The 144,179-nt window shown below is 39.5% G+C and overlaps 7 protein-coding genes across 12 annotated transcripts in view; 3 read left to right on the plus strand and 4 right to left on the minus strand.

The window, feature by feature from the left end:
• Positions 1 to 2,989, minus strand: part of LOC146330177 (tumor necrosis factor ligand superfamily member 14-like) — a 3,144-nt gene extending 155 nt beyond the window's left edge. Inside the window, exons 1-3 of the mRNA XM_084714404.1 lie at positions 2,334 to 2,989; positions 1,645 to 1,745; positions 1 to 1,410 (exon numbers count right to left, since the gene is read on the minus strand). The exon at positions 1 to 1,410 is cut by the window's left edge and continues 155 nt beyond it. Of these exons, the coding sequence (XP_084570530.1) occupies positions 1,022 to 1,410; positions 1,645 to 1,745; positions 2,334 to 2,632 (789 nt within the window). The 5' untranslated portion in view covers positions 2,633 to 2,989 and the 3' untranslated portion in view covers positions 1 to 1,021. The remainder of the gene's footprint in view (positions 1,411 to 1,644; positions 1,746 to 2,333) is intronic.
• Positions 1 to 6,577, plus strand: part of hpgd (15-hydroxyprostaglandin dehydrogenase) — a 21,075-nt gene extending 14,498 nt beyond the window's left edge. The window contains exons 5-7 of the mRNA XM_084715664.1: positions 3,104 to 3,180; positions 3,335 to 3,498; positions 6,366 to 6,577. Of these exons, the coding sequence (XP_084571790.1) occupies positions 3,104 to 3,180; positions 3,335 to 3,498; positions 6,366 to 6,489 (365 nt within the window). The 3' untranslated portion in view covers positions 6,490 to 6,577. The remainder of the gene's footprint in view (positions 1 to 3,103; positions 3,181 to 3,334; positions 3,499 to 6,365) is intronic.
• Positions 6,578 to 12,783: 6,206 nt separating this feature from the next.
• Positions 12,784 to 42,352, minus strand: wdr17 (WD repeat domain 17). The gene is made up of 32 exons (XM_084715665.1): positions 42,271 to 42,352; positions 37,322 to 37,450; positions 35,650 to 35,833; positions 35,307 to 35,537; positions 34,379 to 34,489; positions 34,047 to 34,187; positions 32,548 to 32,670; positions 31,268 to 31,455; positions 30,951 to 31,119; positions 30,558 to 30,649; positions 29,239 to 29,321; positions 29,029 to 29,115; positions 28,779 to 28,943; positions 27,417 to 27,532; positions 25,773 to 25,859; positions 25,420 to 25,569; positions 25,207 to 25,337; positions 23,662 to 23,787; positions 22,852 to 23,007; positions 21,381 to 21,445; positions 19,883 to 20,015; positions 19,224 to 19,312; positions 18,508 to 18,607; positions 18,172 to 18,311; positions 17,478 to 17,589; positions 17,200 to 17,341; positions 16,681 to 16,783; positions 16,443 to 16,544; positions 14,884 to 14,982; positions 14,026 to 14,093; positions 13,460 to 13,557; positions 12,784 to 13,359 (listed from the first exon to the last, which is right to left on the minus strand). The coding sequence occupies exons 2-32, from the start codon at positions 37,442 to 37,444 to the stop codon at positions 13,240 to 13,242; spliced, it is 3,834 nt and encodes a 1,277-aa protein (XP_084571791.1). The 5' UTR covers positions 37,445 to 37,450; positions 42,271 to 42,352; the 3' UTR covers positions 12,784 to 13,239.
• A 3,632-nt stretch (positions 42,353 to 45,984) lies between these two features.
• Positions 45,985 to 49,145, minus strand: hmgb2a (high mobility group box 2a). Its single transcript, XM_084715666.1, has 5 exons — positions 48,994 to 49,145; positions 48,023 to 48,182; positions 47,168 to 47,313; positions 46,877 to 47,051; positions 45,985 to 46,686 (listed from the first exon to the last, which is right to left on the minus strand). Exons 2-5 carry the CDS (start codon positions 48,167 to 48,169, stop codon positions 46,504 to 46,506), a joined length of 651 nt encoding a protein of 216 aa, XP_084571792.1. The 5' UTR covers positions 48,170 to 48,182; positions 48,994 to 49,145; the 3' UTR covers positions 45,985 to 46,503.
• A 1,577-nt stretch (positions 49,146 to 50,722) lies between these two features.
• On the plus strand, positions 50,723 to 59,115 carry pmm2 (phosphomannomutase 2). The gene is made up of 8 exons (XM_084715667.1): positions 50,723 to 51,010; positions 52,865 to 52,976; positions 53,072 to 53,148; positions 54,174 to 54,265; positions 54,460 to 54,559; positions 55,390 to 55,465; positions 55,677 to 55,792; positions 57,557 to 59,115. The coding sequence occupies exons 1-8, from the start codon at positions 50,936 to 50,938 to the stop codon at positions 57,659 to 57,661; spliced, it is 753 nt and encodes a 250-aa protein (XP_084571793.1). The 5' UTR covers positions 50,723 to 50,935; the 3' UTR covers positions 57,662 to 59,115.
• A 6,721-nt stretch (positions 59,116 to 65,836) lies between these two features.
• On the minus strand, positions 65,837 to 81,254 carry mtmr7b (myotubularin related protein 7b). Of its 3 annotated transcripts, none has more exons than XM_084715668.1 (14): positions 80,950 to 81,253; positions 79,254 to 79,379; positions 74,866 to 75,028; positions 74,515 to 74,672; positions 73,506 to 73,634; positions 73,056 to 73,190; positions 72,371 to 72,503; positions 72,076 to 72,185; positions 71,218 to 71,343; positions 71,032 to 71,081; positions 69,604 to 69,804; positions 68,617 to 68,751; positions 68,068 to 68,194; positions 65,837 to 66,989 (listed from the first exon to the last, which is right to left on the minus strand). In XM_084715668.1, the coding sequence occupies exons 1-14, from the start codon at positions 80,971 to 80,973 to the stop codon at positions 66,615 to 66,617; spliced, it is 1,992 nt and encodes a 663-aa protein (XP_084571794.1). In that variant the 5' UTR covers positions 80,974 to 81,253; the 3' UTR covers positions 65,837 to 66,614. The 3 variants fall into 3 exon arrangements, with proteins under 3 accessions (XP_084571794.1, XP_084571795.1, XP_084571796.1); XM_084715669.1 differs by having other exon boundaries at positions 66,789 to 66,989; positions 68,019 to 68,194; positions 80,950 to 81,254; XM_084715670.1 differs by having other exon boundaries at positions 66,789 to 66,989; positions 68,025 to 68,194.
• Positions 81,255 to 93,768: 12,514 nt separating this feature from the next.
• Positions 93,769 to 144,179, plus strand: part of LOC146330182 (uncharacterized) — an 80,351-nt gene continuing 29,940 nt past the window's right edge. Inside the window, exons 1-7 of one of the 4 annotated variants that reach the window (XM_084715673.1) lie at positions 93,769 to 93,890; positions 110,803 to 112,395; positions 113,361 to 113,801; positions 117,433 to 117,658; positions 126,859 to 127,080; positions 131,044 to 131,292; positions 132,958 to 133,122. In XM_084715673.1, the coding sequence (XP_084571799.1) occupies positions 111,256 to 112,395; positions 113,361 to 113,801; positions 117,433 to 117,658; positions 126,859 to 127,080; positions 131,044 to 131,292; positions 132,958 to 133,122 (2,443 nt within the window). In that variant the 5' untranslated portion in view covers positions 93,769 to 93,890; positions 110,803 to 111,255. Of the gene's footprint in view, positions 93,891 to 94,462; positions 94,654 to 110,802; positions 112,396 to 113,360; positions 113,802 to 117,432; positions 117,659 to 126,858; positions 127,081 to 131,043; positions 131,293 to 132,957; positions 133,123 to 144,179 lie in introns of those variants that run through there. The other 3 variants (XM_084715674.1, XM_084715672.1, XM_084715675.1) reach the window with 3 other exon arrangements.

The raw sequence follows: 144,179 nt of genomic DNA on the forward strand, positions 1-144,179 counted from the left end.
CAGTTTTGTGGTTGATCTAATTCATTCTCAAGGAGCAGTTCATTAAAATAAAATTAGAAATCGCCAAAACTGGCCACTTAATTTAAAATGGCTGACATCACTCCAAGAGGCTTTTTTTGCATGTCTGGACATGATATGTACGCCTACCCATTTTTGAAATTGTGGATGAAAAGTGCCATGAGGGCTGCATCGTCGAAATTTTTATAGGGGGCGCCATTTTGCAACATCGACTGAATACTGTCCTGTAGATGTTCAGGCTAGGACTCTTATCAAACATATTAAGTCTGGGACAGATTCAACCATGAAGCATAAAGTTACAACAACCTCTGGTGTCGAGGTAAAACATTGGCATTCGCTGCGCTGCTACATGAAGACCATTTCACGAAATATTACAAACTTTACAATATAGCTATATATTACAGGTCTTAAGGCTTTTCTAACCAGAAAATAAAACTTTGACACCATGCCACAGGCACGTTGTTCAATGTAAATAGAATCTTTTAATAACTTTTCATCTCAAAGATCATCAATTTTGTTTTAATACATGACCCAGAAATATGATAAAACAGTAAATTCCAAAAGGCAGAGTTTCTGTGGGGTTTAGGCTATGGCTATTTTGTGCGTCTGGGCATGATGCATGTGCCTACTGATTTTCATACATGTGGTTGAAACATACAGGCAGGGCTACTTTGTTGAAAATTTTCTAGGGGGCGCTATTGAACCATTTTGCCATCCCCATGCCAAGTAATTTTTCACCAGGACTGATGTGTCTGCCAAGTTTCAATGTGTCTCCCAGCAAAATAATTCTTTCAGTTCCAATAGTATATAATAATCAAAAAGCCACCAGCACAGTCCTGACCTTCTTAACATGTAATGACCTGCATTTTACTTACAAAATGAATAATTAATCCTTGAGAGGACTCTATAACACTTTTGTCCACTTTCGTTTATTCTAATACCATCAGAAATGAGTAAAACTGAAATAAGAGTGTATTGAAATATCAATTCACTCATCTCTCATCTATATCATGTATGCACCAAATATGTTGTCAGTGTCTCTGTATCGCAAAATTTTTGAGGTGTCGCTAACTTCCACAAAAAGGGCATCACCTTTATGGAGCTCAAACACTCCACCCAAGTAACTGTTACTGTAGGATTCTTTGCTGGACCCCAGTGAGCGTTTTCTGAATGTCAGAAGGGGAATAGGTATCCCAATGTACTGTTTACATTTGTGATTAACATTATGGCGAAACTCATCTTGGTCTAAAAAGGAAACCTTGGAATAGACATAGTAAAAACCCTGTTTTAGTATGACAAGATTTCCATCTTTGTATTCCATCTCATAGAGGAGAGGGTCTGGAAGCAAGCTCCACGCCATGATTTGATCTCTATGAACTGCATCTGCTCCATCTGAAAAAATACCAGTGACAACGTGGAGTCTGATTCTTTTAAAGCAGGGGTTGTTAAATGATGGATACATTACAAAGAGACATTTTGCTTAAACCGTGTGATTACGCATGCTGCACTTTGAGAACTGTGCCTTATTTTACTAGCAATAGATACAAGAGTATATGTAACTTATTTTCTTCCTTGGTAATAAATTAAACACTGTAGTAATGAGAGGGATATCAACACTGGTCTCACCTGTCAGATGTGCAACTGGTTTGGAAGGAAGAAGAACATGACTGGGCCTTTCAGTGGGAGAAGTAACACCTTCACCTGTGTGAGGAAAAGGCATAATGTCTCTGATGTGGAATATATAACTTGAAGATATTTTTCACATGAATAAAAAGTGCTGGGACACACAACATACCTGCACTGAGGTTACTGGACCGTGGTGGGGACCCCTGCAATGGAAATAAACCGGTTTACCCCTCAGTTGTGTGTGTACACTGGTATATGTTTGTGAGAATGTGCATGCAAAAATGCATCAACACTGGTGATGTAAAAAGCTAGCTAAAATATTTCTGGTAATGAGCAAAGAGTAGATCACAACTGTGCTGCAGGAAATAGACCACTTCCTTTTCTTGAACATTTTGTCAGCCAAAAAGTGTCAAACCACAAAGCAACCTGAATGCAACTCACTTCAAGTAATGAAAAATATATATCAGTATAAATATGTAGGACTCAGATGTTTAGTGAAAATCAAGATGTTCCCGAGAAAACCAGTAGAATTCCCATTATAAACACTAGTGTTGAAAGAAAAAAACTAAAGTGTTATTAACAAAACGCAACACAAGAGCTTTGGTTTGAGAATAACATAAAGCAAGTAAGAGAAAAGAAATAGGTATTGAAGCTCAGTGATATTGAAAGGGGTTCAAAAGGAATTTTACTGAGACAGAAAAGAAACAAAGTGACTTTCAGTCGATAAGAAATCACAGGATGAAAAGTGAACGGCATTGTGGGTAGGTATAGACTGAGAGGTGGGGTTGATACTCACACTGTTAGGTCGGTAGAGTTGGTGGATGAAGCAGGCTGCTATGGCAATGCCGCACAACACCACGCTCAACATCAGGGGCTGTGCCACCCCGAGACACCATCGCCTCGCTCTCATCCTCGGCAGCACTGGAGGCCGAGCGGCATGGCTGTCCACAACCACATATGTAGCAGAGGTATATTCACCTTCAGTCATACCTGCAGTGCTCTCTCTGGAACCAAAGAAATGATTTAGTTAGGAAATGTCCTCCAGAAGCTGTCAGAGGGTATTCCTTCGATGAGGCTAAGGAGACAAACAGAGAGAGACGGAGGTATGAAAAAGTAGCAAAAAGGGGTGTTTTCACTTGTGGTTGGTTGCGGTGATGAGGGCTCATGGGAAGTCAGGTAAAAAACTGACTCAGATACAGAAGATATGCGTGGGGCGTCATAGTATGCGGAAGACAGTGTTAGTGTTCAGCTTGAATGCCACAAAAACACACCAAAAAACATCCCTGATGCGTCCCTGCCTGCATGTTTAAAACTCACAGTAAATGGAGCAGCTCTCATAGACTGTATGTGACAAGCTGAATTCTGCTCATTCATGAAAACGGGCTCACTGATTGGTTGATTACATGGTTACATAATTACATGTTTGTTTTCTTATCTCCTCTTGTCTTTTACAATTTAGCCTTCTTACATTCTCCTCATCAGCCTGTCTACACTGCTACTAAACATGGAGTCATTGGCTTCACTAGAGCTATGGCGGTAAGAAACACACACACACACACACACACACACAGAGAGAGAGAGAGCGAGAGAGAGAGAGAGAGTACAGTACAGTATAAAAGGCCATCTTTGGTTTTTGTAGTGTGGGATGTCCTCCAGGACACTCAGCAGCTTCTTGTACATGTTCTTGTAGGACGCATCCTCTCAGGGTGACTACGGCGTTCGAATCAACGTGCTGTGCCCGGCCTTCGTCGACACGCCTCTGCTTCACTCAGTGGAACATGAGGACAACATGGGAAAATTTGTCAAGTTCAAGGACGATTTCAAACGCAGCATGAGCAAGTTTGGAGTTTTACAGTAAGTTAAGTCACAGGGGTGGTTTACTCAATAAAAAAATATTTATTTATTATTTTATTTATTGGTATGATACATTTAAACATGATCAGGTTTGGAACTGGGTCTCCAAGTGGAGCCTCAGCATTGATGGTGAGGTGGGACAGATAATCTTCAGCTTGGAGTGCAATACAGGAACAGCGGATCAAAAATATAACTTACAGTTAAAAATTTCTGAATACATTTTATTTATTTATTATTATTTATATACATGTTATTGTTTAGTTCCCTCATGGGCAGATGAAAGTGTGGAACTAGTAAAGCTCAATTTAGTGAATAACACAAACCATACATTTTGACATGCAGCTCAGCACAACAGCAAAGCACAAATTGCAATAAAGAAAGGCCCATCATTATTGCATAGATGGTGCTACCTTCCACAATATGGCACATATATTTATGAAATTCTGCAGTTTGTTAGTTTTAAAGTTGTATGTGCCGGAGGACAAGCACATGTCAGCCAGAGGACATTCAAAAAACCTGAGTTGTATCGCCTAATGTCCTAAAAAATTTCTTTGTACTTAGGATGTCAGCTTTGGTGATTTTCTGTCAATGAACTGATTTGCCATTTGGCTCTTTCCAAACTTCTACAGTTGAAATCAGTTATCTTGAAAACACTCAGAACCACTCAGCTGCTATCTGACCTTGTGTTCTGATTACACTCTGATTTCACTCAAAGCGACTTGGCAGCCGAACGTTACTTTATCTTTCAGGGAACTTTGTTTATTTGGAGTTTATCTGTGTGTGACTGAACCACAGAACAGACATAAATGCTTACAGATGAGGACGAAATTATTAACCCCCATGTGAAAATTTCATTTTTTAAAAGTATTTCCCAAGTGCTGTTAAACAGAGTAAGGAATTTTTAACACAGATTTTCCAAACATCCTACTTTTATTTTGGATGCTTACATTATTTTACTTTGCACACAGAAACAAAATAATTTCACAAAAAACGAAAACTACCAGGGTCAAAATGATCAGCCCCCCCCCCCCCCCCCCCCCCCCTGATGCTAACAGTCAGTTGTGTGTCCTTTTTGCTGGACAACAGCCTGCAGTCATTTGTTGTAGTTTTCAACAAGTCTCAGACATGTCTCCTGAGGAATCCCAGCCCATTCTTAGTCTTCTGGCATGGACCCTGGTCTTCAGTTCACCCCACATATTTTCCATGGGATTCAAGTCAGGGCTTTGTGCAGGCAGGTCAGTAAAGTTCACTTTGGTCTTCTGGAGGTAGTTCTTCACCAGGAGACATGTACGTCTCTATGGCCAAAGAGCTCTAGTTTCGTCTCATCTGACCAAAGGACACTCTTCCAGTATACATAATCTTTCTCCAGGTTGTCCTTAGTATACTTCAGTCTGGCTTGAAGTTGTCTCTTCTGCAGAAGTGGAGTTTTTCTTGGTCTCTAACCTCACAGTCCATTCCTGTGCAGGGCTTCAGTGATTGTCTTCTTTAAGACTACAATTCCCGACTTGGCTCAGTCATTCACTAGTGTCTTGTCAGTTGTTCTGAGGTCTTAAGACACATCTCTCACTAGTTTTCTTTCCAGAGTCTTTAAAATCTTTTGCTTCCTACCTCTGCCAGACTTGTTCTGTACTGTGTGGCTCTCTTTTGAATTTTTGGCATGATGCTTTCTCAAGTAACAGCTCACACCCTTACTGAAGTTTTTATACTGGGTGTAAATTGGAAGATAACCTTCAATTTTAACTTGATTTTACAAGCTCTGAGCACTTTACAAAGTTAAAGCGCATCATTGCACAACAGCGGTTTGTGCTGTGGCTCAATAAAAAGGTTAGTTCTTAAGGGGATAATAATATTGACACTGGTAGTTTTTGTTTTTTCTGAAATAATTCTGTAATTGTGTGCAAATAGAAATATTTATGCTTTCTTAGGAAAACTAGTATGTTTAGAAATGCTATGTTGAAAATTCCTTGCCCATGGCACATGGGAAAATTTTGAAAAAAAAAGCTTTCATAGGGGGGACTAATTTTGTCCTCAACTGTATCTGCTACACATAACAGGCCAGCTGAGAAAGACTCAGATGAGTTGCTCAGATGCCGCGGGTTGCTTTTCTCAGACAACCAGTCATAGATGGGGACTCATCACTCTGGTAACCAAGAAGACCATGGATTTTTTTTTTGTTCTTTTTATTTATTTATTTATTTTTCTGATGTGCACCAGAGAACCAAGATTCAACTCTTTTGTGCAGAGAGTACAGAGAGAAAGACAATTTTTATTAAGAATTTTTAGTGTATGTGTGTTCAGCTCTCAGCACTTCTGTGACTGTGACACTTTCAGGTGTCTCTATAATTGAGCAGTTTCACGTCCACTTTCAGCTGATAGGAGTTGTATTAAATCACTGCTGAAAAACCCCACGTTACATGATTTTGTTGCTTCGTAATAAAAGCTTTTACATACTAAAATATCAGGGGATCTTTATTGTGAAGAATTTGTAGGAAATGGCATGTTGTCAATCGGCATTTTACAGCCACTCAAGATAAGCACTTATCAAGACAAACCTTAAAGCGGGTAGCCCAGATACAAATCCCTGCTGCACTGGGCTGATGCATCAAGGCAAACAAAGCCACTACATGTGTATGGAAAAGGGCTATAATAGAGCAAGGATCTACTGACTTGAAGCTCAGATGCTTCATCCCAACACTGTGCATCATCCTGCCAGAGTTTTTCTGCCAAAAAAAAAAGAAAAAACCTTTCATGATGGGAGTCTGCACAGGAAATACACTAATCACAGACGTCTCATTCTGAGCGAGTGTGTGCGCGTGTGCCTCTCTTTTCCAACTGTACTCTCACTTTTCCTCTGTGTTTATCTCCAGGCCGTCACTGATAGCAGAGGGCATGATGAGGTTGATCGTGGACACCACTCAGCATGGCGCGGTGATGAAGATCACTTGCTCCAAGGGAATCCACTTCCACACCTATGAACCTATGTCTGCATGAGTCATGAGAAACAGGACTCTGCGCTGTTGCTGAGGAGAACAATACAGCGCTTTATTCTGTCTGACTTCAATACGCCAGAAACTGTTTCGGTTCGCTGAAGTTATTGTCATTGTTGAACTGCATCAGAACATTGTTTGGATTCTACTGGAAAAACTGACCTGAACAATCCCTGATCATGTAGATAGACCTTTCTCAGATGAATGCAAATAATAGTTCCACACACTGTCTGGTTTTAATAATTGTTAATAATATGATAATGATTATTGTAATCATCAAACATGACAGTAGAAAGTTTTCACTGCCTGCCAAGAGATAAAACTTGGCAAACCAAAGTTATAAATACCGTATGTTACTGTGTGTTTTTCAGGTCTCTATGTGTTATGGGAAATAATTACGAGTTGGTGACTATGTTTACATACACACTAATTTTTCAGTATTATTCCGAATATGACAATATTCCAAATTTGATACGGGTCATGGAAACAGTATATTCTGTTTGGATATTCCTAATTAGACCTTAGAGGGATAGTTCACCCAAATGTGAACATTCAGTCATTATCTATTCACCTCATGCTGATTGAAGGTCGGGTTTAGTTTAAAACCTCTCGCTGTTCATTTAAATTGTGTGGGAGATTCTTCAGCACTGTTTTCCTGTGAAACTCCAGCAGTGTTTTGTGGACTAAAAAACTGAAGGTGAGTAGATAACTGACTTTTCATTTTTGGGTGAACTATCCCTTTAATTAAGCATTTTCTGATTGAGGCATCAGATATGCAGATATTATACAGGATTTTGGAGCATTCTTTGGACATGTATGTAGCACATTCAGAACATGTGTAAGTTGGGTTTTTATACCACAGTTTGGGACACATGGCCTCTTGTTTGTTTACAGTCAGCTCTGTGTGTCATAAACAAAGACATGAATGCACAAAAGAAAAGCCCACATTTCTGGTCAGAAGGAGAAACACACCAACTTTTAAACATTCTAAATTATTTGGATATCAGGCTGTTCGATAAGGTTTGCAACGTATGTTGCTGCGTTGATTTAATATGTGCAGCTACATGTAAACAGGAATATTAGTGGAATATGTCCTCATACCTAAATGACAGAATAGGTTGATTGCCAGTGATTCCCAAAACTCTTACATAACTTTATAAAACTTATAATTTAAAGTGAACAGCAACTTTTGGTTTCACATAGGACATGATTCCAGTTCCCTAAGTGAAAGGTGTGTTTCACATCCCTGTCATAATTATTACAGCCACTGGAGCTTAACAATAAATGTTAATATGGGTCATAATAAGCTGCTAGCGTGACAGCCTATACATGGGGCTCTCATTTTCATCAGCAATGTAAACAGCTTAGTAGGAATATTGTCTTTTTCGGGATGAGGGCAAAAAGTAGAATATTTTGTGTATGTAAATGTAGCCACTGTCATCCACCTCAGATATGACTGATTATGCAGCTTCTAGATTGATGATTTAACAGTGTTAACATAGCAACTGTAACAGCTATTATTTAACAGTTGATGTATAGGATTTGTGTAAAAATAAAAAAAAAAATCTAGTGAGATTGAGATCGAGCTTGATATGGGACTTAATAATGAGGCTAAGACTATGTCTACATTAAGCCATCTGCATTTTTAAACAACATTTCTATGTGAAAATGATTTGCATCCACATTAGTATTTCCAGGTTGTTTTAGTATAGAGCTGTGTCCACAGTCAAACACCTGGCCAGCACAGACAAAACGGGTAAATCTCTCCTTTTTCACCCTCTTTTCAGCTGGCAAACAAAAAAGCTGCTCCACAGTAGGACGGACAGTCCAGCTGATCAAATCATTATGTACTGGTCGTGACGTCAGCTGAAAAAATCAACATAAATACAGATTAATGACAATAGTTGTTCTGTATGATTGGTGACATCCAAGTATAAAAATATGTGCGATGACTATAAGCTTCACCTTGTTGCCACACAGCCTGTTACTCTGCAGAGTGTTGCACCTTTGTTCAGCCTCCTTAGCTCTCTGTGTACCCTTTTTGGTACAATTGTTTTTTTGTTTTGTTTTTTTTTCTTTGTCTGTCAGCTGGGTGATGGAAAAAAACTACTGGGGCTGGGTTGATTTCCAGTTCTACCAGTCTGATCCCGTGTACAAACCTAAGTTTGTTTAATTTTATGCTCACTGACTGAACCAGCGTTTGCTTTAATGCAGCCATACAACTCCAACACTCCCTCATGGTGAGGTTGTAAAGGTGCTGTTAGTGTGTTTCTTTCACTGTCATGGTTTTCTTAGCTTAGCTTTCTCTATATAGCTAGACAGTTCCGAGCGTTGGAGGCTGAACACAGTTAAGTTACGGAAACGTGGTGAGGAGACGTGGATGTACGTCAGACACTCACCTGGCAGGGATGTGAAAATGAATCTGCCCGTTCCCTTCGGCTGAACGAGGCAGCTGGAGGTTGCTGTCACAGCGACAGTGGGGACAGACCCCCTGCCTCCCTTCAAATAAATGTCAAGAAATAATGATATCATCTGCCATCGGCAATGTTTCGCTGTGGACATGGTCTATGCCAACCCCAGCCCTAGTATCACGTCAAGAACAGCAAATAAAGAAAAGCAGTAGCATGTAGCAAGTCATTCAAGTCAAGTCATGTTTATTTGTACAGCCCAGTGACGAATATGATGTTTCTGTGAGCTGTGATACAGTGTCAGTCAGCCTTGGAGCTTCAGTCAGTGTTGACATTCCTTCTAACTCCTTGGACAATTAGGTCCTTTCACCATGTTGAACATATTAGCCTTTTTCTGAACCGGTCTGTCTCCAGGAAGCCGTGCGAACTCACATTCTAAGAGTACGACTCTCAACTCCTTCTCATGAAGGGGATTATCATAAACAAACAGGTTAACAGGCCACTCGTCTGACGTAAGGTTTTCAATAGACACCACGCTCTGGCTGTAAAATAAAATGTAGCAACTGCGCTATTCATTCTGTGACGTAAGTTAAAACCAGCTACCGTGAAAAATCAGTGTGATGGACTACAGCAAGAGTTCATGTGCATGACTACAATAATACAGTTTTCAGATGCAGTTCAGCAGGGATACACACTTCTTTTTGTTTAACAAGAACTGATTTTGAACAGCCTGCAACATGGTGAATGCTGAATGCCAAACACACAAGTGGAGCTCTATTGAAGGGTGATGAAAAATAAAGTCTTATTATCACAGGAATATTTTTACACTAGACTGAGGTGAAACAGCATCTGTGTATCGGTGTCTGTGCTCCACCAGAAACAGACAAAAGTCAACATGATGTGCTCTGGTGCAAGGAGGCACTTTAATAAATGGATATTTAATTTAGATTTGAATGATAATATCATAAGGAATACTGTTTGACTAATCTGGTGTTACAGACGAGTTCCCCCTTATATCAACCAGAGGTAGAACCAAGTCATTTTTGACTTTTGAGTCTTAAAGAAGTCATTATGTAACAGTGAGTTTTCAGCCTCACTGATTTCCAGTTACTTAGTAAGCTGCTGAGCTAATGTTATGTAAGAATGAACTTGCTAACAACTAGCCTCGACTTACCCTTCTTTGTGCGACCTCAAATGACAAATGAAGTTGGAAGGTGCTGAGTTTTTGTACATGAATGAAATTATCTTTGGTGTAAATTTTTTTTTCAACTGGAGCTCAGTAACATGAGGTTACTTCTGCATGATTCTCTTCTGCAACTCGACTGAATGGTGTCAGGTTGGTTCAAACAGACTGAATATATTTGTGGATTCATGCTTTTTAAATAACGTACTTTTTAATCTTTGGGTTTTGGGGAAGTACTTTCAAGTCAAAAGGCTCAGGTCCAAGTGAAGTCACGAGTCATCGGTGTTGAATCCGAGTCAAGTTGCATTTCGATTTTGTCAAGTTGAATTTAAAGTCATGTGACTCTGGCACATACCTCTAATAGCAACACTAGTGGTTTGGCCTTTTCATGATGTCACTCTTTTCATGGATGAATCGTAATCCCCTGATTTCTTTGTCCACTAACAGACTGAAGTCTTTACTTATTCAATACTTAATGATAGTAAACCACTTAAACAAACAGCCTCACTGTACTATAGTTGCTGAAATGCTGTACACATGTAAATATGCATGATTAGCAGTCAGCATAGAATCTAATGTCAGGTCAACATCCAAATGAAAATGGGTGTTCAACATTAAGTCGTTCCTTTTAGATAGCTACACGCTAACTTAATGATAACGTACTCAGTTTATACCATCATGTGACCGTCAGGCCACATTCACATGAGCTGCAGCAGCATAGGAGGCACAACTTAGACTGAACCAAGTCTGTCAGTGTAGAGCCTGAACCCAACAAGATGAGTAGAAGGATAAACCCATTTCACTGAGATATGAACATGGTGTTCTCTCATTCATGGTTCATTCATCCAGCAATTTGTTTGTTGATCTATAATGACCTTTACAACCACACATAACAGCCGGCAGGGAAACAGACTACAGTATTATTCTTTTTCTGACTTCTTCTGACAATTAGGTGATTACCATGGCCTAGCATAAAAAACTAGAGGCAGCTGGAAAGACCCCTGGAAGTCACTCCTCCCGGCTGCTGTTCACAAATACATAGTTTCAGCTCATACCTCACTGTAAACCACAGATTGTCGTTTTTATATTTCTTTTTGTATACTGATTAAACAAACAAGATACAATGTGCTTAGTGGTGACCTTTGCAAATGTTGACAGATTTACAGTAGTTTTGAACTTTGAACAGTAGAGCCAGGCCAGCTGTTTCCCCCTGTTTATAGAAAGCAGCAACCTCTGGGGCTGAAAAATCAAGTGTAGCAGTACACACTTTGGCAAGCTCTGTATACATTATAGACTGTATAGGAACACATTTAGGTCTTTTTTTCACAATTGAGGGTGAGTTAGGTACAAATAATGTATGGTACTACTAATTTACACAGTGCAGTCATGGTAATGTTTGAATATCATAACATGTGCCCCATATCAGTTGTGTTTCTTAGGCTTCTTTATATGACAACCTGCAGGCACCTTTGTAAGAATGAGGACAAAAATCTGAATGATTTTGGTTTGATGTAAATGAGAAGTTGGTCTTACTGACAGTGTGGGCCAGTTTTATTTCTGAAGCCTGGGAAACTCAGCACTAGACTGAATTATACTCACAGGGTATGAGATGAGTAAATCTGATCCATGTATGAAAGTATACAAAAATAGCGTACACGAAAATACAGTACGTAGAATGGGTTAAGCCCAGAGACTAATTCCCACTGTGCACTTACTCTGTATAATTGTATATGTGAAAATAAAGTTTATGTTTATAAAAAACGACAGAGTCCTCACCATGAGCAGCTTATGCTGGTTGAATGGACTAGGCCTGGGACTTCTACCAAGGAGACTGAGGTTTGAAACCCACCTGAAGCTTATTTTTCACCTAGCTGGTTTATTATCAGTACTTATTTAATGATTATTTTTATTTTTAATCATAATTTGGTTAGATTTAGGCAACAAAGCTACTTACATGTGCAAGCTGCTTCGTTCAGCCCCCTCAGCTCTACACACACTCCACCTCTTTGCCCTTTTTTGGATTAGCTGGCGATGGCTGAAGCCACCACATTGTGCCTCACAATGGCTCTTCAGAAACCTGGGTCCATGTTTTGCAAAGTGCATGGTTGATTATCTTTGAAATAAGCTAAGCCTGATGCTGGTTCTAGCCCTATATTTAGCCTACCAGCTAACAGTGGTTTCAGTTCCTGAAATGCTGAACTTCTCTATTAATGCACTCTTTCACATTTCACAGCTGAAGTTAATAAAGCTAATAACTGGTTTGCTTGATTTGGTTTGTTATGAAGCAAGAGGACTGTCAGCACCTGATAATACAAACAGTAATTAAACATATTAGCTCCAGCTGTGTTTTCCACATTTTGTTCTAAACACATCATTCCTGTGCTGATTTATAGATGGTTCTTGCATTGAGACATGCACAAGATGCTAATCATTCTTCTACATTATGTGCATGAATGATTGCTTTTTATTCTTTTTTATCATGTGCTGTCAAGTTGCCTACAGGCAGGAGATGCTGGCACTATATTTGTCCCCAGAACACAGACGTGTGACAGACACTTTGTCTCCTCAGGCCATCTGTTGGCTCATCATTGTCTCTCTATCTTTTTTACACATTCTGCTTGTTGTCTTTCACTGCTGTCCTTACTTTTCACCATCACTGATGTCATGGTGTTACCTTTGCTGTGTCCATCAATATGTGAGGAGCATGTAATTCTGCAGTGGTCACTTTATTCCAGTATTTTCTTTTTTACAACAATAGAAGAAAGTAATTCAGATTTATACCCTGTATGTACATGCTCAGAAAATGTTAGCTGGAGAAAAGAGGGAATCCTACCAAATAAATCACACATCTCAGTCAGTGAGAATCCCTCTTCACAAATAAAGCATGATGAACTGAACAAATATCAGAATCCACCAAAACCATGAGCTTGTTTGAAACTGAATCATCCTCACAGAATCACAGATGTCTTATTTGTTGATGTTACCACATTTGTTGGCTCAGTAAATTATAAAATGCAGTTGGCCGGTTAGCTGAAGCACAAAAATGTTGTTTCATTTATTTTTTCCATTACCACACTTCACTCTCTGGTTTTTGTTTCGTCCTTCCTTCTGATATGTTAACCCTTCCCTTGGAATGTCCTCTGTGTGTGTGTGTGTGTGTGCGTTAGAAGGGGTTAATGCGGAGTCCTGTTCCCAGAGGGGAGAAGGGGTTGACTTTTGCCCACATCAGGGCGTCGTTAAGGGAGATTGCTGATTTGCCGTCCTCCAGCAAAAACACTGGACCCTGCACATTGAAAAGAAGAAAAGCATGAGAAAAGTCACAAGTTGTCAAGACATATCTGTGTAGATACACCCACAAGCTAATGAAATATGAAAACACGCACCTGTATTCTGTGTCCAGTGAAACAGGACAGTTGAACATCTGAGTGGCTCGGCAGATTGGAGCCTGTCACATAATCAGCACCACACAAGACTAACGCAGCTAAGAGAGAGAGAGACGAAACACTTTTTACTGGTTAATGATTACAAATAATTTGTCCTCACTATCAAAACGTTTCATAAAATAACTGTAAAACATTCACCACCCTTAATGATAGTCAATTATTATTGATGGACCCCAGAGGATAATACTGCGTTCTGCCTCCTTTGCTCCTTTATTCATTCATTCATTCATTCATTTCTCCGTCTCAGTGACATACTTAAGTCAGAATAGACTCCAAAGAAGGCTTCTGTCATTCTAGTGAGTTATTACTCAGCAGCACTCAGCGATTAAGTCAGCTGGGTGTACGAGCAGGACCTCAGTACCGTGGCTCCAGTCGTGATCACTTCTGCCCAGATGGCAGCGGTAATATCCAGAATAATTTGGCTGAATTTTTTTCACTGGAAGGAACTGGAGACATTCAATCTTTATTTACAGTCAGTGGTTTAGAGCTTCTTCTTTTTTATTTACCAGAGTCTGTTGGCTGGATTCTCCTCTCGAGGCAGCTGAACTCCTCTTTTTGACACTCTGATGGAGGACTATTGAAAACAGACAGACAGAGTTATAACTGCAGTGCTGTGCACATGCACACAAACAGTTTAGAGGTATATAGTCACAGAGTGTCATTCACCACCCATTATGATATTCACCAACGTTTGTTTGTTGTGATTTCCTTCTTAAGAAAGAACAAAAGACGCAAAAACGCTCAAGAGAACATTTACGCACATTTGAGTGCCGATATGTCTGTGAAAAATAATTTGTTATAGTCTTATATGTCATGCTTTTTCATCGTTATTGATTCTAACAAAGCTACACAGCACTTTGAGTTTGTCGGTGGCTCGATCCAGTCTCCTCAACGAGTCGTTGATACCTCTGAAAGATGGTTATCTTCAGTCGCCACATCTGTCAGTCAGGCAGCAGCATGGCCGTCTTCATCATCACTCAGGTTGACACGTCCTTCCCCTAGAAGTGGTTCAGCTGCTCCTCACATATCTCAAGCAAGCTTAACTCTGTCCTCTCCTGTGTTGCCTTGGTAACTAGCCTCATCATTGTGGCCTTAGCTTTTAGCTCTACTGGGCAGCTGATTATAATGCAGAGTCGTGAGTGTTCCCCTCTTCACCATCTGCCTCTTTAGCATCATTGAATCAGTAGATAGATGAGAAGGAAGCTCAGCCACATCACCATCTTCCTCTTTAAACCTCTAATTACACTTGGCCATATTGTTTTTTGTACAATACTGTACTCCATGGTGTTATTAATAGCATGCAATTGTAATAACATTATTTTTGAGTGTGTGTGTGTGTGTGTGTGTGTGCGTGTGTAACCTACTTGCTGTTACTTTGTGTGCAGGCCCTCCAGGCATCCAGCTCCACAGACAGCTGCTCGATCTTCAGAGGAACACACACCTCCCTCCGCTTTAACAGCTGACTGAAACAGAGAGAGAAACATGGCAGTTGGACTGATTTACAAATCGTTAATCCAGTTTCAACTTGAATATGGCTGTTATCCGAGTAAAGAAATACTGAATGAGGCATCAAATTGTCACTGGAAAATACAGAGCCCAAACATTCCTCCGGCGCAGCTTTACTCCATTTCAAATATTTGCTCAACATGTTCTTGCTCATCAACTCATTGTTTATTCAACATCACTCACTTGTGATTTCAAAGTATAATATAAATAAAGATCCTGGGTTTACATCTGCTTAGCCCAGAACTTACTGTTAGCATTATATCAGACAGAACAGTAATATTGTAATATTGTACAACTGTAATGAAAGGTTAAAATAAAGGTTTAATTCCGAGTGTTTCTGAAGCAGTGAGATGAGAAATATTTACATTAAAGCAACAGCTGCACATTAGTACTATTACATTAAATACAACTGAGATTTCCTAATGTTCCTAATGACTTTATAATGTTAAAAATTATTAGCATCGCTATCTTACATATGTAATCACAGTCATCTGATCAATTCTTTACTTTAGAATATAATAAGTAACTCTACAAACTACCACCAGCCTTGCGAAAACATTATAAGATGCTGACAAGATCACAAACCAGTCAGGTAGAAAAACGTCATGTGGAGGTTTGAAATATGTTTAACCAGCACCAAACCTTTTTGACACATGAAAACAGCACGAAAAAAAAGGAAGGTTAAAGGCCAAGGCAATATTTTTAGGTTTTCATATCATGCTGTAGCTCAAACAGTCAAATTTTGGTCGACATACAAATGTTTTTTCTAACTTTCTGACTTTATCCTCAGAAGCCAGATGGAAAATTGGTGCTGTTTTTCAGAGGAAAAGTGACCAAGAGTGGAGGACTGACTGAGTCGAAGCTTTTCCACACAGACCTTTCCATTATTCAGCATTTGAGTTGCCAAAAGCACCGCTACGTGTGATACTGCTGTTGTTGTGTTTTCTTACACCGTAGCTGTGTTGAGTTAAGTGTGGGACATTCCTCTTTTATTTTGAAACTACAGCGTTATCCAGTGAAGGATCTGTTCAGAATCTGAGATTCATTTCATTATAGTTATTTACAGCACTTTAAGTGCTACCTGTTGATTTGTCTGGTGTTTTGTTTTGTTTTTTAAATATGTTGAGTTTAACTTCATCTGAAAGCTTCACCTGGTAAAGAGGAAATTGTTTTTGTTTTGTTTTTTTCAAATGAAGACATATTGTGATTGTCAATGCTTTCTGATTTTTCTGTCTGTAATGTAGTCTAATCACAATTTAGTACTAGAGACAAAATTCAAATAAAATGTTCATGCTGCCCCAGTCCTCTCTTCTGTAGTTTCTTCTTCATGACATTTGAACCCACTTGGTTGTTTGGGTAGGTCACATCATTTTTGCTAACGACTGAGTGAAAGTTTCACACACAGTGGCGTGTCTACCTGGTGTATTCATAGAGCGCAGGTACGATGCTGGAGTACTGTCTTCTGATGGCCAGCAGACCGCCGATATAACCACACAGGATCAGCAGCTCACTGCGGGTTCTAGACACACACACACACACACACACACACACACACACACACAATGAAGACCTGAATGATAACTGAGTCAGACAAAGTACTGCAGTTAACAGCATAATTGAAAATGAAATAATTAAAATAACTCTTATGGTCTTACTCAGTCAACTTGGCCATGATAAGGCGGTCAGTTCTGATGTAACTCATCAGGTCCAGGATTGGATGAACACTGTCCACCGTCCAATCAGATCCGTTCAGCTGTTCTGATTAGGAGCAAAATTTAAGACTTTTACGACGTGTTTTGATCATTTTCTTCAGTCTGATGCAGGTTTCAATGCGCAAGTATATATTGAGAAGTTACTGTCATACGCATTTAGTAACTTGGATAGATGCACATCTGTGTAGTCAAAAGTTCTGATGAATGTTTTCATTGTACTTTATTATATTTTCCATTGTATTAATTGAAATGTGCAGATTTTCAGGGTCACCATAAAACTGGTCATTCACTGATTATACTGCACCAGCATGTGGGAGAATTATTCTATGAAATATGATATTGATAAAAGAATACAATACTGCCTGTTGTAAGAGTAAAATGTGATAACAGTAGTGCCAGTGAATATCATCAGATCCACTATTTGGCTTGTTTCCTCTCTTAACACAGACACACAATCAATACCTTTAACGTGATCGATCCCTATGTGAAGAGCAGTCTCGGGTTCAGAGCTCAGCAGGTAGAATTTAACTGCTGAAAACAAATCTCCTTCACACATGGCTGCTTCTGCCAAGTCCTTACACTCCTCTAATGAAGGCAGACCACACTTGAATGACAAACAACAAATAATCACTGTCACTATAATCATCATAAATGTTATAATCATCAACATCAGACATGGTGCCTCCATTCCATTTTATCCCAAATGTGTCTTAGATTTAACTCAGTGATTGTCTACTCACCCTTTCACGTAATTGGTTGATTTCAGCAGCACTTCCTGGGTAAAATGCACACATCTTAGCCAATAAGATATGGTTGTCAGGAATCATTCGCAGTAGATCAGCTGAGAGCTCCCTAAACGCAACACAGTAAAGGTAAAGCGCTTTGTGCTTTAAAGCAGCTGCTGTTGTTGTGTATTGTCGTCCCAGCCCTGTGAGCACTAGTAATGAAATAAAGGCCCAATGTGTCATTATAAGGAGAAACTATAATAATGACTTAGTGTCTCAAATTAATGAAAACATTTCTCAAATTAATGATAGACTTTCTCAGTATAAAGAGAAATGTTCTCTAAATAATGGCTTAATTATCCCTAAATTATGATTGCTCCTTGCTCATTTACAGTCACTGAAAATGATAAATGCAGATGTGAATTATAGAGCCCAAGTCAAATAGTTTGGTGCGCATCCATACCGGCTGACTACATATGTAACACCCAGTGCCCTGCCCCACTGTTGGCTTAACACCAAACCAAATAATGGCAGTCTCTGTTAACATGAATATAGTTATCAGCTAGCTGTATATGAGCACATTTATGCTGGGGTTTACAACATAAAGATCATAATCAAATTACTTACAAGTAGTAATATAAGTATAGCACTACAAATCCAAAATAGGACCAGTGTTGAACCAGTGTTCACAAAGGAACTGAACACGTACCATGTAGGTGTGGTCATGTACTTCCTGGCCAAAAGTTCAAGGCAGTATGCAGTGCTCTGATTGGCTGCCTCTCCTAGGACGAGACCCACACATGTAGCCAACTCCAGCTCATTACCTCGGATCAGACTAGACAAGGCCAACTAGACATGTAACACACACATACACACACATACACACATTTCAGCTGCGTTTTTTAGAATCAAATTTCTTATTATTATCATTCTAATGATCAGTGATGATATTAAAACTTCACATGATATTCTTAATGCAGAGTGCAAAGTGTACACAAACAAATGTATGTAACTGATGATGATATGCTCAGACTATGGTGTGTACCTTGACGTCGTCCACAGCTAGGTGACAGCACGCTGCTAGGACAGAGCAGCCGTCCTGGAAGTACCACTCAGCGAGTTCCTTACACACCTTGTGGAGGAGGCTGGACAGAAGAAGAGCAAATAAGACTAGGAATTGTGATCAAGCTACATTTTCAGTGTCAAACCTCGCCACAACGCATTCCTACAAATGTTTTCCAATAAAATCCTTGTTGAGAAATGAAGGGTTTCCTTCCACTGACATGCTAAAGGGATTTTAATTTGACATGATACAGGAAGTGATGGGTTTGTATAAAAAGAGTAAAGAAGCAACTACCAGGGCAAATGGGAGCAAATCAAAACAAGGCCTCTTACTAAAATATGTCCATTTATCCTCCTCAAACAGAAAGAATCGAAGGCCTGCTTCAAATAAAAGCCTGTTACTTTCTGCAGCTAAGGTAAACAAAGGTCTCGATCACTATTTAAGGAAATACAGTATATGTCCTATCTGTATGTACAATTAACTCACATTTCACTGTGCAAACCTGTGCTGTAAAATGACAATGACACTATTGAAATATATTGGGAATAACATGAATCCGAGTTGACTACAGCCTCTGTTCTCCTTAATTTGGCCAACTGTGTGTGTGTGTGTGTGTGTGTGTGTGTGTGTGTGTGTGTGTGTGTGTGTGTGTGTGTGTGTGTGTGTGTGTGTGTGTGCGTGTGTGTGTGTGTGTGTACCTCTGGTATTGTTGTCTGTTATCTACATCATTCGTCGTGTGGTTGACTGGAGAGCTTTGAGGGGAACGAATGTTACCTTCACATGCTCCCTGAAAGTAAAGAACATTGTTTATTATTGTTATTATATCTGATCAATAATATTATCCAGGGCCTCTTCATCTTTTCCAAAGTCAAATTCAAGCACTTTTCAATAATTTTCAAGGTACATTTTCAAGCTTTTCCAGCACCTTACAGCCGTAGTAAAATACATATTTATATAAATATACTCATATGATTATTTCACTTCTACATCACATTAAATCAGATGTTATTGTGCAATAAATTATTATATTTTTTTCTTTATCTAAAAAGTGAACTATTCAGTCAAGTAGAAATTTACTATTACAGTTATACAATTGCAGTTACAAGTAGTTTCAAGCACTTCTCAGCCTTGAAAACAGCATATTAAAATTCAATTGTTTTCAAGGATTTCCAGCACCCGAACGACCCGATTATCACAGCCATCAAAATTACTGTTTAAGTGTTTCCTCATTTCTCTGTCTTTGTCTTCTGTCATTTATCCACCTCTCCTTCTCATGCATCCATCTGTATCATCCAGCATCTACCACTAAAGACCACTCATGTCTCCATGACTCATGTCGCCCCCTCCCTCTCTGTACCTGTGCGACTATTAAGGCCTCCAGTAGTTGTCCTCTGCCAGTAAAGAAAGTTACAAGTTTTTTGATATCTCCTGTGGCAATGCAGTATGGGATGGCATCATCATTATCCTCAGCCATCAGCTGGTCAGCTCTCCTGTGACATGAACATATTTAAATTAAATACACAAATATTCATTATTATTAAATAATTATAATTACATTGTAATTTTTACACTATTATACTTGAACATAAACAACATGCACCACATAAATATATAACAATGAGTAAAATTAAATCTGTAGTGCAGAACTTTTGTCTCCCCCCTCTGGGAGTGAGAGTAATTACAAAAACAATGTTAACACATGCTTACGATGCGTGCCTGCAGGTGAACTCTCCAAGTTGCTGCAACTAACTTTGTCGCTATGGTTGCTCCCATCTTCAGCTCTGACAAACCAATTAAAGCCAAATGATTCAAACTGAATCACTACCGGTCAGGGTGTCAAAGTATCAATACTTTTTTGATGCCATGTGCCAAAAAAAAAAGAAAACAATGATCCTATTTTGTCTATCTAGGACTTTTTTTTTCTTTTTGCCATGGTTTCGAAAGAAGCATTGAGTAGTGTTTGTTTAAAAATGTTGGTATTGTGACAATATCACAACCAGCGCACACCAGACATCAGATATAAAAACCCTGATATACTGCAAAATTCTGAGAGATTTACCTGAAGATGAGAGGCTTAATCAGCATTGTGTGAACTTATATGGCAAGGGCTTGAATGAAATTGACATTCATTTTTATGTTGAAGTCCTGCACTGTAAGTTTAATATGGTAAAATGAATTATCAGACAGTATTACTGCAACAATGCAAATATTCAAAGAGCTTTGTGTACTTAACAAACACTGCTGAAACAAAGAGCCACTCATGCAGATTGCTGGTATGTGCTGCTGCACACCACTTGCAGCACAAACATTCAGCGTTTGTTTTTGATTAATGATTATTTATGAACCAACATTATTTAGAGCCTTGTCTACAGTATAATCAGCAGCTGTTTGTTTTTGTTCTCTCCCTTTTTCTCTCTTGGTATGAAGCATTTTCTGAGTTTCCCACACTGCAAAACACATTTCTTTTAGGTCTTTTTAGTACACAGTGTCCTGGGGGAATATTTTGATGCACGCAAAAATAAATGTAAGTTAATTCTGACAGAATTACACCTTTCTGAAAAAATATCAGGGAGAAAAAAAACAAAACAGTATGCAAGGGGTAGACACAATAGACCTTTGTGATGGCAGACAGTGAACATGTCATGGCAGGAAAAGTCCAGGTAACATAGTACCATGAATCAAGGCTTTATTCTTTTTAGGTGTGCCAGTTTCTGGACCCTGGTAACGTGCATTCTGTGTAACCAGCTCTGCTTACTGGAGCCATCAATAATGTTTTTAGAAACACCTGTGTTTTTCCTGCTATGATAAGTCAAAAGTTCCATAAATGCAACATCTACTGATTAAACATGGCGTACCTCTGCATCAGTTTCTTCCAGTACTTCATGGAGACGCCTGGTGCCACAGATAATGCTTTCTCCCACTGAAAGAGAGATAATAATGCCATTGCTTTACATCATCAGAAGAATCATTTTATTCTGAGAGGCAAGTAAGAAAAAAAAAGTCTGGTGATCTGGTCTGATCTAAACTGTTTTCTTTCCTGTGTTTATGGGTTGAGTCAGTGGTGTTTATGAAGTGTTCTTAAACATACCGGAAAGATACCGGACCATGAAATACTGTGTTGGTAAAATGCCCCGAGCAGAGCAGAATAATGAGAAATATAAGGAAATACAGGCAGATGGTACAAAAAACAACCACACACTTCTAGCAGGTCAGAATTGATAACTGAAAGGAATTATACTTGTATGTGTCTGTGTATTGTTTTTAAGGAAAATATGTTGCATGTCGTACCTTTAAGACTTAAGAACAGGTGAAAAAAGGTGGTGGGTTTTTATTATTTTGGTCAGGATTATTTTTCCAAGTGTTGTAATACTACTTACTATTTTCAGCTACCAGAGGTAGTGGTACACCTCAGGCAAAAGCAGTTATGTTTTCGTTCAGATGCATTTCAATAGTGGTGCACTTCAGCCTCTTGTGGCCAAAACAAATATCGCAATAACAAACACTTCATGATCTTGACAAAAAAGCATATTTTCACCTGCCAGAACTCGCTATTCACTTGTTTTTACAGATGAAAAACTTTGAAAACTTTGTAATTTTGAAAAATCATCCTTGCAAAACTTTCTGACTTTCTGAAGTCAGAAACACAGGACAGAAATCAGTCTTCATCAGACCTAGATAATGGATCAACATCAGATTTTTCTCACTAAACTCTCAGGACTTCTGTATATTTCTGTTTACAGAAAGAGAATCATTACTGTGACCAAATATACCTGAAGTTCAGAACCGACAGGTTGTTTGATGATGCCCAGATGTCAAACTCCTCTACACCTGGTTTCTGTCTCTGCAGCTGCTGCATGCAGCTGCCTGTCTGGCCCTGCTGTAACTCTCCAGTCTGTCAGATGTCCTAAATACCAGCCCATCTCTTTTCATCTTCTTTCACCTCCAGTCTCCACTTGCAGGCTCTTGGGTTTTCACTATGACAAGCAAAGCATTTTATCTGGCTTCACTGTCTCCAGGAGGAAAAAAAGACATCAGTGTTGTGATGACTGGTTTAGAGTCATTGGTGTTAGTATTGTAAACTATAACACAGGGGCGGCCCTGTAGCTCAGTTGGTGGAGTGTCTGCCCCGTGTATGGAGGCTGTTGGTTTGACTCCCGCCTGCAGCCCTGTGCTGCATGTAATCCCCCCTCTCTTCACCCTGTTTCCTGTCTGCTCTTCAGCTGTCCTATCCAATAAAGGCAAAAAAAGTCCCCCCCCAAAAAAAAGAAACCATAAACACACATGCACGCACACACACACATGCATGCGCACATACACACTCCATACCTGTCCCAGTTCCACCATTAATTCACAGTATCGCTGAATCTGTCCAAGTCTCAGATGAATGTCGGCTGCTTCTTTCAACCTCTCTTCTTTACTTGGAGCGCCGATACCTCCTCCAAATTTAGACATCTTGACTATAGTGAGTTCCTGGGCTTCAGACTGAAAGAAAAAAACAAAAAACAATGGAAGAAACCAACGTGAAATAAAATACAAGACATTTCTGAAACCAAGTAGACTCCTCTCTGAAACATCTTAAATTGACTTTGGTTGAACAGAACCAAAGAAAATGAAAATATTAGGAAAGGAATAAGTGCTATGTAGTCTTTAAATAGAACAGTGTATGGATATGGGTTTGCCGGAAAGAGGCAGTCTGTGAGATGCAAAGGCAGTCTGTCCACTCCAGCCTGCACTAAAGCTGCAGCAGCAGTGCCTGTCTGTCTCTTTGTCTATATCAGAGGCAATGCAGACTATATATACTCATAATTCTCCACATTTGATGTGAAAATATTGAGAGAGGAGCAAGAGCGAGAGGGACATCAGACATAAGAGAGATAGGTTCACATCTAACACAATTAAGGGTTTATTTTGATGCTGATGAACTATTAGTGGATGTACTTTTACAGGCACAGTTGCCCAAAAGGATTACATCGCAGCTTGTTTAACAGCTGACTGCTGCGAACATCTCACTTAAAACTGGACCAGTTTAAAATTGTTATCCCCTTTTTCTGCGCGTAGAGAGAAAAACACAGGAAAACAGAGTCCAGGTTGAAAAGTTCATGAGTTACCCTTTAACAGAGCATCAGGGCTGCATACCGTTTTAAACTTGAGCAGGTGTTTCATGTGCATCACTCCCTTGCTGTAGCTGGCTGGTAGCAGTGAGTCGTCCTGGCCGTTGATGACCGACACCAAGTCCCACAGGTTACTGCTGCCTCCTGGAGGCTGCCACATGACAAAGTACACACAGATGTGTTCAGAGAGACTCACAAACACACAGGTAGCATGCACACTCCCAAAGAAAACAAACAAGAAACACTGAAAAACTATGTTCAGTGCAGTTGTTTGCATACTTTCAAACGTTATAGTGATATCAAATTATATTTCTGCTGTTGAGTGTCCTTGAGGGATCTGTGAGACTCGATTTGAACCTTAGACTGATTCTACAACATGTTGTAGCTTTTTAAAGGCTATTTAAATTCATATATCATTCTGATGTGATTATATCAATATTAAAAATTGTACTTTTTGTTGTTGTAATGACAGAACAAAGCTTTGAAGATACAATATGCATAGGAAAGCAGTTGGACATACACTTGCAGACTTTCTACTGAGTATTTATTATTCAACTTAAAACTGAAAATTCTTAATATCTTATTTAGTTTAGAGCTCTCCTCTCAAATGTACACTGTGAATACACAATGATTTTCACATGTTCCCTTGGTAAAGAGAAGCTGTATCAAGGCCTTTTCTCTTCTAATCTCTGTGTTTGGTTTGTATTTCCTCCAAGTAAACATCAAATAAAGGGTGTGTAGCAGAGAGCCTTTTGTTGACTCACCTTCCAATTATATTCTGAAGTCAAACAGTTCAAATGGGCCTCATGCAAAATCAACAAAGCTGCACTTATGGTTAAACCCTCAGCTGTGGGAAGTGTTTGAACCTGACTGGAGTAATGTCAGTTAACCTGCGAATGTTCATGGGCACAATCTACATAAAGATTTTTTGTTCTTAGCTATGAAAGCTCTTTGCATGAGAACATTAAGAAAGATGCTCATCGCTATTAAATCAAATATATGTAAGTTTTTTAAATATATCTGTTATTGTTTGGAAATTACAACAATTTTATCTGCAAAGTGATTTTTTGAGGAAAGCGTGAAGTTTCACTTAAAGGCCAGAAGAGGGAGACAAAATCACAGAGAAGCTGTCGAAGCTACATGGAGTAGTCTGGTGTTTCCTCACTGTCCTTAAACTGGGGTTGTATGAGGCATTTATCCACAGTCAGTGTATTTCCTACAGTAGACGATGGTCAGGACGCCTCCAGTTTGGAGAAGCAGCAGGAGTACTGATGTAGGAAGCTAAGCAATGACCTGCTGTGGACAGAATCAGCCGCAAAACGTATTTAGCCACCTAACAAAATCCATTTCAGTTTAAGTGTGCATTATGTTTAGAATATTTTCAACATTTAAAGTTGTCATCAGAAAATACTGCAACAACAATGCTTATCCATGTGGTGTGTATTGTTAAATGCTGAAAATGCAGACACATGAGAAACCGTGAGGTATTCACACTGATTCAGGTCCCATATCATCACTTAGCAGCTGAGCATCACCAATAATCAGTGTGAAAGTAGGAGAGTGTAATTACCGAGAAGCACTCAGAAAACCAGCGGAGCTTCTTGGCCCTGATGTCTAAGCTCAGTTTGTCCAACTCCTGCTTGATGTCTCGAGACACTTTGCCACAGAGCAGCGGCGGCGAGCCGGGAACCATCGCTGTGTCTGCAGAGAAACACAACCAGCAAGTGGTGAAGTCTCAGAACAGAACAACATCTAAAAGAGCAGATCAGGTGTCTCTTCTCACCTGTGTTTCCTATGATCTTTTCCCAAGGCTGGTCGGTGAGGATGTTGAGCAGCAACGGCGAGATGAGGGGTGTGAGAGACCACAGCCTCACTGTACTGTCTCTGCTACAGCTGGCCATGGTGAACGGACGACTCTGATGACATGTTAACCCTACACATACACGCACACTTTAGTAAATCAGGTACAAATCTCAATGACAAAATTCAGAAAAATAACCCACTGCACCATGCCTCTCTGCCACCAATAACAACTTGTGTTTTCTGTGTGTTACATGCAAGTTAAGTCCGCGATTCATATTTACTTCATGTTAATTAACTATTACCTAGGGTGTTGTTCCCATGGTTTTGTCTTACCATAGACATCAGCTCCGTGGTCGTAGACTGTATCTAGACATGTGCCATCTCTTGTGTCCCACACTCTGATTGTATAATCCCATGAACCTACAAATTTGTACATTTTGTAGTTTAAATACAACACACTCTGACAGTGTAGCACCCACACTTTAAAATACAGTCCATTCTACATCACACGCCTGCCAGTAAAATACCAAAGTACACATCATGTAACACTTTAGAATACAGTCATAACATCATAGTAACACATTTCCTCTCATTTACAACTGTTTCATACATCAACAATAGAAACATGTCTATAATTCAGCATATTACTGTCTTTGTATACAACTAGAGTCGCTCATCTGTGAGCTGAATGGTTGCAGAGATTACAAGGTTTTTACAAAGGTAGAATTTAAAATCATGGAAGATGCGTCAAACTCTGAAATTCCACTATACTAAAGGCAGATCTTTTCTTTTCCTGCCACTTTCTTCTACTCCACTACATGAAAGAGGGAAAAGTTCATTACTTTACAAATGAAGATTTTTACATACAAAACATGTGAAGTGGTTGATAATATTGTGTTTTGTTATAAACTTAACTACCCAACAGTTGAAAAAATAGTGGATCAATCAAGTAGTAGATTCATGACAGAAAATCAATTGGCAAATATTTTGATAACTGTATGTATTTCTAAGTCATTTTTCATATAACAAAATTTCATGGTTCCATCTTCACAAGTGTGAAGATTTGGTGCTTTTCCCTTGAATTATTTTAATAACTTTAATGTATTTGTAATAATATTGAGGTTTTACAAAACGAGCGTTGTGATGTGTCACTTTGGGCTCTGGGTAACAGTGAGAACATTTCTCACTATTCGCAGAATTTTTACAAACCAAAAAAATCTGTCAATTAATGGAGAAAAAAACAGCAGATTAATCCATGGTCCATGATGATGATAAATTCCATCTCAACCAACTACAACAGAAAAATCCTGCTTTTGCATTAAAGCATCAGTCATAATAATCTAATATTATTATTATTATTATTATTATTATTATTATCATTATTATTATTATTATTTTCAGTTTTTTTTATTTTCAGGTTTTACTTGAATCTTTTACTTAAGTGACATTTTCCGTGCAGGAATTTTATTTGTAACTGTATTTTTACAGTGGGGTATTAGTACTTTTACTCCAATTACTGATATTGTTGACTGAGGAAATGTCAGCTGGCTGTAGTATAAACTAAAGGCTCTGTGTGTGTGCATTTGTTGTAGTTACCTAGAACTGCCATTAGATGCTACTAAACAGCTACTTTACTTTTCTAAGCTTTTTTGGTGTTTTTTTAGCCTTTGTTAGGCCTAAAACAGCTCTTGACAGACAGAAAATATGAAAGAGATCAGTAGGGGAGAAGCTCTGCAACTTTATAGTGCATTGCAAAAACGGTGACAGCTGTCATGTCATTGAAAAATTAAAATAAAGAGATATATATTGACGCAGAATCACGCTGGTTATAAGATTAGACTGCTAAAACATATTTGGCCTTGGTACTTTTGTGGGTAGTTTTGTAATATTTGTTCACCTGTTTGGAGTACACAGGATAGACATACACTGACAGTAGCTCAACAGTGCAGACAATGATTGTACTGTTAGTGGCGTTACCTGAAATGAGGAGGTAAGGAACCTCTGTGTTCCACATCAAGCCTCTGACTGGAGCTTTATGACCACTCAGCACATTGATGCACGCATCCTGTGTGTAGTCCCATATACGAACAGTACTGAAAAAGACAGACACACAGGAATTTCTCTTTGAATTAATTTCAGCTAATTACTTAAAGGGTTCCTTTCTTCAGCATATAAAATGCAGAGTTTAAATGGTTGATTTTTTTGTCTTTATTAACAGATCATAATCATAATCTTAAATAAAGGCCCTTTGTCTTGCTGTGCTAAGCATCACTGATGTGAATAAACCTGTAACAACATCTGAAATAATGCAATTATAACTTAGAGTTGTCAGAAGTTAGTCCTGAGAGGAGACAGTGTAAATTACTATCTTCAATTTTTTTAATTTTTTATCAATAGTCCCCGGCCAAGGTGTTCAAAGGGCTTCCTAAAATGCATCAATGCAAAGACAAAACAGGACATGCAGTTTACAAATTAGAAAAGGACACACAGTAGCAGCAGCAAAAAGAGTTTGGTGCTGACATATGTTTGTATTAATCATCCATTGTTTTAATTTGTTACCGAAAGATCTATAAGCATGATTAGTATTGGTTAGTCTCCCAACTTTAAATCTGATATTTTCTAGAGTTGAATTGTGATGGATCTACTTCAATCTTGTGTTTTGAGTGCTTGTTTGTATAGTGATTTGAGTGATTTCAGCGTACTATGATCGACCTGTAACCAGCTAAACAGTAATTCAGATGAGTGAAGATCATAGAAACATCTCAGTTGATCAGATACTTGAAAGTTTGAACTTTACCCTTTTACAGTTTTTTAAATGTGACTTAAAGGATAGGTTACAGTCAATTAAAATTTTTCTCTCACAATATGCAATTGTTCACCTGCTACAAGTATGTAACACACAAGATAACACAAAGAACTCTAGTCTAATGAAACACTGATTTATAAAACTAATAAAAAGGAAAAAGATAAGTCTTAGAAACATATTTGAATGTCAACTCTACAACAACCTCTCTACAAAAATCGACTCCTTTATTTGTAAGCAATGGGACTGCATCCTCCAAAGTGTGAGATTCACTGAACTCAAACATAAATTATGCATGTCTCACATTTGACAATCAACCTACAAGCTATTAAAACACAATTTCCACATTTTGTAATTCACACATTTTCTCTATATGCATTATGCTTAATATTCTTATTTGATTCCTTGTTGTTTTGTTTTTGCACCTTATCATTTGCTGCTGCAGTGAAACAGATTTCTCATTAAATGTCCATCTCATGTAAGAAGACTATTTTTAACAGTGTGTATTAGTCCTCACTCTGTGTGTCCGCACTCACCCATCATCTGATCCAGAACACAGTATGCCCTCTCTGAGCGGAGACCAGCGAACATGGAATACTTTAGCTAAGTGCCCAGTGAAGACCTTCAGAGGCTGATCCGAGCTGGTAGCCAGGTAGTAAACGCGGACATTTTTATCCTCACAGCCCGTTGCTATCATGTCCCTACAAGGATAGACAAAGAGGCAGGAGGACGTGTATAAAACAGATGACGTAACACCTGAAGACAGCAGATGGATTGAGGTCTTACTTGTTGTTTTGGCTCCAGTCACATCCAAACACAGCAGCAGGATGTTTGTACTTATGGAGGATTTTACCATCGATGGTGCGGATGATACTGTTGTCAAAATATAAATATAAAACACATAAAACTCTCTGTGAAGGACACATTTTATGCCTTCTTCATCATAGAACACACACGTTTCAGAATAGATGTCCATCAAATAAGACAAGGACTTACCAGAATCCATCTCCACTACAGGTGGCGATCCTTTTAGAGTCCTTATGGCTCCATGATATACAGAATATACCATTCTTACCGTGCTGGAAGAAGAGAGAGAGGGGTCACTGCAGACATGATAATAATAAGGAGACTAGTGGTAGAGCCAGTTTTCCCAAATTGAAAAAAAAGCACTTTCACATTTTTTAAAATGTCTGTCGTAAAAATGGGAAACAGCAATTAAAAGGGACAGTTCAGGGTTTTTTTATCCATAGTCAGTGAATTACCAATAGTAAATGGCAGGTGGCATGCCCTCAGTTTGGAGAAGCGGAAGGAGTACCAGAGAAGGAAGCTAAGTAATAAACTGCTATGGACAGAGTCATATATAGTCAAACATATTAGCCACCTATAAACCATGTTAGCCACCTTAAAAAAATCATTATCAGTTTAAGTGCACGCTATATTTATCATAAATTCACAACTTTCACTTGCAATCAGAGAGCATTTTCTGACAGGAAACCGCCACCATACTCCTTTGGCAAAAACAGTAATTTTAACAGAAAACGAGAGTTGCTTGTCTGCTGATGCCTCCATCAGTCAGTTTGTTTGTGTTATTATGTGACTTCAGTGTTTTCTTTCATATTTTTTCTTTTATGCCCTTAATTTAGAAGACACCTGAAGATACAACAGGAAAATGTGGGGGAATGGCATGCAGCAAAGGGTCGTAGGTGGAAGTTGAACCAACGACGGCTGCAGAGGACTCACAGCCTCTGCACATGGGGTGAATGCTTAACCACCTGAGCTAGAGGTCACCCAGACTTTGGCGTTTTCAAGGGTTAGTTTGGATTCACCAAATTCCCACAATGACACAAACTAACTGATCAAGGCAGTGGAGTTCTGCAAGGTAAAATGTTTTTGCCAAGGGAGTCTGGAGTCTTTTGGAGAGAGCGGTGCTGCTTTAATAGCAGTGCTTTCATGACAGAAAAGGTTGTCTGGCAGCAAGATAAAGCAGTGAAAATATTCTAAATATAGCAAACACTTAAATTTATATTGTTTTTTTAGGTGACTAAAAGTGTTTTGCTGCTGACCCTTTGCTTCCTACTCCGGTACTCCTGCTGTTTTCTCCAAACTGGAGGAATGCCCACCAAGATCTACTGTAGGTAAAACACTGACTGTGGATCAGTACTTCATACAACCCCAATTCAACAAATCCATCAAAAAACTATCCCTTCAAATAAAGGTAAAATATAATCTATATATAAAAATAAATGTTTGTGTATTAATTTATAATTTGATTAAATGTTACTGATACAAAGATTCGGTTTTAAAGTCAAAGTAACCTCATTAAAGCGAGTGATGATCTTTCCTTTTCTAACATCCCAGATGAACGCTCCATTGCGAGACGTCGCTCCTGCAATGCAGTTCAGGTCGCCTTCAAAACACACACAGACAGAGAGTTCACCAACTTTCACAGGAGCAACAGGTGATATACAATACGCTATACGGTTGCTGGGATGGGACAATAAGTCTTTTGAACCTTATACCTGACCGGTTTGTGTACGTACTTCTCTTGTGTGGGCTGGAATGTTTATGTTACCTTCATGTACTGTATGTCATGTATGTAGGTCATTCCTCAGCTCTTCCTGGGTTTCAGAGGTTTCACATGCAGATGTTTGTGTGTGCTGTATGTGTGCATGTGCTTGTGTGTGTGAATTGTGGAGGAGCTGGTCTACCTGGAGCCCAGGACAGGGAGTAGACCACTCCTTCGTTGCCGGGGGAGGTGTAAACAGCCGTTAGTGTGTTGGTGTCCCAGATTTTAATGGTTCCATCAAAGCTGGCTGTGGCCAGCAGGTTTGGATCATCTGGCTTAAATTTACAGTCAAAGATAGTCTCTACATGACCCTGGAAACAACACAAAGACAGAGAGAAAGAGCAAATAAATCATATGTCAAGAACACGGTTCATGGCACGTCCCATTATTGGTTTGTTCATTCCATCATGTGTAAGCAGCATGTACGCTGTGGACTTGACAAAGGCTTTCATAGAATACCAAGTCTCGTAGGAAGTCCCACTTCTTGGCCCCCATGTCATAGAGTCCCACTCCTCCATCCATGAAACAGCACACAGCATGGCCAGGAGGCAGAGAGAAGGACCGATTCTGTGACAGGGTTGGGGGAGGTACTGCCTCACTGGTGGAACTGGTGTGCTGACTTTTACTGGGAGAGCAGGAACTCTGAGCTGTAGAGAGAATGGAGGGAGTCAAAGAGAGGAGAAAATATGTGGTGTGCCTTTTTAGAAATCTTTGAGAAGACAGAGCAGTCAGTCTCAAGCTGATTTCAGGGACAGAGTGTAGCTGAGCAAATCAAATTAAGTCTTAAAAGAGGTGACATATTGCTGTGTCACGTTTGAATGGCTGCTTTAGTATATCCAGAAAGCATACATATAAGAAAATCATCAGCAGATGTTTAAATCTCTTCTGTTGTGCTTTGGTGGCTGACACAAACACACACGCACACACACACACACACACACACACACACACACACACACACACACACGCACACACACAAAACTGCTTTTGAGATTTGGGCTGAAACAATTCCAAGACAGATGCTGCTGTGTTTTACTCTGAAGCACTGTGTGGCACCGAGTCTAAAAAAAAAAAGGCAGACCGACTGATTGAAAAGCCATTGCTTTCCCCTCCATCAAGTGAAATCCTGTGGGCTGTGACTTCAGGCATTTCCAGTGGTGCAGCTGGGACAGTGGGCATGCTTGTCACAGAAATAGCTCATGAGATTGTGATGTTTATTGTTACTTTGGCGATATCTGCTGCCTTTCTGCTCACTGCTCAGCTCTGTGTCTGTCTGTGACACAGCCTTCAGTGTCACTATCATATGTGTTATAGTATACTATAATACAGTAGAGTATAATATTAGTAGTATACTATATAGTACTATAAAATGGAGATTTTTCTAAAAAGAAAACTAACGAGTCATTTTACAAGATTTGTCTTATTTTCTCTTTTGTACATTTACTATTGTTCTTTAATAAAACAAAAGAATTTCTTAAACAATTACTTGATTAATCAATGGAATAATTGGAAGAATACTCAGTTACTAAAACAATCAATAGCTGCAGTCCCACTTGAGATGCACAAACCTGAAGATGTGGATTTTGTGTAAAAACCTTCCACTTGTAAGAATGAATTCTGACACAAGATTTTTCAACCAACCTGAAAACTGAACTCGTGCAACTTATAACAGCTGTTTTGCATGTGCATTTGAATCAATATCACATTTGTAAGTCCAAATGGTTTTACTTCTAATTTACCTTTCTTGGCAAGAGGGGAGTTGAGGACATGCAAAGCATGAAATCCTGTCTTTTTCAGTTTAAAGCTGTCCAGTGGAGTGGAGCGAGACACATTCCATATCCTCAACACTCCAACCTGAGAGTCTGACAATGAGACAAACACACATCAGTTTAAACATATCGAAGGTCTCTAACATAAAGGAAATGTCCTCTCATAACTATGGATGGTTGTGTGATTATCTACAGCTTTAAAATCATTCTGATGCTACACTGACTTGTAATGGGGTGACTGGTGCTTCTGTCATTCCCACTCTGTGCCCTGTTCTCACACTATTGGGTAAGCCATGCTAACTGTAACTCCCATTAGCTGGTTAGCTCAGTTAGCTGCACAGCTAAGTAACTTAGAAGTCGGTTGGACATGTGACAAGTAGATTCTGCTAGACTGGGAGCTCATAGCACCGGGGGAGTGTTGGTGTTTACACTGGTAGCACAGGGGCTTTGGACCATCACTATGTGAACTAAGAGGCTGACAGACAGATGCTGAGCTGGTCCTCTTGCTGTTGAACTAGTAAGTATTATTAGCTGGCTTGCTATGTCTTGTGATGTTGCACAATGTTTAGCTGTGTTAGCAAAGTTGTCGACCCACTTGGTTTTGATCAGTAGTAATGTAAACATAACAAATGCAAGTGTACAGTGGTCTATATTTCCTGCATAAGTAAACTGTAGTTTGAAATTGTATGGGGTGCCAAATTGTGAAAAATATAAATTCTTACATATTGTTTTAATATGATGTCAATCTGCTATCTTAAAGTCCTATAACCAGCCAACCTCCAATTTGCCCAGCATACATAAATCACAAAATAAGTATACTACATGTATACTGTAAGGAAGTACCTAATGAGTGAGCTATCTCACTTCCTTCTCATCTCTGTTGAGATCTGCAAATGAGCAGTAAGAATCGGGCAGGATGTTTACTGATGCAGCAACACCACAAATCAGTGTTTTCCCTTGTGAGTTCTGACCACGCTAGATAACTTTTCAAAACATCTGGCTATTGACAGTCACAATTAGGGAAATGCTTACTGACAAACCAAGACAGCAACAACAACAACAGCCTCCTTTCATGTGTATCTTGGATCTTGCCAAAAAACAAAAGTTGAGACTTCAAAACCATGAAACGCTGGCCATTGTGGATGGTAAAAAAAAAAAAAAGGTTTCAAATAGGCTGCTTAAAATATCTGGCCCATATACATTCCCTTTTAAAATCTGGCTCAATTGAATAGCCCTGTCCTGTAATATTAAGTATTATTGTGGTTTTTAGATGCCAAATGTACTCATTAACAGGCCAGTAAGAATGCATATACATAGACAGACGGCACTGTCACAGCAACAGGTCCCACATACCAGCTGTCTGCTATGTTGGAGGCTGAAAGGCAAGTCTAACCTGTAGCAGTAAACACCTCGAGGCAGAACGAAACCCACATCGTACATACATAACCCAGACAGAAATAGGCAGTTACCTCCAGTGATGAACATGCCCGGTGCAGAGGGGACCCAGGCCAGACACTGAACTGATGCAGCAGCTGAGGGGAAGCAGAAAGATGTGATACAAGCCAAGGCCTCGCTGTCCACCAGCCTGATACCGTTATGGAGATTAGACACTGTGAGAGGGAGAGAGAGAGAGAGAGAGAGAGAGAGAGAGAGAGAATGTGTTCATCAATTAGGATACTATAAAATAAAAAGCTAATTTATTACACTATTATAGTTGTATTGTAAGTCTATTGCCTCTTTAGGAATTCAAATCACTTCAGCTAATAAAATCCTGGTGATACTGTTCGAAAGGTTGTCCAACCTAATAAATAGTCAGTTGACAAAAGGTCCCATTCCAGAGCACTGACTGGATCCTCTTCATCTGTCCCCTCTAATGATTCTGGACGCAACACATGCTTTTGGCTTTTACTGCCTAAACAAGACAGGAGAGAAAGATTAATGAAGATATGTGAGTCAACAGGCTCGAAGAAAAGAGAAGGGTTGGACATGTTATTGTCAGGCTCAGAGTTTATGCCCGACACATCCTCATATTTAAAAAATAGAATAGGCAAATTAAGTAACAGTAACAGTAACAGTGACAGGCAGCACCGGACATTAAGTATGTTTTCATGTTAAGTCACATGATATTAAACGTAGTTAACGCTGTGTAATGGTTAAAGTTTGGTTATATATAGGTAGAGTTTCAGTTTTGAGATTCGGATATTCTTTGTTTCAGTTTGTTTATTTTGAGTATGAGTAATTATGAGAGTTAATTTGTATTGCTGTTGTATTCAAGACAGCCCTCGTTATGTGACATTGCTTTTCATTGTTTTACTATGCGTTATGTTACGTTAAGTTACGTTACGTAATTTCCCTTTTATTTTATGCAAAACTAATCTACGCTAACCTAAGCTATGTTAAGTTAAGTTAGCTACATCACAATATGTTATGTTGCTTTACATGACATAACGTGATGTTACATTATGTCACATTACGTCACGTCACATCGTGTCATGTTATGTTACAGGATTTATAATTTCTTCAGCCACTAGAGGTTGCTGCCCAACTACAAATGTAAATAAATGGGTTGTAATAAGCTGCTTGCACAGATAAACTATATGGCTGTTTTTCTGGTGAGGACTTGCTATATACGCCTCTAGGCAATGACTGCAAGTCAAAGAAATGTCCCAAGAAATACAAAAATGTACATTTTAATTTAATATGTAATGCGTTGAGGAAAACATCCATACCTGGCTGAAAAATAGACAAACTTCCATCTGTGTGTCCAAACACCAGTTTGCCCTTTTTGGTGGGGTGCCATCTGAAGAGACAGATATCAGACAGGAAGGAGTGGGCTTCTTTATGCACTGTGACCCCTGGGTCAGGACCTCCATAGACCCAGATATACAGGGGACCGCGCTGGGAGACAAATGCCACTCCATCAGCCGAGTTCCAGCACCAGCTGACTGACGTAGGGATGCCTGGTATAGAAGAAGAGACACTGTGATACTTCTTAGAGGAGAGGACATTAGAGTAATTTAAGCTCAAACACTTAAGTGTGCCAATAAATCCTGATGTAGATCATCCATCGACCTTTAGTATTGTCCAGTCTTGCTACAGCCTTTTGTTCTGCTACGTTCCATACAATGAGCAGGTTATCAGCAGAGGCTGATGCAAACAGATCAGGGTTGTCAGGACACCAGCTGATGGCTGTGATGGTCTTCTTGTGTTCTGACATGATGGACTTGAGCTTAAATTCATTATACTGCTGGTCCAACTACAACAAAGAGACAAAGAGAACAACAAAAGGGGAAATAAGCAGCTCTGACTTTGTCCTGTGATGGTAATATCCATGGTGACATGATTTTATGAAACCTCTTTACATCCTTAAACACACGATTATAGACAGGTCATTGAAGGATTTTGGACGTTGAGTTCAGTGTAGGTACTTCAAACAACCAAGAAAGAAATTAAATGAGACAACAGGTTGCAGTGTATTGTGTTTGAAAGCTTAAAAGGCACATTATGTCATTTCTGCTGCTAAGGGTCAATCAAAACAACAACAAAAGATGGAATTTGATGACTTCGTGAAGTAGTATGTTATAGTAGTCTATTGTGTACATTTGAATGTGGAAATGTGGTATTTTGGTTTATTGCCCATTGATACCATGTGTATCTGTACATTGTATTAGATCAACCATAAATATTTTGGCAGTGTACTCACATTTCCCATAACAAGAGATAAAAGTTAAGTTACTGTTAAAAATAGTAATACAGTAAGTGAGAGCTGTTCCAGCAAGTTACTGCACATAATGCCACAATAGGCTTTGTTCAGACTGCAGGCAAATCAGATTTTTTCCTCAAATCAGATCTTTAAGACAGACTCTCCACGTTGTCACTGTCTGATTTGTCTGTCCAGACATCACCAATCTATTTGCATGGGTATTTGCATAGACTGCTGTGGTAACAATGTAGGCTTCAGTAACTACATACGCCAGTGAGCCCAAACAATCACACTGTCAAGTTGTGTACAAAAGTTTTCCCCCAAAGTCCCGTCAGACAATTTATGTATGTCAAGACCAAGAGTGGTCCTTGAGTAGTTTGTAGGTGTCCAGCAAAAGGAGAAAAAGAATATTTTAACTTTTAACACATTTTTTGGAAGTTGGGACAAAAAGGAAAGGAATAGAGCTGACCATTTGGTCTGTTTGTAATTAATAGTGACCATAGCTTGATCATTGATTGACTATGAAGACTTTATTATCTTCACACACAAACAGATAAGATAAGATAAGATATTCCTTTATTAGAGGGGATTACTTAGAGAGAATCCTCTCAAATTTAGGGTCCATGGTCATGAAACAGTTTGGGAACCCCTGCTCTGTGTCCTATTTCAGTGTCTGTCCTCAGACTGTTGTTCTTTGTTGTACTTCATATCTCTCTGCTAGTGGCAGCGGAGCTCCTCTGATGCACATCCTCCACTCTGGATTTGACATGATCATTATGTGCTGCACTGCAAATTGCGCAAAAGACACTTTGAAGTCCCCATCTGTGGAAATCTGTTTGGAATTACATTTCAAACCACCTCCAAATGTGGCTTGGATCTAATTAGTACAAATCACATTTTATGTTTCATGTTTTATGCTGACCAGTAAATCTGGACAGAATCTGGACATGCTAAAAACCAGCTTTAGTTTGGCAGTCTGAACAAGGCCTTAGATTTTAAACATTCACCACCCTCATGAACACACACACACACGTAGTTCACCTGGTAGATGTATATAGCCAAAGTAGCACAGTAGGCAAAGCGGTCTCCACTAGCAGCACAGACATCTTTATTCCAGGGTTGACAGCCTGCTGCAAGCAAGCCCACCTGCTTCACCTTAGCCATCCTGACCTGGAGACACACAAACACGTGCAAACACAAATTATGTTATATTTAAGTAATTCTACAAATCCAAATGTGAAACCTTTGCACAGCTTTTAATTGTATGTTCTGTGTATTTTTCTTTTGTTTGTTATGTTGCATTGTATTTGTTAGGCGCTGTGCAGTGTAGTGCAACACCAACCACAATACTCAAAATTAAATCAACACCTCTCTAAACACTATTTATTATGAATTACGGATTAAATTAGCGTACTGTTCTATTACTACTGGAGTAACACATACATGACAGCATGCTATGAAGATCCACAGGTTGAAGAGGATAAGATGATTAAAGAGAAAGAGTCATGTTGAGAGGATTGAATTAATCTCTGCTGTGATTGGCTAAGAGTGCTGCTTATCTACTGACTGAACACTGTTACTGAGAGAAACTGACTAGTGACTCGATGTACAGCATGTCTGAATTGTGGTACTCTACTCATTGTAGCAGCTACGTGTCCTCATACCAAGAGTCTTAAAAAGACCCCTGTAGGAGACAGAGTTTCTTTTGTATAAGTTAGTTATCTTGTTTTTAAACAAACCAATTCCTTGTATTTCTTTGGTGTTTCTGAAAAGTATTTGCTCTTTGAGATGATAACAGATTCATGAGTATCTCCTGTCCACCCATCTTAAATCTACAGGGTGAACTGTGACCTGCATATCATTCCACTTTACTTTTTAGCCTTTTTCGTAATAAAATGGGTTACTTTTAATCATGAGTGATTATCTCTAAACGGTTGGTTCACCCAAATCACGGAGAAGAAAAAGAATTGAAAAAAGGGAAATGGTAGAGCAGGGATTTTCTATCAAAGGTAATCTTTAAAAACCTGTTGACGAGTTAGCCCGTAACCTCCTCCTGTAAGGTGCAAATTGGCTGATTTACATATAAATTTCTCACCGACCTCCTCTTTTTGATTAGATAATGGGGCTGTGATCTAAACAGTAATGATGTGCAGTTGTCACAGTAATGGCTACACAGCACTTTGATGGAGGAACATGTTAATGTACAAACGGACCTCTGTGCATAACCCATAATTGCATTTATTTGCATTTGTCAGTGAGCTAATGTCTTTAAAACGAGACAAAGACCGTACCTTTATTTCCTCTAATGTCACAAAATGCCACTGGCTTGATTTAGTTATTTTTGTTTCAACCCCTTCTCATCCCAGGTTGTCAAATACTACATTTTGTTACACCTCACTGCTTTTCATACTGATGCACAAGGTACCCTTTCCCATGTATGTGAGGTGCTGCCGAAAAGCCTTTTGATATGTGGTGAACACTGCACAGCAGTTTCAGTTTGGTTTGGTTTAGGCTTCAAAACTACTTGTTTAGACACTAAAATATTTGGTTAGATTTAGGAAAAGTACAGTTTGGTCAAAGAGCATCAAAAAACTTGGGTTTAGGTTTAAGAAAAGTTGGGTTTGTTTCAAAAAAGATCATGGTTTGGGTTAAATAAGTTAAATAAGTATGATCTGTTACATACAGCAAGTGAATATAAGTTATGTGACGCAGACAGGCGTAACATTATGTAACTTAAATTGTGTGTCTGGATAAGACACAGATGGGTGTTTTGTGTCTGTTTGATGACCTGGTGATGAGAGCAGGCTGTTTGTTTCCACATGTTTTCCTTTTTCTTGCAGGGGTTGGACTTAGTTCTCCTTCTGCTCTGCTACAAATTTTACAACAGCCAAGAAATGTCTTACACTAAAGTCTTAACTTGATGACAGAGTGAAAACAGATTCATTATTGTCAATAAGGGTCCTATTCAGGAAGCTTTTAAGAACTGTCACGACTTGATTTGAGGTTGAATGGCTGCATTAAGCAACAACCAGACTGATCAAATCATTCTAAATTTAGTTTCTTCTACTTATCTTCATCTCCAAGTGTATATTAACTCAATCTTTGTTATAAATTATGTTATAATTCTAAGCATACTAAATATTTCTACCATGTTTTCAGCACCACAGACAGCAGTGTTAAACTGCTGTTACTGCTGCTTCAGGGAGGGGGAAGAATATAGACTCACTCTTAAAAAATGCTTCTCACCTCTAAGGTGGATTGTTGATGAGCGGTATGGAGGGATATGGAGGGACTTGCTACCAAACCAACACACATAGGAGTGGAGGCTGAACGAAAGGTGCTGGAGGATCAAAGGTAATAAATACACACCTTTGGTCACTGTTTTCTTAGATAACAAATTGCAAAGACATTAACATTAGTTTAATAAGATAATTATGGTCAAAATGTTTGGCATATTGAAGTGGTTACAGTTACAGCTGAGGGCTATGTATTAGTTTGTGTGTTATTTTTCTGTGGTAAAAACTGAACTTAAACACACAGTATGTAATTTCTGTCTCTAAGGTCGTAACAGCCAAAGCAGTAACAAAGGACATTGTTTGACATCGTGAAACAACATGGGATCATGGGAGATGTTGTCTTCATTGTTAAACAACCACAATTGCAGATTAAAATCTGTCTGACCTGACTCAGGCCCGACATGTTATGTTGCATTTAGTCACATTTGCCAATTCAGTCCTCAATCTCTGACATTCTCTAGGTTTGAACATTTTTTGCAGACATTTGGGATAAAAATATGTGCAAGATATATAACATAGATCTTATTGTTTTGAGACATTTAAATACGGAAATATTACCTATATAGCTTTAACATGATGGTGTAATGAGCTGGCTGTTGTGGATGAATGGGTTCAGCACGTGGCTTTCCTGCAGATGAGTGGGGTATGAATCCCTACGAGACTAAGATCTGACAACAGTGTTTTGCAATAATAAATTACTCGGTAATATACTGTGGTAATATTATTACTTTACCCAGTAACATGTAGTGTAAGGGATTACAATTTCCCAAACAGTTAAAATATTACAGTTACTAATCCAAGTAACTCTGAGTTACTGAGTTACTTTTTGATCACTATGTATCTTATGATGACATGTACATGTGGCAGGTCAGGGCAGGTCACATCAGCTGCACGCCAAAAAAACTAAACAGAGGATAGAAGATGAGAGAGGGAGAGAGGCATAATTAAACAGGTATTGTCACTGTAACAGGTGTAAGTATTGTCACCACTTTGAATTCATTTGGCTACTATGTTTCCACCACAGCCGACATCTGGACATCTAGTAAAGGCTTATCTTATCTTATCTTATCTTATCTTATCTTATCTTATCTTATCTTAATTTAACTTTCTGAGTCTTAACAGTTCACTGAATTAGCAGTTCTATTTTTGAGCACAATGGTGCCAACAAGGTACAAAAGTACTATAGTAATTTAAGGAGTAATGTAATATCTCTTTTGATAACAAGTAATAAGTCAAATAATTGTATTACTTTTTAATGGAGCAATTGGAAAAAAGTAAGTTATTACATTTCCTGATTAACTTAACACTGTTTGACAGTGGTGTGAAATTACATGACAGAAACATGCACTATTTTGAGTTTTAAAAAATTATTTTCAATTCTCAGTCGCAGTTTGGTTAGGTTTAGACAACAAAAACTACTTGTGTAGGTTAAGGTAAAAATCACAGTTTGTCTCTGACATGTGGGAGTAAATAGCCACACTGACTACTCCATAGTCAGCACATTGAACGTAGATGTGCAACTTGGCTGGTGTGAGGGGAAAAGGTTATTTTCTCAGCAAGATTATATTCAAAATCTAGCGAGCTTAATTATTTTCTATATCTGCACAATTAGACCTTTTTCACGGCAGAAAAGAACAGGTGGAAACAGTAACATTAACAATGGTTGTGTTTCATTAAGTGTCCCAGGACGCATGCCTTCTCAGCCAACATGTACGATACCTGTCTCACCCAAGTGAATACAGCCTTCATCAATGCTATCAATTACACCTGTAAGTCCCCTGCTTTGACATGTCAAAATGTCTGCCCTGAGGTCTATTAAAACTAAATGTGCTCCCAGGAGAGCAATCAACACTTCATCTTTAAAAGGCTCACACTCAGCCGTCTAAAACAGAATGAGACCACAAACAGATGCAGCAGCCATTAAAGATATGTTGATGTTTTAAAATAATTTCGTTGTGTCCTCATGCTGCCCAGCTAGTCCTCGTTAGCCTGACAGACACAGGTCCTCTGTTTGGATCTTTTTTTTTTTCTCCCATGAGCTCAGTTTGGGTCATTTTCGGGTGATATATGTGTCTAAAGTGACACACCACGCAAAATTTGTCTGCAAGATGAAAGATTCAACTGCATTTCATTGATTTATTTGAGCTCAGACGCCAGACAGAGCCTATTTTTCACATGCAAACCAACACAGCCGTGACACCTCACTTGGTTCACTTGATAAAGGCTGGATAACAGAAGAGACATTCACTTACCGCGAACCTATTATGAACAGAAATACCTCGATAGCAATGATAATAAAATAGCGTTAGTCTGGAGCGCAGTTAAATCAATAGGCTAACCCTGTTTTGCAGCTACTAACCAGCTGCTGTCATCCCAAACTGCTGCCACCAGTCGCAACCAGACAGTTTTGTCGTTTGGTTTCAGTCTGATGTGTTATTATATTTCAGTAATATGTGTATGTATCAACAGGTTTGAGCAGCACTAACTAATCCGTGTGGAAACAGTCTGTTATTGAGTGCTGTCGCAGATGTGGGTACCTCAGTCTGAGCACCACAGAGCGGCAGGTTGGTGATAATAACGAGCCTTCAGCGGGGTCTTTTTAACGGCTGTGTTTTCTGTGTGTCGACGCGGTAATGAGTTATACCGCAGGTTTAACACGCGGCTGGTGTGTCGGTGGTCTGTTTTCCTTCTTACCGTCGGTTCCCTCGCGTGTCACGGACGGACAGCTCCCAGGTGCTGAAGTGCTCCCAGCCAGCTCACCGTCCTCCGCGTGAGGTGGGACGTAACGCCGGCAGTGATTGGTCCGTGGGAACAATCATTCTGATCGGCTATTGGCTGTTCGGCGTGTCTGTGTAGATACCGAAGCGTGTCGGTGTGAATCCCGTCACCGTCCAGCATGATGTATGATTATATTAGTGTGATCCAGGGTTCATCCTCCCGGGTCAAACCTTTTTCATCGTTTATTCCGGTTCAAATTCATTTCAGTGAATTAAGGTCAATAACAAGAAGTGCCTGGTTTGCATAAACAACCTAAAGTTTCAAACTTAAGATTTCCCCGTAAGCAAAGTATTTACCTTAGCGAAGGGGCTAATAGAGCGTGTTTAGGGTAAGGCTTTCACGGTAAATACGGTAAAAATATTATTACATGGCTTTGTTAAATACTTGATTCTGATTGGTGAGTTAGTCTACACCAGTCTAAGGTCTGTTATTAAGAACAGACCATTGTTATGAGAAACAGACCGTTACTACTATTCCTCTCCATATAATAATGTAATAATATTTAATGTAATTTAATAACTTCATAAATTACTCAGATTGTTAGACCTGTTGAGGTATTGGTTGTGATGCCATATGCTTTGTGTTTGTGTTAATGTGGATGTATAGATTTAACTGTGTACTAAAATACTGTAGAATAAAAAAAATGTTTAAAAAAAAATCCCTTCATTCACGTAACAGTATAAGAATGTACAAGTATGAGCCACAACTGAAGCCATAAATTCCCTAGTGTGCAGAATTAATAGTTTTGTATTTCTGGATTATTTTTTAATTTTATTCCATTTTATTTATTTTCCAAATCAGTTTAGTTTCAGTCATTTTCCAAAATGAGATTGCTCATTTGCTCGTTTCAGTTTAGCTTTAGTTTAGTTTTTATTTGTGTCAGTGTTATTTTTAATTTTTTAATTGTAATACATGGGAGTATTTGTCAGGGGCATGAATTAATAATTAATCCTAACCCCGGCCATACAAAAACAACACAGCACACATCACACGGTCATGTAGTTAAACACATGCATCAGTGCCAATGATACTTGTGTTGACAAATTTGACCAAAGTGACCAACGCACTGAACTGGCTTTAGTTTGTGTGTGCTGCACAGTGGCTGCCCATCACATTTGATGGGTTAAATGAATGAACTGAATTTCCCTGTATGTTGCAGTCTGTATAACTGTACATGTGACTATAAAGTTCACCTTTGACCTAATTAGTATCATTGGTAACAACTGGGTGTTAACTGCTTTTTCATGTTAAAATGGCTGCTGTAAAAAAGATTTGACCTGAAAAACCAACAAAATAATAGTTATAGGCAAGGTGGTATATGGCAACGTGACTGTGTGCGTTAGAAGCTTGCATGTCATGTATCCTGGTACATTTATCATCAGCAGTAACTGGACATCCATATGAAAAGTGTCATATTTTCCCTTTAAGATCAAAACAAGCAGGGCTGTATTCCCAAGTACTCTCATGTTTTACAAAACTACAGAATGCAACAGGAATGAGTCCTACAGTCGGCACATTTGCACCTCTGGTCCCCAGACCTTTAAATCAGCCCACTGATTAGATTTAAGGGTTATGCAGTTAAAACAAGCCAATGAGATTTTCACATTTTGTTCTACGACATAAAATACATCAGTGAATACCCCATTCTTGAATTTTGAATTCTTTTACTTGTATTCTGAGTTTTTTTCACAGTGGCTTTGCACACGTTGACTAAAATCATAATTTCTACAACCCTATTTAAAAAGATGTGTTTTTTTTGTCACTGAGAAATTATGCAGTAGGCTACTTAGTCATCCACAGCTCTGTGACCTCTAAATCTCTGTGATAATGAATCATTATTATTCTTTTGGTAAGGATGAGTGTGTGTAAGTCAACTGTTGGGTTATCAAAAGAAAAGATGTTAAGTTTATGCAAGAAATGGGACATTTAGCAAAGGTTATGGTTCTAAGAATGGTAACAATTATAACTGATGTTAAATCTTGACATTAAAGCTTTGGAATTAATCACTTATTCTTTTGGTGCGTAGGATACATAGATAGATAGAGGTAGGTGGAGGACTCCAAGGAAAAAAGGCAATGAACCACTGCATCACCTGCCTTTTTATCCATAATGCATGTCATACTTTTCCCATTGCAAATCTAAAATCTTTCTCTCTAATATTTGACTACTGATTATGCTGTTTTGAATATAGTGTATATTTGAATATACACAATACAGATGACACACATACACCTTAATTTTTCAGTGTTGGGTGGTGTGACCATTGATCTCTTCTCTGATTGTTGAAAAATGTCGTAGATTTTCTCTGTTATTTGTATTCTTTTCATACTGTTTATTTGGTCAATATCTTTTTGTTGTTACTGTTTCTGTGATGACTATCAGCTGTCTGGTAATCACCGGAAACATCCTGGCTTGTGCTTAATAACTGTCACACTCACAAATTATGCAATAACACTGTGGAAAACCGAGGGCTGAAACACTTCCATTGAAATACATCCTGCTAAAATACAAAAGTATTAAATCTTATCATTGAGTGCTGATGATTTCATATGCACGTTTTAAAGCTAAAACTGACCCAAACCTTTTGATTCAAAAAATCATAACTACCATCACATCACTGTCATCATACTTTATTTTTATGCTATAACTGTCTGAAAAGGAAAAATGCAAGGCACCACAGGGCCTTAGAGTAATTGGTATGATAAAGATCTTCTTCAATAAAAAGTAGTTTTATCTCTCCACAATATAAAAGCATGGACACACTGTGAGATAAAGGGTCCCTTGGCAGCTTTGTAAGCTGTGTCTTGATGTCTTCTTCAAACTTTCTGGCTCACTCTACAGACAATTTGAAAATACACAGAGGCTCTAGCATTCCAACTTCAATCTTTATATTTTCCAGTTCCCTGGCATATTAAGTCATGAGACACTTTGAAATAAGTGCAACTTCTGCCATTATGTTACTGAATTTGCAGACAGGACGTGGTTAGAATTACACAAAACTTTCAAATATATCCCCTTCTAGTGGGACTGAGATGATGGTGGAAAGTAAGTACATTCAATCAAGTACTGTACAACTTGGAGGTATATGTACTTTTCACTCAGATTTTACAATCACTGTTACTTTCAAATAAAAGATTTTACCTGCAAAACAGCTGATAATATGCTGTATTGTTACAGATTAAAAACATAAGTGTACTTTAAGTTAGAGTCACTTCAACCAATGACAACATTAAAGCATGTGTGCAACTAATTATTTCCATTAGAGTAATCTGTCAACTGTTTTTTTCAATCAATCAATTGTTCATTAGTTGGTCCAGAAAATGGTGAAAGTTTGTTGGCGAGTGTTTCCCAAAACCCAAGATCACATTCTCAAAAGTATTGTACTCTTGATTTGTCAACTGTTAGGACTTTTTTTTAAATAGCCACCAAATTGAGTATTTTCACTCTTCATGCTTAAAGTACATTTCATTACCAATATTCCTTACTGTTCATATGTAAAAGGCTTGTTGCAGTGTATCAGATTTTGTCAATGTGAGCAGTTTTAGCTGTGACATTTAAGTACCATTAAGAGATGCAGTACTTCATTTAGTATGTCCAAGATGAACTATTTCCTAATTAAGGCCACACAAATATAATCAATATACAAAATTTTATTACAAAAGAAAAATCCATTCTACATGAAAGTTCTCCAAGTTCCACATTAAAAATGGCTGCAAACTTCTTTATCAAACTACAGATAACTCCTGGTAGTAAAATGACTGAAGAAACAGCACCACTAAACAGAAAACATAAGCAGTGCTTCCAGAAACAATACATTTTTAAAACTTTGCTGATTTGCTGCTGTCCATGCAGGAACTTCAGGTCTTTGTAATATCACAGGAAATATGCGGCTGCCTGTTTAGATAGGAAAAGGGTCAAAGATGTAACAAACCCAAGTTCAGTAGAATAAATGTTTAAAAATAATCAAAGGGGACTAATGACAAAATAAAAACTAAAATCCCTGAATTTGAAAAGGAACATGTCGCTATCCTACAGAGCAGACCAACAGGGACAGCAGGCTATACTGTTGGAATCATCCACACACAAAGAAAACAGGAGTTAAGCTGAATAATGTGTTGCAAAATCCACATCCTTCAACATACAAACTGCTTATTCATCATCATCATCGTCGTCTTCATCTTCCTCCTCATCATCATCTTCCTCATCGTCATCGTCGTCGTCGTCATCATCATCAACTGGTTCTGCTTTCTTGCCAGCAGGCCTGCCCGGGCCACTCTTCTTACCACCATCACTCTTCCCTGAACCACCCTTGGCTCTGTATGCAGCAATATCCTATTGTGGAAAAGGGAAAATGTCCGTTATCATTCATGACACTTTAGCATGACTGGTTTCGACAAATGCCGCTTGAAACATTAAGATTTTTTAAAAATACAATTTTCAGTCAGTTGGGTATTTCGTGGGATCTGTTCCGTGGTGCTTTAACCTGCCGATGGTGTTAAAACACTGGGCAACAGGTACATACCTTCTCATATTTCTCCTTCAATTTGGCAGCCTTGGCCGCATATGGAGCCCTGTCTTTGGGACTCTGTGCAGCCCACAACTCGCCAAGCTTCTTGGCGATTTCACCGATGGAGATGCCAGGGTTTTCCTCTTTGACCCTGGGACGGTGATCAGAGCAGAACACGAAGAAAGCGGAACTGGAGAGAAAAGGGATGGGTCAGTGTCAGAAAGTAGCTATATGCTTAATGTAGGTCAAAACAGGTCCGTTCTCTCATTTTTAAACCCTGCGTGGGGCAGTGTGGTGAAGACTTACGGTGGTCTTTTGGGTGCATTGGGATCTTTCTTCTTCTTCTGCCTGGAACCCTTGGGAGGGACGTACGATTTCATCTCTTGGTCGTAGCGCAATTTGTCATTCTTGGCCATCTCCTCAAACTTCACCTTCTCCTTGGGGGACATGGTCTACAAGACAACAAAAACAACTAAAATTCTGTTGCCGTTTTATTTTTCTGCTCCACCACACTAAGGTAAATGTTCTACTTCTCATATTTTACACCAAGTCTTCTTTATATTAAATAAAATGTAAACATTTAAAACTTTTACACTTTAAAACATGATGCAGCACTAAACTACTAATCTACCTGTGGTATACAAGTCTAAAAAAGGCTCCACAGCAATGCCAACATCATACTATATGCATTTGATGGTGATTTTAAAAAGCTTTTACTGATACTTGTGCAGTGTCCTCAGTAATATTTCTGTGGTTTCCGTGGGTTACAAAAAAATATTAACATTGTGAGATTATGAATGCAATGTAAAACCATTTTCACAGCCACTGGCAAAAAACATAAGAGCAATTGTGTGCTTGACTTACAGTAGTCTTGAGTTAACAAAACTAAGCAATGTTAATAAATTTTTTTAAACACGTCAAAGTCTTAATGAAGCCATTTTAGGGACAAATTGAGGTTAAGAGTGACAGAAATCCTATTTATACTGTGGCATTTTTCAACACTTCTTCCACCACAGCCTCTGACTCAAATTCAACTTCTGGTTCTGTGGTAGTCAACATCTCACTTATACAATTCAGCAGTTGTAATTCAATAAAATGAAAAATACAACATCCACTGCAAATAAATTTCATAAAACACTTAAAAACAAAGGACTGACTTACCTTCCATCTCTCAGAGCATTTCTTGGAAAACTCTGAAAACTCCACAGATGCCCCTGGGTGCTTCTTCTTGTGTTCCTCACGGCAGGTCGACACAAAGAAAGCATAAGAGCTCGTCTTCCCCCTTGGTTTATTTGGGTCCCTCTTCATGGCTGTGGTTAATCTATAAGAAGGTGCAAAACAAATACCACTTTAAACACTGAACAATAATGACTTACAAAAACATCTGAGTGGGCGGTGGAATATAAGATTTATTGAGGCTCGTACATGCACACACGAACTTTACGTAAACTTTATAGAGTAACTGAATATCAACTGACGCACATTTTAACATTTGCCGTCGTCGCTCGAGTCTTACAAGTTAGGCTATTATAACACAAACAGAGCAAGCTTACGCCCAGGGGTGTTTTAAGGCTCTAATCGGATTTCAGCCTCACTGGGACAAAAAGACTCGCCTCCATTTTGTATCTTCCCGCCTAAACGCGACTGCGCCAACAACACACCCAATAAAGTCACATAACGGCCATTACTTTATCTCTGCTCGACCGTTAACATCACTCTGCCTTCAGTTAGAGTTCAACTAACCACAAGACCGAGTCTAAACCAAACAGTGACTTAAAGAAACTTTAAATGTGGGCGCTATCGTCGTGTAGCAGGCTAAGCTATCAAACCAAATGGCGTTGGAACTGCATGTTGCGCACAACGATAGATTACATGTTTTGTGACGGAGTATAAAAACGGCTATCACCATTTGTTACGTGATTAAACCAGAGTCGGCTTTCTGTAGATATTATAGACAACGTTGTGAATTACTCGGACATAGATGATTTTTTCAGTATTAAGTTTTAACTGGTAAATGCACACGTAAGACATTACATTGCTGTTGACAATTCGCGAAAATTCCACAGAAAACGACAGTGTCTTTACCAACAATATCAGTTAAATACAAGTGCAAAAAAACAGCAGAGCCTTACCTGTTCTCAGCAACACAACTTCTGAACGACTGAATGAGGAAGAAAGCGCAACTGTTTTGTCACCGTCTGCAAGGCCCAACTAACTTAACTAGAAGTACTTTCACAACTCCGCCCACACCAGCAGCGGATTGGTCAGATGTAGGCACTTAAGTTTGAATCGTGGGCACAAGAAAGATACAGCGCTGTGATTGGTTGAAGTCTGTGCGAGCAAGACATCATGTTTGTATGTGGCGTCATTACGCTGATTGGTTGAACTGGGCTTTTAAACATACGGCGCGAAAGGTCCTTTGTTAGTTATGAGTCAAAATATTTTCATCTGTTCATGTGTGGTCGGCGTACGTGTACGTTTTAACCGCTTGTTTTCTATTTGAGACTGACAGCCCAGCGGAAACAACTGAAGCGCCTTTCTATGTTATTTAATTCAACCGCCCCACCCAGTCAAAAACAAAACTCCTCATTTGTTTTTAACGGCCGTAGATGACTGATCAACTGGCCAGATAATGAAAATTAGTTCTCCCGATTTATCTTTTCCCTTTAAAATACAATTTAAATTGGGTAAATATGCTTGCATCTAATGAGTTAGCAGTCAAACTACTGTACTTTATACTGAATATGCAATCGCATTAATTGCGTGGCGGAAAATTAATTAATCCTGCTTGTTTTAAAGTGCAGTAGATCTACTGTATATAAGATTATGATATAAAAAGTTTTGACTGTAAGACCCTAAAAGTAATGAGCCATGACACATTGTGCATGATCTTGTTTTCTTCATAGTCATGGAACTGTCAGTATGACTTATAAATAACATCCTAATATTTTCTCGTGTCTCAATATTAGGGGTGTAAGAAAATATCAATATATTTGAGTACTGTGATATTATGTTTTGTGATACTGTATTGATTCTCAAAAACACTGTCTTGTGAAATTGTGATACATAACATTCATGGCAGTGGTTCATTTTGTGATGACTGTGAGATAGGTGTCTTGTTATCTGTTTTCATTCTTTGTATGGCATAAAAAGTAAATTTTTAACTTAATGTTTTTTAATTAAAAAAAGTGACATATATTATATTCAGTTTCAAACAGAATTAAATCATGCTGACACTCTGCCTTTGCTCAGCAATCTCAAATTTACGTCCAGAGCAAGTTGTTTGCAACAGTGAGGCACTGGTGCACAGAAAGTCATGATGCAGTTATGGTAAAACAGTTCCAAACTCTGGTTTAAGATTACCAGTGTTTTAGTATGTGACTCAGGTTTAAAGTACACCGCTGTAATAAAAACACACAGAGGAAACTATAAACTTAGAGGCACATGGAAGGACACTATATAGGCCACTTCTTTTCATTTTCTTATACACTGGGTTTCTGTAGAGGGCACTTTATAATTTTTATACAGTGATGAAATGTAACTAAGCATATTCACTCAAATACTGTACTTGGATACAAATTCTAGGTACTTGTACATAAGCATTTCAATTTTAAGTAACTTTATGCTTCTATCTCCACTACATTTCAGAGGCAAATATTGTATTCTATTCATCCTGTGTAGCAAAACTAAAATGAATAAACTGGTGCAATATCTGCACAGTATTGGACTATATAATAAAAAATGTAAATAACTGCCAAAGGAACATTATGAACAAGCAGTAGAGGGCAGCAACATGTCAATGTGGCGTCTAGTCTGCCTGATCCACAGAGGGAGAAGAAGAAGAAGAAGCAGCGAGTTTCTTCAGTAGTGTAGTTGTCATTCTAGTTCTGCAGCTGGACTACACTGTGGCGACAACGACGGGATAGAGGAGCTAAGCGAGAAAGAGTGGATACACACTGACCGATCATCAATATACACCAGGACAAATACAGGGACTGTTTCCACAGTGAGCGACGGTTAGTGAGACGGCAGCAGTCTAACTTATCAAACTGCGAGAAGAGACAGACAGACAAGATGAACGACTCCGCTGTGGACACGAACACGCTCTGCCTGTTCGACGTTGACGGGACGCTCACAACCGCCAGACAGGTACCCGATGTGTGTGTGTCTGTGTGTAAAAGTACTGTTACACTTGACTCCATTCATAGAAGTATATATGACAGTACGTGTCGGTGCAACATCCGGTTCCACGTCGTTGTTGTAGTTCTTCCGAGCGAGAGCGTGTTCCGCGGAAACTTTTACTCTGAAAAATGGTTCCACCCAAAAACGACACAAGGTTGATGGACTGGACTAATGAGCGACATTCTCTTGTATAATAATTAATAATAATAATGTAATAAAGAATTCTAAATAATGTAATGACGTGTTAACGTTAGTTATATCAACAAATTACTTCGGTCACCTCTCACCAACTCTCACACCCCTAACAGGAAGTGCCCGGCCTAAAGGGTCCCAGTATAGTTTTTTGACAGTTTATTTGAGTTTTTTGTAACTAAATATTCAAGTTGGATATACATTCTGTAAACACGTGGCAGATATCCCTGTGGTCACCCCATGAATTAAAAAACACACCTGTCTCGGTCATTAAATCAAACAAAGCTGATGCTAATCGTGTTTCCGTTTGTTTCTACTAGCATTTTGCTAACAAGCAGAACCAGCTATGGAGCAAGCCCGTCGTTTCAGAATGGGAACCCCAGACGCACAAAAAACCTCGCGAGAGTGATCGTGTTAACCCAAATCAAACTCTTTTTATTACCCTCCCCCAGTGTTTTTGTCCCTAACCCTAACCAGATCATAACCAGTGCGTCATCACATTGTAAAACATAAGTTTGTGTAATAACATGAGCAGTAAATGAACATCGTCTTCAAATCTCGAGAGAGTTTGTCAAATCAAAGGTTCCCTTCTAGACACCCAATTTTGCATGACAAGTATGTTAGTTAAATGATACAAATTATCCCAGAATGGAAAACATTTTGCAAGTTTACAACACAAAAAATATTCAAGCTTTAATCACTGGACTGGAGACTACTGGAGGTTTTAGTTGAGCAGTGAGAGATATATTTGCACCAGTATACAATCAGTGGTTTGCACACATTAAAATTAACATGTATTCAACTCTTAAATCATTTTTTTCAATTACTATTAAAGTGTCAGAATTAATATTTATAGAATCAGTGTGTTATTACCCACATTTTATTGTAGCAAATATCTGGTCACTTTTAGTTGTACACAGGTCTGCTGACAGACCTTTTTTTATAGCAGCGACATTAATATGAAATGGGGTAAACAAAGGTGTTACCAGTGGTGCTAATTAAGGCTCTATAACCAGTTTGGGCTGTTTATCTTCCTTTGATGGTGTTTCCTGAGTTGAGGGTGTAACTGTGCATTACTCTGTTACTATGTGTGGAGAATTATTGTGGACCAATATAAAGTCATAAACAGGTGATTATACTATGAGGAGAGAAGGTGATACTTGACATACCAGACAATCTTAGTCAATTGTGAAAGGTTAAGAAACAAAATGAGCACAGACTTTGGCGGTTGGGATGCATAATAGTTGATATGAATGCCAGCAACTGAAATACATACAATATTCAATTAAAATCATGGCAAATATTGTTAGCACCCAGGTGTTGGCAGTCAACAATGCTATTTGCACTGGCTGTGGATTAGCCAATGTGACTGTTTACACCTGCGTAGCAGAAACAAACCACAATCTTTTCCTAAATCTAACCAAATTGTTATGTCGCCTAAATCTAACCACACTGTGACGGATACACCCTCCTCCACCACAACCTCCTCCTTACATGGACTTTGTCACTCTTTCACAGTGCAAAAGCTGAGTGACTGATGCAGACATTTTTATATGAGTCTTGTTGCTCTTATTGCTGATGTTTATTCCATCATGTCATTAAGTGTAATTGATATGTGTGTATTTTCAGCGTGTGACTCCAGACATGACAGAGTTCCTTGAGAAGCTGAGGAGTCGGGTCCGAGTCGGAGTGGTAGGAGGGTCAGACCTCAGCAAGATCAAAGAGCAGCTGGGAGATGACGGTGAGCTATATCTATAGAGTAGAACAACTCTATATCCATTCCTTAAGTATGTCATTGGTTTGACTCTGTGTTCTTGTGTTTGTTGATGTGTGCAGTGATCCAGAAAGTGGACTATGTGTTTGCTGAGAACGGTCTTGTAGCCTATAAGAATGGAGAGTTTCTCTCTTCCCAGGTAAGATTTACCCGATGCTTCCAAAACACACTATTTTATGCCAATACTTTAAAGCCTGTACTATCAAAGTCTTTGTTTGACAGATTAAAGAGATAATTTCGGATTTTTTTTTAAGTGGGGTTGTATGACATCCTTATCCATAGTCAGTGTATTACCCACAGTAAATGTGGTTGGCATGCCTCCAGTTTGAAGGAGCAGTAGGAGTTAAGCAAGGTAATATAGCCACCTAAAAAGGCACACCTAAAAAAAATCTGTGTAATTTTAAATATACACTATCTTTAGAAAATTTTCACTGTTTTAACCTTGCTGTCAAACTGCATTATCTGACAGGAAATTGCCAAATATTGCTCTCTCCAAACCAACCAGATTCCTTTGGTAACTCCTGTGTTCTGTGAGGTTTTTGCCAATCTACCACTCCCTCACTCTTAGTTTGTTGTGTTTTTCTGTGACTTTGGTATTTAAAAGGGTTAGTTCAGATTCACCAAAGTCACACATTACACACAAACAAACTAGCTAATCAAGGCAGTGGTAGACCAGCAAATCCCGTGTTCTCCAAGGTGAAATGAATGTTTTTTGTCAAAAGAGTCTGGTGGATTTGGAGAGAAAAATATTTATTCTATATAACAATGGATTCCCATCAGAAAAAGAGCATCTGATGGAGGGCAAAGCAATGAAAATGTTCTAAATATAGCGTACACTTAAACTGATAAAACGTATTTTAGCCACTTATTTTTATAAGTGGCTAAAATACATTTTGTTGCTGCCCCATCCACAGCCGCACATTGCTTAGCTTCCTACACCAGTAGGAAACTGCGCGTGTGCCGACCACCATCTACCACAGGTATCACACTGACAATGGTTAAATACCTCATACCTCATACAAAAAACAAAAAACTATCCTTTTAAGATGATTTTCCATCTTTTCTTTGATAATCTTGAATTTGTGAACAGATGATGATGATGATGATGATGATGATGGTGATGGTGATGATACCTATTTGACTTTGTCTGTTTACTATTGTCAGTCCATCCAGGCCCATATGGGAGAAGAGCTACTGCAAGATTTCATTAACTTCTGTCTCAACTACATGGCCAAGATCAAACTGCCTAAGAAAAGGTACAGACATATTAGGGTCATGATCTCATTATTATCAATATTTATTTGTTTTTTGGATTAACAGTGTTGTAGTACTGATGTAACACGCATGGAGGAGTGCTGAAAAGCATTAAAAGTTCTGTAACATTTGAAAGTGTAGAATAATAACAGATAGCAGTGATTAAGACTAAACTGTAATGTGTGATGTGTTACAGGGGGACATTCATTGAATTCCGTAATGGCATGCTGAACGTCTCCCCTATTGGACGCAGTTGTACTCAGGAAGAGAGGACAGAGTTCTTCGAGTTAGATAAGGTAACACACACATTGACAGACTCCACTATTATTTTCATTTTAGCAGATTAACTGTGTGTAATGTGATAGGACTCACTCGTAGTGACGAACCCACAGATTTAGCACTTCCCACAGCTTTTTTGAGCATCTCTCAGCTCATGAAGCTGATTTCATCCGCAGCAAGTTAACTGTTAATGTTTTTGATTTGTGCAGTTAAATTCATTCTCAGCCACAAAAGCTCTAATAATCCCACTGCCCGCTGCAGTGGCTCTACAGTCACAGATAGGCCTCGATTATACTCTTAAACAGACAGACAGGGTACACGGACAGCTGTGGATCTCATGGATACCTATTAGTTCTGTTTTTACTACTTTCTGGAGTTCGCCTAGAGACTGTGTTCCTCACATGTGCAGGAGATCAGCATCTGTACTGAATGTTTGTGGTTTGCAGGCAGGTTCAACAAAGTGAGGGTAGGCGGATGTCTGTACAGAGCAAACATGTCCACACTCTGATGACAAAATTTATGTCACACGACTCTAGAAACCCTAGTGCATCATAGTGGAGCGCTTTACAGCTTAAGAGCCAGATGTTTTTCTCAGGAGTGAATGAAACTAAAACAGAGCTGAAAGGAGACTGAATACTGGACTTAGATTTCTCAGATGCCCAGAAACTTAAATAGTATACAGTATATCAAATGATAATATATTAAATGTCTGCAGCTTTAACTTTGCCTGAGTGACAGAACACTTTTCTATTCAGCTTTGCTTATTAACCTGCCACATAGGAATGAAGACAAGATTTACAGAAATCTGAAGGGCTGGGGATTTCATTTTTTTCTTTACTCCTTACAGAAAGAGAAAATCCGAGAGAAGTTCGTGGCCACATTAAGGGAAGAGTTCAAAGGAAAAGGACTGTCATTTTCAATTGGTGAGTTGACTGCACTCATGGCAATTATACATCTTGTAAGGAACACGGGATCAGTTACAGCTTAAGACTCGTGTGCTTTAAGTACCAGGCCATGAAACAAAAAGAACTATTGCAACTTCGGACAGTATGTAATGTCAGGACACTTGTGGCTGTTTCTTTGTCAGTGTGATGTAAATCGTCCAAATCATCGTGGCTCTTTGTTTGTCTGCAGGAGGGCAGATCAGCTTTGATGTGTTTCCTGATGGTTGGGATAAGAGATTCTGTCTGGGGATTGTTGAGAAGGACAACTACTCAACCATTCACTTCTTTGGAGACAAGACCAAACCTGTGAGTATGCTAACTACTGCAGGACAACACAATACAGGACAGAATATCAATAGGAGTGGCAGGTAAAGCCAGTGGTACAAAGACCAGACAGGCAGCCCATTGAGAAAACACAGTTGGACTACTGAGCCTAATGAAGGAGGTGTTTTTGACAACATGTTGTGTGGTCAGAACAGGAGCTAATACCTATCTATGATGGCATTTCATCATTCAGGGTACTTTACAGTAACAGGTTTGGCCATCTGCATTAACAGGGTTATCGACTGTGTAGAGCATTTTAGAAAGATGACTCAGTGTGAACAGAAGATGGAAAGGAAAGGATGTGTTTTTGTAGACAGCTGAATATAGAGAGGAACGGGTCTAGAGAAAGACAGGAGATGGCATGCATCAAAGAGCTGCAGGTCATACTCTGAATAATGTAATGACTTATGTCCTAGAGCTAATATTACATATCATATCCAAAGCATATCTAAAAACCTTTTACAATGTTTAAAAGTAGGTGTGTTTCCTTCTGACCAGAAATGTGGGCTTTTTTATGCATGCCTCTCTACACCAACCTTGCAAACCGTTGACTAGATGGTTTCTTTACCACAGAGTTGATCCTAAACAGGCAAGAGAATGTGTGTCACAACTGCAAAAACCCAACTGAGATGTATATTCTGTATAGGCTGTATATATGTCCAAAGAATACTCCTAAAATCCAAATATCGGTGCATCCTACATGTCTTAATGGGTTATTGCTGCATTCAGAACAAGGCCTAATTAGGAATATCCAAATGGATAATGCTCTTTACATGAATATACTATATGATATTCAAAATATTTTTGTATACCCAATAATAGTGAAAAATAACTGTTTATGTGAATGCAGTCAATGTGAGTGGAGATCTTTATGAAAACAACCTGAAACATGAGTGTGGACACATGCAATAATGTTGTATAAATGATTGTATAAAGGGTGATATTTTTAAAAAACAGCACAGAATATGATCATTAAACTACAAACTCCAATTTCATCCAAGCTCACTGCTGATATTTTAAAACACATTTGGGGATTTGGAGTCCTCTTGGATGCAGTTAAAAAGAAATCAGGGATTATATCTTGGGGTTTGTGTGTGAGTCAACGCCCAGATTAGAAGAAGACTGTTCTCTGTTCCAGACTACACAATTGTCTGCATGCTGTGCTGTTGTGAAAGTGCTCACACCATGTGGTCGGTTGTCAGGACCTAACGAGGGCTCACACTCGCTGAGTACCGCCTCCATTCAAAAACATTTCCCCCCCTTCCCCTTTTGCATGATCACTGTAGTTTTTCCCATACACTTGGAAGGGGAGGGTGAGGTGACTTTGTTACAGTCTTCAACATCACAGCTTGATGCCACTAAATCTGACACACGGGACATTTAACCTCTAAAATGTTGTGGAAAAATACACAGAACAACTGCAAGTACCACGTTTAGCTATGAGGTCTTCCCGCTAGGTAAGGGGATAAGCCTGTCATGTGTCTGAGCATTAAAAGATTTTTGATACGACTAACAATCCCAGTGCTTCTATTTGGCCTTGTCTGAGCTCGTATGTAGAAAGCACACGTTCAGTTTGGTTGCTTTAGGACTTATTTTTTCATAGAAATAAAAGAAAATTCAGACACTCATACATCATATTCCAGGAAAGCAGGATCTGTCTGAATATGAGCTTGACTTCAGTAATCCTATTTAGAATGTCACAATGTAGTTAAGCTAATTGTTGTATATGTGTTTGTTCTGTTCAAGGGAGGAAACGACTACGAGATCTACAGTGACCCTCGAACCATCGGCCATGAAGTGTCCTGCCCAGGGGACACACAAAAACTCTGTCAGCAGCTTTTCTTCTCGTGAGAGACGATAGCCGTCACAGGTTTCACTGTACATGTCTGTCATTTTTACAAGACAGAGAGAAAATATGTCTCAAAGACAACTTCTTCATGTCTAACTGTGAAGTTGAATTACTAAAATGATTAATTTAATGCACTGCAAAGAGCCAGTGTCATGGTGTCTTTGATAATGTGGGAGAGGGAAGACTCTGTGGCAAATGAAAGGAGGGATTTCTGGGTATTTTTTTAAATTGTGATGGTAAAAGTAATGGTTTAAATATGATTATTTTATTTTTCTTTCATGTTACCAGCATTACTTCATGGTAAACGCTGAGCCCAAACCATTGCCATTGCTAGTACTAATTTGTAGCTTCTTCCTCCTGGCATTTTACACTCACTGTCCACTTTATTAGGTTCACCATGCTGCTGGATTGCACCTCGTTTTGCCTTCATAACTGCCTTAATTATTTATTGCATAGATTCAACAAGGTTCTGGAAACATCTCTCAGAGATTTTAGTCCATACTGACATGAGAGCGTCATGCTGTAGCTGCAGCTTTGTCTGCGATGCAACTGTTCCTCTCCACCACATCCCAGAGGTGCTCCACTGAATTGAGGTCATATGACTGTGATCCGTGTTTTCATGTTGTTTGCACTAAATTCTGACCCTACCATCTGCCTGGTCTGACATGTCAGTTACTACTGCAACATTCAATGGTTTTCCCAGTCTTTTATTGTCTGTTGTTAGCGAGCCTGTGCCCGTTGTAGCCTCAGTTTCCTGTTCTCTAGCTGACAGGAGTAGCATCTGGTGCTGTAGCTCTTCTGAACACCTCTGATGTAACAACTGGTTATTTGAGTTACAGTTGCTTTTCTATAAGCTGGAACCAGTCTTGCTCTTCGAACTTGAGAAGATCTACTTGACCGTAGATGTTAAATACAGCAAAACTGCATGGACTGCTTCAGCTTGTTGCTGCAACACGTAAGCGTTGTCACCATATTGGTCATGGCAAGACTGATCTGTGAATGAAAACATGTAAATGGAGGAGCTGCATTTTTTTCTGGTTTAAAGGACTGTAGTGTTTCTCAATCAATTTCAGTGAGTCATGTTATATTCACGAGTTTATGGTTGATGTGGTGTAAGAAAAAGCAAAGTTGTTTTTTTTCCTAAGTTACTTCACGTAGATCATAATTCCTTGAATATAAAAATGACACATAGTAATAAATTGAGAAATAAACATCATAGTGCTTTTGCCCAGAAAAACTGCAGCTCTTCCGTTTACATGTATTCATTCACAGGTTACCACGACAACTATGGTGGCGACATACAATCTTAATGTGGCATCTATGTAAATATGTCTATGGTGTTGACCACGTCTGCACGCCTAAATGCACTGAGCTTCTGCCACAGTATTGGCTGATTAAATGTTTGCGTTAACGAGCAGTTGAACGGGTTTGCATAATAAAGTGGTCGGTGAGTTTATGTTTGCAGGTTTCACTCTCGTCTTTGTTTAGCCATGTTTACTGTCATCGCTTCACTCTGTCTGAACAGACCAGGACCACAACACACATCACTCGCTGTCTTCTCCAAGTTGTCATAGAACAGCGTATATGAGAAGTTTCATGAATGGTGTTAAGGCAATCACTAGAGCATGGAAGCCCATTTCTGCCAATGAGATGAAAAAGGACGTCCTGTGTAATGAAAAACTAAGTATCTCAAAATAATGTCTTTGTATTGCAAAACAACAAGAAATATTCTTAAAATGAGTCTCACTATCATTATTTTGAGATACTAAGTTTTAAAAAAAAGAGTTAATTTTATAAAACATGAAATATTTTATCATGGCCTCTATGGTACCTCACCGAAATATGTGAGAACGTATCTGACAAAGTAAAGCACTATACAATCATGTGATGTTCACCTGAGCTTGAATGAAGATTCTGCTTGAAATATATCAACAGTGAGAAATAAAAGAAGGGAACAATTCTCCATAACATGTCTGTTTTGTAACGTCTGTAGTATAAATCCACGCTGAACTGGATAATACATGAGAATATGTGAAGTGCAGTTGAGATGACACATGATGCTTTGGTACAACTCCCACTGATGCTGTGTTTTGAGTATGATAGTATATTTGCAGATTTTAGTTTTTAACTAAACCACATAACATTAACAAACCTTTTTCGTTGTTATGTGATTCTTAGAATTGTGTCCAGGATATCTACTGAACAGGACATTTAACGCAGTAAAAACGACCTTGTCAGTGCTTTCTGGTGGACATTGTGTATCATGGTGACACTGTTTCTAAATTTCCTCACACATATCACTGGCATTTCTGCACACTTACTGACATATAAATATATATCTGCAAAAAAAAAGTCCAAATTGGACCATTTGTGTGTGTTGTGTTGTTGAGTTATATGTGTTATAAATGTTAGTGAACAAGGATGTACATGTATTAATAAAACAAAAGGGCTCAAGACATTTGACAATCAGTACGTAGCGGTCTTACATCGAGGTGTTCCTGAATCATTAAAATAACATTGAAGTTTGTAAGAATGTGCAGAGGAAGACTCAGTGCTGAGAAATGCATCATGTTCCAGTCACGAGCCAAACAGTGAGCAGTCTGACACCATGCACACGGACCACAACACCTGGACCTGCACCTGATATGTCCTGAGCTTTTCCCGTGTACTTCTCAGGGCCTCATCACTGCCAGTATTCTCTCGTATTGTTTGGTACTGTGATGCACCAATGAAATAACCACAGTTTTAAATGTTCCAGTGTTCAAACAATTTAATATTGGAGGCTGTTATTTTGTTTTTCATGTCATGCTGATGCAGTTCTAGTTGGGACCCCTTTTATATCACTGAGTAACAGTGGTGGACAGTAACGAAGTACATTTACTTGAGTACTGTACTTAAGTACATTTTTTGAGTATCTGTACTTTACTTGAGTATGTGTTTTTTTGGAAACCTCTGACTTTCACTCCACTACATTTCAAAGACAAATATTGTACTTTGACTCTACTACATTTCTAGGAAGGTTGTTGTTACTTTTTGACTGAGCTTTGAATTCAGCTGTTGCTGTTTATTCTTTTCTAAAATGCAGTTGGTCACATGTTGTGTTCCTCACAAAAGAAAACCAATCACAGTAGCTCCTCTCTAATGGGACTGATGTAAAAGTGGAAATACATCATCCAGGCGCTCTCTGTAACAAGAACAAGCAAGCTCTCCCTCTTTCATTCAAACAAAAAGCGGGAATGGTGACAGCAGGAGAAAGACAAAATTAAATCTGAAGATGTTATTATAATTATTCATTATTCCAGGTAACTTTTTAAAGTTGGATTGTTTTTATCAGGGTGAAAAATACAGAATAATTCATGTATATATTCTGCCTCTGAAGACAGAAAGAAATCTCAGTTATTTAACAGACTTGTTGAACTCCTTACAGTTGGCTTCAATCTAATTTTATGCAGTGATTTTAATACAGTTACATCAGAAAATGACAACAGCTGTCCTTTTTGTTTTTGATTGTATTTCTATGTTGAAGTTTTTATAGTTGTTTCTATAGACTTTGTGTAGCAGAGTGGTTCTACAAGCAAGTCAGTGCATCATTAGATGGTTTCAGAGAGTTACAAGCTTCTGTAAATGCATCATGAAAACAATACAGCAGGTATTGATAATAGAAAATGTACTTTGTAATTTGTTCTTTTGAATACTTAAGTATTTTTAAAAACATGTACTTTTGAATACTTAAGTATTTTTAAAACCAAGTACTCTAGTACTTTACCTCAAGTAAAATTATGACTGAGCGACTTTCACTTGTGGTTGAGTAATATTTGACCAGGAGTATTTATACTTTGACTCAAGTACTGGGGTTGAGTACTTTGTCCACCACTGCTGAGTAAACTGATGGCTCCAGACTAAAGGAAATATTTTAAGTATATTTCACATATACTTAAATTTTTTACTATCACATACACTGAATAGGCTTCTTTTTGACTAATTCATTGTTTTCTTCTCCCTGATGTTTGGCCATTCTTCTATTACTTACATAAGATCACATACATAACTCAATATACACGAGTTTCATCCTAACTACATAAGGTATTAATATCATCAGTTACAACTTTATTAATGTTTATAAAGCGTTTGCAAATTAATTAACATTCACAAAGTTTTAATGATTTTATATTACACAAACTAATGATAAAATAGCATAAATGAATAGCATGAATCATTTATAAATATAATTACCATTTCACTGTTTGTTTACAATAAAATACCTATTAACTAACATTAAAATAATTATAAATTTACTCCTTATTCAGGGTGGTTATTATGACATGTTACCAAATTAACTAAACTTTATAAAAAGCTATTTCACTTTCACAGAAATGAATGAAATGCTGAGATACAGGCCTGTTGCACATGTGTTTTGTAAAGTTTTCTTGCACCCCGTATAATCAAGAAGACGCCGTTGAAGTAAATGCCAGACCCAGAATGTTGCTGTTTGTTCCCTTTAACAGTGCATTTATTGATAGGTCATTCACATCAATGGATACAGAGCACACACACATACACACACACCACAGGCTACGGTGAAATGTACAAGTAAAGAGGGAGAGGAGGTCATCCCGGGACTTCCAGCTCATTAGATTCAGTCAGTGTTATCACCACACACCAGGGGTTGTTATTTTTACCACTGTATATGTTCACATTGGCACACCTGCTGGGGCCAAGAGAAACTTTAAAAAATATACCAACAATGGAAAGAGAGAAAAATCTCTGCTCTTTTTTTCTTGACCTGGTCTTAGGAATGTCAAGTGTATACATGATTTCTACGACTTAACAGCTGCTATTAAAAACTGAGCTACATGACAATATCTGTGCTAAAATATTTGGTCACCTCATTTCTTCAGTTCCACAGGTGGCGCTCGCCGCTCAGCAGTGAACACACCACCTGTCAGTAACTTTAAGATGCACTCCTCGGTCAGCATGTGTTTTCTGTACAGACTGTCCACCCACATTAAAAGAGCCACAGTAGGTTTTCACTGTCAGCTTTGAATATACTAACAGAACAATGTGCTCAAATACAGCCAAACACTGTATTTGCACGTCAAAATATGGAATGCACTTACACGCACAGATCCCTCTGGACAGCACAGGAACCATGAAACAAAGTTTTTTTTGAAAGGGGAAATCTGTACTATATTTACTGTAGTAAATCATAAAATGATCACAATGTCATCAGAGATTAAGAAAACATGCCAAGTTTAAATACCGGCTTCTCTGACAACAACGCCGCAGCCATGTTGTCCTCCTTTGAGCTTTCTAGTCCAATCCGTAACTTCTGTTATATTTTTTCCTGTTTCACATTAATTAGAGCTCAAATTAACACTGAATGTTTGCTTAAAGAACAAGTGCCTATTTATGACTCGTTAGAAATCCTTAATAATCGTTTACAAGGGGTAGATGTTTATAACTGTTAAACTGAGCAAATATTTTCAGAGCAGTGGGCTTTTTGTTTTTGAGATAATGGGCTTAACTTTACATTGACAGAGAACTGACAGTTAACAGTGTAGGACTTCTCATGACTAGTTATTGTCAAATTACAATGCTGCGCTTGCCTTTCGCCCCTGTAGTGTTCCCGCAGCCTGCCTGAGCTTCCTTGAGTCTGGGGAGGAGGGGGCGGGGGGATACAACTTGCTTCATGGTATATCGACTAGGATATCAGTGTATTTAATATACCATCTATGGTATACCATCTCACTTTGGACATTTGTTTCAAAGAGTTCTTATTGTTGGTGATTAATTTAAGTGGGAATGTAAAAAGTTACAGATCACCTGAAAGGACACAAGTAAAAAAAAAGCAAACATTGGTCAAATATAGTGTGTATGATGACATTTGAAACATCAGTTATGTGACTTCGCTGAGTTTCATGATGTACATGTTCTCATCTGAGGGATTCAGTTGGTTTGAGAATTAAATCATTACATCAGTGTGGACATCAGGTCCTTATACAGTAGCATGTTATACAGTACACTGAAACATAAAAAACAAATGGCTTAATATATTGCACAAATAAAGACAAAAAAATACTGTATTTAAGCATTTGTTGTAAACATTAATAATTTGTTCATATTTTGTTCTTATTGTTTTCACATAATCTAATCTAATGACCAATCATTCATAGTGGGTCATGAGTCTTTCAGACTGTAAATCTGTGACATATTGTGACTGTTCCTGTTATAACTTGTCAACTGAGGGAACAACATTGTATTTTCACAAAGAGCCTTCAGAGGATCCACAGTTATTTTTCATTTTGAGCTTTGAACTATCTGGTTTCTAATCTAAACTGTCAAAACTAAACTATTGACCTTTAGAGGCAGATTTGTATTTAATGGAGTGATGTTTTTTTTTTTGTCCAGGACAAGTTACAAAGGAAATAATTTAAGAATTGAGTCGACCAAAGAAAAGACTTCACATAAGTTCAGGTCAGGTAAGAAACTGTTGTCTGCTTATTGGCCCTCCAGTGTTAAGACTAAATAATGCAACATTTTACAGTTTCCCCAGCAGCAAGTCTAGAGCTCCATTTCTGTTCTTTCATTAAGCAACTAGAATAATGGATTCAAACTCACTGGAAACATTAATCTGCCCCATTCTAAATGAACAAATAAGATAATTTTCCAGAGAAACAATATCCATGTGACTGAACCAGCTTCTAATCTTATTACATATACTGTATGTACTGTATTATATTAGTGAGTTATCGTGCTTCACTAGTGGCCCCTCACACCTAACTTGATCCAGACTGTCAAATAGGTATGTTACATCTCATGGAGGGATGACATTACAATCACATTATTATCTGTAGCTTCCAGTGTTTCTTTAGTTAAAGATGGATTTTTTGAATTGGGGTTCTGTGATACACATGCAGTCAGTGTATTACCTATAATAATAAAAGTACAAGCTATTTTTGGAATATTTTCACTGCTTTACCTTTCCATCAGACAGCCTTTTCTCCAAAGCCACCCATAATTTTACCTCACACTCCTCATCTACAACTGCCTCGATTGGTTAGTTTGTTTGTGTTATTGTGTGCCTTTGGCGTTTTAAAGGGTGAGTTTGGAATCACTGAAGTCACACAATAACACAACAAACTAAATGATCAAGGCAGCAGTACATGGCCGAATCACCTCAGCTGGATCATTTCAATGTGAAGGAGCAGTGGCTCCTCAAACCATTGAGCGAGGGCTGCAACTAACGATTATTTTAATAGTCAATTAATCGGTTTATTATTTTCTGAATTGGCGGCACGGTGGCGCAGTGGTTAGCAATGCTGCTTTGCTTTGCAGCAATAAGGTCCTGAGTTCAAATCCCCCAGCAGCTGGGTGCTGGGGAGTTTGCAGCTGGGGCAGGGCCTTTCTGTGCAGAGTTTGCATGTTCTCCTCGTGTTCGCGTGGGTTCCCTCTGGCTTCCTCACACAGTCTAAAGACATGCAGCATAATAGGTTAATTGATCATTCTAAAATTGTCCAGGTGTGAATGTGAATGGTTGTCTGTCTCTATGTGTCAGCCCAGCGATGAACCATTACAGAAGATGAATGAATTATTTCATTGATTAATATCTGTTATTGATAGTTTGCCTATAAAATCACAGAAAAGGGTGAAAAAATGTTAATTAGTGTTTCCTTCAGCCCAAGATGACATCATCAAATGTCGTGTTTTGTTCTCAACCCAAAACTATGTAAGCTGTTAAAGAGGAGTAAAAAAATTCTGAAAATATTCAAATTTAAGAAGCTGGAATCAGAGAATTTTGACTTTTTACAGATAAAGTTACTCAAATAGATTAATTGATTATCAAAATAGTTGGTGATAAATTTAATAATCTATTAAAAATCCAATCATCAGTTAATGGTTGCAGCTTCATCATCATCTGCAAAAAACACTGATGTGATTCTGGGGTACCTTTTCCTCGTTCCAGCTGCACCCTGATCGGGGACAAGGAGCAACCTTGGTGGAGTCCAACACCCACTGGAAATGTGTTTGTGTTTGGCTTTGTGTTGAAGACACAGATACAGCTCTCACTTTGGTTATACAAGGACCAGATGGCTTATGGCAGCAGCTCATACTCCCACAGTGTCCACAAGTTCACAAAACACCTTTTCTCTCGCAAGTTCAGAGGCCCATACAAAATAGCACACCCTCAAACTGGAGGTGTGTCAACCTCCATCTACAGTAGGTAATACACTGACTATGTACCTCATACAATCCCACTTCAAAAAATCCAAACTATCCCTTTAAGTTAAAAAAGTCTGTCGGCCCTACAAAGAAAAACTATTATCACTATTATCATTAATGTGTATTATTTTATACTGAAGAAGGAAGACCAGATGTAAATAAATCTAAAATCTTTGACCATGTTGCATATTTTTTGATGATTAATGGTTAAGGTTTATCTAGTGAGTGTGTTTGTTTTACTCTACGAAAATGTCTGGAAGTGTTTCATCAGGTTGTTTGACTCCCCTCATCAGGCCTGTGGCGTACATTATTAGGCTGGTTTTATGTAACATTTGTCCATCTCACAGTAGTAACAGTGCATTCTTTAAACAGAGTATAAACAACAGTAGTGGAACCCACCTTAAAACAACATCCACATATATAAAAAACAGCCAATCTGGCCTTCTGCAACAAAACATGAAAACAAAAAAAAAACGTCAAATTAAAACACTAAAATGGCATCTTTCAGTGCTTTTGTCAAAGAGGTGAACTGTTAAATAGCCTGTGAGGTTTCTCCCTTCAGACTACTGGAAAACAAGACAAAAAATCCAAACTGCCTGTCAGTCAGTCAGCAGCCATCTTTAACTCACACACAGTCTGCCTCCGCCCCCCTCCACGTGTTTGAATAAATATTTTGGGGATCTACTGACTTTCTCTTTCATCTTCCAGTCCGGCGGCAGCGTTCCCTTTTTCCAGTCAAGCGGTGGGACAGGCAGCCTCATCTGAGTCCGGATCCTTTCTGTCCTCCCCGCCGCTGGACGAGCGGCTGCTGAGGTCGGCCACACCGGACTCCAGGTCGCTGCAGGTGGAGAGGTCATCGGGATCGTGGCTCTTGAGATGGGCGTGCTGCCCTAGAGGCAGGGTGAGAGCGGGGTCCTTGATCTGAGCCTTCTGACTGGCTCGTTCGGAGGAGAGTGCGTGACCGTTGTCCTGTGCAGGGCTGGTGATTGGGTCTGTGTACGTGGTGGGCGGGTCCGGCCCGCAGTGTCTCTGCCGCAGGTGGCTAGTCTTCCTCCTCGGAACGTCGATCTTCTCCCACGTGATTGGCTTCCCCGTCAGGGCTGCAATCCTCTGCAGGGAGAGAACAAGACCAACAGTTTGTTTAGTCAGATGACAGGCCTGACATTCATTTAGCCATCAGCAGTGTTAACAAACTCCTCTCTCACTGTGTGTACTGAGCGTGTCAGGAGAACTTCAGACAGGCACCATGGATTAGAGACAAATCTCACCAGGATCATCTGACATTTAATTGTCATGCAAAATCAAATTCTTTAAGTTCAAACTCGACGGAGGATGTTAGGTTTTGGTTTATAATTCTCTAATGACGAGCCACAAATATTTAAACACATTTGATTAGTCAGCTCTGGAAAATTCTGCCAGATTGGCTGTGTTAGAATACATATGTTTAAAGAGTTTAAAGAGACAGTATGTCGACTTGTGACATAAAAAAGTGGCAACGCAACTAACCTATGACTCACTGTACTGCACTACAAAGTCTGACTGCACTAACTGTGCAAAGAGTAAAATTGACAAAATGACTTTCTTTTCATTTTTTTCATCAGCCAGATTTTGTAGTTATTGCAATTCTTCTGAGATCATTCATTTGTTCATTCTGTTATAACTACTATTTTGACAAAAATGTAGTTACTGCCTCTGTACCTCTGTACAACAACAATAATAATGTTTATCACAATTATGTCTGGGACATCATATTGCTCTTTTTTGTTCTTTTTTTTTAAATGAAGTTCAAACTTAATTTGGAGAATTCCAGTGTGAAACTGTAAATTTTTTAACTTCAATAAATCAAAATCCTATAGCATGAGGAAAATGAAGTAGCTGGTTCTCTGTTTGGAGTCTTGACTCACTCATGTGCAGTGTGAATGTTTCAGTTTAATTTTTTTGGGATTAGGGCACAAATGGGACCAGTGACATTTAGAGCTTAAGTTTGAAAAAGGCGAAAAACTACATGATTTCAGATGTTGTATTTACTCTCTCGTTGAAACATCAGAGAGAGACTCTCAGGTTCATTTTGGAGAGATGGATGTTGAGTTGGGGTTGTGGAGGTGTCAGAACAGGGGGGTGTCTTTGTGTGTTGTATGCCTTTACTGGAGCCTGGGTGGTGGTGGTGGGCGGTTCCTCCTGGCGGTACCTCCTGGTGATTGGTCAGCTCCTCCTCCAGCTGCTGGGACTCCTCCCTCACGGCAGACAGGAAGTCGGCAGGTGACTGGCGAGGAGGTGTCGATTTCTCCACGTGGTTATAGAGACCCTTCCACATTCTGGACAGAAAGGCAGAAGAAAGAAGAAAATAAAGCAGGAATATTTTGGTAAAATTTTTGTATTTTACCTCTTTTTTGTAGATTACGTCAGCCTGACAATGAGGAGGGATATAATCTGTTTTGATAATAAGGAACGAAAAAAATGTCTCCACTCCATCTCCACTATCAGAAAAATAAATCCAAGATGTTTTGGGGCATTTACTGCTTACTCAAGTAATATTTGTTTTAATATTGTTTTTGTTTTTTTTAAATAACACGTACAGATTCTAAAAAAAAACAACAAAACTAAATACTTTTTGACACTATTCTTTGATGTGAATTTATATAAATATATTTTTTACCTACTACATTTTTTGCAGGTTACCTAGATGGTACCTAACACGGTGCAAGACTTAGTGGGTGTGTTTACTGCAGTGACTCACTTGAAGCAGTAGGGGGTGGTGTTGGGTCTCAGGACGCCCTGAGCCTGGCTCAGCTCGGCCTTGTACAGAGGGTTGGTATACTCGGCCCTGTCCTTCCACAGCTGAGGCCACACAGAGTGACTCCGCTCATGAAGCCTGCAGTCAAACAACAACAATGTGGTCAACAACTTTATGATGCAGCAAGAATACTAAAAAGAACAGTGTACAGTCTATGGCTTTTAAGCAGTCATCTTAATTTTCAGATGATTTCTGTCATAAATTGAATTCTTCCTAATGTATCCACCATTACAAAACCATGATGAATGGCTCAAAGGTACTAAGCACCTTCTCAAATACAGCACTCAGTCTTGAGAGAGGGAGGAAACAGAGACTGAATATAAAACTGAAAATGAGTCTGGATCTTCAATACATACTCAGGTCAGGACCCTGTTAGCTCCTCTTAATCTTATTGGCCAAAATGAAAAGGAGTTTCACTCCCCACAAAGCTGCTGGCAGACATGTGGCAGAGGTTCATTCAGGACAACTCTGAAGCCAAAATGAATCGATTTTATGGATATAATTGTCCTGCGTCATAAATAAGGTCACACTGTGCTGTTTTCTGTCTGCGCCCTTATTTAACTGCAGTGCAGCTGTAAATTACATAAGTGAGGCCCTTTTGACTCTTCATGGATATAAACTGTGACAATTTTGTCAAACCCAAAAAGAGCAACAGAATTTAGCTGCTGGGATTCACAAGAAGTACAGAGTGGAAATAAAGTTCTGTAAATCTTTGACTCTGGGAAGAGATTTTTAAATAGTTATAATAATATTCATAATAATAAAATAATAAAACATGTTAAATTAAACTTTTATGTACCATTTGGACAGGGAAAAGTGTAATTATTTCTGACTGAGTAGCTACATATGTAGCAAAACAGTGACCATCTTTGATTTGTTTTAAGTATCTTTAGAGTGTACATACTGTACGTGTGCGTGTCTTAGTCCTACCTCATGTCCCTGCGCTCCTTCTGGCAATTGCCCAGGAATGTCCCATAGTGACAAGAGTAGACGTGTGTGTGTATGGCAATGAGGAAGCGCTCGTTGAACTCAAAGGCACATGGGAACTGCTCAGACAGCTGCCATACACACTCCAAGAACTGATCGATGACAGGAGACACCTCTTTGGGATCTCCGTCCAGGTGAGCGTACCTGCAGGGACACAGCTCCATCTTAACTGTCCATCACATGACTGCACACTCTTCAGAAAATAAAGTTTAGACAGTTTCTTTGTGTGACCATTTATTCCATCGTTTATTCCAGACTGTTAACATATTGCTCAGTTTAACTGTTACAGACATTTACTCTAGCTACAACATTATTAATGATTTCTTACAACTCATAAACAGACTCTTACTCATTCGGCAAACATTCAGCATTGATTTGAACTCTTACTTGAAATGGACAAACTAGAATACTTATTCCAGCCTGCAAAAGAAATTTCAAAGTAGGACACCAGGGCTGAAGTGTTGTTGTCAGAAAACTTAGCCTGTTAACTTAATTTCTGATGACAAAGCATGGTGTTTTTATGATGTATTACAGTAAATATCTTATATATTAGACTAGATATTTTTCCTTTAATTACAACACAAGCATTCAATTAGACTACATCTATCTAACATCTATAGATTATTTAATAATGAAAATAATATTTGTAGCCCTGATTTTAATCATATAATGCTTTGATATACCTCAATATGGTCAGTACATGGCCATTATTACTGAAAGAACACTTTGGTGGAAAATACAGAGGTCATCTTTGTCATCTTTCTCTGCTGTCCCTGACTTCAGAATATGTGACACTTACTATGATATTTAAAGGTGAGTTACACTTTGGGAGAGCTCAACATTCGTATTGTGTATGAGGTGTAATTGATAACATCAAGAACTGCTTTTCTGGTGTAACTGTCCTAAGTACTTGTTAAATTGGTATCCTATGAAGAAAAGGAACTCTCAATTATGAAAAAACTTTTGAGGAAACTTTTGTACTGACCCATATTTGTTGGCCTAGTACTTAAAATTATCAGCCTTTCACCGCCTGTCACACATCCACTTATCTATACAGAGACAAACGAACCAAAAGGGATGTCCAACTTCAACTTATTCACTGCCTGAAACTTCTTTTATCATAATATTAAAAATGTGATTTTTAATGCTTTGACCCATTTGAAAAGTAGAACTATAAAATTGCTCACTCGTGTTTTATTTTAACATTACCACATATATCTTCTGCCTGCCATCACAAAATGCAAAACTGCATGCAACTGTAACTGCAAGGTTCAACTGTTTGAAAATAATGGTTGTCCCTGTCTTACAAAAGAAAGTACACAAAATGAGGGATAATATTTCTCTGGAGACATTGTTGACCCAGTTACTGACCTGTGGGAGAACTTGTGTCCAAAGGAAACCCAGTCTCTCTCTATCAGCACCTACAAGAGTGGAGAGGAAGAGGCGGAAATAGGAAGGCGAGGAGGGAGGAGAGTGTAGAGAAGAAGAGGAGGGTCAAATCAGAGATAAGGACTGAAACAATCTCAGAGGAATGAGAGATCGTCAGTACTGCGTTACCATGAGTCCCTTGATGGTTCTGTAGAATGGGTCCAGCAGTATACTGGCTACAGAGCAGGCCTGAGCTGTCCTGTCCCAGCCGTCTGAACAGTGAACCAACACACTGACACCTTCATCAGCTACTGCCTGAAGACAGAGACACAAACAGAGCTTGTTCATTTTCACACTTTTTCTTCTCACAGTTTCTTTTCTAAAGTCACTTATGATATTGGGAGTGATTTTTTTTTCTCTGCACTCCTTCTATCATCATATTGTTCTGGAGGAACATCACCCGCCCCCTCTTATTGTTTGTAAAGTGATCTCCACATTATGGTGTTAAGCCTAAATATATGCAGCTCCTCAAATGTGAGAATTAGCTTCTTTTTTATACAAATACACACTGAACATTGTTGGGTTTTAGACTGTTAGTCTGACAAAACAAGCCACTTGAAGATATCAGCTTGGTCTCAAATTTTGTTAACTAAAAAAATCAATAGATAAATACAATATGTATCAATGAAGTGATAATGACCATTGATTTGGGGACCAGCAAAGGCTCATAGACCTCCCAATGACGGCCTCATTTGTTAATGGAAATTATACTACCATCTTATGAATCCCTACTGAGAAGCATCTCAGGTTTACAAAATAGAGAATTTAACTGATGAATGTAATTCTCCCAAATATTAACATAAAATGTTTCATATCGCTAATGAACCACAAAAGATGTTTAGGCTGAAAATATCTTCTTCTGCTTCTCTGTTGTACTTACACCTGTGTTTTTTGTATATTTACACAGATTATATTATGAAAATCCAATCAGGAGTGTGTGTGTGTCCATCTGAGTGCTTGTGTGTGTGTGTGTGTCTGTGTACACACCCTAGCTATGAAGACACCAGCATCCAATACAGCTTTAATGTGTTTGAGCCAACCAGAGTTCTCCAGACCCCACAGGAAGTCAGTCATGGACGGAGATCTCATCTCACCCACTGCATGAAGAGAGAGACAGGTTTACAACCACACACATACACACACACACACACACACGTATTTCCTGTCTCCATCTCATACTGCGTCTTTACATGTAATTTCCCCAGAAGAATTAATAATGCATGCCTTCTTCATTATATTTTATTTTATTTTTCAAAACACAAACACACACTCTTTGTGTTACCGTCAATGATTTTCTGCTGGCTGCTCCTCATCACGTGAATGTTTTCAATGCCAATGAACTGCAGCTTGATGTTGGTGTAGTGGTCTTCATTCTCATAGCCTTTACCTGCAGCTCGATTCGCCATGGCGTTCAGCTGAACAAACACACAAACACACAGTATGTGTATGAGAATGATAATTTTATAGCTCATTAGGATGGCTCCCTAATACTCAGCCAAACGTTGATATAAAGAAGAATCGTAGTTGACCAAATCTTCATTAGTTGGTCAGTTGTGGAAAAAAATCCCCTTAAACTCCATGCAGGAGCTGATTGATGTTAGGGCCGAGAACAAAGTATCAGGGTGGACGGGTCCAGTCCACACCTCGTCACTGAGTCCTCAGTGGGAAATCGGCCTGATCTGATCAGTTTTGCCAGAGTTACGCTAGAAAAACTGATAACTCACTTGGGAGGTTTTCTGTTTTCAAGGTAATGTTTATATGTCAAAGTTTCTAAATGTTGATCATCTGTAAGACCTATCTGTAGGCTAAGTATCAGTGAAGGTTTCATCTATCATGCTAGCACTGGCAGCCCTGTAGCTCACTGTATATCTGTATCATTCACTGTGCCGATACTTGCATGTGTGAGTGAAGTAAACGTGTGTGCGTGTGTGTGTGTGTGTGTCTGTGTGTGTGTGCGCGCATGTTACCTTAGGCCTGGTGTCCACCACATAGATGTAGTCGCTGCCAGGATTGGACTTCATCACAGCCTGCAGCATCATCTCGTCCTCCTGACAGCGTCCACTGAAGCCTGACAGGGGCTGACTACACCGACACACTGCTGCCTGTATTAAACATCATCATCAACATCATCATCATCATCATCACATGACACATATTAAACAGAATAGATCAAGTTCAAGATTATCTCTCTTTGCATTAGTAAAAAGGTGAAAAATACTCACTTATTTATTTCTACCAAATGAATTTGATGATGAGGGTAATTTTAGTTGTCTACTCAACTCAGCTCTTATTTAAAGGGTAAGTTCACATAATTCTTGCTCTGTGTGTGTGTGTGTGTGTGTGTGTGTGTGTGTGTGTGTGTGTGTGTGTGTGTGTGTGTGTGTGTGTGTGTGTGAGTGCTTGTGCATCACACTGACCAGTGTGTCTTGGTGGAAGTAGGACAGGGCAGGAAATCGTCCTCGACTCCTGAACCTTGAGCTGCCCACAATGATGGCAGGTGTGGCCGACTTTGGAACAAACAGCTCTGATGGATACGTATCACATACCTGGAGAGGACACACAAACATGTTAACATCAGTGACCCTAAGTAAGGTACACATTATTTCACAATGGATTAAACTGTTATTTTGTGTTCCTGTCAATCCCATCACTGATGTCAGCCTTTTGACAAATATTAGCTCACAAGTCAGTCTCTAAATGCTTCACTCCAAACCAATCAAAATGTTCCAAATCTTCCAAAAGTAATAAGGGATATTTGTTTTGTTTCTAAAATAAAAACATATTGTGGTCAAATGACTTTCATAAATGTCTAACTTATCAAATATGATACAAATAAAATATGTAATAAAATACATGCATATTATATATATTTGTTTTTGTTTTGTCAAAAGGTCCAATAAACACTTTAAATTCAAAGAAACTGATTTTCCCTGGCAATGCAGTCCACTAGTCTCATGAATAAAATGATATACAGGAGGTCTGGAGCCAGACTGAGCTAAAAAAAAATATGAGTTGACTCTATGGCCTCGCTTAGAGAGGGCTTCTGTTTGCTCCACATGTTAGAAGAGGCAGCTGCTGATAAGAAGGCTGTGAGGCTGAAGGGAAGCTAGTACTATCTTATCTTTGACCTTGTAAATGTACTAAGAACAAGCCATATTCATTGCACTTAACAAGAGGAATATGTACAGTTACAGACCATAGAGTGTATTAGAGTAATGGCTTCAGTAGAGGTATAACTTCATTTCAACTCCATCCCGTTTTATGCAAGAAGTAGCTTTCATCTCTGATGTTATTACCCAGCACAAAGCTAAAACTTCTCTCTTAAAAAATATTTAAACTGCCTGACTATTCCTCTTAAAAAATACGTTTATGCCTGACTGTTACAGTATCTGTACATGCACATGTACAAGTCACAATTCGACTGACCCTGTATTCATTGTTGGCTGCTGTCGCAACCCACAGGTTGTTAGGAACTCCCATCCTCTTGTAGTCGGCCATGAGGTCGATGAAGTTCCATGACTCCTCTCTGTCCTCTTTGTTCACATTGGGGTTAAAGGACAGACAGTAGAGCTCACTGTACTTCTCTGAGGAGAGGAGAGGAGAGGAGAGGAGAGGAGAGGAGAGGAGAGGAGAGGAGAGGAGAGGAGAGGAGAGGAGAGGAGAGGAATTTCACTATTTTATATGTCCTTAACATACTGTAAAAGCAACACAATAATGCACCTGTTCATGACACACTGCCAGACAAGTGTCACTCTATGACACATTTACCACACACACCTGGTCGTGACAACCTGACCAATGAGGCATGGATGTCTAAACAGTCTCTCTCCTGTGGAATGAGGATCTGGAAGATGCGGAAGTCCTTACAACGCAGGATCAGCTGACTTCCTGCGGGGATAGTGGGCGGCCTCTCCACGCTGCTCACCATGCTGTGTAGCACCTGAGACACACACACAGACACACACATCCATCCTATTATCCACTGCACACTAAACAGTAAAAAGGGGTTAGGGTTTTATCTCTAAGTACACAAGTCTGTACTGTAAAAACCAAAATTAGCATCAACACGTGTCACATTATTGTGTAATCTGTCTTGTGATCTAAAATATTCAGGAAGGAATGTCAACATCAGTTAATGGGGAAGCTCCTAGGCTTCTCTTAAAACACACGCCATGTAGTGGTGAAGAAGAAGAAGAAGAAGAAGAAGTAGACAGTTGCTTTAGCAGTGGTTTCATCTTTACACAAGCTAATCAAGGAACCTAGAAAAGAAGGAAGGGTTGTTACGTCACTGTGAAGAGTATGAATGCACCTCAGTGTTGTACTTGAAAGCAAAAACAGCTAGTGTGGGGCTGAATGGACAGACCACTCGTTTATCTCTCGCCTCTCAGTGTCATAGCTTATCAGTCTGAGTGACGGAGGTACAGATATTTTGGTGTGTTATTGAGCTAATGTTTCATGTGTTTTCAGGGTACATTTAATTTGATTTGTATGTAAATTCATGAATTTGTTTGTATGGAAGCTATATTAATGTTATGCTAGATTTATAACAAACTGGAGCGTTCTTATGGCCCAAAGACACGAAAAGCGACAGCTAACGCACCCCATTTGACATGCATCAATTGATGCACCTATGGTGCACTGCAGGCATCAGATTTGAAATGTCAACACCACAGAACCAACAGTATTTTAGGAAAAGCTCACTATTTATATGTATTTATTTACTGGTTCATCATTATTATTATTATTAATAATTATTTATGTATTACTTTTATAAAATATTGTCCTTACTAAGCAGTGTGAGAACTATTACTGTTAACAGCAATTTACAACAGTAAATATTACAGCAGACAGCAAACTTGAACACCAACATATACAAAGGAGGTGAAGAAGCAGAGACAGCGCCTGAATAATTCATCATACTTTATAATCATGTGCTGTTAACAGAGACTCTAGTCTACAGTGTAGTTCTTCACTGATAAATCAAAGAACTCTGCAGTAACATTATAGGATTCATAATCAAAAAAAGTTTTTGTATCATGTCAACACTTCTATCCATAGTCACATGCTTCCTCTCTTTCTCCCCCTTCTTCTTTCTCTGTGCAAGTCCACTTTATTGTATTTTTTTTTTACCTGGTTTAAGGTAGTACTGCAGCCCCCTCACCACCCACTTCTTGTGTCCAGTTACTGTGGCACTTTGGTCCTTACATGATGCTCCAGAATCAAAACAAGGTTAAATTGGAGGCGTTCAGGCAGTTTGACACACCTCAAAATCATTTTGGCGCACATTGGGCCATTTTAAACAATAAGTATACTACAGATGCTTTGTATTTGGCCCATAATGCATAATGGTGTTAGTAAAAGTGTAATGTTAGTAAGTTAGCTAATCTGTGATAATGTCCTAACTACATAAAACCTAAATTTGTTAGTTAACATTATTTTCTGATGATGAAGAGTTTCTGATTGCCATGAAATGTATGTCTTTGTTGTTTTACAACTAAAAGCCGGGTTTGCAGCCTACCAATGCACAAATAATAATCACAGGAGGTCTGTAAATGTTTCATTTGAATATGTGAAATCCCCACATAATATCCTTTCATTAATATTACACAATATTTACCACTATGTTAAACTCGGCATTTTCAAGTGACAGCTTACTTGCAGCTTGTTTTTAATTTGCTATAATAAGCGATTTAATTTGATTCGCCATGAGCCATGTAAAGTATGCCTAATTATCTTTGATTACTATCTGGAGACCTACAGCAAATAAATATGCACATCTGGAACTCAAATTAGTTGCAGTTTACCTTCATGCCTGTCCAGTCTCATAATATATGTGGTGAAGAGTTTGAAGGCATTTAATAAAAAGTATCAACAGTTACTTTGACCTTTGACGACCAAATTCAGATCAATTCATCTTTGAGTCCAAGTGGACTTTGAAGAAATTCCCTTACAATGTTTGTGAGATATAACATTCACAAGAATGAGACAGACAGCTGAACGGATGGACAACCCAAAAACAGGATGCCTCCAGGCACAGCTATAACTGGTGCAGAGATATATACATTAGTTAGTGTGCTATTCGTATTCGTACGCTTCAACACAAATGGAACCAAGGAGAGCATTAAAATGTTGGGTTTTTTTTTTTTTGGGGGGGGGGGGGGGTTGTTTTGTTTTGTTTCCTTGAAGCTAACTGGAATCTATCCTCTTTGTTCTAGCTAATCCAGTGGACACAGTCAGTGAGTGCCTGTTGGGTGAAATCTGACACCCCTGGATGCCTGTTTTATCTTGTCAGGTCCAGAGGGATGATGGGGCAGCATCCTCTGCCACCTCCTGTGGGAGATTTGAGAGGGGGAAGGGTGGTATCCTTCCTTCTTCAGTATTCACACAATCAATGATAGCGTAATAATAGCCCTTTCAAAAGATTGGTACGATTTTCATTCAAAATATGAACAGGCCAGTTCAAGATTTCACTCTGCTTGATTTAAAACCATGACGCTCAAAAATAGCTAAAGTTCTGGGCGCACTGGTTGCTCAGTTGGTAGAATGTGCTGAAGCCGAGCCCTCTACAGAGGCCATGGGTTTGATTTCCGTCTGTGGCCTTCTGCTGCATGTCATCCCCCGACTCTCCCTCCTCCTTCCCTGCACTAACTTCAGCTGTCCTATCATAATAAAAGCAAATAAGGCTCAAAATAGTAATAATAATAAATAGCCACTTTCCCCAGTGTTTTGTCATCTTGACAGTTCTAATGCATGAAAGGTGGCACTACAACGTAATATATTGTGACTACGAGGCTGTAGACTACTGCTGAGTGTGTCAGAATAACCCAGAGAGTTTTAACACAGAGATCCTACAATACAGCCATAAAAAATACCTGTCATTATGCCAGCTTCTCTTCGCATTTACATCGTTTTCTAATAATAACAACATCCTTTGCTGTCCTTGTTTTTTGGCAGTTGATCTCGTCATCTGCTCAGACAGTAATAAACTCCCAAACTCATTTTCTCCCCATGCAGGCATGATCAGTTGCTGTTTTTCTTTGATTTTATTACTAATTTCTCTTTTAAATCCCCCACCACTGAGGTAACACACATAGTAAGTCGTTAAAACATCACACCCCTGTCCCACCCTACTTTGGCTCTGTTACTACTTCCATTACTACCTAAGGGTGGAACAACATGTGGCATGTTTTACACAAAACGGTAAGGCGGAATAACAGTTCAACATTCCTGCCTTGAACAGAATGTGATATAGGGGCTTTTAATTAACGTGTCTTTAATGGCTTTATATTTCATGTGCTTCTGGATTTACTGAATGTACTTTCACTGATTTTTTTTTAAGAGTGATGATCCCAATGTTGAAGAACATTGTCTAGCTGAGTAATAAATAAAAACATCTCCTAAATTTGAATACGAACATTTTTAGCAATGATGTTGGCTGCAGCGACACTTCCTTCTTTACCCAGCCTTTCTTCAACAGCCAAAGGATGAAAAGACTGATAGACTGAAACAAGTATTTTTGACGTGTTGCTTGGAGAAACCACCTTGATATTTCTGTAACTAATATGCTATGTGATGAAGTGAATCTGAGTATCACTATCCTGCAGGTACTGTCAAAAAACGCATCTCCGCAGATCATATTTCTGCCACAACATGTCTTCCATATTGCCATTCACTGAGAAATCTGTCTGCATATCTGCAGGATGTTGCATTCAATGCAGCTTAGCAGACAGAAGTATATCTACACTAAACCAGTTTTGTCCATTCACTACAGGTGGAGCTGCAGTCTCTGCTTTACACATTAACAAATATAGTGTAAAAATGTTTTTCTTTCCTTCTATATAGAAAAGTCAGCACTGTCTAAAAATATTCAGATATTCTGTTTGTTGTTGGATGTATTGATGGAGGAGTATTTGAAAGAAGGTTATTCAGTTGCATAGGAACAGCCAATCGAGAGTAAGACTGGGGAATGAGTCAGCAGATTAACAAAAGAAAGCCAAGATTCATCTGAGATCTCAAGTAAGTAGTGTTGTGACAATGGATGAAGAGAAATGCAATGTCCATATTATAAATACTATTAATGAACTGTAACAACCATGACTGTGATGGATGAAGTATTTAAGGCAGTGCTCGTGGCTCACAGCTGCAGCAGTCTGCTTCAACCTTACCCAAGTCTCCTTGCGTGTCTCAGGATTGTTCTCTACAAAAATGGTGTGCGTGGCAGAAAGGTAGAGAGTCCCAACGCTGGCCTTTCTCTGACCCGACGACCGGTCCAGGAGCCGCACATTTTCCACCTACCAGAGGCACACAGGCAAATTATCAGACACGGAAAAAACACACAAATCAAACATGACGAACACTTAAGAAGATTAAATATGGCATGTCTCTTCACTCATCAACACACACACATAAACACAACACAGACTGTAATAACTGCTCACAGAATCCTCTGGCATGACTCAACAGATTATAATGTTCACTGAGCTCAAACTGAAGTGTGTCTGAAAATCAAGGTCATTCATTTGAAAGTGTTTGTATGGAACAACAAACAATACATCTGTCAACAAGAGCCCGACCGATCTCACAGCCGGCTGATATGGCCATGATAAAAGCTGATCACAGATATACTGGTATTGTTTTCTGATATGCACCGATAGGGTGATTTAGATTTAGCACAATGGGGAACATTTATGAAGACAAGGGGAGCACCTTGGTAGCTGTAAATGCTCAATGGCTATACATCTTGTTTTACAATCTGCCTCTAATGAACTGGCAGTATAACAGTAAAATAACAGTGCTGGTGTTTTTTATGTTTTGTTTATGTTTATTTATTTTGTCAGTATTCATTTCTATATTTGGTTAACAATTATTAAACATGTCAAAGAATATCTAACTTAAATGTTCTTTAATAAAGTAATCTGTTAGAAAAGCAGGATTCGAAGTACCTTGAAAGTCATATTGGTGTAAAATCGGTGCACAATCCATAAAGAAAAGTTTTTTTTTTTCATTCCAGCTAAAACTGTCACTATATTTGCCATCATATCAGTACTCTGAATTTTTCCCCACTAAAATCAGTATCATATTTGTTACAAAAATCACTTATCGGTTGGGCCCTACTGTTAGTAAGAGCTATTTCTGATGATATGTTATTGTTATACCTGTATCATTATAAATTCTATATACCCATTCATTTATTTTATATACACATCAGACCACAATGATGTGGTACTTAGGAGGATGGGGTCCATATGAAGCCTGAGTGCCAGTGCCAGGTTAGCAGACAGGAGGAAAATGGTGGGTACCAACACAAAGCTACGTCATGGTTAGGCAGAACTGTATGGGCAGAACAGCTTGACTGGATAACACATTAACAAATCATTAAAAATAAAAATAATAATTGAACCTCTGTGATAGCAGGAGCACTTCAGCATAATGGCAGCCAAATGCGCCAGGTGTGTTTAGAGACAGAGATTGGCGCGTCCGTTATCGGACACATGATGTTAGTTTCACTGATGTATGTTTCCTGTGGATGCGGTGGGTTAGGCATTAAGTATTTGTTAAACAGATTAACTGGCCTATATTGCCAGGACACAATTACACGATATGTTTTAGTGCATAAAATGCTGCTACCATGAGGTCTTCCCGCAGGCTGTCCCTTGATAACAGACGTCAGTTTTGGGATGCCTTCTCACATATATTGATCAACACTAAACCGTGTAACGGAGGCAGAGGGAGATGAGATGGAGAGATGGTTAGAGACGGAAGGAGCCAGTGTGTGTCATGGAAGAACAGGCTAAACGGCGTGCAGCAGAGGAGAAACAAAGGCGGATAACATAAAGAGCCAAGTCACTTGAGTGTTGTTACCTTGGGCGTGCGGATGTGCTCCATCACTGACAACCAAAATGGTGGAGATGGAGAAAGAGGAGCCCGACGTGTTTTGTGGTGTTTCACCGTCAGCGGTTATATTCCCTGTTTCACGTCCGCAAACGAGGTGCACTGTCTGTGGTTGCTGTTCCAGACCTGCCCTGGAATATTTCCCATGATTCCCGCGCCTCTGTAACCCGGGTTTGTTCGGTTAAACTGAAGGGGAAGGACGCTGTACTCCCACTGACCGTTGGTAACGGTACCCGATCTCTCTCTGTCCCTGTCTCCGATACGGATAGTGACGCTGATAACAGCTGCGTTACTGCGTACTACACGAGCGTCACGTTAACGACACTAACACACAGCATCCGGTTCTTTCTTTCAAAATAAAACCTACCGAAGTAAGGCGAAATGTAAGCATTTCTACGTTGCGCAAGCGTGCACGCTACTTAGGGACTTTATAGTCGAAAAAACACAAACTATGCATTTACGAATACTTAATATGCTGTGCTCTGTTGCACACCATATTAAGTATTGTGCTCTGTTGCATAAACAATCTTAAGTCTGTCCCTTAGCAACATATTTTCCTTATCGCTAGCGCACGTGCATTACAGTTACCATGGGTACGCTTAACTCACACCATTCTTTAATGTAACAAGTCAACATTTAAAATAATTTGTGAGCTAGCTAAGCTTAAACAGTCAGTGAAAGCTAGTTTTCCCAAATTGATAACAAAGAGAAAAAGAAACATGAGAAAAAGATGAAAATGTTTGTCTCCCTGAAGAATATGAAAATGTCCAGCACATATTGCAAGATAACCCAGCCATCACAAATTAACACAAACAGAAGATGTGGTAAGAAGTAAAATCAATGTGAGAAATGTGCTGTGAAACAAACCATGTCTGTTTTCAGTCTAGTAACGCAGAAGGATATCCGGGGCGAACACTTCAGAGAGAAGGTTTTCCCTCACAATATTCCAAGGAAATCCTTATGGTGACTTCATGCAACTTTTTTTTCCTAAGGCATCCATGGATGAATAATTTAGGGGAAACTTTAGCATAAGAAGTTTTATCCAATGGGGCAGCGTATCAATTTAAAACCTGTGCTTTATTTTGAAAATCGTGAATGAGCATCATATCTTTTATTTTTGCGCGCTTAATTCTGATTCACAGCTTGTGCCAAGAGCGTGCTCGTGCATACAAGGATCATCCGCACTTGCGCGTGCGCAATTCCACCCATTCCGGCCTGTATTTAAACATAAGATATATATTTAAAAAAATCTTGTTTTATTTTACATACACATCATATTCAGCGTGTTTTTTTCTTCCAATGCTGTTTTGAATTAATTAGGATTATCTATTTACTGTATATGTCTCCCTTCAGTTGCCCATCCATGAATGAGGAGTTTTATCAAAATTTTGATATTTCATTTTCTACTGGATCAAAATTTAATAGGCACTTGCATAGGGCTGCAACTAATGATTACTTTAATTATTGATTAATCTGTCGATTATTAATTTGATTGGTGTCTTAGTTGTTTTGTCTGTAAAACGTAAAAGAAAAAGAAAAATGTTGATCAGCTTTTCCCTCAAGATAACATCCTCAAATTTCCCCATTGTGAGACTAATTAAGGAGTATCTCATCTTAAATATCTTGTTTTGCCCCCAGCCCAAATATATTAAATTTACTGTTAGAGAGGAGAAAAGAAACTAGAAATATTTTCATTTAAGAAGGTGGAATCAGAAAATTTTGGCAATCAATACCAGAAAACAAGTTCAGCCACCTCTGTTACCACTACACCCTTGGATGGTACTTACTTGGAGTTAATCTTTGTCATCAGTGTACTTCTAAATCAAGTTTATTATCATCAAGGTGTATACTTGGACAGCCTTGGCATTTGACTACAGTGTTTTGTCATGTGTTTCACAGCCGTAAGGCCAAGCAAGTGGCAGTCACGTTGTGGGGTGACACATACAAGTGTGTACAAACAGTTAGGGTGATTATGAAACTTTTTTGTCATGCCATATCTCAACACATGACTGAATAAAACAGACAGTATAGAGGAGGGGAGACATGCTACCTCTGTCACTGAATGTAATTTAATTGTTTTTGTACTTGGTCTTTCTTATCTATGCTTTTATTGTTCTCAAAAGCACTTCACTTTAAGCAAATGTTACATAGCTAATGTTAAATGCTTTCTATAGTATAACATTACAACAGTGGTGGCTGGTGAAAATCAGGCAAACATCTTAAGATATCGCACCAGAGTATTTTAATGTACGAAAAGGGCCTTTATTTGTACTTGAACTAAATGAACATGTTTTATAACCTAATGGAACTTGCTTTGTTAAGGTGCTTCAGTTAGTGAAAATCCTTTATAATAATTATATTTTATTTTACAATTTATGCTGAAAGACTAAAGTCAGCAAAAAGTACCTCAATAAGTATGAAAGAAATCTGATACCACAAACCTTCAGACAATGGAAGAAAAATAATGAACACACTAAAACCTATGAGAAGATAACAAGATTTAAGAATACATTAATTAATTAATTAAAAAAAATGCCATCTTGTGTCTTAAAATGTACTTTTTGTATATAAATCCTCCTTGAGAGATGTAAATGTCTCAGAGACTCTGTGGTTAAATATCTTTGACAGGTTTATATAAAATACCTACTGTAAGGTGTGTTGCCCACTTTTCTGCATAAAACAGCAACTATTTATAATTTACTATTTAAAACACCACACATTCAGCTTCTGTCATCTCCAGTGGGGGAAAGTAACTAAGTACATTTAGGTGGTTAACAGATGGCTGTACCTTATGTTGGTATCAGATTACAATCACAACAGCACCACTAAAACAGTGGAAACAGTTGCTGCTATAAATAAAATCAATAAAATGTTTTACAACAAGATTAAATTAATTTTTATTGTATTCAAGTTATCGTTATCAAGTTAGAATCTGTATTCCATAAAATGTGTATTTTCATTAACTGATTTTTTTTTCTTTTTTTTTTTACACAATTTGTTTCCAGTCCACTATTTCCAATTGTCACTGTTCATTTAACCACTAGATGGCAGTGTTAGAAATGAAAACGTCCACTGGTAAGGGCAGGTGAGGTGAGGTATATTACAATACATCTGCAGTGCTATGTGGCAGACTGTGGAGGCTTGTCATCTATTAAAAAAACACATACAAAAACAAATGAAACGAGATAAAGTAAAATAACAAAATGCATGGCATGGAAATTAATAACATTGACTAAAAAATGTTTGTAGAAGATAGTACAAAATTCAGCATCAAGCATGAGGTTGAATGGCTCATGGCTTAAAGTAAGTATCACCACCGAAATAAAACTTTTATTTACTTTTATTCCATTCGCCTACCAATACAGCGTCTGCACATGTAAGTAGGCTTGAGGTGTTATGATTAATTTGATCCATTATTAACTGTTGATTATCCACAGGTGTGTGTGTGTGGGGCTCCTCGTGACTCAGCTGATCAGACTCGACGACTGTCTGCAACAATCGCTGATCATCTAAAAAGGCATTAGACAGTTGGACCAGTGCACTTCTGAGGGTCTATTTGATGGAGAATCTGCGTTAGAGAGAAACGTGATGTAAAAGCCTGCATGCTGTGGTCGGGGTGTATACAGGTGAAAGCCGCAGACAGCAGGTTGCTGTACCCCACGCAGGATTACGACGGTAAGTGGCAGTTTAATCTCCTTTTATTGTTTACAGTTTTGTGCATGAGCGACTTTACATTGGTTGCAAAGCTATCCTGCTATATGAACAACGAGTGGTTAACTGCCTTTGAATATGCCGGTGTCTGTCCCAAGGCGGTTCACGACGAACTCCATTAAAAAATGTTACGGTTTCACATTGGCTCGGTCATAGGGGAAGGTGGCTACCTCCTTAAAACTAACTTCACGCTTTTCTGAAGTCGCCAACCTCCAATGTTAAATTCGGCATATGTGTGTTACATAAAACAACACAGATTTAACTTTAAAATGTGTTCATGTTGCTTGACATTGTCTTCCGTGGCACTGTAGCAGTAGGTAAAAAACAATTGTAAAAATTAACGTTTCATCTCATTAAGTGCTGGTTTATTGTATTTTCTGCATGTTTAAACAAAGGCCGAACTATACATTTACAGAACAGTGTAATGTAATGGCGTGCTTCCACATAGTATCGTTGCAGTCAGAGGAGCATTAAATTGACACATTTTTGAATGGAGTTTGGCGTCACCTCCTGCCCAGTGCAGCAAATTGCCATTTTTCGAGGAAAGGTGACGTCGCTGTTTCTCCTCTTGATGACACGAATCTGAGACCAAAATGTTTTATTAATACTCTTGCTGTCGTAAAAGTTTATGAAAGCTGCCTTCTTCCTCAAGGTTCCCCAGTTTTCAGATACTAATTAGGCTACTTACTGTTTCGGCAAGAATGTGGGATTTTAATCTCAGACAGCAAAGTTTCACATTTAGCCAAGAAGTTTTTCCTTTGGAATGTGATATTTTTTTTCAGCATTTTTTGCAAACAGTAACCTAACAGACCTTTCAGTGGTTTTTAAATCATGTGTTGTCATTTTCTGGGCACGTGTCTGTATTCACATTGTGGACACTTAACAAGTGCATAACCCTGTGTGTATATATGTGTTTGTGTGTGGCTGTTCAAGCTAAGCACAAATGTTCATGCCCGTCTGTTGCCATTTATGAATGGCATTATGTGCAGTCAGGTTCATGGTGCTGCTGCATGTGGCAGTGTGTGTCCACTGCGAGTGTCCGTGCAGTGACGCGTGCCGGTGTGTAATGGACATTTCTGCTGCAGCAGCATTCTGAGTGTTACATAATATGTTGTCCTCTGCATCATCCTGCATGGCTGCCCAGGATTAAATAAAGACTCAGTGCTCCTCCTTGGCATGGCAGAGTGCTTTGTGTGTCTGATATGAGGAGGCACCTTTACTGCTTTTTTTTATGCCAAATGGTAATTCCTCTCTCATAGAAAAAAAATTATGACCACATACAATCTTTGATGCAGTTGTTGATCAATAATTCAACCCATAACTTCATTTCAAGTACTGATTACTGCCTGTTTAAAGTCACTTTGTGGCCTTTGTCCATGCATCTTCCATACGCTTCAATAAAACTGACACCAAAGACTGCTACAAAGCAGTACATATAATGTTCTGTAGTGATGTAATGACCCTTCCTTCTGTTTTTAGTTTCCTGGGTTCACATACTGAGGCTGAAGATACATGTCTTGAATTCTTTAGTGCTGTTGGTGATACTACTGTAATGCACGTTTCCACAGGTTAGACTGGGAGTTTGGTGTGAGCAACTTTAAAGTGACATTAAGGATTGTTTCAGGAATTAGTTCAGGATGAAACGCTCCGACTAAGCAGTACTCGGTACTTAGTAAATCTTATCAAACTTCAAAAACAAGAGAAAAGAAGTACTTGACTGTACCACAAATGCATGGATATAACTATTAGTGCCAGACAGATATAGATGTATATAGATGTGTATATGTTGTCCAGTTTTTTTTTCATAACATTTATACATTTTTCAGTTTTATAGGCAGCATTTTATGTATATTTGATTGCTTTTCTTGAAGCTGTACTATTTTTTTAAGTTTATAGTTAGTAAAATTACAAATGATAAAAAATCTAGCATCAATCAGTCTCATCTATTAGATACTGTGTTGTCAAGTCTCTGTATATTGTAATATACTTATGAGTGCTACACTACTTAGACATTTATTGGATTTGGATTTCTGCAGTGAGTAAAGGTCCAGTGTGCAAGATTTAGGGGGATCCATAAGCAGAATATGGCAGAAATGTATGATCACCTCCTACATGCTTGGAAGGGGGAGATGAGGTGTGCAAACTCTGTCACCAAATCCTACATATTGGTACTTGCATGCCACTGTTGTTTAGAGAGATATAAGGTAAAATGTCAAATGGTGTTTGTAGAATCAGGCTGATTACACTGGTGTATATGTGGATAAAACTATGCACATAAAATTTCAATCTTTCCTGCTTAGTAGTGCTTTCCTCTGTCTACTCTTTGAGTTGACTTGTTAACAGCAAGATTCCTCAGTTGATGTTTGTTTTGCCTATTTCAAATCCTGGCTTTGAGTGTTAGAATATATTTTCAATATTTTAACATTGTTGTTTGTGAAAATTGTTGCCACCACTTCTCTTACATAGCATTGGCAGTAGAGCCAAATGTATCGGGTGCCAAGTTTAGACAAGTCTACTAGAGCCACTCCTTGTTCAAGAGTGTGATTGTGCGCTCAGATGAGGCTGTGCGTGTATATGGGAGAGTTTGTCTGTGAGCATGTCATGATTGGCATTTTTGTGTGTGAATGTGTATGAGGTAGTTGGAGGTCCTCCTCTGCCCAGACTTGTTGCTGGGATTAACATAGTAACTTGTTGTGATTGATGGAGCTATTATCCACAGGAGCAGACTAACAGAACAACACTTGCTGTTTGCTCTTTTAACCCAACCCTAAACCTCCACCGCAATTATAACGTTACCACAGCACTGACTGTTTACTGTCAATCAAGTTAGTTCATGATGGATCAAAGTGGTCAGAGGTGCACACTGCTTCAGAGGAGGCCCAGTGAATACAAGTGAAGAGTATTACATTAGTTTCAAAGGGAAATGGCTTCAAATGGTCTGAATATGTATAATTTGGTTAAAGAGATATTACAGAGATACAATTGTTTGGAGGAATTTTGCTGATTTTCCTACTTTCCCAGAGTCAAAAACTAACATCTCTTTCTTTGGACAGATTTTTTTTCTGTATTTGGTGTAGTCTGCGTTGTGTAGTTCTATCAAATGGCAATATTAGGTTATTTTGGCTCACTTGTTGAATATCCACGAGAACAAATAACACAATCATGATCACAAAGACATTCAGGTACTGAGCAAAAATAAGCAAGTAAATTAAGGATCTATCTATCACCAACTCTGGTTGAAGTAAATCCTTAATTTCCCACGTTAGATGTGAAAATAGTCTGGCTCTACAGGTCATTTTCTTCTCACTTGTCCTCTGGTTTAGTGCACTCCACTCCAGGCTCAGTGGATGCTGATTGAGAGTGCGTCACAGTAACTTTTTAAATAACACCTGCAGTCCTGGAGAGTGAATGACATGATATTCAGAAGAGTGCATATTTTCCTCAGCCACTGTTAAGAAACCAGCCATCAAAACATGTTATCTGGTGCTAGCTAACATGTTAAGAGAATTGTTTTGCCTGCACCCAGGCTCTGCCCACTTGCCTTTTATTACAGTCAAATAGGCAGGGGGATTAGATTTTGGTGTATGAAAATCAGTAAGAGGAGATTCTGCTTTGCAAGTTACCTTTTGAGCAATGTAGAAATAGACTTTAACCATTTAGACCAACCAAATTCGTTGGTTTTTGAATGGCTTTCTTAAGTCACACAGCTTGTAGCAGATGGAGGACCATGCCACTCGTCAGTTCAACAACACACACCTACACACACACTTTCTTCAGTCTGTGGTGGCAGTCTATTTTTGGTTGTTTTGCTGCCTTTCATGCACACTGAGCAGCTCTTCTTCCAGGCCTCAATGTGAAGGTGTCTTAGGTCTGTGCTACGAGGATGAGGCAGCTGATGCACAGTGGTTCTATTCAGCCACTGCAACACGAGCAGTTATTTACCAGTAACAGCTGGGACCAGTGCGAAATATTGTATATCAATACTGACAACTTTTGGAGCTTAAACATTTCTCTAATAATGCAGTCTAATCTAATAGTCCTGCAATAAACCCTGCTTTCATGAAGATTTCCCACATTCAGATGTTGTTGGAACTTGTGTTCATTCAACTGTATGGACATTTTTGATCACTTAATACATTTGTGGCAGCTACGGTATGAAGCAACAGAGGGAATCATATCCAAATCCACCTGAGAGAAGAGCTGCAGCTGTTGGTTGTCTAAGAGCAGCCAGTGGAGACGGCGCTTTTTAGGAGTCTATGTTTATCATGACAGCTAGACGCGCACAAACTCACACTTTTTCTTTCACACTTCCTCTGTCAGACAGGCAGGAATTGATTAGAATATCTATTTTAGTCTGAGTTTCCAGATAGACCAGTGGCTGAGAGATTATCTGTCTTCTGCTGATGCTGCCGGTTTCAGAATAGTTTCACCACTTTTTTGTACATATATGTTGCTGACTTAAGATGCATTTCCACAGCTGGAACTGTTTCCTGGCACCAGGAACCTTTGGAATTACTGTGTTTTTCCACCGCAAGGAACAGAATCTAAATTTACTTCCATTGACTTTTCCAGCTGTTTTTTTTTTTTTCGTTTTGAAAACCGGTCACCATTCACTTAAATTGTTTGGGTGATTCTGCAATGCGGTTTTCCTGTGAAACTCCAGCAGTGTTTTATTTTCTTGAAAACTAAACCCGACCTTCAGTGAGGGTGAGTAGATTTTCATTTTTTCATTTTTGACTGAACTATCCCTTTAAGTTACCTCCCCAAAAAGTTCCTGCTCAGTGGGAAGTACTTTCCAAAAGTACAGAAACTTTGATGGTTGGGCTTGCAGCACTGAACATTTCTGATGAGTTGAGTACCTGCAACATTTTAATTCAGTTTTTGGAAAACAATGTTGCTGTACAGCCGCATACAACATTTATGTATTTAATGTTTTCACGTCAGCAGCCTAATCTTTGAGGGTCTGTAAGATTGCGGTGGAAACGCAGACAACAACAGGCTAAGGGAACCATTTTAGGTCACTTAAAAGTAGTTCCTGAACTAAACGTTCCAGGCACTTTGAGTGAAAACGCAGCCTTAGAGTAATTAAAAATATATGCAACATATTTGGAGCTGTAACATTATTGTTGACCGGGTACTTCATCTAAACAGCTCCATGGGTCGACTATGGTGTTCACTTGCATAAGCAGAAAGTGCAAGCACATGCAGAAACATGTCGGTTTTTTTCTTATTGCCCTCTTCATGGTCAATAAAAGGCAGACACATACTTGCACGGACAGAGATGCATTCTGTGCTTGCCCTTCATGTCACTTCAGCGTTTCCTTTCTCAACCTTATCTGCGTAGTAATGTCATGTGCGTGTGTGTGTTTGTGTGCGTTGTGCATGTTTTTTTATGCACACACATTGTCGCCTGAGCCTTTACATGCTTTGACAGCTTAAAAATTCAGTCCACGTGACGGTTTGCTTCTCTTGTGACCACTTCAAGGCCTTTTGTTAAGATCAAAAGTTAATCAGATTATTGTTGTTAATTAATTCCTTTTTGGTACTGCTGTGGAGGAATTTTTAGATTCATAATGTAGAGTCACATGCTTTTGGCTGTGGCATTACAGTTGGAAACGCATTGGGAATCTTGAGCAACATGAAACAGTGAAAAGGTGTTTTGTTTTTTTGTCTGTAGTTTCAATGGAATTAAATGTAGTTAAGATTTGCTGTTGTCTACTCACATGCAGAGTGAAGCTGAAGGTTTTCAGTGTTTTCTCCTCTAAGCTGTATCATGTGCGGTATAATGACTGCTGGGATTTAAGTCACCTCAACATACCATGTACATGAGGCCTCACAGTTGTTTTAACAATCTTTTACACACTTGGCCCTTTCCCACATTTCACACAGTGAGCTGTACATCCACATTTCAAACAGGAACTGCTACTAGCTAATCTGGCATGATTTTAATGACACCAATTACCAAAATGTAATGTAGGCTAATAACAGGGTTCGAAAGAGGCAACCTGTATGTACCTGTAGAAAACCCATTTCAAGAAGTGATTTAGAGTTGCTATCAACAGCTAATGCCCATACATCCATGATAAACACCTTTTTAAGAAACAAGAGAAATGAAATTTTTATAGATGGTGTTAACATCATTGATAAGTCTGTGTCTCCCTCTCACATATGGGGCTGAATGACATGAAGTCATCTTATTAGTTTTACTGGGCCAGTGGATTGTTCAATCACCCATGTTGGATACAGTCATTTTCAAAGGGGAGTTTTTGCTGCAGGGTCTCAGTGGTGTGTGTGTGTGTGTGTGTGTGTGTGTGTGTCTACTTGAATTATGCAATCAGTGTATTGAATCACAGTTTGGCATATACAGATGCAGTGTAAAGATGGCATATTATAATACAGTTCTTTTTATCCTCAAAGGAGATAACTTTTGTTTTACAACCTGGATCTTATTTTTATCTGGGATACGAATACTTATTTAGTATTTCTGTCCATGACTCCTGCTAGATTTATTAAAACAGAGATTTGGGAACACAGTTCCATCAGGGCTTTACCACATCTTAAAACAAAATGACCACATTGTTTCAACATCAATACCAGTGCCCCAACCAGGCTTTCAGGTTTTTATTGCTCACCTTCCAGCCTGCACCCTTTTGTGGAACAAAAAACATCTCACCCTGTGGAGTTTCAAGGCTCTTCCAACTCCTCCACCACCCACACAGAAATTTTGAACCGCTCAGTGATGGAGGCTGGTGCTGCAAACAACCATCTATCACTTTTGAGCTACAAAGACTAGAAAACCTCAAGCATTTCTCTCAGATCTCTCTAATTAGCGGGATTATTATTTTTCCCTTGTTGTAAAACATGCGAGTACTCTTTATGAACTTAAATAGATTGGCTGGAGCCTCCTGCATCAGACTGGTAGATGAAAAAGATTTTATGTCTTTGACTTGCCCTCTGTTTGGTTAAAGTTGTGCAAGTTGTGTGATTTGCCCTCTGATTTAGGGTTTGAGGATCTGTAATCGCTGATGTCTGACAGTCATCAACCACTGAGCCCTCTACCATTGAAACATTGTGATTCAACAGCTTCTGTATTTGAGGTTGTGTTTTCCCTCAGAGTTGCCAAGTTGGTGAAATTCTGTTTTTGACTTGTGCGTGAGAAAATAAAGTGAAGGTTTTGCTGCTGTTCATTGCACCAATAATACATCTCCATGTCCTGTTTATTATTTTTAAAATTAAACGTGTCCAGTTAAGTGAACTCAAGACACACTAGTGGCAGAGGGGTTTCTCTTCTTCTGTCCACTCTTACTGTGGTTCTTTCAATCGTGCACCCAAACAACAATGTCATTGTCCATTGTAATGTTTCCACATTGACATTGTCATTTGCCAATTCAGTAATAATGCCTGACTCCATTCTGATTGTCACTTTTTTCTTAAAGAAGTTCAACTTAACCAAACTAAAAGTATGTCAGGGTGACTAAGTGGGATTTCATACGTTCACATAAAATTGTAAAATGTATCCCAAAATGGATCCAAACTGATGCATCCTATCAATTGCCTACAGCCTGAACGACTTGTCAAAGGTTAAAAAGGTTTACAATAGCTGCATTTCCAATGCACGGTACAGTTAGGCTCTATTTTCTCTTTCTTTGTTTTTCCATTGTGGACAGTACCTGGGGCTTTTTTTTGGTATCACCTCAGTCCTAAGCCCACAATAATCGATCAATGGGTTTGAGTGATTTCTTAGGTAAAAATGTCTGAATTTGTTTCTGGATTCTTTACTCCTCTATGACAGTAAACTGAATATATTTGGGTTGTGGACAAAACAAGACATCTAAGGACGTCGCCTTGGGTTTCAGGAAACACTGATCAACATTTTTCACACTTTTCTGACATTTTATAGACAATCATGAAAATTGTTAGTTAATCATTAGTTGGATCAGAGAAGCGTAGTGAATGTGTGTGGTTGAGGGTGCGAGAAAGTGGTAGAAAGTGACGGTGAATGTGAGCAGAGCAGATGAAATGTACAGTGTTGGTAACAGTTTATCTGTGAATAAAAGCTACGGCTTCTCAAGACCAAAGGAGAGCTTGTGCATGTTGTTTCCCAGCTGCTGGAATTGCATTGCTATGACACCCAGCTCCTCCTCCTACATTGAGGGGGTACTGTCTCCAGTAGAAAGCAAAGTACCTGGTACCAAAAGCGAGTATAGCCGAGTTGAGCCGTACCATTCAGTTTAAATGCAGCTTAGGACTGGGCCTCTTTTTCTGCAGAATCGGTTCTCCTGACAGTTCCTCGCACAATTAGAGTGGCAGAATTAGTCCAGGAATCAGGGCCAGTGTGCGTCTGTGGGTTTGTGTATGAGTGCATGACATTGTTTCCTCTGTCCTTGTGAAAAACTGAGTTCTAGACAGTAAAAGTGAAAACATTTTAGCTGCAGAGTATTATATGACGGGCCCTCGAATTTTTCATGTGAAAGACCCCGACAATAGATGCACATTAGAGCCCCAGTTTGAGAGAACTTTGTCTTCTGGAATCCTTATTTAATATTTTAATTTTTTTTTATTTTGATTTTTAGGTTTGAAGAGAAAGTCTTCATCGTCAATTAGTGACCCAGCTAGGGTCTCGAATTACAATCAAAACAATCAAAACAGTCAACAGTATTTCTGACCTTGTTGTTCCAACTCCAAATGTGATCAAATTTAAAATATTCTATTCCTCCATTTGCTGGGGATCCCTTGCAAAGCACTCAAAGACCTCTCTTGGTCGAAGGACCCTAGCTGAAAACCACTGTGATATGATATAGAAGATATGCATTCATTATTATTGCAAAAATACCACTAGTAGCAGTCTATTGCTTGGATCAAGGCCTTTGGTAATCCACTGGTTTTGTTATTATTCAGTCTACTGGCAGGATATACATGACCACTTTGTAATCTTACTTGGATTGTTCCTCTCATTGGCTCACCAGTGCCTTTTCTCCTCTTCCCTCCCTCTCCACCAGATTACACTGGTTACTTTTCCATTACTCCCATTGCCCCTTTCTTCTTCAGTCCAAAACCTCCCTCTCTGTTTCCCCTCCAGACTCCTACAGCCAATAACAGGGAGGGGGACCAATGCAGCTTAGCAACAGCCAACCCCTTTGGACCGACCAGCACGGGCCCCTCCTATGTTTTTGGGGGGTGGAGGGTGGACCCTGACCAGGGTAAGGTTACCTGGCAGACACACACACACAGCAGCTCTCTGTAAACACATGGGACTGACTATCCCCGCCCATACTAGACCTTGAGTGTGGTGTGTGTGTGTGTGTGTGTGTGTGTGTGTGTGTGTGTGTGTGTGTGTGTGTGTGTGTGTGTGTGTGTGTGTGTGTGTGTGTGTGTGTGTGTGTGTGTTAGCTGAGGAATGTCGTTTCCCTTTTGCCATATTCATGTTTGCATTAACTAAGTCTGTCTCACACACACACACACACACACACACACACACACACACACACACACACACACACTCTGTTTCTTGTTATTGCAGCACAGAGCAGCATGCTCGTGTTTCAGAACCAAAAAGGGGAAGGTGGATCTCCCTCTCTCCCTCTCTCCCTCTCCCTCTCCGTCCCTTCCTCTCCTCGTCTCCTCCCTCCCTCCCTCTCACGACCACCGTCACAGCCTGCGTAGTCTTCCCTCGCCTGTGCTCACACACACACACAGTTAACACACAGCGGTGATGGGATAAGATACGATGCATGAACGTGCAGTCCAGAGCAGCGAGGTGTGTGTGAGTAGGAGGATCGTGTGTGTGTGTGTGTGTGTGTGAGAGAGGACAGCCAGCCAAGTGCATGCCAGTCTGAAGCGAGGAGGGTGAGCGAGCTGGAGGAGATTCCATGATTTTTTATTTTTTTTTTGCTGGATATGTTTTATGCAGCAGTGCAGCCCGAGAAGGAGACAGGACAGTAAGTTATGGCACAGGATCAACACGTGTGTACATGTGTTTTCTACTTCATTAATGTGTGTGTGTGTGTGTGTCTGTGTGTGTACATTGCGGGGCATAGGTCTTTTAGAAAGCAAATGATCCGTGTACTTTGAGATGTTGGCTGGTGAAAAACAAGTTAATCATTGAACATTAAATTGTGTCATGATAGATTAGGCAGGCAATTAGCTTAAATGATTTAACACATCTAATTTCCTTTAGAGTCAATTATATAATTAATTTATAATATTATTATACTTAACTAGTAGTTAGTAATGTTGTAAATCTAACTACATTTGGAAGTCATGTTTACTTAAGTATGAAAACTTTTCACTGTAGCATAGACTCATCATGCTTCAGTATGTGCTGAGAAATCCTGCAAGTTTGTGTGAAGTCCAGGACAGATTCCTGCACGTTTTATCATAATAAGAACACAGTTATCGGGTTTTTAATTCAGAGAACATCAAGGTGATGCCATTGAGATGGTGCTGTTGTCAAACATACAAAGCCAAAGATATAAAGCAGCCATGGTCTTTTCCTCTGTAGTCTTTGAAGATGGTGGGTTTGATGGTTTCCAGATGCTTTGTTGAGATGATTGCACATGTAACTAAATCCCTCCACAATGTACATGTACAGTCGAAGCATTGTTTCACTGAACTGCAGTTTTCTTTTTTTTCTCGGTGTGGTTAAACGTGGAGGCCAGTGCAGACTTTAAATATAAATGCTTACAATTTTAATTGTGTCATAGCCTTACTACTAATGAAGAAGTGGTCAAGAAATCAGACATTTAGCAAACTATGCAAAATATGCATTTTAACTTTGAACAAAGTGTCTGAACATCTTTGTTTAAAGTAACTCGTAAGCATAAATTTAACTTGGAATGTTTAAAGGATAAATCTGTAATATATTTACTGCAATTTATCATAAAATGACCATGGTGGACCATCAGAAATTAAGGAATGTAACGCAAAGTTGAAATACTCGCTTCTCTGACAACATCGCTACAGCCACGGTGTTGTCCTGTGAAATTTATATTCTGGGCCTGAATAACTATTGTTTTCCCATTTCACATCAACTAGAGTTCATATTAATGCCAAATGTTCACAGAATTAGTAATTTTCTGTTTTTAAAAGGGGTAGATATTTATATTAAATAGAATTGAGCAATATCTTAATGGCGTCTGGCAGGCAGTCACTCCAGTGTGTGTAATTTTGGAGCAGTGGGCTTTTGTTTTTGGGATAATGGCCTGTTCTTTACATTGACGGAGAACAGTCAAAATGTTGCCTCTTGTACTCCTGCAGTGTTCCTGCAGCCTGCCCGAACTGCCCTGAGTCTGAGAAGGAGGGGGCAGGGGGAAACGACATGCTTCATTTATAGACCGTATATAGGATTTCAGCCTATTTTAATATACCGTCTATAGCTCCAGCTCAATATTTACACAGCTACATATTGCTCCTTTAAGTCTCATCATGAGATTGAAATGTATGAGATCTAAATGGATAGCAGTGATAATGAGCTCCAGTAGTCTTGTGAGACAGTGGAGTGGACAGTGGAGACCCCAGTGAAGCTAACTGTAACCAGTGATGGTTTAATAACCATGGAGGATGACATAACCTGCTAGTGATGAAGTTCAGCAGGCCGAGCCGAGGCGTCGCTGTTCCCAGAGGAGGCTCGGTCTGTATAAACAGGATCACTTGGCTGTTTAGAAAGCAGCGATATGTCTAACAGGTCACACAGAGGCACAGAGAGGCCTCACAGGAGCAGTCTATAAAAAACTTTTCAAATTATTCACATCGCAAAATTTCTAGACTGCAAAAACTGCCTTAAAACCAGTGACGTTTCTGAACTGCAGAACTGGCAGTTGATTTTGAGCATACTGTTGGGATTGAGTGAGATCTCCAGTGCATTATTGCTTGTTTCAGGAATCTTAGTTCGCTTAGTAAAACCACTGTGCAGCTAAGACTGTGTGAACATTTCTGACCATGTATGGACAGATCACGTGTTCTGGTCCTGTATTTCTATGATGGGAAACTCTTCATTCCCCCCACCTCACAAGCATTACTGCAGTGCTCTGTAGAGAGCAGTACCATCACTGGACACCTAGTTTGAACTAGAGCTGGGCAATAATTTGATGTAATCTTTCTTAGCTTACCAGCCTGTTCTAGCTGTTCTGCTATTTACTGTTACCTACTTAATCAATACATACTCATTACTGATGATTATTTCTCATCCCTAGCAGAGCTGCACTGAGTAATTTTAATAATTGATTGTTAATAAACTATTAAATTAATCGCTAACTATTTTGATAATCAGTTAATCATTTTGAGTCATATTTAATAGAAAATGTCTAAATTCTCTGATTTCAAGTTCTCAGATGTGAATATTTTCTGGTTTCTTTACTTCTCTATGACAGTAAACGGAATATCTTTGGGTCATGGACAAAAGCAGTGACCTTTTTCACCATTTTATGGACCAAACAACCAACTGATTCATCGATGGATTAACTGATAATGACAAAAACCATTAGTTGCATCCCTTATCCCTATAAGAGTGTTGCAATATCAATATCTTGGTTCATGGTCAAAAGTATCATGATGTTTGTTTGGTCCATATTGCTGAGCCTTACTATCAGTGCTTTTTTATTCTTTTAATTTTTGCAATTAATATTATGGCTGCATGAATGTGTGTGTTGCATTTTACTGATTTAGATGTTTAAAATACAGAAAATACTGTTTTCAGCTTCTCACATATGGAAATTTTCTGCCTTTCTTAGTTTATTATCATATTAAACTGCATATCAAACAAGACATTTCAAGACATCACCTTGGACTTAGAAAATAGTGAAATATGTCCATCCCAGACATTTTATAGACATTGCAGCCATAGATTAAATATGACAATTAACTTAAGGTTTTGCAAAGTTTAACCGCTAATAAAAGAATATATACAGGGGCAAGTCAAAATTGACTTTGGGCAAGTGGAGCTCTGACCCACTTTCCAAACACACACCACTACTGGAGTGGTGCAGACCATGGAGAAGCACATGGGAGAAAATAATCACATACTTGTAGCAACAATGCAAAAAAAAAGTCTTCATTTTGATATTGCAGTCTTTGTCAGGGTGTTGAAGGATGAAGCAGCTTAACAGGCATTAAACAGAAACATGATCCCTCACGAGGAGTGTCCTCAATCACATCCACATGTTATTTGAGAAGCAAAGAGCTACCTAGTTCATCAGAAATATCTCAAGAAAGCAGTTCAATCCATCAGTTAGGCTGCACATGAAGCCCAAAAAACACCTATATGCCAACAACCAAACACCGCAATGACTGATACATTTGTTTAAAAATAATTTCAATTAAATATGTCAAAAAACGTCTTTGTATAAATACCACGCAAAAAGTGGCTTCTATACTTTATTGCAAATATGCAGTTTTTGTTTTTAATGCTCATTTATTTTGTGCTGTCATAGTTAATACATCCTCTATTAGATCCACTACTACAGTTCAGTACATAACTGCTAATAAGGCTACAGTCCAAATTAGTCCTCACACAGTGTCATGTATCCAGTATTGATCCGTTAAGATAATGGTGGTGTCAGAGCTGCAGAGGGACAGCTAGCCGGTTATATAACCGCTCGATCCACACTACACCTCAGGACCAGTCCTGATTGGACTGGCAGTGAGCCAACCGGCTCTGTTTCTCCAGCTAGTTCCTTCACGGTTACTCTCCACGCCACTCTCACTGTCCATTAGCATCTCTCTAATTACTCTTAGTGCTCCGTCTTTCTGTTTCAGCAGTGACTCATCATATTTTGTACAGTTTCTCCTGACAGTCATTGATCTTAATATCAGTTACCTCCTGCGAACTTGAGCATCAGAACTGTTCTGCTGCTCTCTGTTGTGCATTTTAAGCTGCTTTGTAGACATGAAGGTATAGCTTATGAATATAATATTCATATTAGAGCAGGACAGGGAGATTTGGCTTAAAAATATCGCCGATTCTCTGATTCCATCCTCTTAAACGTGAATATTTGCTGGTTTCTATACTCTGTGATGATAAACTGAATAACTGTGGGTTGTGGACCAAACAAGACATTTGAGGAAGTAATGTTATGCTTTGGCAAACATTTTCTGACACCAACAGATTAATAGACAATGGCAATCAATAAATCAATATATTTCTCATCCCTAAATTAGAGAATAAAATTAGATTAGTAGAACTGATAGAGCCTCTTGATTTCTCTAACCAACTCAGTTCCTCTACCGTCCTCGCTATGGGGAGACATTTGCATGTGTATATGTGTGCTTTACGTCATCTCAACACACACACACACACACACACCCTGTCAGCAGTGTCACCTTCCCTGCTCCGACCTCACAGGAAGGAATTGCAGATGCAAACGTACACATGCACATCTGCACATGCTCTCATCTGGAATCATGTTCACACATATACACAAATTCTAATGGCCCAGTGACACTAGCTGGTTATTAAGTCACACAGACAATTCATCTGTTCTCAGAGTGACTAAGCAGTCTGTTCATTTCTATGGCAACCACTTTTGCTGCATTGGGGGTGTCCTCTGTGTGTGTGATGCAGCGAGAGGCTGATGGTAACTTCGACTGCTGTCTTTCACTCACCACTGTGTTAGCAAATAGCCTGCGTGTGTCATTATTACAGTACTGCAGAGATGTGTGCGCAGTGGTAGCAGCTTTGTGTTGGTGTTTGTGTGTCGCTGTAATGTGATGCAGTGGTGACGCTCGCCAAGTGTTTCTATGAGGGAAAGGTGAGCCTGCTGCGTCCTCCCGCCTGTTAAGAAGCTCCCTGGTTGGCTGATTTCCCGACTGAAACAAAACCCAGCAGCCCAGAGCCTGCATTCTTTTACAGCATGAATTAATCACATGGATTCAGTTCAATCAGTTCAGCACATGGCTTTATTATATTCTCTTCAAAATCTGAAATATATAAGGAAATGAGAGAATCATTGGACTTTCATTAGCTAATTAATTTCCACAGTGTTTCCAATTTAAATCCTCTCAAAAACCGTTTAATTGAGATTGCCTGTGTAATGTAAAACCACTTGTAATATAAGCGCTGGTGTCTGAGATGTCCCATGGCTGCTGCTCTGCTCCTGTCCTGTGGATGATTCTGTAGCCTGATTGGACATTGTTACCTCTGCCATTGCTGAGCTGTGAATGTTTAGACTGTTGTACTGCTGCAAACAGGACAGAGACCAACAGCGAAAGTAGTTCACAAGCTAAAACCTAATGACAGCTCAGCTGAGTCCCAGGACCTCTCCCCCCTGAAACAATATTTACAGAGAGGATGCTGTATGTTTGTGTATTTTGTTTGTATTTCACAACTTAAACTGACTGTGCAAGACATAGACATATGTATGTAGACACTGCATTGGCCTTTGGATTGTACGTCAACGTTGCTGCCATATTGGACAGGGCAAGACTGTCTTGTAATCAAATACAAGTAAACAGAAGCTGTGGTTTTCTGGATAAAAAAAAAGTAATATTTCTCAACCCCTTTTCTTAAGCCATGTAGCTCATAAACGCTTGAATATAAAAACAACTAATTGAAATCGGTTGATGTTATAGTGCTTTTTATCCAGTAAACTGCGGCTCCCCCATTTATATGCATTTGTTCACAGGTCAGTCTTACTCTGTCCAATATGGCGGCAACACTGACATAACGCAGCAACAAGCTGAATTGGTCAATGCAGCATCTTCATAATGTCAGTCTTCTGTCCTGGTTGGTAGATAGTGGTTGTGAAAATGAAGCATATAATGATAACTTAACCTGATGTTCTCTCTGAATTGGCCCCTATGTACAGTGTTTGAATACGTAGAAATATGTCCAATCATAAGTACCTGAACACACAATATTGTGTGTATATTCAACTGTAATAGAGCAATAGTTGTTAATGAAGTTAACAAGTGAAGAGATGTTTGTGAGTGTGTTTTTTTTCTTTATTTCACCTGATCTGATTGAGTGTTTTGTTTGGGTTTTTTTCAACTCATGAAAAACTGAGCAGTTAATAGAAAGTAGGCCCGGGCAATGCAGCTGAAAAGATGATAGTGAAGTGTGTTATCGATCGTGTTGCATGTAACTGACAACACGTACTCCAAAGGACAGAAGCGTCTAAAGTGATAGAATAAGTTTTTTGCATGACCAGTCTGGTATTCCTGCAGTTTGCACACAACGTTCTCCTGATAGTTGTTCATCCATCCATCCACTTTCTAAGCGGACATCCCCCTCCCCACCCACGCTTTGCAGCTCCTCCACCTCAGCTGGCTCCTTTCAATGCGAAAGAGCATTTCTCCTCAGAGGTTCAGGGGCTGGGATTTTTGGAGAGAGCTCAGATAGCTGTCAGACATTACAAAAAAAAGCTAACCGGTCCTTTTTGTATTTACACTAATTTTGTTCCTCCATGCTGGTTCTGTTGTTGTCACATTGGACGCCACAATGTGTCTGAAGTGTATTTGTCATGTGCTTTCATGGTGACTTGCATTTAAGTGAAAACGAGCTGCTTTCTTATTGCTATTGACATCTATTACTGATACCTATTCATACTGCATTATACCGAACAGTTCAAGTATTAATAGAGTGGTACAATTTGTGTCTCAGTGCCAGTTAGTAGCACTGTACAAATTGTTGTCTATTTGACACCAGTGGCTCAGATGGTAGGCAGGTATGTTGGCATGCTCTAACTTCATATTGAAGCTGTATCTCTGCCTTAAATGACAACTGGGGTCACAGTGTGCTCTGCCAGTATTAAATCCCACTGTCGCTGTGGTACTTCACATCCAGAGCAATAAGAGAGGAACCACGGCTCTGTGTTGCTGTCCCTGTTTTTATGGAGTCATTTTTTTTTTTTGGTTAAGTTTATTTCAGTTAATATTGTATCGACTATTTTTCTTCTCTCCTCTGTCCTTCATTCAGCCATGGCTTGTGAAGTAAAGTACATATACTGTATATAGGCCAGTTAGGAAACACTGTTACTGTTAATATTTATAAGACGGGAAGAAGAACCATAAACATCTGTTGGCTGAGGGCTGAAGTCCCAGGAAAAAAAAAACTGTTGGCAATTATTATCCCTCCCATACAATCCCATACTGCTTGCTCACTCTCTCTCTCTCTCTCTCTCTCTCTCTGTGTGTGTGTGTGTGTGTGTGTGTGTGTGTGCGTTTATGTGTGTTTTCTCCTTTGCATGGCCCAGTGACTCTTCACAGTTGAACATTTACTGTTCACACTCTCTGATGTTCTCAACACTGCAGTTTGAAAAATGTCTGGGTGCAGAGTTCAGAGCTGTCAGAGTTTTACAGCCAAATAGACGATGGTGCAAACAGACTATCACTAGCTCAATTTCAGTTTGATAAATTGACTGTAAATAAATTAAACCTTTGTTCAGATGTTTGGCCTCTATCAAGACAGTGATTTACATTATAGGTGATTCATGACACAAAACAAGAAGAGGCTGTAGTACAGAAAGACCAAAATAAATAAAAGGACTACTCTTAATAGTTTCTTGTGATGATAACAATATCCTCAGTAATGCTAAAGAAAACTAAGGAAGCGACATCTACATGTGACAGGGACAGCATAGTTATTGAACTTCACTTTGAGAGTGACTAACAGCGTGGCTGCTGTGTGAGACAGTTAAAGTGATTTAAATGTAGTTGTACATTGATGTGTAAAATGCCAGACTGAACTTCCCTCATATTGTACATGGTACAATGACTGCAGTTTCTTTTAACCAGTGTCCTGCTGCACAGAATTCAAATATTAACAGCGTGGAGTTACCCAGTGTCTGCACTGCAGCACTGACAAACTCCTCTGTTGAATTCTGCATGTTAAAACTTAACCGTAAACTTTCAGGTATGTAGCTTTTTTTTCCCAAGGAAAAAAAACTGCAAGACAGGAAATGATTTGTAGTTTGTTAGGAACTTAATGGAAGAATTGCTGGATATTTAATTGCCATGCAAAGAAAAATATGTCATTTACAAAAAGTCCAAATAATCTGACAAATGACCCTGTTAAGGAAGAGTGCTGAATGAATGTTTCCATTCAGCTAATGTCCAGTCACCCTGCTGCATGCCACCTGCGTAGTTCTTGAGGGGAACCTTTAACCAGGTACTATTATGATCAGCTGAAAACAATGGAGTTGGCTGTTGGTCACCACAAATAGCTTCTTGTGCAGTTAGCTGTGGTTGGCACGGGCCATTTTGTATATGTGCAACAAAGCCGTAATCAATCTCAAAGGGTCACATCAGTGGATTGACACTGATATGGGTGAATCAGAGGAACGGCAAAAGAGAGAGAGGAAATAAGATGGAGGCATGACAATGGAGTGAAAAGCTCAAAGCAGTAGAGGGACAGAGGGAGAGTTAGGCTTAGGCCAGTGCCACTGTCCACATTTAGCCTAGAAAACAGCCTTTTCTTTGCCAGCCTGAACTTTACCTTATACAATCTAGATGTCAGGACAAATAACTTTTACTCTTAAGGCTTCACTTATCAAGATGTGACCACTAAAACCACTGTGTATTTTTACAGTTTAAACATTTTAATGTACTATATCTGGCATACTCACTGATCAGCCACAGCAATGACCCCACAAACAGGTAGTGAATAATAGTAATTATCTTGTTATAATGGTCCCTCTCAAGGTGCAGTGCAATGGATGACGCATGCTGATAGGGGTGCAATGGATCAAAAAAACTCACGGTTCGGATCGTATCACCGTTTTGAGTCACGGATCGGATAATTTTTCACACTTGTCTTTGATCTTTGTCTGTCTGTAATTATCACCATAGTTATGTAATGTAATAATAATGATATAGTAATGATAATGGTAATAATATTAAAAACTTCAAACTTATACAGTGCTGTACTATGTATAGTATGCATGTACATGTACATGTAGTCCATGGATCACATGCATGCCGAACCGTAGAGGGCGATCCGTACGGGACACCACATTGTCAACTGCAATCCGTTGCACCCCTACACACTGATGTTTTCTTGTATATTGATGTGTGCCATGGCCCAATTCAAGAGGTGTGATCATTGTGCAGTCCAATCAAACTTGATGTTGTACCCAAATTTATTAGATCCATGTTGTCCAGTGTGGTTTGCAATAATCTGCTGCTGAAATCTCACAGTCTGTAGGAAGTTTGAGGGGGACCTACACTATATTAGAATATTAGGCTGTTGGTGTTACTGTTTTGGTGGCTTGGTGTATATAAAATGCTAGTAAGACTTGTGACTGTCTCACCAATTAACTTGAATGACTTTCCCCTGAGAAATCTGTCCCTGTCCTAAACAAGGCTTGAAAAAACAGTGAACAGGATGAGAGACTGATAGAGAAGAACAGCTGCTAAGTGATTATAAGGGCTAGAAAAACAAAATGCTTTAGTCCTCAAAGGTCACTGAGGGAAAATAAAGTGTTGCTGATTACAGAGTGGAAAGTTGGTTTTAAGGACAGAGATATGATGCCCGCAGAGATTAGGAAAGAAGAATAGATTGTGAGGAGACTGCAAGTGTAAAGGAAAAAGAAATGAGTTTCAGGTTCTCGGGTTGAAATATTTGTTTTGTTATTAGCCTCTCAGGACTCTCCCAGTTGATTTCCATTCCATCACCCTCATGTGTGTATTGTTATGTAACAGTAATAAATGATGACTTTACCAAATCCCCCACCCCCTGCTGCAACCACAGGGCTTATTGTTCAGTATTCGGTGACACTCTTGCTTGAATTAACCTCTGTGTTCGACACTTATACCCAAGCAAAGAAGAAGTTACATCATGATGTGCTGTCATCCTGAACAAAGCAAATGCCCCCCCTCTGAGCTTCAGAGCTGCATGACACAGTATGGCATCTGCAGGGGGGTGATTACATATCAGGCAGATAGGATACATAACATTTTGATATGTACTCTTTCTAATACATTCAGTCTACAAAAACACCAAAACAACTGCTTGATCAAAGACACCCACTGCAAGATGTAAAAATCTTGACTGACTGTGAAGACGGACATCTGCTGATGTTTTCATTGAATACAGTCTAAGTACGCTACGTCATCCAGCCTCATAAACATAAACATAACCTTTAAGTTTTTATTACATTTTATTATGTTGTTGTAACAATGTCCCCATGATGCTTTCTAGATGAGGTCTACTTTTTTTTAAAAAGAAAACTTTTAATTTAATGTAACTTGGTTGACAAAGAAAATGAGAGAAAATAATGTAAATGATCTTAACTGTACACTATCCCTGGGAGATCATAGATTAAAGATTATGTAATTGCAGGCCATCCTCAGTTAACTGAAAAGTATCCTAAATGTAATCAAACCTTATAAAAACTCTCAAAATTAGACCTGAGAGTATTTATATCCCACATGCATTTCTTTAGATGTCTTATTCTACTCAGGTTTCTTTGTGCTAAGATGTTGCAGAGTTGGTAAAACAATATGCATCACATCTCCTTAGGTAAATGACTAGACTTACTGTCCCAGACCTTTCCTGTTTTTATATTTTGACTATCTAGTATTCCATAACTTACTAGAGGCACATTATTTGTGTTTATTAAATCAATTGGACAGTTCTTACTCTAGCATGGTTCAACATCAACATTAGCCTGATGGCCCGTGGACAAAAACAAACTTACTGTGGAGACTAAATATTTCATGTAGTTTTTTCCCCATACTGCGAGCCTTCGCCGGCACAATGTAGCAATGTTACACAAACATCCCAATTCCATTGCGCCAACAATGTTAAGCCTACCCAAATTGCGGACACGATCTTCACAGGACAGCCAGAACACAAAAGGAAAAAAAAAAAAGGAAAAGAAAAAAACACAGTGAATGGAGCAGAACTGTTTGTAACTAGAATCTGACGCCTCGAAGGGCTTAAGGCACAAATTGTTACACTTCATTTCCATATTCACAGAAACAGCCGCCTCAGTGGAGTGGGTGGGTCAAAGGTCTGGTCCCGAGCTGGTATGGTCAAGTGCGATATCTAAATTGCAGAAGCTGCATTTATTTATTCATTTATTTTTTAAATAAAGGAAACGTGTGACAAAACAGCATTACAATGAATTACTGAAGTTCTTCAGAAGTAAGACAACATATTTGTTAGCTACAGACCACAACAAATGTCACAACATCATGATTTTAATCTGTCAGTTAAAATGAAAATTGTGATGCAAAAGTGATAACTCCCACCAATCATGACTCATCACAATCACAGTATCTGTCAAAATAATCGCAATATGATTTTTTGTTTATTTTGTTTATTTTTTTAAACCATATTATGCAGTCCTTTACAAAACAAACACATTATTTTGTATAGTCACACAGATTTAGTTGAACTGAGCGTTTAAAATTGGTCCCCCAGTATTCATTTTTTTTCCAGCTGGATTAAAATGCCGAGAGGTTGTTAAATGAGTTCATTTAGTTAATAGGCCTACTGGTTATTAGGCCTCCTGTTGTAATTGCTGAGTCGTGCCTCTTTAATCTTGTGTTCACTCGTGCCACTCTCTTCCTCTTCATGTTTTTCTTCTTCCACTCCATCCAGCTCTGGGCATAACCTGCTTGACAAGCGTGTCTTAATGCATAGCGGGGTCCCACCGCTCAACAATAGTCATTAAACTTGTGGATTAGCCCTGTTATTCACTTCAGACTCACACTCAGTCACAGTGAGGCCCCCGGAGGCTGTTGGTGAGACTGATTCTAACAGGACTGGATGAAACGTTTGCTTGACGATGGGCAGTTCACGAGTTTAAGCCAGAGGAAGTCAGTTCAGCTGTAAAGGCTTCATGTCAGAGAGCGCGGGGTGCTCACTCTGCCTGACTGGAATGTAGGACAGGCTTTCACTCTGTGCGTCTCTGTGTCTTTGTCTTTTAGTCTCTCTGCGGGATAAAAGAAATCTTGTTGGAGCGTGGCTGAGTTGGAAAATTAATTTGTCTATACCATAGTATTAGGAAATACAGAAACATGCATTTTAAGAGACTGTGCACTTGAAATTGCCTTCTGGGGTGTCCCTCAGCCTCAGTATGTGGCACGCATGCTCCACCCACTGAGCCTGTCGGTCCTTTGCCGTGGGTGTGGGTTTCGACTCCCACCTGCAGCCCTTTGCTGTGTATCATTAACTCTCTCTCTACCCCCTTTCCTGACTGGCCTTCAGCTGTCTCTGTCGAAATAAAGGCAAGAAGCACAAAAAATAATCTGGGGAAAAAAAAATGCCCTTGTGAAACTTGTAAACAAACTGAGATGACCTTTCATCAGGCTGTGGGTTTGAATAGTGATGTTCCTAGACAGAATAAAATGGCCCAGTGAGAGCCAGAGGGCAGCCGCTGTCTTGTTTCCTCAGAAAATATGTCTCCTAGATGGGACAGAGCAACTAACCTGAAAGGAATTCATCACTGGCATTTTGAAGTGGTAGTCCGCAAGCTCCAGTTTTTCATTTTGTTCAGATTTTTCCAATGTTGCCAGCCAAACCAGGCCTTTTGATCGTCAGTGCATCGGGCCGTTCTCAAGTGATTGAGTTTGGTAATTTAATTTGTAAGTACACATCATCCATTGTGTTGATAAGGCTGGAAGTTATTTATTCCTGTTTTTAAAAAGCAAGTTGTCTGATGTTATACTTTAAATAAAGAAAGAAAATGTTCAATCTTCTTGCTGGTTGTTCTAACACATTCAGCGGCTCTCTTCATGGCTCAAAACATATATATATATTTAAATGATTAAAGTAATATCATAAATGTGTGATGACTAGTCGATTAATGGCTTTAACTGACAACTACTGCTCGACTAAAAAAAAATCTTTAGTCACGGGCAGCCCTAGGTGTTATATTGCTTTTTTTTTTTTTTTTTTTACTTACGCCTTGACTTATGATAATTACTTAAATGTCAAATGCTCATAATACTTAATGTCTGTGAAATTGCTCTCTAGTTGCTACATAGTGCACTACATTGACCTTTTGCCATATTGAGTGTCCTAAATTGTGAGTGTAAGAATTATTTTTATTATTAATAGTTTATTGCATTTACACTATTTTCTGTTAACAATCTCACAATGCAGTGCGTCACATTTTAGATATGAAAACTATTCTTGTGCAACTGCACAGATGTTATTGATGACATAAAATGATTATATTCTTCGTTGTCAGAAATCTCAAACGAACTGGTCTTTATACATTAAACTACTCAGTGTCTATTATATAGGGAGCAGTGAATGAGTGAACGAGTGATTTCAGCCTATTTTCTACTTTGTCAGGATCGGGGTTTATTGCCAAGTAACTTTTCACATACAAGGACTTAACTCAAACATAGTAAGAGAAAAATATAAAGAAAAGTAAAGAACCACTGGTCAAGAAGTGTATAGAAGACAGAAAATTGACAATAACATGAAATAATATTGTAAAATCAAAAGAGAAAAATATGTAGGCCTACAGTATGACTGATATCTGAATGAAAGAGCTATACAGTTTGTGCAGGAACGTGCAAAAGTTTTGACCTTGTCTCGTTACAGACAGTGACTCAGGTTGGTTGTTGGTCTGCTCTCAGGCCGACAGGAGGTGAAGCTGAGAACAGCAGCAGTCTGTTTGCAGGCTGGTCAGAGTGCAGTGCTCGTGTTTATGTATATTTGATTAAGCGAAGCTGCTCTCACCACCTCAGAGTGCCTCATATCTGATGCCCACCTGGTTCACTGTCAGTTGACCCACTTGTCTCAGGTCTGTTTCATAGCTAATGCAATTTGGTGACACAAACATACTTTCGTACTGACCTGCATCATGAGCTCATCCAGACAGCATGGAACTCACTGTTTCACATGTATAAAAGAAATTCTTGTGTTGAATGTCTGCCTGTGTAAACCCTGCAATCCATCCGGTAAACCAAACCTAACTGTGGCTCTAAGGTGACCGTTTGATGATGCCACGGAGTCCAGCTGTCTCTCTGATTTGCCTCAACTCTGGGTCATGCATTATAGATTGGTGCAGAGGCAGACTGTAGACATTACATAGCAGGGCAGAGTCTCACTATTTTAAAATGCTGTGACTGACCTATTCCAAACAGGAGACGTTAGTGGTTGAAAGACCTCTACGCTGCATTCATGTAGCAAAAGACTTTTCTGTTTGGTCAAATTCTGACTCTGACATTTTTGTCTCTGATTCTATCTTAATAATATCACTTCAAAATGATTCTAGGTTTTGTAGATTCTGATAGATGCACACTGAAAGGTATAGTAGTGTATAACTTCTGCAGCAACCAAGAAGTACTCAAGTGACTCTGTTTGCATAGAGAGGAGTTTGTTACAGGTAATCCTGCTCCTCTAAAAACACAGAAAGGAGAAAGAGGTTCAGATATCTTGTTTCAGTGAGGTAATGATTTCCTGAGCAGCTGAAGGCTTTAACTGTGTTCCTCCTCACTGTCTATCTACCTGGAAGTGAGTCAGTTGTCTGTGTCGCCCAGGGGCCCTGCTGTCATTACTGGATAATGGAGATGGAGCAGTGTCCTGGATCTGATCGCCTTTATTTAGCTGCTCCTCTCTTTTCTCTTTGTCCCTGACCCACATACACACAAACACACACGCACAAGCAGCCATACGCTTACAGCAGGTGTCGATCTCACCATTTTGCATGCCACAGTCAGTGTGGACATTATGCACAAAGGTGACAAATGTTAACTGTGCCTTTGTGAAACAAAACTTGTGTTGTAGTATTTCAGTGATACAGAGGATCAAGACTTGAATTAATGATGTCATCAGCACCAAATTAGTTTATTGAGTTTATTCAAATGGATTTTGAGGTGAATGTGACGCTACTGGTTGTGAAAATGAATGATTTGTTGTTCCTCACCAACACCCGAAAGGAGTTGACTTGCTATGACTGCTCTAAACCCTCATTCCATGAGGGATTACCAAGGCTGTTCATTAAAAATGCCAAGACACACAGGCACATTTTTTGTGTTGTCATCCTTGTAGTTGCAGTCACTAATGCACCAAAATCTAGAAGTTCTTGGTCTTAGCCTGCAGAGGGCAGCATTTCCTTAACTTTTACCATCAGTGTGCAGACATTGGGTTGTTTCAGTGAAACAGCAGCAGAATGGTTGCTCATATGCTGAAGAACGACCGTCACATCAAGACTCAGGATCTGCACATTTATTCTCTATAAAGACTAGCACAGGACACAGTCTGCGCTCTGTCCCCAGCACAAAAGCTGTCCATGCTTTTCTGGTAGTTTGCAGCTACGTCTCTCATGCATGCTTTGTGTGTCATCAATTAAAGGCCCCCTGCTATAACACATAACCCAAAAACTATGTAGACACATTCATGGTCATTATAACGTAGGGCTGGTGGCACAGAAATATTTTGACTGATTTTGATGGCAGAGAATATTACAAGTTTTCAAAATGTTTGCAAAAATGAAAAATAAAGACAACATGAACAACAAATTGAGTAAACTACATCAGCAGCAAATCGTCAGTTTAATGGGGGGAAAAATAAGATGTGAATAAAAGTAATAAATTAATGATTTTATTTGATGAGAAAATGTAACAATGCACTGCAGTCATTACCTACATTAAAATCAGAGAGGACAAAAACACACAGCAACAGCTGAGGGGCAGGCTCATTAATGACGGGTTACATACCATCTTTTATAAAACTTCATAGGCGGTCATATACCGTACATTAAAGAGGAGCCTCCTTCTCTGGGTTCTCTGCAGAGCATGTATGATGTAACTGTATAACTTTTGAGGGATTGGGACACCCAGGGTAGATATGTTGTGGAAAAACTGCACGAGAGTGAAGGTTTTAGTAGAAACAAGCACTAGTCTCACAAGAGTTTTGCAAATTAAGGGTTCCCTTCAAGACATGACTGAGAGAGGGCGGCGTGCAGCTCAGAAATTAATTTATGGCAGTTGATGTTCTTATTGTGGAAGGCAGACATTTCTACAGTTACTATCTCCAAAACTGAGCAACTCACATTAAAACTATGTAGACTGCTAAACAGCACTACAGGTAAAAGGAAAAATATGTGTTTTCAATTTAGGGGTGAACTGTCCCTTTAACTGCTTACTTGACTTTGAATGTTCTTAATTTGGTGATGTCCAAACATTTAATTTTCCTTTCTTCTTGTTGTTTTTCAGATGTTTCTGACAGCAGAGTCCTGAGAATGTGGGATCTTGTCTTCCAATAAGATGCGTGGATCAGGGCCCTGGAATGGATACTTTTCTAAATTACAGTTCTGCGCCTGACAAGGACATGATGACTTACTGCCCTTTTGGAAATACTGCAGAACTTCTGTGCAGTGTCTAGAATGTATAAGTGGAAGGACTGTAGCTCTGTGATGTACTAAACGTATTATCAAACCATACATGTAGAAATCCAAAAGGAAAAGAAGCTGCAAAATCTGCCCAAAGGAGAATGGGTTTGACATTCTGTGAAATCTCAATATAGAGCGTATAAGAAGCTGTAAAGAGCACTGCTGATTTTTCTCAGACAAGCAGCAAGAACAGCATTAGAAAGCCAATGGGCCAGTAAAAACCTGGTCATCCCAGCTCAGAGGAAAGTTACATCATTGTAGAGGGGCTGACCCAGAAATGAGTGTTTCTCAGCCCACTGAGGGTTCCCCTGTGAGGGGGAAAAGTGGATCCACCATGAGGCTCCCTCTCCACAGTGCAGGAGACCACAATGGGAATGCTTTCCCAATTTCCTCTTCCTCCTCCTCCTCGTCCTCCTCCTGTATGGGGGAGTCATCTCCTGAGTCCCTGCGGAGTCTGAGCAGCCTCAGTGGGGGGCGGACTGACAGCCCGCTGGACTATGACATGTTGGAGGTCACGCTCACGACAACAGTGATGACCAAAACGGATCAGATGACGGATGTGGTTATTTCAAAATGGGTGCCAGAGGAGGAAAATAAACCAGATGACGATGATGTCTCGGTGGGGAAGATCCCGACAGAGCTAACAGAATCCAATGACAACTCTGTGTCTGTTTACCTTGACGCCAACAGCGGCGAGTACCACCAAGACACCTGGAATGACAACGACAACCTGACGCTGGCCCTGTCCCTGACCACGAACAATGGCAATAATGACCTCAGCAGTGGAAGTGGTAATGGGAGAAGGCATGGTTCCGTAACTCCAGACTCCGACGCAACAGAAATCCCAGCTGATGATGATGATGATGATGAAGAGGAGGCTTTGTTTCTGTCTGTGAGCTCTGACATGGGTGTACGGCGAAGCAGCACGACCCTCACGAGCTCAACCAGACAATCCAGTGACAACGTCCTCCTCACAGAGGGCACCGTGGCTCAGAGTGTAGCTGATGATGACGATGAAAGGTCAGAGCTGGTGTCAGAAGAGCCTGAGGTTGCCTGTCCTCTTGTGGAAGGTCAGACAGAGCCTCCTGCTTCTGAGGACCTTAGTGAAAACACCCAGATATCATCTTCTTCTCCCTCTTCTACTAATCCAACTCAAGATGCTGAGGAAGTCACATCTCCTCCACCTGAGGAAACTGAACGAAGTGCAGTGGGCCCCAAACCTCACACCAGTCAGGCAGCCAGAGCAGCAAAGGTCAGATCAAACACTGCTACTTCAGCTGCTCCCAGGACAGCGGTGTCCACAGCCGTCAAACCATCCAGTGTGGAGGCAAAGAGAGTTTCTAAAGTGGACCTAAAAAATGTCAAGGCTAAAGTTGGATCACGGTCCAGCCCGTCTCCTCCTAAAACACCCAGCCAGGTACTGTATTGTTACTGAATGTCTCACATGCTTGGGCGCAAATCCTGGAGGACACGAGTCCCCCACCATTTTCTAAAAACATGAAGCCACCCTCAATAAGTTATTTAGAAATAATGGAATGGTAATAATGTCTATTGCCTATTGTGCTTATTCACACACACGCACTGTAATTTTGGAGATTTTGTTTACCCCCTCTGGAACCAAAAAAGTGTAATGATTAAAAAAATTTAAGACCATACAGCATGTTTAAGAGGTGCTGGATTGTTTTCACACCATTATGTGTAATCGAATGTTAATTGAAGATCATTTATCAACTAATCACCTTTAACAACTTAACTGATTAAGAAAATATGAACAAGTGATGCTCTGTATACTGTTTCTCTGGAGCTCACAGATTTTCTCAGTTTGGTTTGGTCTGCTTTGTTAAGGTTCATTTGTGCAAACATTAGATATAAATATGTATGGAGCCTTCCGTGTCTACTCTGCATTCATTTCTTCCATATTTGTGCACATTTTCTGAAAGCTTACAGACATGGATGAAACAGAGTAGTACCACTGGTAGTCGTGGGGGCAGTGTAGCAGACACTGTCAGGCAAGACAGCAAAGTTTTAAAAGTTTTAAAAATCCAATAATATTGGAAATTATGTTATGCTGCACATGACGACTCCTGCCTCCACTTTTCCCTGTTTCTTAAGACAAAATTACAATCTCAACCAGAGTCACCATGTTTATTGTTGTCAGAAACCTTTTATTCTTCTTCTTTGGGGTAATTTTTAACTCTACGCAATGCCCTCTAGTGGATATGTTTCTGAATTTGACAATGTAAGGGACATATTATGTGGGCACAAAATCTGCAGACCTAATTATTAACTAATTATTAACTTATCAATATTTGTTTTGTTTTTATATCGATATATTGCGACAACCCTACTTCTGTCCAACATCTGTATTCCTCTTCTACTCAGCAGAACAAATCTGCTCCAGCCAATGCAAAGAGAGCTGTTCCCAGGAAGGAGGAAGCACAGACTGGGGACGGAAAAAAGCATAGGTCACCTGCAGGTCCCGTCAAAGTGGCCGTGGTGCTGAGACCCATCAGAGGAAAGAGCAGCAGTGTCAAAACCAACCACAAGACGGCAGCCAGTGACTCGGCTCAGCCAGAGAAGAAGAGTGTGGCCACCGGTCGAACGCTCTCTACTTCAACCAGCTCTCTGGGGTCTGAGGTGGTTGAGGAAGGACCTCTGGACTCTCCCAGAAAGGCTGTCCAGGAAGTGCCTGATAAGCAGGAAACAACTGAGGGTGTGAAGACACATTCAAGTGAAGATGCTCCTGAAGAGGACCAAAGGGAAGGGACTGGAAAGGCTTTACTGACAGAGGCCGCTGTGGAGAAACCAAGGACTCCGTGCAGGGTGAGTACTGTGAACATGTTCAGGTGTGTTTTAATTGAACATCTCCGCCTCCAGGTTGTGTGTTTAGTCACAGCTGCCCCTATTAAAATGTCATTTTTCATTCAGATGCCAACAAGATTCCAGTTCTGGCTCAAGATACAGGTTATGTAACAAAGCCATTGTGAAACAGATAAGTGTTGTCATGTGCTGCAACACAATAATCTGATACAACCTGTGCAGAGGAGTAATTGGGTTGATAAGGTTTTTAAAACCAGAGAAAAAAGAATTTGTGGATATAGAATAACAAAAACACTGTTTCCAGTGGTTAGGATTTAAAGTTTATGCTAAACGTTAGATACAGATATGGATGGACTCCTCTGTCTGAACTCGTCCGTATTCTCCCCTGTTGTCTGAAAGCTTATGAATATAGACAAAACAGAGGACTTCTGGTATTCTTGGGGACAGAGTAACAGTGTAGCCGAGAGACTCAGCCAGAGGACATGATGGAAATTTAAAAATCCACAAGTATTGAGAGTAATGTTCATTGTCAGTTTCTCAGTGGAAAGAATTCTCCATCCATGTGTCGCGATGCATTTAATGGCCACACAGACAGCCACCATCTACAACACTGTCTGTTTTTGCCTCTTTCTTAAGAGATACCTCGTTACAACTTCCTCTAGTGCGCCATGTTGGTTGTTTTCAAAAACGTTTGACTTTTCTTCTTCTTTGGGATAACATTTGACTCTAGTCAAGGTATTGCTTAACATCCTTGCCATTGTAAGGGATGCATGGAAGTATGTAGGCGGTGACAGTTGCATCACTGAAATGGAGGATTTTATTTTTGTCTGTAAAAGGGCATAAATTTGGCTTCAGTGGCATCCAGCAGTGAGGTTTGTGCAACAGCTCAGCACTACTTGTGTCACCCTGCTCCTCCATGCATGTGGGAGAAACTACAGTGGCCACAAAAAACATGTCCAAGTTGGTGTTAAATTTTCCCATTCTGGACTACTGTAGAAATGTGGCAATGCCACATGGCGGACCCACACCCTCTGTAGATATAAACAGCTTATTCTAATAACAAAAACGCAACAATTCTTATTCTCAGGTGACTACACACTAATGAAAACATATATAAATATTAATATTCCACCCCTGCCATATTATACCGATAGATCCCTCTAAATCTTACCCACTGGACCTTTAAAAAAGAGCTGTAACTGTGCTCATATTAGAGTTTTATTTATTTTATTTTTATAAAAGGAAAGTAGTGTATCATCGCCTGAAAATAAGAATTGTTCTGTTAGCTTAGAACAAGCCAATCATATCCATGTATTTATGTTGTAGTGTCATGTTTCCTCATTGGCCCAGAATGGACAAACGGCCACTACATAGGGCCTTTGGTGGAGGATGAGGCAAGTTGGTTGCAATCTGCAAGCTCACAGCTAGATGCCACTAAATCTTACACACTGCCCCTTTAAAATTACTTGGTATAGTTAAACTAAAATCTTAAAATCATGCATATAATAATCAAAAACAAGAACAACCATCCATGGTAGCACACAAACAAACATACAAACAAAACAAAATGCACAATATTCATAGCGTGAACAGAAGTACACAAATAATGACTAGTTGGTGTCATGGTATGTGCTTAAACAGGGTATATTGGAGTTTAACATTGTCATTAACATTTGTAGGTCAGCTGAGGCAGGTTGCAATTACGTGAAGTATAATTAAAAACTGGCAAATTATCTAAACGACAAACCAAAAGACAGTGAGCTTTAGTGGTCTGTTGTCTTGAAGTTGCGTTGTTGTTTAGCTTTGTTTACATACACAGGAGAGACAGAGTCAGAGGAGTTAAATTTGTGCACAGTGTTTTAAATGAGGGAGTGGTACGCGTACAGTATGTGTGCTCTGTCTCTGGTATGTGTTTTTAAAGATCCAGGGAGCCAGTGACAGGTTTCAAACCTGCCCCAGCATATTCTCTCTTAGGGTTGTGTCAGCACAGGGTGTGTTTAGAACAGGTTAACTGTGACACACACACACACACACACACACACACACACACACACACACACACACACATACACACACACACACACACACACACACACACACACACACACACACACAGAAACCTATACATCTGCATCAGGCACAAATATGTATAAAAACACTGTACATGGCAAGCTGTGTTTTCTGTGCATCAGCCTTTATTTTTTAAAAGTTGTGAAGGTCAAACAAGGTCATATTCATTTTTAGTCATTTCAAGAAACAACAAGTAACAAGTAAATTCTTGTCACTTACCTCATTCAGTTATTCACACCATAGTGGCATGGACTCAGATCTCTACACTGTAGAACTTAAAAAACTTACTTCAAAAGGTTTTTGAGTTTACAGTCCATCCCTTTAAGGTTTTTGAAGATTTAAATGGTTTTACCCACAAATAATGTTTTGTTCAGATACTTTGCTTTTCGTCTTCGTAAATTTATTGAAGTGAAAGTTCATTCATTCATTTATTCATCATTAATTTGATTTTACATTCAATATTATATTTTTATATTTTCAAGTGAAACAATTGATTTTCAAGCAACTAAATAATTACAAATCAGGTTCACAGCTCATGTGAACAGTTCTTTAAATAATTCTTTTGGGCGGGTTTCTAAAACTCAAGGAATTTCAGAAAGTGTATCTAAAGACAAAAAGGAAATTATTTAATGATCTATTCAGGGGCAATTGCCTTGAAATTATTATTTTTCTTTTTTTCACAGTGTATATGATTTAATTAGATCTGTTTTACCCACTTTATTTTATCAGTATTCAGAGAAATGATGTTACACATGTGCATTAATGTCCACCATGATCCCATTCATATGCAGTATTTCCAAACAGAGCATCAGTCCAGCTGCCAGCTAGCATGTCAACACATGATTTAGTGTGTATTGGTATGCTACAATAATCCGGGGGCTCAGCCTCTCAGCTCAGCTGAAAAGTCGAGGAGACTATAAACTACAGCAACACTCTGAAGTGCTTCATCTTTTCTGAACGAGCCCTGTGTCTGCTGCTGTTAGACTTTGGTTAGGAACGTTTTGAATGAAAGCACGTCTAGGATTTTATCTGAGAAGTTTTTTTCCACTGTTCCCGAAGTTCCTGACTGCTCTATTAGCACAAATAGCTGAGCAATGACAACTACCAACAGTTTCTATAAGTTGAGTCGTTCCTTGTCCTCTGAGAAGACTGAGACAGACGCCATACCCTCATCCACAAACTCACTCCATGTGTGCTGGTGTTTATAGAGCCGTGGGGGTAGGGGTAGGGGTGAGACGGAGAGAGAAAAGAAAATTGGCCTGGTCAGAGCCGGGATTCTCAAGGGGAATGTACAACACAATAGCAACTTTTTTTCCCCTCTCTTGTGGTTGCAGCACACTCCCAATTGTCCCTCCTCCCTCTCTTTCCTCCTCTCTCTTTTCCTCCTCCCCCTCTGTCTCTCCTTCACTCCTCCCCTCTGCTCCTTCACTGCCTCCCTCGCTTTCCCCCAATCCACATTTCTGACTCTGAGCGGGCAATGGCTAACACCATGGTCTCGGTGCGCAATTCTGAGCTGGGGCCCCTCGGCTGGGACGCTGTCACTAAACGTCAGCTCTTCCTACAGAAAGTTTCCTCCAAGCTGGGGCCCAATGCCAGGCAGCAGGGGAGAGGCATCAGATTGGATAAGGGGCCCTCAGGAGCAGCTCCAGGGTCGGGGACCGGACCTCCAGGACAGGGGAGCCCTGGGCCCAGGCAAGCCCAGACTGATGTCTCCGCGTTGAGAGAGGATGGACAGAACGCTGGGGGTGGATCTCCAACAAGAGCGAGGCAGAACCAAACTCAGAGCCAGGGTGAGTTGATATGATTTCTATATGTATGTGGAGACGAAAACATGAGCTATTTCAGTGCACACACACACTCTGACTTCATGAAACCTGACGACATGTAAACACACGCTGCACATGGACTGTTTGTCTGCTCTGCTCGACAACACACTTCTCGGCTTCTCTCTCTGTCTGTCAGCCATATAGGCTCATGTGTCACTATGTGTGCGTTTGTGTGTGTGTGTGTGTGTGTGTGTGTGATGGAAGAAAAACTCCGTCTCTGCAGCAGACTCAGGAAATGAGCAGGCTGACACTGCAGAGCTGCGAGTTAAAATGCCTTCCACATACCACTACATCACACGCGCTCTGTTTACAGGCCCTAACACACACTGTTGTGAGTTTTCCACACTTTGTCACATACAGTGAGCAAGTTGCTGACGGACAGGCATGTACTTATACTGATTGCGTGTGTGCAGCTGGTGAATTAGCTCCTCATCATGTCAGAGTGTTTCAGCTGCAGTGTTGCATAAGAGCAGAGATATATTTTAGAGGTGCAATTGCTTATTAAATTACTTTTAAATAATAATTTCATAATTGATTCACCAGTTTGAGTTATTTCTAAAGAACAAAAGTCAAAATTCTCTGATTCCAGCTTCTTAAATGTGAATATTTTCTGCTTTCTTTACTCCTCTCTGATAGTAAACTGAACGTCTTTGAGTGTCACCTTGTGCTTGACAATAATTTTCACCTTTTTTTTTGTTTACAGACATAACAGCTAATTGAGAAAATAATCAACCAAATAATCGACAATCATTAAAATTAAAAATAATCATTAGTTGCAGGCTTGCTCCATCTCTTTTGTCTATAATCCCTGTCTGCATTTACACCACAGTTCAGAAACTACTGTTGGTCACTCAAATTGTTTGTGTGTGGTTGCATGTGTGTCTATGCAACCTAATTTTACCCTGCACTTCCCTGTTTGTCTTCAGAGGAAGTTAAAGAGCACATGGGTAACGTTTTTCTCTTGAATTCTTTCAGGACTTTTTGCTTTTTTTTTGTTGTTGTCGTTTTTCGTTTTCTTCCTTTCTTTCTCCTCTTTCTCTTTTCCTCCAGGGAATGTCAGGTCTGTGGTACACACACAAAGGCAGCGGACAGGAAACAAAGTGATTTGTGTTGAATGGCGAAATGGAGAGCGCTGCTGGCGTCATGTCAGTCCGTCATATCCTGACATTATAGCTTGTAGTCTGTGTGTGTGTGTGTGTTAGTAAATATAGTGTATTCTGTCAGGGATGAGACACTGTTGAAACACTCAACTTAAACATGGTGTCCCCTGTCTGGTGTCCACTGGCCTGTAATTCTTCTAGTGTGTGTGTGTGTGTGTGTGTGTGTGTGTGTGTGTGTGTGTGTGTGTGTGTGTGTGTGTACTTTAACTTGACCGTTGTTTTCCATAATCATTGAACTGCAGTGTGTTATTTACATGGCGGAAGATGCTTCTGTGCATATTGTGCGCGTCTGTGGACGAAATGTGTTTCTGTGCGTGTGTGTAAAACCAGATCTTTCTCCTTATAAAGGTCACATTCTGATAGACAAAAGCCGGTCTGTCCTCTTTGCTGATACACAGGAACAAACGGATGCCTCTTGACCTCAGACTCGGATCGCCATCAATGGATTCCTTTGAGTATATGTGTGTGTCTGCACTGACCATTTTGAATTTGACTTGATAACTTCGTTAACAAATCTTTTGTACTGCAGGTTTGGCCAATATTTGCAACATACGCTCAGTGTTTTTATCTTTATTTTAGATGTGATAGGCTTCTGTAAACGGTTAAATCTGCTGGTAAGATAAAATAAATTCCGCTAAATGCCCGATCTACTTTTTCAAGGGATCAGTTTAGAGTCAGGTCTTCCTTTAGCATGACAACACTATCGGTAGATTGTCACCTTTGGTTCACACTCTTTTAAACATGCGTCTGCACATCTCATCAGCTCAACAGTTCAATATCTCCTGTGGCCACATGGACGCAGCAGCCTGGTCTTTCCTGTTTGCCGTGTTGATTCATGTCTTGACTCTTGAGTTTGGTTATGTCACAGAACCATTTACTCCTGTGGAGAACCTGAGGCACAACATCCCTGACGTTATGCATGACATTATTAGTGTAGATAGCAGAGGGCTGATATCTTCAGACCAGAAGACACACTTGTTATCTCTGCCAGGCGTGAGCCTGAGGGGATCGTACGTTTGGTTTTATGTGAGTGTTGAGCCTGTCTGTCTTGAAAATACTTTGATCACAATAGGCTTGATTTTAGAAACAAACATTTTCGTTGCTTTTGGAAAATTTGGCACATTTCTGTTGAAGTGTGACAGAGCTTCCCCACTGATCTCTGGACTGGCTTTACATTGCTTGGGGCTCCCCTGGTGACCTTTGGGGCCCTATGCAACAGCATGGTCCACAAATCACAAGAAACGGTCCTGAATATAGCATACACTTGCCAAGACATGATAAATCTGATAGCTCAATGTCATAAAGTTTACTTGTAAAAAAACTCATTTCAATTAAATGCATGCTTCTTATCTTAAATTACTGCTGACCATATTTGAAATGCACACTGACTTTTAATGACAGTTTTTACAAGCTTCAAGGCAACCACTGATATCAGTTCAAGCCAGTGCAGCACGAAAATCAACTGGGACATAAAACCAAAGTAGATAAGTCAGCATTTTTGGTGAAGTTACCTTGGTGTCCTGGGGTCATGCAGTTGAGAGCAGGATCTGTTTTAAAACAACCATCTTGTTAGTATGTTGAACTTGTTGGAGGCTCAGACAGCTGACATCTGAGTCGGCCGTTGAAGCATTTACGAGCCACGCTTTTGGAAAATAAAGCCCAGAAGAAAAACAATCAGCAAATGTTGTTGTCGTGAAAGAAAAGATGTGGATTTGATCGTTTCTGGCTTTGAACTAACATCTCAGCAGCAGAACAACATTTTTAGAGTTTGGTTGTGGGTTTATTGTTAGAATTAGGTTAAAGTCCTGGATTACAGCTGGAATGTAGTCACTAAAAGGTCTGGACTGGTGTAGTCAAACAACTTTGTGTTTTTGTGTATGAACAGTAGGCACGAGGCAGATCTACAATGAGCCAGCTCTTACCTAACATTGATTTCCTAGGTAAAAGAATCCAGCTGCTTTCCTCTGGCTTTTCATCAGAACTGAAACCAAATGAAGCCAGATGTTTCCTGCTGGCTTCAGTCGCTGTACAAGTTTTACTGCTGCTCCAACTTCACCAACAGAGACTCTGTGTGTGAGTGTGAGTGTGAGAGTGTGTGTGTGTGTGTGTGTGTGTGTGTGTGTGTGTGTGTGTGTGTTAATGTGAGGTAATGTAATTGTGGTGAACACATGTAAACCTTTTTTCCCTCTCTTTATAACAAGGCCTGTTTTTTCACAGTTCTTTGTGCTCTCTGTCTTTCTACCCCCATCTTTGCCTGGCAGAACTCCTGCTTGGAGAAAGTTGGTGAAAGTTTGAAAGTTTGAAAGTTGTCTGTGGATAAATGAGGTTGTTGCACTGTATCATAGGATACAGCACAACACCAAAGTAAGGTACAAATAGTAGGAGCAAATTGTTGGCCATAAACATGTAAAACCAACACGGTATTAAGTACAAATGTATGAAATGAACAATTAACAGCACATACAAGATGCACAGTAAATCTATGTAAATGGGGTGTTTCAGGAGTAGGGTTGTAAAATTTGTTTATTTTCCTTTAACCGATAGCTGACGAGGTTAGCAATCAATTAATTGACTCATCAATAATGACCATTTGGACTTCAGTAGAATTCTATAATGTTGATGCAGTTCATCAATAGTCTCTTAAAAACACAGCTCTTTTGAGAACAAACAACAGTAATGTGACAGTAGGTGGTGCTTTTGGCTAACTGTAATGTAAACTCTAAGAATTTAAATGTGGAAATGTCACAACCCGGTCAGTCGTCCTTACCAACTCTTGAATGCACCTCCCTCTGGACCACAGCCTGCATGTGCACTCATGATGGTGATCATGTGATGTGACTGTAAGCTGAAAAACTCTCAATGTCCTTGTCATTTTCCATTACAGTGTTGTAGATAGTGATCTTGGCATCTCATTTATATGAGAAGAATTGTAGAATTTATGTGCAGGGAATTTGCAACCCCTCAGTCCTCCTACTGACTCTATGTTGCACTTACCCCCCCGAGGCAACAGCACTCCTCTCTGGCAATGAGAGCAGAGTAACAAGAAAATCACAGCCGTCAGTGATACTAATATTTCAGGTTCTGGTTATCAATGGCTAGGGGCTGATTTTAAAATGATGGATGCGCCTGGGCACTACAGTGAATTACAGAGTACAGAGTCCCGGGGCGTAAGGGAGCTAAAGTGTTAAAATGTCTTTTCTCCATTTTAAGTTTTTTTTAAGACAATTCTATGGGTATATTAGTTATGTAAAACATTAACTTATGAAGCAGAAACAATTTAAACAAACAGAAAAATAAAACAATAAGGCTCTCACTTTTACTGCCATTTCTAGACTAACAAGGCAGATCAAATCAAACTGAGAAAACCTGTGAGCTCTGGAGAAACGGTACCCAAAACATAGATTCTTGGTTAATGAATCAGTTAAATTCTCAAAAGTGATTAATCAGTAACATCCCCAGACGGGAGAAAAAGAGTCTGTAAGACAGTTGGACTCCCTTAAGTCCCAAAATGTAGTCCTTATCATGTTAGGTGGATTGTGTGTTTAAGTCAGTGCATGGTCTGGTACAACCCTGCATAACTTTAAGAATAGGTGTGAGGATTCTTCATGTCTGATATGAGACAAGATGCCTGTACATTCAGATAGACTAAATACTGTCACAGTGACAGGACTCTGTTTCTTGAGCTGTAACATGTTATAATACATGTTCATTTGGTTTGTCCCAAAAAATTGACCATTGAATATTAAAACTAGAAGAGACAGACCTATCTCCATCTATCTTGCAATATTAACTGAACTGAAAAATGATTTGTGTATCCTCCCTGAGATTTGGATCCCCTCCATAGTGTACTGTGCTCTTCCCTGGCTCTTACTCCAACCTTGCTCAAAGTTTCATAAAAATTGGGTCAGCAATTTTTCCATAATCCTGCTGACAGACGGATAAATACATGGCACCAATAACATAACCTTCCTGGCAAAGGTAATAAGTCAAATAAGTTTCAGACACGAGATTATCTTTTGTTCCTGAATGAAATCTGAAGCTGTTGCTTGTCTTTGGAACTGCCAGGTCTGGTATGATGTGTGCTGTAGAGGAGGCACTGCTTCAGATCCTAAATCAAATAATCTGTCTTCAACACAACTTTCCACATGTTTAACAAATGTTTTGCGGTTTTGCGTTGTCAAATTGAAATATGGACACTGGTCCCAAATTATTGGGATTAGGCTGTGAACATTGAGATGTAATTAAGGATCAGTTAGTCACCGTTAAGAATTTAACCAATTACAAATGTTAATCAATAATGTATGTTGCCATTTCTCCAGAGTTCACAGGTTTTCTCACAGTTTAGTTTGGCCTCCCTCGTTTCATTTAATTTCGTTAATTGTAACTGTTGTAAAATGAAGAAAAAACATGCATTTCTTATGTTAATAAATGTTAATGTTTAATCGATTGTTTTCAACTGTCAGTGAAAGAAAAATGCACAAGATTTGCGAGCCGAATTGTAATAATGAAAAATAAATTGAGCAGCTCTTGGTCATGCTTTGTCCCAGTGGATGAGGCACTGGCTCCTCGCCGTCTTTAATTCAGAGGACATATCAGAGCAGGAGGAAGAGGAGGACAAAACAAAGGGGAATTAACAAGAGAGGATGTGTAGGTCAGGGGAGGCAAGGTGTGTGAGACAAAGAAAAAGAAATAAAGACAATGTACTGTTTTAAAATTAAACATTCAAGAAAGGAGGAAGAACAGGGTGTCCATTATAGTCCAGTCAGTGATTTGACTCAGGGAAGATCGAGTGAACATTCAAGGTTTTCTGTGATCCCAGGAGACATGCAAACATATAAAAACCCCTTATATATGTAGTAGATCAAGGTACACACTGCACTGTATATGTACAGTTCAGGGTTACCCTTACCCTAAAATGGCCTTTATTTTATTCCAAACCAAAAACAAAAGATAATTTTGGGGTATGTGAGGACATGATCAGTGTGGAGGGAGACATTCCAAGCACTTCAGTGTCGACCCACAATATAATGCATCACTTAAAGCCCACAGTAATAACACTGTAGCACCCTGTCTGTTCATGGCAGCAGTCATGATATTGTCAGGACAAGCAGGTCTGTCGGGACCTCCATGCACAGCTGGAGATCAGGCTGCAGGTCCTGAATGTCGGTGCCGGGATGATCCGTTAGAAGTGGGCTCTCCGCTTTACAAGACAAGTTTGGAAAAGTTCCTAAATATGTCACGAGTTTGCCGTTTGAATGAGATGATATGAAATGATTGTCAGTGGTTATGACGGCTGCTGACAGTAACGAGGTATGTAGTGGTGTTACTGTGGAGTGCAGAAGCAACAGTTCAGTGATTTTTTTACGTGAAGCGGCATCAGAACAAAATGTTGGAGGTGTAGAAGCTTGTGGTTCTGCATCCTGGACACTTGAAATATTTCACTGATGAAGCAGAGATCTCTTCTCGTTTGTCACTTGACATTTTGTTCCTCTTGTGCTGGTGTTTCTTTGTGTTGCAGTCTTCAAGCCCCTGGTTTGGTGTGAAGAGGAGGGCGTCATGGCTCTCAGGGGAATTCATTCTCATTTGGTTTTTGGAAAGAATGTGTGATTCAGTCCACAAATATGAAGAGACGTTGTGCTTCACATTTCCATAACTATACAACTACAGTCTCAGTCTACAGGCCGCAGCAGCACGTTGAGCATATTTCTCATATCCTGTGGATACCAACAAAAGAGCCATTCTGTCATTTATGAAGACTTTGACTTATAGGTCACGATTCAGGATTTTGTTTGTTCCTTAATCATTTGTTTGGGTCCCATGGCAGGTTCTGGTCCTGAGTTTTGATTGGATTTTTTTTGTTTGTTTTAAAAGCTGACTTTGCGGATGGATGGATGCTGTGTTGTCTGTTACAGTGATTCAACAAGTTTCTTCATGTTAGCCACATGTAGATATATCAAGCAGGCAAAATTTTGCTTACTTACTCTTCTACAATTTGAACCAGTAAAATTATTACCGTTACTATTAAATCATCCCATTTACATCTGGTATTAAAATTGTGTCTGTATTCAAATATATTATCCACATGTTCAACTATGTGATCTTGTCTTTGTGTTGACACCTGGTACTTTAATGGATTCTTATTATCCTTGTTGAGGACAGCTCTCTGTCCTCCAGAACAAAACTTGCAAGCAAGGAATTTGAAATGGCAGCAAATCAGCCCCTATAAAAAAAAATCTGAGTTTATAAACTTTATGAAACATTGTCTATGACATACGCTTGATTTGCCTCTTCTTGTAAATTTAATACATTTATTCCTTTCTTTGAAAATATTCCATCAGTTTGTTCCAGTGTGTTGCAGTACCAGTGTGTAGTCTACTCTGAGACTACATATATTGCTGTTAGCAGCAGATCAGCTGTACACAGTTGTGCACACCATTGCTCACAGTTCTGTTGAATGACACGTCTTTTGGAGCTTTCATGGCAGACCTGTCTCTTTCAGCCTTCTTCACTGGTCACTCTCTAAATTTGTTGTGTTGTGTGTTTGTGCTGATTTGGCGACAGTACTGACGTGATATATCTCCCCGGCACCTTGGCATCCTGACAGCATGTTTAAGTGACATTTAAACAGTGTCTCACAAATGAACAAAAAGAAAAATGTACAATTGAAACCTGTGGAATAATTCCTTGTCCTTCCTAATACTGTTATACATTTACAGTATGTTCTCATGGCGTTCAAAATGTAAATCCTACTGTCCTGATCAATTAAATGATCCAACTGTTTTAAAAGCCTGGTTGCTAATAAATAATTAGCAAATTTCTGTGATATCGGGGTGAACTGCAGCTATTCAGCTGCCACTGGTGTCAGTTGCATAACAACATACTGTACTCTAATCGGAGTCAGCAAGCAAGCATCAGACACACACAGCTAGTTGTACACTGTGTCCTTGAGAGAGAGAGCGTGTGTGCGCGTGTGTGCGTGTGTGTGTGTGTGTGTGTGTGTGTGTGTGTGTGTGTGTGTGTGTGTGTGTGTGTGTGTGTGAGTGTGAGTGAGTGAAGTAAAGTTCTGCTAGCTGATCGTGTTGCAGTATAAATATTGAGCTGACATCATGTCACAGTGACTTCAGTGATGCTGATGTTTAGCTCCTCTCTCAGAGAGCACTTAAGTCTTTTTAACCTGTGCGTGGCCTCAGTCTTCCTCTTACTGTTTTTATAAAACCGTTCTCCAGTGAATGCCAAAGCGTAGCAACATGTTTTGTATACATGACTCAGTTTAGTTTAGGGATGCCTGATATTGCATTTTTCCAATATGTGATATGCCAGTATTTTCTAACCCATTTTATCTGATGCGGATATATTTTTACTTCAGACGGCAAACATGCTCATATCATGTATGCATAAGTACAGTGTCATCCTATCTATCATATCAGCAAAAAAAAAACATTTTGGGACAAACAGTATTTAATTTCTAAAGCCTTTACTGGCCAATACTGATGATATTTTTGTGCATCCCTAGTTTAGTCACTTGTATTGTAATATATATATTCTGATCAAAGAGAGAGAAGATTTGTGGGTCAAAGTTTGTTAAATAAATGTTTGGAGAAAAGGTCATTATCTACTTATATGTGGCATTAACACTCTTTTACATCATGATCGTCAGCTCACAAAAACACCTGTGTATGTTCAAAGGTTCAGCTGTTCAGAAAACTCTTTGGTTTGCATTTAAAAGAAACAACACCTTTAATATACTGTTTAGTTTATCAGTTCAAGCCAAGTAACTTTATTGGCATGAACAAAAATATCTCTATTGACTTTTCTTCTTCTCTAAAACCAGAGTAAACACAACAATCGCACACAGATGTATGTATATAAAACAGACATGATGGTGAAGGGGATGAATAGGTTTATGTAATATCACTGTTTTTAAACCAGATGTTATCTCTGCATTGTGTCTGTAATCATAAATAAATCTAATTTATGGCCTTTTGTATCTCCTCTGTCTCCCAGGTATCCCCAAACCTCGCACCACCACAGAGCGAGTATTTGCATCAGCTGCCACGGGTCCTACAACGTCCAACTCCAAAACAACAGCCAATCAACAGCCAGCATCAGGGTCGGTCGGACGACCCGCAGCACCCGCCGCATCAAAACTTCCTGTTAAAGGATTACCCACAAGCCACAGTTCCTCGTCTCTGGGAAGCAACGAGAACAATGGAGCCACAAGCAAAGGTGAGGAGGCCAGAGTGCGTGTGTATATTTTAGATGAGTGCTCTTCCTCTCTCTCACTCTCACTCACACACATGCTTTCTTCCGCAAACACGCATACATGCACACACACATTTTCAGATTCCCCAGGGTGAGTGAGTGTGAGTGTGTGTAACACGGGGAAATACGCAGTCAGTTCCTCTCTGACTAGCACAATGTTTGTACAAGAATCTCTGTGAACTTCAGCACACTCTTAAGAGATGATTGTCTACATTGTAAATGACTCTGTGTGTGTGTGTGTGTGTGTGTGTGTGTGTGTGTGTCCGTCCGTCCGTCCGTCCGTCCGTCCGTCCGTCCGTCCAATCCACTCTGAGGGCAGGAGAGATGTTTCCTTGTCCCTGATTAGGATTAAGAATTGTACATGACTTGCTTGTACTGTGTGTGTTCATGTTGGGACAAATCCACCCTATACAAACTCTAAACGCTGGGCCTTGTTCAAGAACCATTTGTATGACCAGTTCATTGTTAAGTGGTGTGTATGAGTGATTTAGGAGAACTTGTCACATTCACCGGTTTTCATGCATTTTGAATTTTCGCTTTGGTAAGAACATGATTTCCGAGTTGTCCAGACCTGTCGTAGGAGTCATCATGTGCAGTCAGTCTGCTGTTATCAAAACCAAAGTTTTAGATTTTTGACAGAATAATTCATTAGTTTGAAGACATTTTGAGTTTGAAAAATAACGTAATTCATGGGAAGATCCTCCATTAAAATGCCAGACGGTGCAAGAACATTTTCATAGGAGGACACAATAAATGCCATAATAGTGTGTGAATTACTGCACATTTCGCTGCAGAGAACACACCGTAGGTGGACCATTTTGCATGTTTAATTGTTTGATGGCACGAAGGAGAAAATAATTCCAACCTGTTAAACCAAACTGTTTGTACTCTGAATCTCCCTGAGTGCCAAAACCATCCACACAGAGGATGGAGCCACTGGACTAAAACAAAAGACTGGCTTATTTAAGTGAAGGCAGCACAGCCACAAGACAAGTTTGCGTTTGAGACTTTACATCTACACATAAAAAACAGCTGGATGCAGGAAAAGTTTGGGGAAAATGTGCACACTTGGAAATGTAGAGAAGAGAAGAAGCCGTGTGACTAAAACAGAGCAAACCATAACTGAAAGTGAGTGTTTCAAATGTGTGATGTACAGAAGTGTTACTATCCCATATTTTTGTCTTTTCAAAATGTAGTCATATATTTAGGATCTGGAAAATCACGATGGTGATGGTGGTGGGTTTTTTTTTAGTTGCATATAATTTATTCCTTCCCCAAAAAAGAACAGTCACATATTGGACCCAGCACTGAGTGCTTTTTGTCACTAAAAGAAGCATTCATTTGTGGCGGGGATCTCCACACATTTTTCTCATTTGGCCTCCCAGACTTGCTGTTAATGGACTCTACCAACCCTTACTAAACATGACTACAAAAACAGACTGACAACCATGAGATGTGGCTCTGAAAAAAGCTAGTGAGTGCAGTTGAGATTACTTTTGTCACACAGAAATATTGACATTCCTAAACAACCCTTCCTGTAGTAAGATGTGATGAAAAGTGTGACTCTACGTGTTTTCTTATCTTCTCTGCTCTCACTCACACAATGACACATCCCAGTGATGGTTACAGATCACCAGGTTGTTATGGTAACTAGATTACATTTGAGATTCCCAGTTCCCATGGTAATATTTAGGTTCTATATTTATTTGTATCAGAGAGGAGCATCAGTATCGTACACCTCCACACACCTGCTTGTATGTGCCTTTTCTAAACACAGTTATAATGAATTCAATTTTTTATCACATGGTGTATGTGTGAAAGGTTGAGACTCTGAGAACCGTACACATGGCAATCAGGAATCTACCAGTGTGTAAGTCTTTTCTTATCATGGGTCTCAACGGAAAATACGGTATACAAATACACTCTATCTGTTTTATTTTACGGTGTGGAAATAAATTTGCATGATATCCTTTGATGAATAGATGTATAGCTGAGATACACTGAATGTGCTGTTGGTTAAATTTGAAGCTTGTTTTTGCCAGTTTGTGCTCCACAGAGCTCATCTGCTGCTCTGCATCATGCACCGCCACATGGACGTTGTTGTTGTTGTTGTTTTTTTCTGCAAATCTGGATCTGTTTTTAATTACAAAGAATAGAACACAACACCAGAAATTACTCTTGCTTATTACACCTCCACTTTTATCTGGCTAATCTGTCCTTATAAATCTCTGGTCAGATACAACAAGTGACCTGTAGGTGTCGGCAGGGTGATAGAAACGAATAATTAAAATAACAGTGGACAGAAACAAGAAAACAAGACATTTTTTTTCTCTCTGTCCTCTGTCGGTAGATTGACATTAAGCAACCCCTTCACACATCCTTTAACACACAGTCTCCCTCCAACACAACACACACACAAACATCTGATAAAGCCCACATGCTTTCATTTCTCTTATCTCCCATTAGTACAAATAATAGTGACCTTAGACAGATAACAGTGTTGATGTTGACAGTTATAATCAGCATCCTAATCTAATCTCTGAATGATGACAGAGTTTCTTTACGGGGGGTTATATATTAGAAAGTGTATGTTGAGTAGGTGGGCGGACATGTCTTTACTCACAGAGGTCATATTTATTATATGTACAAGGAGAGAAATCGCAAGAACATACTGTGAGTACTGCTCTCTGCTGAGCCATCATCCTCCCACGCACCACCTCAGTTTTACTGCTCAGAGGCTGTTTTCTGAGAGCTCTGAACATAGTAACTCTGAGCGAGGTAATGACAGAAACTTTATCTTAGTGAGGAGGTTTTGTGAGGTATAACTAATTGTTTTAAAAAGTGTGATTGGTTGATCCAAAAAAAAAAAGAGAAAAAAGTGTACTATTGCAAAAAAAAAAGCGCTCGTGGGGACAAGGGGAATTGAATGGATAGTGAAATCCAGGTCTACTTGTGGAATTCAGTCAGTATTTAGACGTGTAATTATGAATTCTATTATGTAATAAACATCGCTGTTGAATAAAGTGTAAGCCATAGCCAAGCCTATTCACATGATGATAGTTTTTATTTATTAATGTTTATTACCATGCTGGTAATTCTAGTACTTAATATATTTGATATTAATGGGGGAGTCTGCTCTGTCCATGAGTGCCCTGTGAGCCTACGAGGTTTAGACATCCTGGAAATGACCTGAACTGTGTCACAATACCAGACTGTGAAAGTGCTGCAATTGTTTGGAAAAATGCAACAGTACAACAGCATTGACTTCGGTCTGTCACAATCTTCATCAGCAGTGATAATACAAATACCTTAGTGCATTTCTGCAGTGGGTGGGAGACATTTGTGTATCTCTTATGAGATCAACCACAAACATTATCCCTGCATGATCTAATCTGTGGTGTTTCATTAGCTCACTGTTGTCCAGCATTTGGAGAATATTTCTCTTTTCTCTTTCTTTCTGCCATTTTCTCTCTCCTTAAGCTCTGTTAAGGGCTATGGTGGTTTGTGAATAACTTTAATCTTTACCAGAATCTAGTCTTAACTTTAAGGGAATATTCTTTGAAAATGTCATAATTCTAAGAGTTTTCTTAGAATTTCGTCACAAGGAGCAACTCTTTGTACTAGGAAGTTTGTGAATGCAGCCCCAGTTCTCTTCTCTGCAACAGAGGTTAGAAAGTAATTTGGGTAGTAGTGATGATTTGTCCATGATATCAGACTCTGGTCTCTTTATCTTCTTGTCTCTCCTTTTTCTCTATTTATTTACCTTATTCTCTTTGTCAGATATATTATTATTTATGGAATTCACAACCCTGATGTTCAAAAAAACCTGACACCATGAACACCCACTCCAAAGTTCTGCTCTTCCATCTGTTCTCAGTATTTTCTTTTCTTCATATTTTAATATCTCCTGTATCTTCTTTCCTTCAGCTTCTCCAACATCTCCAGGAGCTCCAGCACCAGCAGGCACCAAGCCAGATGAACGGTCCAGCAGAAGCACACTTCCCATGGTCAGCCAGAGCACAGCGAAGCCCCTCGTGTCCAGCACTGCAGCTCCCAGCAGCAACAGTGCTCCCAGTGACGCAGTTCCCGGTGCTACCAGTGGTGTCACTGCTGCCCCGAAGCCTCCTGCAATGAGGACCAGAGCTCTGTCACTGCAGGCCAGAACCACTGCCACAGGTCAGTAAACCACATTCTTCACACCAAGCAAATTTATAGACAACACTGTAAGCTTACCCATTTACTCACTGCTTTATTTCAGTTGCTGATAAAATTACAGCTGTGTATGTTTGAAGGCTGGTTTCAGTGTTTTCATGAGGGATAATGTACAGTAAGCAGGTTAATATGAGGAAGTAAACCCCTGGAGAGGTCTTAAATCACCCTGAAGGGGTTTATTTCATCATAATGACCGACTCGCTGTGCATTATCCTGCTTATCACACAGCTTATCACTAAAACAATAAGTTGACACAAAATATTGTTTTAAAAAGGATTTTATTGATTTAAAAATTATTTTATTGCTCCTTCAGAGCCTGTGATCAGAACTGCATCCATAGCAACAGTCTGTTTCTCATAGCAACAGTCAGAACTGGATTGGTTTTGATGCTGTGACAGACATTGTATTGTGTTGGGCTACAACAAACTATCATTTTCATAATCTATTACTATGAAAAATGCTCATCACAAATATCCAAGGCCTCCAGATTTCTTTTTTGGTCCAACCAACAGTCCAAAACCCAAAGACTCTCCATTTACTGTCATAAATGACAAAGAAAAGCAGCAGGTCCTCACAATTAAAAAGGCTGAACCAGCAAATGTTGTTGTCCATCACTCTGAGTTGAAGTTAGACAATGCATGTATAAAAAGGCGACCGGTTTCCACATGAACCTGTCAGTATTTATTTTCTGTCATCATGGGCAGGTTTGTTGATGTCACAAGACCGCAGTTTATCTTAAAATTCTTTCGTTCAAAAACCAAATGTGAGGGAAAAGAAAATTTTTTCTCTGCAGAATGACATCCATCCATACATAATAATACATTTATTCAATACAGTATCAACAATTTTTGTATTTTTAACATTTTTCATTGTGCTTTTAATTAATAATTTGCAAAACAGAAAATACTAATGGACTATGGAGAACAGATTTAAATCCTGCAATTACAGAGCTAATTATTGCAAGTACTTTTTCATACACTTCCTGTGAAAATGCACAGTTTTGTTTTGTAAATGATTTGTTTGATGCTCTATTTCATTTTTGTGATGTTGGTGTATGAAGGTTGGGACAATTCTAGATGTGTGCACCTTTTCCGTTTCCTCATTCTGTGTATGAATATATCAACTCTGCAACTTCCACCCACAACAGTGACTGTTTAGCAGGATGGCTTTGTAACACACCAGACTTTTCACTTGCATCAGAGGACAGAAGCAGACAGTTGTTTCAGTGGTGTACCCTGTCTCGGTCTGAGACTGGATAATACACGAGATCCTATGACAGAGGGAGTGAGGGCCAAAGACAGACTCTAATAGAGAAATTGAGAAGCTAGCTGTTAAAAATTAAAGACTGAAGAACAAGAAAAGGATGGTGGAAGATAAAAAAACAACAAAAAAAACCCAACAATCTCCTGGTCTGGCTTCCCTGACTTGAAATGTTTTGTCTCAGTTTTTCAGCTCAGTGACCCACCATCTCTCAGGAGAGAGGGCTCATGGTTGACTTGTTTTCACAGTTGTAGCTCCCTTAACTGCAACAGGACAGTTTGAGCATCAGTGTCTGACCAGTGAGTGAAACGGAGCCCTCCAGAGAAGCTCTGCAATGGGCTTTGACTACTTCTGCATCCTCTTCCACAGGTCTGAAGGCCCCGACAGTAACCAACCACAGCACAGCCAAGACAGCAGCCGCCAATCAGACCGCAGCAAAGACGGCTTCTGCTGCCAATCAGCTGGCGAAGCCGGCATCCCAGTATCCCTTGCAAAGAAGCGGCTCAGCAAGACTCAGTCGACTGAACAGCACAGGTAAGGATGTGTGAGAGGCTGTTTGTATGACTGTTACCTGTGCGTGTGCTCGTCCTGCGTGTTGGCAAGGAGAGATGTTTGTGCTGCAGGTGTGTCAGCTTCTCAAAACCGCATTAATCCCAGGATTCTTGGCAATGGCTACAATGGCAAACCTCCAGCGTTCTCACAGCTACTGGATGTGATTTGTTTGCTTTGATGTGTGGGTGAATCTTGAAACCAAAGCACCTGAAGCTGTGAACCTGTTTCATTTGGTATTCTGAACGTGTTTGGCAGAGCAACACTCTGTGCCAAACAAGGATGATTTTACTTAAAACACTTAAAGAGGTTTCTGTTAACTTTGTAGTTTGTGCGTGTGGTATTAACAGTGGGTTGGATTGTACACCAGGGTTTTGGTGATGTGGCTCTTTTTAAAACCCAATGCTAATTGCATTTAGTTTGACACTCTTGATGGTTATTATTTTATGCAGATACAACCCCAATTCAAAAAAGTTGGGGTTTGTAAAACGTAAATAAAAACAAAATGCAATAATATGCAAATCCTTTTTGACCAATATTTAATTGAATATAGTACAAAGACAAAATATTTAATGTTCAAACTGACTAACTTTATTGTTTTTTGTAAATATGCACTCATTCTTTAATTTGATGCCTGCAACATGCTCATAAAACATGGCCAGATACATCATCTTTTCCTTTAGTAAGTGTTTAGGAATTGAGGACACGTACTGTTAAAGTTTTGAAAGGGAATTTTTTTTTTCCTTTCTTGCTTGATATACAACTTCAGGTGCTCAACAGTCCAGGGTCTTAGTTGTTGTATGTTGTGCTTCATGATGTGCCACACACTGGGCTGCAGGCAGGTCAGTCTATTACCCGAACTCTAATATTACAAAGTCACCTGTTGTAACACATGCAGAATGTATCTTGGCAATTTCTTGCTGAAATAAACGGGGAAGTCTCTGCAAAAAAAAAGTCCTCTGAATGGCAGCATATGTTGCTCTAAAACCCGTATGTACTTTGCAGGATTAATACTGGCTGCTAGTTACCCATGTCAACAACACTAACCCATACAAATGTCTTTCAGTGTGACTGTTTCCAAGGAAGGAAACAACAATATGTAGATGCTTATGTTGAATCTGATCACAGTTCAGGTTTAGTGCTTTTCATACATGAACTTTTAGCAGAGAAATTATTCTCTGTTTCCTGCCCAGGGACTACAGATGAAATAGCTAACTCTGGTGTGGCTAAGTAGCTGTGCACTGTCCCTGTTAAATACATAAAATAAATAAATAAAACTTTTTAGAAAAAAGTCTTGCTCATAGAATTCAGGGCTAGACGCTAATTACACTGTCCAAGATTCTGAATTTGTTGTCTTAAATTGAACTTCTGTGAAAACAGTACAGAAAAAGCTAATGCAACTTAATTCGACCTTCTTTAACTGGAACACTTGTTTGTGATGTGGTGTTTTTCTGAAGGCATTGTGTATTGTCTATGCACACCACAGTATGTCATGTTGCATTAGCAGTTTGACTAGGCTTAGTGACCCCATACTTTAGTAGCCCCAAGGCACAAAGGAATTAGGATGTTTCTGAAATTATAATGTTGGGTTGACAAAGGCTCGCAGTATGGGGCTAAAACTTAACGACATGGAATATTTGGTGGCTAGTGGCCACAGAGTGACTTTTTGTGGCCACGGGTCATCGGTTCATGGTTAATGTCAAACCCCGGAATTTAACTATTGTCAGTGTTGTGGACTGTATCAGTCCTGAAACCTGTCTTGAGTGATAGAGAGCTGTTGTAGTTGGTTGGCTGTGTGCAGGTACAACAATCTGAAAACTGTGCAGTTCAACTGTAAGCTGCCTGTGCTCTGTAGCATCCTGTATACTGAGTACGACTTCCAACAGTGAAATGAGATTATTCCATTAATTCCAAACCACACTGCTGGATGTTTACCGTTCAGCTGCACACACACAAACTCGCATATTTGGGTTGACTGACTAAGGCCCCTGGAAGCTTAAGCAATCATAATTATCATCCCGCTGCAGTCTCTCTGTAATTATTCTGCTGCTCCTGACACACACTTGTGCACACAGACACACACACATTATGTTCTTTGAATTTGGAGTGGATGGAACCACATTTTCAAATCATTGCAATACTTAAGTTGGATTTAATCTTTAGTGCTGTTTAATGCGCTGAAACACTCAGTTCTCAACCAGTAAACACTCACGTTCACTGGTTGATTGATCCAAGCAGTCAGAAAATTACAAAAAAAACTCACTTTAGAAATGATTTTGGTATCAAGACAATAATTTCTGCTAGTAGCAGATACATGTGCACTCACAGATGTTGTGTTAGTGTTGGAGCTACTGGTTTCCTCCATGCAGGCCCACTGTGAAGCCAGGGCCTGTGGTTGAGGCCTCTCCCAATGTGGTGACTCTGGTCTGGGCCCGGGCGCCTGGCTGCCTCCCTCCTGTGGCCGGTCCTTGAAGTCTCTCTGGGGCATGTGGGGAGCCGCTACTCACAGACATGCTGTCACACTCATGATGGCAGTCAGCCCGCACTTCATACACCCCACGCATTTGATTCATACACCTCTCTCTCTCATTGACACACACCACAGCAACCCTCAGGCGACAGTGGTTAGCAGTGTGGGCTTTTACAGCACCCAGTGGCTTTCTTTAGCTCTTTATTTCTATCGAACATGGACACACACACAGGGCTCTGCTTTTATTGTCCATAAACTGTCTTGTGCTCTCTGGGTGCTATTTGTGTCATGGCTCAGTTGTAATTTTTGAAGACTGATTTGAAGTTCATGTATAAGTCAAATTTACTTGGATTGCATTTATTGTACAGTGCAAATTAAAGTTTTACCAGGCTTGGTTTTTGTGTAAAAATGTATCTTAACAGCCTCAATCACAAAGTAGCACCGCGGTAAAGAAAAGTATGTCAAACCAGCTGAGTCAAAGTAAACACAGGATTTGTGGCTCCTCAAGTTCAGTTACCTCCTGCTGCCATTTGGGGCTGCCAGTGTGCATATTTGCCTGGTGCAGCTGTTAGTAACAGACTTTGTCTTTCCTGCTTGTTTGTCTGAGTGACCATCTTGATTCTTGAAGAACCCCATGAGGCCAGAGGTAGTTACAGATACACCAAAGAACATCATCACCATATACCATATTTTTTTTCTATGCGTACATTTTCTATAGAAGCACAGACGCCTGAAAGATCTACCTAAGATCCAAGCTCTGTGGCTGGCTATGTTGATTTTTATTTTGGTAATTAGAAACATGCAGTTTTCTTTTTACCTTCAGTATGAGAATCATCTGTTTTAATATCTTGTAGGAGAGAGTAGAGGAGGCTCTCCTCAAGTGTTTCTCTAGTGCTGCTCATACTGTATCCAGTGGCCACTTGATACGCACTTTTCTTTGGAAAGACTTTCTCTGTGAAGGAGGAATGCAGCACTTGTGATTTTTCTTTTTCATGTCTTCTGATCGGCACGCCCCCAGTCTGAAAAAGCAGGGAGGAGTACCAAAACTGAAGCTAAGCAATTAACTGCTGTGAGCAGAGTCAGCAACAAAAGGTATTGTTAAAAAAAGGTCCACCCAAAAAAAAAAAATCAGTTTAAAGGGATAGTTCACCCAAAAATTAAAATTCAGTCATTCTCTACTCACCTTCATGCCGACTGAAGGTCTGGTTTAGTTTTTTGTGGACTAAAAACTAAACCCACTCTTCAATCGACATGACGGTGAGTAAATAATTATTGAATTTTCATTTTTGGATAAACTATCCCTTTAAGTGTACACTATATTTAAAATATTTTCACCACTTAGCTGTCAGACAGCCTTTCCTGTTGGGAAACCATGGTTATATAAGCCAAATATTACTCTCACTACTTGTCAACAGTTTCTAAAATTATTTTCAGTCCAAAGCCAAAATGTGACAGCAAATGCAAGAGGACAAGAAATTAACTATACATGTGCTCAATATGTAAGACTTGCAGAGCAACAGTAAACATGTTTCTGTCTACAAACTCTGCCGTATCCCTTTAACGTAAACCTTTGGCTTTATTGTTTAGAAAACACAGCTGAACTTGAACAAACAACTGCAAGTATAGTGTGAGTATATGTTTTTGTAAAACAAAGATGTCTCTTTTCACTAGGCTTCTGTGTGGCTGAATAGATTAAATATGGCACCTGCCACTGAGAGGTGATGTGTGAGAACGTGGCTCCTCCCACGCTCCCTGGTCTCTACAGTATTTCTTCTTTCTCTGGTCCTTTTCATCACATCTAACCTTGGCATGATTCATCTCTGACACTCTCATTCAAATGGAAACGGAGAGGACGAGAGACTTGAGAAAATAATGATGGAGGGAGTGAGCGAAGGAGGGAGGGAGAGAGGGCAAGAGTGAGCGAGCAGCAGAGAGAGATTATTCAAATCCCACCCATTCCCCCTCCCCCTCCTCCCCTGCAGCATCCCTCCCTCCCTCTGCGTGTGTGTGTGTGTGTGTGTGTGTGTACACAGGCTTCACAGAGCTTTGGAAATGGCAGAGAAATAGAGGGAGTTTATAGATGCTTGTCTTTGTCCGTGTGTATGTGCGTTGTGTGTGTAAATGAGAGCTTCGTTTCTGTGACACACCTCTGTGGTGTGCGTCAGTGGGACAGATCGCCGGGTGTTTTGCGGACTACTAATCGTCACCAGTGTGGAGGATTTTCTCTCCTCCCTCACAGACACACACACGAGTACTACCTCTCTCGTTTCCCTCCATCTTTGCCGTTGGATGATTCACAACCACCTGGACAACGGTGGAGCACACAGCTATTTTTGGCGCCATTTTCTCTTCTACTTCTATTGGCTGGGCTACAGAAACCAACTCTCCTTTGTTTTTTTGTTTTTTTTGTTGTTTTTTTGTTTGGTTTGTTTTCCAGTGGCGACTCTGTGGCTTTGAATCGATGACGGGCAGCTGGTGGACTCGCTTGTTTTCCTCTTTGTGTGTGTGTGTTTTTTAATGCTTGTATTTCAAAGCTTCACCTTTTAAATTCAAACTCCTATTTTGTCATTTTTTTTTCTTATCATCACCTTTTTGTGGACTAATTTTCACTTACTTCTGAGATTAAAGAGGAAAAGAGGAACATTTTTACCTACCAGACACGTAAGACTTAAGTTTGAAGCTACTATTGCGCATCTCATATCATTCTTTTACAAAAATACTTAAGTGACAACAGTAAACTGGACATACAGGCAACTCTAGTGATTTGGACCACAAGAAGAAAAATGGTCAATATTTCTTGCAGCTCAGGAGTCTGAGATGCTACAGGAGCAGAGAAAGTGCTGAAAGTCAAAGGTCTCACCAAAAAGACAATCCAGACGAGAAACATCGGTCTTGAAAAGTATCGGATTACCAACAGAGACGATGTTATGGTCTCCTAGACTGTCGCTGTCCAACTTCCACGTGAAGCTGACGGCCAAAGGACTTTTCCGAAACCTCCAGCTGCTGTCAGGATGCAGGAAGAACACTGTGGTTTTTCATGCAGGTCTGGATATGCCCCTGTCCTCTGTGTCCTCCCATCGTCCAACCATCAGTTGTTCCATTTTTTCAACACGTCCATCTTTCCACTCATCAATCAGCAGAAGTTTCAGGCCAACAGGTTGATCAGTGCAGTGTGTCACGGGCCTCCGAACCATCTGTGATCCAATCCTCGAATAGCTGCTTTTAGGAATCTCATAGAAAGTTTAATTTTTTCTCCATTCATCAGTCTGTTCCACCGTCCATCCATCCCCCCATCATCTTCCTCTTTGCCACGTGCTCTCAGAGTGCCTTCATGCAGGCCTGAAGCTGATACTTTCTGTCATCCACCATAGATACACACGGCTGGGTGGGGTTTAAGTGGGATGCTACCACACCCTAGCAAAGGAGCGGATTGTGATTAAAACCATTCATACGTTCCCGAGAGAATTATTTTTGCTAGTTTGTCTTCATTCAGTCGATTTTCGTGATTAAAAACTCCAAATGATCAGTGATTATTGAATAATGTCTTGATGCCAATATAGCATCACAAGTGGAGATTACCCAAATCCACCTGACTGTGCCTTGTGTATCTATTTGCCTTACCACAATAAACTATGTATTTTATGTACATTGTTTACCAATCACTTTTTTCCATATGACTTCGTCTCTCCCTTCAATCTTCCTCCTCCTCCACTTTGTCTCATGGGTGGGGTTGCCTTTGAATAAAGTGTAAGGATCAGCTTTCTTTGCCCTTTTTTTTTTTTTTTAGCTTGGTCTTTAGTCATGGGATGGCAAGCCTGACTCCACTTCACCCTCTCAAACCTCCTCCCCCTGCTTCTCCTGTTTTCCTGCATGGCGTTGGCAGCCATTGTTGCCTCCGTCTCTCTTCCACTGTGGGGGCTTTCAGCATTGTGCATGCCGGCTACCACAGCCGCCACGCACGTATAGGGTTACAATAGGCTGTATACACACCACTGTGCGTACATGAGTCTGTGCGTGTGTGTGGAAGCTTTCTGCACGAGTGCCTCAGCGGTGGCGTGATAAATAGCCATGGCTGCGGGTTCCTTTTAGCTGTGATATCCACGCCTAAAGGAGCACCAACCACGTGACTCACACACATCCACAGACCAAAAATAGCCAAGGACACATCTGGCCTTTACATACTCAACCATTGAAAGGGTGCTCCCTATTTGTGGAGAGCTTGTGTCTTCTGAATCACATGACAGAGACTTAATGGTGTTTATTTCTTTCATACAGGAGGTACAGCATTTAGCACAACACTGCTGTGCTCCTCTGAATGTTTGTTTTTTGCCATCACTCTGTGAAAGGAAATCACAGTGAGACAGAGGGGGTGTCATTGTGAACAAGTGTCTTTGGGCTTAGCCTGCCAAGCTAATGGGACACAATGTTGGCATTATGTTGGCATTGAATGAACGTACATGCTCAGTGTTGCAATTGCTTTGGCTGTTGCATTTCAGCTGAATACAACATGAGGTAGTGAACTAGAGGTATATATGGGAACAACACATCAATAAAGTGTTTTTAGTGTTTTAGGGACTGAATCACCATAACCTTGTGCAAACAACAATTCTGGGGAGAAAAGATATGTAAAATCCTGATTATTCCTGCTGTAGTTAGACATGTGTCTATGTTGCTTTGCTAGCATCTTTGATAACCAACCAACACCATTAGCTGGACTAATTCAGCCTTGAAATATCTCTGAAACCTCAGAAATATATAAAACACATTGCTGTTAAATTATTTTTGGGTGATTCAGGGGTTTTCTACCCAGAAGTTATTATTATAAACACTGTGATTTGTTCAATTATACAGTTTTGTTGAATACTTGATTCTAGTTGTATGCATATGCATTCTGCTGTCTGTTATTTCTGAATAACAGACTGTTGCTATGCACACAGTTTGATCATAGATTCCAGAGAACTTAATGGAAGCTGTGAAATGATTTTTAGATCAGTATTTTATGTGAAATTGTTTTTTTTTTTGTTTTTTTTTTATTAAGTAACTATGAAATAAACCACATCAGGATCCTGCCAGGCCTTATGGGATAATCAGAATTATGTGTGAAGTACAATATATTTACATGTGAGATCTGCGTATAAATATAATTAAATAAGGAGCATCTGTAAAAGAGAGAAGCCTTGAGTTCACAGATGAGGTAATCCACTGAAGATACCAGAGAGTTGAACTTTTTTCTGTTTGCAAGAGGCAAAGAAGCTAACAGCAGATTTCCCCAGTCTGACTTGAACAGCTTCATGTGGGTTTTCTTGTGTGTTTGCCAGTTTCATTAGGCCACTGGGCTTATTCCGAAACATTAATTTCTTTCATGTGTCCTGGCTAAATTACTCACTAATTCCTTCATCATCTTTTACAAATCATTTTGATCCATTTAAACTCCCATTAAATTGTCTGCATGTTTTTTCATGTTGAGCAGCAAATCAGCTCATGTTCTGCGGTCAGTCTTTTTCTTGTTTGGTTTTTGCTAATCGGAACATGTTCTTCAGTAAATATTCATCACGATGTTCCTCTCAGCGTTGTACTGTGTGTATTCCTGCCGGCCCATCTGAGTGCAGCGGCACGTGTTTGGCTGCAGTGTGTTTTCTCAGTCTGAGCTCCACAGACCCACTTCCCTGCTGCCGCCTGCCATCACTCTGAAATGTAGGTTAGAGCAGGCTTTAGTCACCACGTGTGCGTGTCCACACACAGGCAGCAGAGGCAACTCATGCACGCGGTGCAGTGGTTCAGCTGAGGCTGGCCAATCATGCAAGCTTTAATCTCATGTGTAGTTTGTTTTTTTCCCCCTAATGTGGTGGCAGATGAGGGCATTAGAGGTTGTATCTGCTGAACTGGAATATTCTCAGCAGACACGTACAGTAGATTTGGGTTGCAGTATTTGTGAAACTGGGTAGAGATGTTCTCTGTGGAGATCAAGGACAGTCATGTGCAGTTGATCTTTTGTCCACATCTGGAGCTGCATCTGATCTAGAAACCTCACGTGAAATGAGTACCATTTGCTTTACACAGTGTCTGCCTCTGAGGTCAAAAACTGCTTTATGTTCGACTCCAAAACAGCCGGCGGTTGAAGCGGTTAGAGTTATCTGTGCATTAATGTCACCGCAGTTGTTTAACCTCTTCTTTAATGAGGAGCAGGGGATCATTTTAATACTGGGAATTTCTATTTTAGGCCTATTGTACTCAACATGTGGTTTTTGACTTGTAAGTTTCTCTCAGCAGGATGTCCGGCCACTGAAGTGGTTTGGCTCACCTATATGGTGATAATCATCCACAGTTCTCTCCTGTGGTTTGGTAGCACTGCCATTTAACAACCCCTCGCTGACTGGTTAGATACTCTCCTCTTGAGTGTTACCCATTCGTAAGGTCACTCTGAGCCACTAGCTGTGTTTGTATCCAGCTGTCGAGCCAATTTGAAGCAAACTTCTGAAGTGAGGCCAAAAATAAAAAGCAAATTAGTGTTTCCATCCAGAATTGTAAGAATTAAAAAGTTAAGACAAAGGATAAACATTAAATAGTCCTCTTATAAAGGACAGTCCTCCCCCAAATCAAAAATCCATATTTTTCCTCCTACTTGTACTCCTGTTTATCCACCTAGATAGTTCTGGAGAGTTTTGGAGATAACCAACAGAGATGTCTGCCTTCTCTCCAGTTATGGTGGGACTACACAGTGCTCAGCTTGTGGGGCTAAAAATGCCTGAACCCACCCCGAGCAATGTCTTACCTGGTTACGATCATCCACAGACCTTGTTGTGAGCAAATCGACCAATACCATAGAAAGATTAGATTATCTTGATTTCTGGAAAAAGTCTTTACTCACAGCATCTTAGCCTTTCTCACCCTCAGGTGTGCATCAACTACAGGTCCTTTTTAAAATACCCGATAAGATAACTGATAATTTGATATTTTTGTATCTGTCATATACTTGGATGGAAACCAGTTCTTCTTACATCTGTCAGCTTGTCCACGATCAGTGCCTCTGCTGAGGTTCTCCCTTCTCTTTCTGTTGTATTCTGTCACAGTTCATCTGCTCTGACACATGTGGACCGAGAGTAAAAACATTGAGCTACCCTCGAAATCGTGATTGTTCGACAGATGGATAAAAATGGTTGTTGCTAGGTGACTGGATGGTCTAGTTTGCATGTAAACGGGTCATATAGTGGACATATACACGTGCTCAGCACACTTGTTTCCATGGCAACAGTCATGGGCTGAATCTCCGGTGTAAAGAAGATGTGAATCTATGATTGCACCTGATAGCTGATTAACAGCAAGTCTTGCTTTAGTGTGTGTCGACTAGGGCTGCACAGTTTATTGCAATATTATTGAAATTGCAATATAGTCAAGTGCAGTGTTTTGTTTTGTTTTTTTGATAAAGGATTTTTTTTCCAGTGAGAATGAAAATTGTGGTTTCTATATTAAAGGGATACTTCAGATTTTTTTTAACTGGGGTTGTATGAGGTACTTATCCATATAGAGTGATTTACCTACTGTAGATGGCAGTCGACACGCCCCCAGTTTGGAGAAGCAACAGGAGCAGTGCTAATGTGGAATATATACAATGTACTGCTGTGAACAGGGTTAGCAGCAAAAGGTATTTTAGCCACTTAAAAAAGTCTACCTAAAGAAATCAATATTAGTTTTTCTGCTGAAAGTGTATGCTATATTAAGAATATTTTTATGTATCAGAAACTTAAAATGATATTTTTTTCACATTGTTTCAGTTTACATTGGAGGTGTCTACTATAGCTAATACACTGCTGAGTGCCTCATACAACCCCTCTTCAAATAATCCAAGCTATTTAAGTGTAAATCAGATTCAGATCATCCGCCCTAAACAAACCTCTGTTGGAATCTCACTCTTCATAAAGAAGGATTGGATTATATTTTCATCCATTTGAGTAATCTGAATACAGCAGATTAAAGAGATCAGGACTGCTACGACTACCTGTCGTGTGTGTGTGTGTGGTGAGCTGCCCTTATTTTTCTGCTGTGCTGGCACACTTTTTTGTCCTGCAGACACACATACAGAGTAATCCAGTGCTAATCTGTCTCTGAGTAGGTGGCGTTTTAATTTGGCCAGCATGACGTAGCCATACAGTAAGATCACAGTCGTCTGCCTCTACACTGGCTCTGTTTTTAGGGAGCAACAGGGGCCGCTACAGTAATTGTAAACAATGATATCGCCACAATTCAGCTGTCTTTAATAACTTAAAGAATTTCTCCCTGGGGATTAATTAATTGAGTATTTCTGATTTGATGAATCTTGGTACACAGAAGTCATACACAAAAGCGTGTATGTGATATTGGAGCAATGCGCCAATAGCTTCAGCGTGTGACCATAAATCAAACACCACAACATCTCTTTTCTGCATTATTAAATTACCTCCAATTCTGGGTGGTACCTTCACACATGCATCGCCAAGACGTCTTGCTGGGGCTCTGCATGGCAGTCTGGCAGAACTTATGCATGTATGTGGTCCGATGAACACCTCTGAATGTAGGTGCTCGATCAGGAAAACTC

This window comes from Lutjanus erythropterus, chromosome 3 (assembly GCF_056507025.1).
Source record: "Lutjanus erythropterus isolate fLutEry1 chromosome 3, fLutEry1.hap2, whole genome shotgun sequence".
Classification (NCBI taxonomy): Eukaryota; Metazoa; Chordata; class Actinopteri; order Lutjaniformes; family Lutjanidae; genus Lutjanus; species Lutjanus erythropterus.

Excerpts from the sequence above, each read along its gene's own strand:
- mtmr7b (XM_084715668.1), bottom strand. The coding sequence starts at position 80,973 with ATGGAGCACATCCGCACGCCCAAG. Across the intron at positions 75,029-79,253 it reads AGACACGCAAGGAGACTTGG|GTGCTACACAGCATGGTGAG; the intron begins GTAAGGTTGAAG and ends TGTGTGTCTCAG. Across the intron at positions 68,752-69,603 it reads AAGGAGCGCAGGGACATGAG|GCTTCATGAGCGGAGTCACT; the intron begins GTAGGACTAAGA and ends GTTTGACTGCAG.
- hmgb2a (XM_084715666.1), bottom strand. The coding sequence starts at position 48,169 with ATGAAGAGGGACCCAAATAAACCAAGGGGGAAGACGAGCTCTTATGCT. Across the intron at positions 47,314-48,022 it reads AATGCTCTGAGAGATGGAAG|ACCATGTCCCCCAAGGAGAA; the intron begins GTAAGTCAGTCC and ends GTTGTCTTGTAG. Across the intron at positions 46,687-46,876 it reads TGAAGGAGAAATATGAGAAG|GATATTGCTGCATACAGAGC; the intron begins GTATGTACCTGT and ends TTTCCACAATAG.
- wdr17 (XM_084715665.1), bottom strand. The coding sequence starts at position 37,444 with ATGGCTAAGGTGAAGCAGGTGGGCTTGCTTGCAGCAGGCTGTCAACCC. Across the intron at positions 32,671-34,046 it reads GGGCATGTTCATCACTGGAG|ACTCTCAGGTTGGAGTGTTG; the intron begins GTAACTGCCTAT and ends TCTCATTGTCAG. Across the intron at positions 25,570-25,772 it reads CCACGGAGCTGATGTCTATG|GGTTAACATGTCATCAGAGT; the intron begins GTAAGACAAAAC and ends GTGTATGTGTAG.
- pmm2 (XM_084715667.1), top strand. The coding sequence starts at position 50,936 with ATGAACGACTCCGCTGTGGACACGAACACGCTCTGCCTGTTCGACGTT. Across the intron at positions 51,011-52,864 it reads CGCTCACAACCGCCAGACAG|CGTGTGACTCCAGACATGAC; the intron begins GTACCCGATGTG and ends GTGTATTTTCAG. Across the intron at positions 55,466-55,676 it reads AGGACTGTCATTTTCAATTG|GAGGGCAGATCAGCTTTGAT; the intron begins GTGAGTTGACTG and ends GTTTGTCTGCAG.